General features: G+C 43.3%; 1 protein-coding gene across 1 annotated transcript; it reads right to left on the reverse strand.

Annotated features, from left to right (window-relative positions):
* Positions 1 to 10760: 10760 nt before the first annotated feature.
* Positions 10761 to 75348, reverse strand: LOC147718266 (nicotinamide N-methyltransferase-like). The gene is made up of 3 exons (XM_086966669.1): positions 75178 to 75348; positions 37595 to 37802; positions 10761 to 11427 (listed from the first exon to the last, which is right to left on the reverse strand). Exons 1-3 carry the CDS (start codon positions 75311 to 75313, stop codon positions 10992 to 10994), a joined length of 780 nt encoding a protein of 259 aa, XP_086822795.1. The 5' UTR covers positions 75314 to 75348; the 3' UTR covers positions 10761 to 10991.
* Between the last annotated feature and the right edge of the window lie 68831 nt (positions 75349 to 144179).

Below are 144179 nucleotides of genomic sequence, written 5' to 3' on the forward strand. Positions count from 1 at the left end.
CAGGGAAACTCCCTCAGTAGATAAACCACGTCCCAGGAGAAAGAAAGAGAGCCTCCCAAACAAATCGGGCAAAAAGAACTTGACTAATCAAACCTGGTGACCCCAATTCCCAATACGCCCCATCCGAACTCAGGAATCCCGTGCTGGGTCACTAACATGGTAGCTGACTTGCAAGCATGCCTGGAGCGGACTATTGTCACCCACATTAAACCCTTGGTGTCAAAGCTTGACAGACCATCCTCTATTTTAAATAATAAGGGGGCTTGGATAACAAAGCCAGTAAATCCCCTGGGAAACTCTGCATCCTTATCTGATTCTGACTGTGGTGGCAGATTTAAGAGTACGTCTAGTGATAGGGCTGCTCTACTAAAAAACACCTCAAAACAGACTAAAAACCCAGTAATACCAATAGCCAACACTGAGTCTACACATGTTACACCTCCCCTCCCACCTAATAGTAATACACACCGCCAAACCCAATTGACAGTGGGAAATTCCACTGCCAATTTGGATAAAACTGATTGGAAGCCAAAGGGGGGTAAAAATGAAAGTAAAACTAGTATTTTAACGACCAGGAATGTTCCACCCAAAGCTTCTTCCTGCCAGTTACCAACTATCAATCTACCCCCAGAAGCACAACCATATGTGGTAGCCCTTACAGGAGTCCCAGTCTTAAGTGATGGGAAAAGAGAAAAGGAAATTGATCTTAAAAATAAGTGCATTCAATGGCTAAGCACAAACAGACCCCTACCCCCAAATGTTTCAGGGGAAATACTGGCAGTTAGAAGAATAGACTGGATAGGGAAGGGACCAAAAACAGTGTCAGGAGATGTTGTAATAATAAATTTTAGGGACACCTCCGCTGTGGATTACATCTGTAATACCCCCTTTCGCAGATCAAATTCCCAAATATGCCCATTACACTTATCATTCTTCTACCCTACCCCCAATGTGAGATTAACCTACCCCAACGGGACCCACTATAATAGGGGATTCCACCCACCATCAAGTAGAATGCAACACAGGCCAACATTTGGGGAGGATTTGTTTCCACATAATCCTACACGCCTCCTTCAACCCCATTGGAATAGGTTCAGTGTGCTCGAGGAGGTAGATTGACTCAAAATGAAGGGGAACTCCCCACTACAAATTACCAATGAAGAGGCCAATGGGAGATGGGCAGTGGAGGAAAAGGTTACATTCACCACCATAGGGGATGACTCAACACTTTATTCTTTGAGGAAGGAGGGGACCAGAGAAAAGGGGAACCTGGATACCACCCTGCAAATGAAGGGAGGGAAGCACAAGGCTCAGACAAAGCAGTGGAAGGTTGTTTAAAAATAATCTCCTGGAACATAGCCGGGCTAAAAAATAAACTGCTCACACCAGAGTGGCATTCTTTTATGGCTGCTCACGATATCTGCCTGATGCAGGAGACCTGGGCAATGGAGGAGAGCAAAATCCCGGCCTTTGCAACCTATGACATTCTAGCAGTATCTACAGGAAGAGTCCACCCTTCCAGCGGACTATCAATATGGATGATTTCACGCCAGAGGGAGCAGAAAGGCCATCAATCCGTAACACAATTGGCTATTAACTACCAATCAAACTCTAAAAGTACAATTAAGAAGTACCATATGCCGTCGAAATAGGCAGTATCTTAATATAGGCTGCGGCATTAGAAATCATTGTTTAATCTTCAATTGATTTAATCTATTCACAAAGAAAGGTGGCTCCCCTGAATGAATATAGAAACCATCATTATCATCTGAGTATGACCAGAATCCCTAACGGGTGAGTAGCAGATTCTAGCACACATCCAACGAAGGGCTCATCATCAAATCTACCCTTTCAGTCAGAAAATCTCCTAAAGTAATTGCTTTTTGAGAAACTGTCCTGAAGACGGTGTAAGAATTTTTTAACATACCGAAACACTGCGTTGACAAACTACCTTGCATGAATGCTGTAAACTGACAAATCTTTTTTAAGAACATTCTAACCTGTATAATGTAATTTTTTTTTTTATGTTATGAAATACATTAGTTGATTTTAACCTATTTTTGAGTGTGTATCAATCTATTTTTAATGTGCATTGTATTTAATAAAATGTAAAAATATACCTTGGCATAATAAGCAAACAAGTTGTGTCTTTGATCTGTTTAGACTACACAGTGGGCTATTAAATAATATGGCAGTAAAATCTTGTTCTGAATGGGTGGTTGGCCAAGCTTGACCGCAATATATAAACAAAGAACATCTTGTCACGTACATATCTCTAAAAATATATGTGAGAGCGGAACTTAAGACAGGTGGCACTATCACAAAGCTACGGCTAGGGTTTCACTTGAGCAAGCTATCTTTCAAAATAGTACTGTTGTAATGGTCTAAGATGTACCAACTTGTACCAGCTGGCCCTGTATACGTGCGTGTATGGGTGTCTTGCAATTGTTCTGTGGAAAGCTACTGTATTTTCGTATTTGCTTAAGCTACCTTGTCGTGCCCAGCGCAAACAGAAATGCATGTTTAAAAAATCATTAGGGCCTAGTGGACTTTATTATCATGAGGCGGTGGCATTTCGTCTTTGGCTTAGGCCTAGATGCAGGGGTTCAAGGAATGGGTGGGCTGGTACTTACCGACTGTATATGGTGAAATAAAATGGTCAATTTCGCTTGTTTTCAGATTTTCTCTATGAGGGCCCATGTATGACCTTCATTCTATTTGAGGTCGAACAAGATGGCATATTTTTGGAAATCAGATAGTAAAACTTGATCCTCCATCACTGACCTTATGGAGGTCTGTCCCTGGCTGCACTGGGCTGGGGGGTTTATCTGGCATGCTTTGTGGGCCAAGGAGCAAATGGCCATTTGCTGCTGCTTGTACGCTTACATCATCTCTTCCTCTTTAGTGCCCCAAATGAACTGACTTTTCCCAGTCAGCCTGCTGCAGCTGCCCCCCTGGTGGAGTAGTCCTGCAGTACTAGTCTGCCTATCTGGTTGGGTTGAATGTTTTCCTCCTTTTGCCAGACCACCCAGATCTCTTGCATGCTCCTCGTTCTACCACTGGACCTGTTTTCCCAGCTTGTTAGTGGTGGTCCCCACTCTGCCTCCACTTATTTCTGAAGTCTTCTTCCACCTTGATGCTCTGAAAAGCTACAATCTCTAGCTGGTCTTCTACACCCTCAAGGGCTCTGGGTTATGGTGGGGGTTTTCTGCTACAACAAGATGTTTTCCTTGCAGCTCCTACCTACTGCTGTCCCTGGTACAACTTCACTAAAGCTGTGGCCCACCAGAAAGCCCATACACCGGCTCTATCCTGACACTCAGGCAACCCAATAGATAGTATACTGCAGGAGATCACAGTGGTGTGCTAGAAGCTAAAACTAATTGATACCAAGATAAAGGATCTCAACACTGATAAGAAATCCTTCTGGAAGGAAATCAGAGTGCTCCAAGGCTAACTGGATGACGTGCAGACCCCTTCACTGTGCTGGAGTCACATGTAGAAAACTCCTCAGATTAGATGCTGAACTCTGATGCATTTACAATATGATTACTGACCTGGAAGATGGAATCCAGTGGGATAGCATTTGCTTCCTTGGTTTCATGAATAATTAATCTCTATTTCCTAATTCCATGTCTCAAGTGGCTACCCATCACCCCTCCCATGAAGACCTGCCACTGATGGGACCAACACTACCCTAATATTCCTAGACTGACCAGTCAGGTGGGCAGACTGCATAAGTAGCTTCTGACACCCCACTTAACTCCTGCAGTGGGAATACCAGATATATCAGGGTTGTGATTGAACTCCCACAGGAGATATGCAGGGACACATTTCATTCACCACTGAAGACACCTCAAATGCATGACCCAGATGACAAGGACCACTGGGTGCCACGCTGGCCTCCTGTGTACCGACTGCATGAGTACTCGCAGCTGTTATCTGGTTTTCTCTGCCTCTGCATATGTGTGTTAATATGCCTGTGGCTCCTGACTGTATGACCAAATGTTTTTCTCTGTTCTTGCTATTGCCAATTGTTAGAACCGGCTGTCTCTACTTGGCAGAGGTATGCACTTCTGACAAATAGGGACACACCTTTTCTAGTCAGGGCAAGGGGATCACACCCTTTGATAACCCCTGCTCACCCCCTTGGTAGCTTGGCAGAGCAGACAGGCTTATCTCAGAGGCTGTGTGTTAAGCATTTATGACCACATACATTAATAAAGTGAATACACTGCAAATGGACACGACACAGTAGTATTATAAAAATAAGGATTTTTATATAAGGCTTAGCACAAGACCAAATTACGACAAAAATATATCACAATCTTAATAAATACTCTTGGAAGGGAAAATAATGGTTCAAGTGTAGTTTCTTCTTAGCACAAAAGTCTTTAGAATCAAAAGCAACTCTTCTTCTTTAAAACACAGTTCTTGGCAACAATGTAACCCACACGGGAGTCACACGACGTCGAGGCAAAGTTAATCCAAAGGGTTCGGCGTCGACCGCGAGGAGCGCTACGTCGAGCCCGGAGTCGAGCAGAACCCCATAACACAGTACCTTGGAAAAGCGAAGCACACGATGATCAGCGGCGTCGAGATGTCAGGCGTCGTGTCTCCGGCGTCGATCCGGCCTCGGAGTCTGGGCGACCTGCAGCGGCGTCGACCGATGTCGGGTAGGAGCAGCGCTCACGAGGTAAAGCAGGATACAGCGTCGTCGTCGATGTCGATGATGGTGTTGCAAGAGTGAGCAGCGCTCATGGCGTCGAGAGGGCTCGAAGTCGATGCGATCAGCAGCGGTGCAGACACGAGGTCACTTGGAGCTGGAGCCGAACTCACTACTCACTGGCGTTGCTGCTGGCGTCGATCGGGCCCGGCAGCCGGTGTCGAGGAAGCGGGACACTGGAGCCGTTAGTCACGAAGTCGAGCTGGATTCGTCGACATCGTTCCTTGGCAAAAATAAAGAAGGAATGCAGGATTCCCCCCAGCAAACAGCACACTGGCAGAAGGGGTAGGCAAGTCCTTGGATCAGCAGGCTTCTTGTCCTTGGTTTCAGGGTTCCTTGTCAGAAGTGATCTAAATTTTTGGTTCCTTTTTGGCTTTGATCCCTTTGTCCATGCAGGGGAATTTCCCAACATCCTGGGTCTGTTGTGGGTGTAGCAAGGCAGAGGCACCTGGCCTATTCACTGAGCAGGGCAGAGTCCTCAGCCGCCCAGTAGGAGGTGGAGCCAGTATTGTCACTGGCAGGAGCAGAGCTATCAGCCTCCCGGCAGGAGGTGGGGCCAGGATCGTCCCTGGCAGGCACAGAGACATCAGTCGCCTGGCAGGAGGTGGAGCCAGCATTGTATCAGGCAGGGCAGGCTATCAGAAGCTACTCTCCCCCTACTCTCAATGCAAATGTCCCACTCATCCCACACTGACTCAGCATATCTCTGGAGCCACCCAGCTCCTGTCACACACACACCAAACTAGCAGAAACCAGAAATAGTTAGACAAGAAAAAAGCAACTTTCTAAAAGTGCTATTTTCAAGCCCAGAGTCCAAAAACCATCCACACAACCGGATGCGTAATTAAACCCCGAGTTCAGGGATACCGAACTCGACATTGCACCATGCTCCCCGAGCCAGCTAGGATTAAAGCATTAATAACCCAGGCAGCCCATTCTAACTAATGGAGAGCAGGTTACCTTACAATAGTGAAAACGAATATGGCTGTAATTCACTATAGGACATGCCACACACATCAGGGCTTGTCCTACCTTATGCTTACAATGCGCCCTGCCCTCAGGCCTACCATAGGGGTGACTAACATGAAGTTAGGGGAAGGTTTGGGGACTGGCAAGTAGGTGTACTTGCGCAGTCAGCGTGACAGTACTAGACTGCACGTAGGTCTAGCAATGGCAGACCTGTAGACATACTTTTACCAGGCCACTCTTGTGGGTGGTACAACATGTGCTGCTGGCCCACGAGCAGCATTTGTATTTACAAGCCCTGGCACTCCTGGTACACTAGACTAGGGACTGACAGTAAACCAAATAAGCCAAACATGGAATTCAATCGATACAGCAATTTAACATAGGGAGCACTTGCACCGTGGCACTGATCAGCAGTGGCACAGTGCCCAAAGCATTATCCAGCAAAAACATCGTAAACAGAGGAGGCAAACAGAACAAAATGGAGGGGAGACTCAAGCCAATGATGTCAGGTCTAACACCAATGTTGTTCTATTATCCTGGGTTTTTCAAATGTCAAGTTACACTGTTCCTGACTGTTCCTCTTGTTTCTATTATATTGCTTTGTTGACATCAAGCTATGGGGACCCACTTCCCTTACACCGTCCACCAATTGGCTGTCGGTGTCCCAGTGAGCCCATGCGTCCTGGCTCTCTGATCTGGAGCCCAAGCACAGCAGTGTGCAGGGAACCTGATCAGCCATCAATCCCTGCACTAGCCCCATTGCAGTTTTGATTGCACCAGTAGTCTCTCCCCTACTACATATGTCCAGCCCGGCAAAATCAGTTTGGGCGAGTTAAAGGGTGTAACATCATACCCAAGAAAAGCCTGCTCCTTTGTATCATGGTACATGCAGTGTACAATTTGCACTATCCTCAGCATTGAATGTAGAGTCAACACTATTGTGAAAACTAAGGGGATCACCCTTTGTGTTGAAAGTAGTGTTAACACTACCGTCAACACTGAGTGGAGTGTGGGAACTGTACTATGATGCAAAGGAGCAACCTATTCTGGCAAAAGATAGAGTGTCCCTTTCCTCACCCAAACTGATTTTCATGATCTCCTCTACCATTTATCACACATTTCTAATGTTTCCTTTCATACAAATTGCATTCTGGCTCAATAATTATACTTCATCTGACCCTAGCCGGAAAGTACTGCCTGAGCCGGAGTGTATGGCCCGGGTGCAGAGGCTATGGCCCGGATGCGGAGAGTACTGCCGAACTGAAGACATAAAAATATGTCTCGTAGATGATCTTTGTGAATGCCAAAAGTTGTAAAGTTATACTTTTGTCTCAGATTACCTTTGTGAATCAGCCCCAATAGATTTAAACTGTTCAAGAGGTAAGACAGAAGATCTCATGAGTTATACACTGTCATACTGTAGGAATGCTTGTGTCTGTAAAGATGGGTTACAGATGAAATCTACATCAACAGCTGTTAAGAACGTTGCTGACTGTATGCATCTCCGATGGAGTGCTTTAGTGCTTGCAAGGCTAGCCTTTGTGACGGCCTCTAAGGCTGACACAAGAGTGATGACAATAATGGGTTTCCCTTGTGCAAGTGGCCGCTCTTCAAGGGTGGCGTGCTGCACAGCCGTCAGTATTTGTTCTGTGGAAGCAAAACTCATTTCAGCACCGGAATATAAATGCAACTTATATACAATCAGCACTGTTTTATGTTCATTAAAAATATCATAGGTAAATCCAATTACACCTGGTAAAACCCAGATGACCAGGTTTTTAGTATTTACATGTGTATGTAAGTGACTTGTGGCAAGTAAATCAGATTGGAATGATCTGAGTCTATCTGTGTGTTCTGATGTCCACTGTCTATTGGAAAAATGAGGATGAATTAATTTAAAAAGAGGTTTAATGCATTGTGCTCAATTTTGTATGTATGTGCTGCCAAAATTAAGAAATCCTAGTAGTGAATGCAATTTTTTTAATGTAATGAAGGAAAAAAATGAGGTGCCGGACTACTTTTCCCATGTGCAAGTTCATATCTTAGGAAAAGGACACTTAGAAAAACTGCATTCAAATTCTTGAAATAGAACTTGTAGCCAAGTTCAGCAAATCCCAATATTATGCAATCGACTCTGGATAAATGTTGACTTAGCTCGTCATCCGCAAGGTAAATATCATCAACTTAGGTTATCCGAAAATGTGTCTGGGTCAATATTGTGTAGCATTAACATAATGCACACAGCAAATAGCCCTGGGCTGTTCTTATAGCCATTGGGAGCCTTGTGTATTTCATTAAAAAAACAAGTGCAGAGAAGGCTGTCTATTTATTGCGTATTATGTCAATTCTACATGATATTGACCCAGACATGTTACCTACGTCGATGACATTTACCTTACGGATGATGTACTAAATTCACATTTATAGATTACAATGTATGCTTTCAAGTGCTAGATTTTGACTGAAAAATGTGTTGGATATATTCAAGGCCGTTTTGTATTTTCAATTATAGTGCCATGCTATGTGTGTTCCATATTAGAAATTTCTTGAAAGATGGGCCTTATAGGTATAACACGATAAAGAGAGTCTTTATCCCAGCCGACAATATTTTGATATGGGCAGGGGCTAGTGCAAGAGCCCATTTTGCTGCATAAGCTGGTTTAACTTGATCCGAGACACTGGCAGAAAGGAAGGGAGAATTACATCCTCACCCTGTCTGGATTTCTACAGGAACTGTGGATGCCAGTCGACCTACATAGGAAGAATGTCAAAATACTAAGTTACGTATTCCCAGAATATCACTTAAAGGGTGCGCAGTTGCAGTGTATGTCATCCTCAGTCGCGATCATATCGTGAGATAAAGCACTGCACAGCTCTTTGTTTAATTACTTGCAGGCTCGAAAGCTTTGAATCTGTTAACTGTCATTTGACCTGAATTTGGTGTTTTAAAGGTTTTCAAAAATTGCCAGCTAGTTTAAATACATCTGCCATTTCTGCCATTTCAAAAGGACTGGGCTGTTAACTTGGGTGCTGAACGTGTATGGTAAAACAGCCATAGAGTTCCTGTGGGCTGAAATATCATAGAGACACTAAGCAGAATAGCGCTCTACTAGTTTCTTGGTCCTATAAATGGGAGCTGGAAGCGAGCACCGTACTATCACGCTAGAGGCATACCAACGGCAATCCCATCTGCAGCCTCCATGCCCAAATAGGCCGAATGGCGATGACCCCTGGCCTAAACCCTCAACCCTCAAAAACTCTGCCGACATGAGTCTTGACCTTAGGCCAATTTCCATGGTTTTGCATGCCCAGTGCGAGGTTTTGAAATGGGGTATAAAAGAGCTCCCAGTGTAATTTTCCTTTGACATGCATAAAGGAGGTGAGGGCCACTAACACAAAGGTTACACACATGGTTATGAACTGTAAGTCCCTCCTCTGCCATGAACACAGCCTCATCAACCCAATAGAAGACCAGTTTGATGTATTGCTCTTTATGGAGACCTGGTCCAAGAATTGTCCACACCTGATAATAATCAGGCACTCCCCCTGACAGTATTACTTCTCTCAATATAAGATACGGTTCAATTTAATCTCTCTGGAGTGGCTACTTTTCTATCTGGGGTCTCAGTGGTAATAAAAGTTCAGTTGCTTTCACCATCAGAAACTCCTGGACTTTCTGGTGCACTATGGTAACTTCTGCAGTGCTGTGAAGGAAAGTCGCTGCCAAACTCCTGTGAAGGAGGAGGGTTCTCAGTGTCTGTGGCATATTTAGTTGTTATAGCCACAACTATCTTTTTCTGAAAAGGGGCTTTATATATAGAGGAGGTTTTTCTTCCCTTTTTATCCTCATGTCAGATGAGCATTGGGTCTATATTTTTGGTTTCAAATACTCTTCTTGTCGGCGTTCAGACCAGATATTACAGGCGTGCTATGACTGATAGTATAAACATCAGAAAGAACTGTCCTCCAAGTATTACAGTCTCCAATAGCAGGAACCATTCTGTGGGGTAAGCACATCGTCATTGTCATTCTGCAGAACACAACGAAAGAAGAAAACACCTCTCACGCTTGTGTCAGTGCAGGAAAGCGCCTATTCTTGCAAAAAAACAATCCTGCCACCAAACAGCACCTTGTACCACGGTAAATATGCATTCAAAAGTTTACGTCTGATTTAGAGTTAAGTTAAAGGATTACTCTGTCACAATAGAGCTGGACATTATATGTAAATTATATCATATGACACGTGTAACCATGTGGATGGGAAATCTGGAATGGAGTAATCTCTCTGCCAAACTTACAAGCATGTCACAAATGTTTTTCTAGAGGTAATAGATCACCTGAATTCCTATCTCTACAGACCTTGTGAGGAATTAGAAAGTAGGTCTTAGTAAAAAGCATGTACAAAAAGCAATCTTTAGTTTACAAACTACAGGCATATTTGTGAGGATTTAGTGCAGTGCAGTGCAGCAAGTCACTTTCTGTCGGGGTTATTAAAAAAACTTAAAATGTGAGATAGTGTAGGAGTATTATGGTCCTTAGACCCTAGTGCCACAAAGTTTGGATGGAGACCCACACCTGATAGATACATTGTTTATCACACACATAAGGAGCAGCTACTCTGCCCTTTCTTCACTGACAAGATAGGGAATACCATTTTCTGAACCCCAGGGAGGCCAACAATAGCCCTGAAGAAAGTCCTGGACCTTTATGGCCGCATGTGGACTGAAACATGTTGGCACTAGTGTCCTAGGACCATAATACTCCTACATTGACCGGCATTTAAAGTTTTTTTTTATTATCCCTGACTGACCCAAAAATAAAGCGAAACTGGGGATCTGTCAGAGATTTTTTTTCTTCATAGTCCCCCTGGTCTCCCAACACTGTGATTGAGCCCTCCCCGACTTATTGGCGTTGGGGTGACCCAATGATGAAGCATGACACCACTCGAGTGTGTGAGGGTAACTAAACAAGAAGGAATGGCTTCCTTGCTCACCTGTTGGTGACCTTAAAATCAAAACATGTGAAGTCAGTAGTTCTCAAAAAGAAAGGCATGTAGACTAGTTCGGATGGTGTCATTGTTTATTGATTGGATTTATGCATCAACTACTCATGAACAGTTCTAATCACACTTGTCACTCAACATCTTATATTCAGCTTGATGTAACATGCTCAGCTTTTCTGAATGATTTAAATGAAGTAATAAAGATATCATGGTGAAAATGCTAAATAAATGTCATACTCCCCTAATCTTGCTTTTCCATCAGTGTGCCTTATGGCCAGTTCCTCTACTGGAAGATTACATTTCTCTTTCTTTGCGTGCTTTTAAAAAGACAAGATATTTATAATCTGTTAAAGAATACAACTTTTCTGAATGCCGACGATAAATGTGAAATCCCTCAATGACATAACCAGCCCCCTTGACAGCATCCTTCAGAAAATCCTCCTCCAACCACAAAACAGGAAACTTTACATCACCACACATGTAAAATGTTGTTTGGAGAAGTGCAGACATTATTAGAAGTCCACCGGTCTTTAACAGTGAAGATACATTTTTCAGAGCTTCGCAGTAGGACTTCTTGTCTGTGACAAAGTGCTCCAAACAGTGTGCCAAGACCAGACAGTCAGCCTGGGAGTGAATGGTGGGAGACAGCGGGTTACAGCTCATGACATCATGTTTGGGAACTTGTTTTAGTTTTGTTTTTAACATATCTTGCTTCTCAATCCATTTTTCACTGAAAGGAAAGAGATACAACTTGATTGACATGCTTTTAGTTGCTGAATCACAAATGTTTCTAAAATATGCTGCGTAGATGGCTGTTATTTAACAATTCATAGAAATGTTTCAAGTTTGCTGCCTCCACGACCAGTGCTTCAGACTTTGTACTACTCTGAACAATTCACAATCTATGAACTCATCATATATATGTCTTTGCATTACACCCTTCACTGTCTTCCTCATAAACATACTGCTGTCAATGTTGCTTTTTTTGAATGAGTTGTCTGCTTGATAGAAAAGAGCATTGTGTATGTCCATGAGTAGACTCCTTAGCAATTCCAAAACTTAGGCATTTTGATCAAGTCATTGATTGCTTTGTTACAACCAGTGCATCTTCCATATGACAGGTTATATGTGGATTTGTAATGGGGCATTCATTTCCCCTCGCTGGTAATCAAGCTTTTATGCAACTAAACTCTCTCACCCACACAAAAAACATCATAGGAACCAATTTAAACTATTTCCAAACTGTTTTCTGAGCACATTGATAGACTTTTACTTGGATATCAAGATGCAAAACAAAATAGTCCCCACAGTAGCTCTTTCCAGATACTGGTAACACCTAACACCAGGAGACTGATGTCCTCCAAGTCTTGCCCCAAATGGTACTTACCCATTAACCTCATTCAGACAGCCAGAGCATCCACTGAATTCTTTCCTCTTCAAATTTATACCGCAAATATTACACTCAATTTCAAACATAATTTTTCCATTGTAAACTTGATCCTCAAAAATATCCCCGACCCCCTCGCCTCTCAGTCCTCTTTTTGATAACCCGGACTTCCCTCCTGGTGCTGATGCTCAAGCTTTCCCTCGGTGGCATGACTCGCCATGCAGATCAGGGGGTCACCTTTTTTATCTTCACAGCTTCATCCCTTTGCTCTGCCTGATTGGCACAATAATAAAGATCCCAAACGATTTCAATACTTTCTGCTCCACCACTGGCTATTCCATCCTTATATGTGCCCCGGAGTTACAACCTTCGAGAAATGGCTCCTTTCCAAGCACTCAGATTGTAAAATGATCTCTGAATTGTACCCCATGCTGCTCCCTCCAGTGCGGCAGGAGAAGTCAGTGGGCCAATGCCAGTGGGAAGAGGAACTAGGCCGCAGTCTCTCTCCAACAGAGTAGCAACATATCTATCACAGGGCTCACCTCACAACTTGGAATGTTGGGAGCAGGGAAGCCGCGGTCAAGGTGGCCACCTACAGGCATCTAAAGCTGGCCCGTCTACACCAAATTAACCCAGCTCACAGCTCTGAGTGTTGGAGTGGGTGCGGGGAAACCAGAGCTTTGACTCATTTAATTTGGGAGTCCAGGGAGGTGAGGGGATTTTGGGATGGAGTCCTCACAGATGTAGACAATTATTTTGAAACAGTGATTCCTCGATTCCCTGCCTACACTCTCCTAGGCTTACCTAATGCAAACACCTTCACACTTAAATCTATATAGGGGAAACAAATGGGGATCCCCCTGGGGTCAGCTGTACATCACATCTTATCTCTCTGGGGCTCCAAGAATAGACCCTCGCATACAGGGCGGTTGCATAAGTTGTGGTATGTGGTTGGCATGGAGCGACAAGCCACCCTCACAGACTCGACAGCCTCCTTCCAGGAGGTATGGCGCCTGCTCCTTGCCTTGCTGTCACAAGAATTTAATGAAGTGACTTGCCCTACATACCTGCGACTGCTCAGACTCACAGAGGCTCCGACTCCTGCCAGGGCATCGCAAGATGGATAATCCATGGAATTTGTCTTTTTCTTTCTTTTTTCGCATGCAGCACACCGGTTCCGGGGTTTTGGGGTGGGTCAAGGGGATGTTGGGTTAGGGTGGGCAGGGAGGTGGGGTGGTTAGATAGGAGCGGATGGGGTAGACTCGTTTCTTGATTGCCGCAGTACCACAGGCATACATAGACCGGGGGCAGGTACTCCACTTCTGTCCTGGGTACTTGTCGGTGGAATATCGAATATGTAAGCTAGGGCTTTAGGTTTTTTTGACTCTTGAATATGCTTGTTGGTTTATGGTGGGGAAAGTTGGCAACATGCCCAGATGTGATGTAATGTTGTCTGCCTGCCTTGATAAACTCAAAAACAAAGTTATTAAAAAAAATTAAAAATATCCTTGACCTGCTTTACCTAGGAGAAACCTGTTTACAATGTCTCCTCCCTTGCGATATTGGACAATCCCAACCACACTAAGTGGCACTCATTCACAGAAACCCATTCCAGAGTATGGAATATAAACAGTTCTACCTTCTCTGTCAGTACAAGTGAAATCTGCAAATGAGGTACATCAAATTTACACCAGCTACCACCCTCCCAATGAGAACTCTCTCTTTTCAGGACAACGGATAGAATTCATAATAAAAAAAACAAACCTGTCCTCATCACTAAAAGGTAGAGTTGACAAAGCTGCTTTGAAATTCTAGCTCTCTCTACTCAATGAAGATTTTCCTTACCTGCTTCTCACGCTCACTCATGTTAACATCTCACACTTAGATCGATAATCACCAAGGAAACAGCCTGAAAACAGATCTGGATCTAAGTAGATGATCAAAGCTCCATTTAATTATTTCCCTCTCCTCAATATGGTGTCTACTGAACACCAAAAACAACCAAATCCATCCTTGCTTCTCATGCCACTTCCAACCACAATAGGAGCACAACTACTACAACTAAACAATATCAGATGTCATGAAGAATTGACACCCAAATCTAAAGAGACAAAACATCCAAATGGTTCTCAACCAATCTAAACAATAAAGAGGGTGACTGGGACTGTCAGACAAAGCTAGGCATTATGGACAAAGACTAAACAAAATGATAACACATTTGAAACCAAGGCAACAACCAATTTGAGGGAAAATGATTCTTCAATAAAACAGTCCAAATAAATTATAAGAGTATGTCAAACTAAACACAAACATTCCATGTAAGACAGCAGAAATGAAAGTTGTCAAAAATGCTCACATGTATGTAAGGAGAAACTGATAAAACTTTCAACTTTCTCTCAACCAGTCAAAGAACAGCTCAAGTCGGCACAGCTTTGAAATCAGTTGGCACTTGGTCATCTTTCAAACAAACCACCCACTCTGCACTCATGCATACCACACCACTACTGGGATTGTATAACAGGTGTTACTAACTCTATTGCAGTTCTTTGAACAACCTGCCGACTGCCTCCCTGACCTAGTGCAAGCTTGGGACACCCTAATAAATTGGTTAGATCTCACCTCTATAAAAAACAAATCAGGAACCAACCTAGAAGATGTGAAGTATATCATCTCTATCTCTCCGGCCTCTTCAAGACAAAGCACTGAGATGTCATATAGAAACACAACTAAAGCAATTAATTGCAGAGCATAACGTTCTCTATGACTGACAGTGAATGTTTGGGTCTGGATGGTGACTGGAATGATTCCCTCAAATACTAAGTGACAATAGTAATTCTACTAGACTCATATGCAGCTTTTAATATAATCAACCACTTCTCTCTCTTAAACGCCCTAGAAGAATAATGGACAATTAAAGGAACAATCATTCAATGATTAATGTCTCACTTACACAATTGCTTACAACAAATAAAAAGTTGTGATTCTCTCTCACACCAATCCTCCCTGCTCTGGGTAGAAGAGGCAGGACTCAATTGTATCCCCTCCTATCGTTTTCAGTGTACATCTTTCGCTTAGGGCCTCTCTTGAAATCCTACAGCATCCCATCTTCTAATGATAACACAGAGCTTCTCCTGGAGATATTGCACCTATTGCAAACACTATCCTTTGTTGATACCATGCAGAATGTGCTTTTCCTGTCAAGGCCAGGCTTCATAATCTCAATCTACATGACAGGACACTTCAAGTCATCACATGCAGCAAATCATGGTTCATTCTGCACTAAAACTTACATTTCACACCAAGAGAAATTCCCAAGTCAAAGCTGCACAATATCAGATCTTACTCCTCTGGAAGGGTAAAAACATCAATAAAAAATATTTTAGGCAGTCGTACAGTCTGTAGTTCTCTCTTGAATTGACTATGGGAATATACTACTAACTTGGGGAGAGGATGTAGCCTTACAGTTAGAGCAGTCGCCTTTGATCCTAGGGAACCGGGTTTGTGTCTTGACAATGCTGCTCAACATCCTGTGATACAGGGCAAACCACGTAATCTCCATGTGCCTAGCAAAAAAATGAATGTGTCCATCAGGTGCTCATGTAAAGCGCTCTGATACCCAATTTCCTGTGTCTGGTTTGCGCTATATAAAACCCTTTTAAAAGAAATTACTACTGACAGGCATCACCATACTCCACCGAGGTGCTAAAAGGCTCCTCTACATGCAGCTGCAAGTTTTACGTCATGTATGGAATGTTTGAAAATGTCATTCTACCTCTGTTATCCCTGAAATAGTTATCATTGAGTCAGGAGGATTGTTTTAGTTTCTGTACATACAATCCAACATCCCAACACTTAACACATAAAATGACGAGGTGGGAGGAAGTTGCTGAATTTGACTCCATAGAATTATAAGGACTTACATAAAAACTTGTTGTGTCAATGGGATGAAATAGGCATGTTGCACTGCTCGAGCTGTTAAGTCCTGGTAGGTCGCTCCCCCTCCATGCAGCTCCTACTGTATGCCCCTGCTGCCGCTTAGTCCGCCGCTGGTAAGTGTCCTCTGTCCTTTTTGCTTTATGTGCCACTGTCTCCCCCTATTGTGCCTCGTTTTCTGCCCTCTGTTCCATCTGTTTTTCCTTTGTTTTTGTGCCTTTCTGTCCTCTGTTCCATCCATTTTTCCTTCATTTTGTGCGCCTTTCTGCCCTCTATTCCACCCGTTTTTCCCTCATTTTTTGTGCCTTTCTGCCCTCTGTTCCACTCGTTTTTTCTTAATTTTTTGTGCCCTTCTGCCCACTGTTCCACTCGTTTTTTTGCCTGTTTCAAACGTTTTTTGTGCCCTTCTGCCCTCTGGGCCACTCGTTTTTACCTCATTTTTTGTGCCCTTCTGCCCTCTGTTCCACTCGTTTTTTCTTGCCCCTTTTGTCCTCTGTTGCACGCATATCCCCCTCCGCTGTGCCCCATGTAGCGCTGCGCCCCTGACTGCCCACTGCCCAATTGCTGCTCCCGCCTCCCAGCTGCTCCTCCCTCCCACCTCTCCATATATGCCGGACGCTGCGCGGTGAGGTGAGCGACCCCTGACCCTCCTGGTAGGTCACTCCGCCTCCACACAGCTCTGATTGTGTGCCCCTGCTGCCTCTGCCACTGCCGCTGGTAAGTGTCCTCTGTCCTTATGCTTTCTATGCCACTGTTTCCACCTCTTCGTGCCTTGTTTTCTGCTCTGCTCTTCTCGTTATCCCCCCTTGTGCCCATTTTGCTTTCTGTACCACTTTTTCCCTGCTGCTGGGCCCTACCCTCTGCCCACTCGCTGCTCCCGCTTCCCAGCTGCTCCTCCCTCCCACCTCCCAATATATGCCGGATGCTGCAAAGCTGCGCAGTGGACGCGCGCAGCGGGCGCGCTGCTGGCATGCCGAATGCGCGCCTAAGACAAGCCCGTCTGCGCCCGTCCATGCCTGGACCGCACCCAGCATCAGAACACCTGGACCTCGCGAATGCCACAACACCAGACTCCACTACGGCGCCAGCACCCTCCAAGAACTCAACGCCGGCTGAAACTTTACCTTCTTCCAGGCTGCCCCGAAACGGACCCACGGACCCTTCTCCTGCGCACCTGCAGCTTCACCTGCGACAGAGCCACCAGACCTCCATGGACTGGACCCAACCACCTCCGCTGCATACTCCTCAACACCCGCTCCGCACGCAAACACACCATTGAGCTCTGGGATCTGCTCAACACCTCCGCTCCAGACTTGGCCTTCCTGACTGAGACCTGGTGGAACGACTCCTCAGTGCCCGACATCGCCATAGCCATCCCGGATGGCTACAAGATCACCCGCAGGGATCGCGCCAATGGAATCAGAGGAGGAATAGCCAATGTCCACTAGTCCACCCTCAAGGTCGCCACCCACACAGACGACACCTTGAACACCGCCGAACGCCTCCACTTCTGGATCCACACCAACCCCAACACCACTCTCAGAGGAACACTCATCTAAAGATCCCCCCGACCCTGGGCACAGTTCAGCGACTCCATCGCCAACCTCGCCAGCACCCATGCACTCGCCTCTAAGGAGTACATCCTCCTTGGGGACCTGAACTTCCACGGCGAGAACAACAACAATGCCAACTCCCCCACCCTGATCTACAACGTTGCCAACCTTGGCCTCAGACAACTCGTCACCACACCCACCCACGTAGCCGGCCACACGCTGGACCCCGTCTTCTCCACAGGCACCCACAATGCCTTCGACCACACCACCAAACTCCACTGGACCGACCACCGCTGCATCCATTTCACTTTCAATAAACCAACCATGCACCACCGCACCCAACTGCTGCCTCGCCGCTGCTGGAGCAAAGTCACTGAAGACCAGCTGATCACCACCCTCGCTGAGAACCCACCAACCCAGACGCCGCAGCCTGCAACCTCGACAGTGGATGGATGACTGCGCCAACACCCTCGCCCCGCTCAAGAAACCCTCCAACAGCCATGCCAGCAAGAGAGCCACCTGGCTCACCGACAAGCTCCAGACCTCCAAACACACATGCCGGAAACTGGAGAAGATATGGCTCCACAAACACACATCGGAAAACCACACAGCCCACAAGGACTCCACCTGCAGACATCACCACCTCATCAGATTAGCCAAAAGAACCTCCTTCAAAGACCGCTTGGATAACAATGCACACGACAGCAAGGAGTTCTTCATCATCGTAAAGGAACTCTCCAACCCCAGCGCCAAAGCCAATGACATCCTGCCCTCACAAAAACTGTGCGACTCACTAGCCATCTTCTTCCACCACAATATCGCTGACATCCACGACAACTTCAACACTATAACCACCCTGACTACATCGGACTCCTTCTCCCCTGTGAAAACTACCAACGTCAACCGCCTGACTTCCTGGTCCAACGTCAATGACGACAAGACACGCAAGGTCATGAACTCCATCCACTCAGGATCTCTGTCTGACCCGTGCCCACACCACATATTCAAGAAAGCAGACGCAGCCATCGCACACCAACTACAGGAGGTCATCAACATCTCCTTCGAAACAGCGACATTACCGGATAGCTGGAAACACGCCGAAATCAATGCCCTCCTCAAGAAGCCCAAGGTCGACCCAAAGGACCTCAAGAACTTCCGGCCCATTTCCCGGCTCCCTTTCCCGGCAAAGGTCATCGAGAAGATTGTCAACATGCAATTGGCCCGGCACCTGGAAGACATCAACATCTTGGACCCATCCCAGTCCGGATTCAGATGAAACCACAGCACCGAGACAGCCCTAATCGCCGCCACAGACGACATCAGGTGCCAACTAGACAACGGCGAAACATCAGCCCTCATCCTCCTGGACCTGTCAGCCCCCTTCGACACATCTGCCATCGCACTCTAAAAACACGCCTCCTAGAACCCGGAATCCAAGAGAAGGCTCATGACTAGACAAGTTGTTCCTCTCCGGCGGAACCCAGAGCATCCGCTTCCCACCCTTCGGATCCGAAGCCACTGACATCATCTGCGGCGTCCCCCAGGGCTCATCTCCCAGCGCTACGCTGTTCAAAGTCTACATGGCCCCCCTCGCACAAGTGGCCCGCCATCACAACCTCAACATCATCTCCTACACTGACGACACCCAGCTCATCCTCTTCCTCACCAAGGATCCTCACACCGCCAAAACCAACCTCCACGAGGGAATGAAGCTCGTCGCCGACTGAATGAGTAGCAGCTGTCTGAAGCTTAACTCGGACAAGACGGAGGTCCTCATCCTCGGACCCCCCCCCCCCTCAGCCTGCGATGACTCCTGGTCGCCGACCACACTGGGAACAGCACCAACACCCACTGACCATGCATGCAACCTAGGATTCATCCTTGACTCCTCTTTCTCCATGTCTAAGCAGGGCAACGCTGTCTCCTCCTCCAGCTATAACACCCTCCGCATGCTCCGCAGGATCTAAAAGTGGATCCCGACCAAAAAAAGAAGAACGATGACACAGGCCCTCATCAGCACAAGACTGGACTACGGCAACGCTCTCTACGCAGGAATCCCAGCCAAACACCTACGACAACTACAACGCATCCAAAACGCCTCGGCCTGACTGATCGTCAATGTCCCCCGCCGCAGCCACATCACCCCCACCTGAGAGACCTACACTGGCTCCCCGTCGACAAGAGGATCACCTTAAAGCTCCTCACCCACGCACACAAAGCACTCCACAACACCGGACCAGCCTACCTGAACTGCAGACTCAGCTTCTGCATAGAAAATTTTATCTGAAACCCATCTTTTTAAAATATAATACGCGTGGTATACAAACAGCGATGCAAATGATGTTCAATCTAGAGACCCCAGATGTATGCTTTCACGTGGCCACTTATATTTTAAAATGTATTTCTGAAAGAAAGTCAATTATTATATGAATTTATTCAATGATGCTTTATCTTTTCTAAGTATTTGAAATTTGTGCTGCTAAATGTATTGTGTATTTTTGGTAGGATGACACTGACACTTTGCACTTTATCATGCTAATTTGCACATATATGAATATTGTATAATTGCTGCTATCGTATTTTGTGCACTGAAAGAATGCCATAGCACTTGCACTTTACTATGACGTAGCTTAGACCTTTTAAGTATTGTTTTTTTTTTTTTGCTGCTAAATGCATATTGCACTTTAGGAAGGACGTAATTAATACTTGCACTTTATTAGGCTAATTTGCACATATATCAATATCAGATGAATGCCACTATATTGTAGTGTACACAGAAATAATTCTATAATACTTTGTGCTTTATTTTTGATAAATTTTGTACATATTTTAGCGGAAACATGCTTCTAAAAACCTGATATTTATGTATGTTGTTTTGTCACTATGTCTGTTGCTATATGGTTGTATTTTTACATACCGAATTAAGCTTTTTTGACTTTGACTTTGACTCAGCTTCTACACCCCCACCCGCCAGCTCCATTCCGCCAGCATCGCCCTCGCACTGTCCCCCGCATCCAACAAATGACCTCCGATGGCAGATCCTTCTCCTACCTCGCCACCAAGACCTGGCACACCCTCCCTACCCACATACGACAGACCCAAGACCTACTCATCTTCAGAAGACTCCTCAAGACCTGGCTCTTCGAGCAGTAGCAGCACCCTCCCTCCCCATAGCGTCTTTAGACCCTCGCGGGTAAGTAGCACGCTTTACAAGTACTCTGATTGATTGATTGATGTAGAGCTGGGAGCCCGTTCCACACTGAAAAATCTATGTGAATGGCAACACATGGTGCACCAGAGGGCGCAGATACTCGTTTTGATTTTGCTGTCACACATGTAATCTCCTGACCACCAATCGAAGTGATAATCCGCAACAACCTGGGTTAGAAAAATCGCAGTGAATGTCCTCCTAGGGATTGGAAATCATGCTAGGGGAGGCCAAATGTCACTCACACTTGCCACCTTACAAACCTGGAGCCACGCATGAGTAAATATTCTGTTGGATAGCCATTGGCAGAATTTGGCTAGAACTTATCCAAGTGGAATGCTGCAACTGCATATATCACAATAAAGACCTGCACATCTTTAATAACAGTTCAAGAGTCAGTGGCAACCGAATCATCATGATTTCTTGTTTGATATTTAAACTTTCCTTCTTTTTATAGTTTTATTGTATACTGTGAGAGGCTGGTGTGGTATATGATGCACTCTATGGTAATTGGGCATCCTGCACCAGTCTAGACAACCTCAGAAGCTCTTTAAGTGGTAGCTGAGGATAGCAGCCTTCAGGCTTAGTCCAGAAGGGAGTGTAAAGCAGCATGTATAGAATAAATAAAAATGATCCACACAGTGTAGTTATAAAAATAGGAATTTATTATAAAACACTGCCCAACACATCCAGATATCTCCTAGCTGGAGATAATCACAATAATTTGCAAAAGAAACCGGTAAATAGCACAGAAAACACAGTGGTTGCCCATGGGTGACCAAACCATACACCAAAATAGAGGTGTGCGAACCACGACTCGAGTCAAGACCATGCCCAGAAGACGTAGTGCCGGGGACCCAAGGAACCACCCAAGGGAAGTGACCCAGAACCCCACGGAGACTGTGTACAGTGTGAGAACATGACTGCAGGATCAATGCAAGTCAATGGGTAAGTCACATTTGCAATTTTAAAGAGGAAGGACCCTTCCAAGAGGACCCCAAAGAAGCCCTTTGGAAGTCAGATGGTAGGAGAGCCACCCTATCCGTTGATACATTAGGAACCTGTATACCTGCGCCAGGGGAGCTGAGTGCATAGGTGTGAAGTGGCCTCAGAAACCACAGTTGAACCCAATGGAGGACTTCAGGAAGATGCAGCTGCTGGAGAAGACAAAAGTGTCTGGTTGAACTCAAATATGGATTCAAGATGTTAGGAACCTGGAAGCAGAGGGGACAAAGTCTATGTCACTAAGGAGTGAACATAATGCCCTGAAGAGGAATGACCACAGATGTTAGGTGTTGCAGGGGAACTGATGGTGACATTGAAACTGCAGCTGAGTGGAGCAGGCACAATTATCAAAGAAGGTGCAATGTTGGGACCAACAAGGACCAGGAGACCACCACAAGCAGGGGAGTCAGGGCAGGTCTGCACCAATCAGGGGAGTCCAAAATAACTCGAAGGTGACTCTCGTTAGGACCCACAGGCCAGAGGTACCGGAGTTGCAGAGGACTTTGAGCAGCTCACTAAAGAATCAGGCCCACTGTGCAAGTGATGCAGTTAGGACAAAGATCTTGGTCACTGGAGATGCTTGAAATCGAAGATACTCTGGGCCCAAAGATTTTGGTGGAAGTAAGCCAACAGGCATTTGCAATGGCAAGTCGACTTGGTGCACAGGGGTACCATTTCCCAGATCAGACTAGGGATACTGGCATCAAACTTGGTGAGAGTACAGACCAAGTCTTGAGAGATGTGAAGAACCACGACCTGTGTTGCAGAACCTTTATGAGTCTGGAAGAGCTGAGCTCAGAAGACCTATCAGCTTAGTTGAGGTGCCTGCAGATGCAGGGAAGTGACTCCTTCAATTCAAGGGAGATTCATTCAGGTGTCTTTGATGCCCACATGCCTTGGAAGGTTTTCTGCATGGAGCACAGGCATGGCCGTTGCAGGAGACGAGCAGGACAAAGAGATCAGGAGCAGCAGGAGTTTTCACAGTGGCAGCCTTGATGCCCAGAGCAAAGTCCAGCGTAGTCCAGAGGGCCCAGATGATCAAAGTTGAAGTGGTGTCTGAATTGGATTATGTCCCACAACGGATCTAGGGACCCACCCACAGGCAAACCCTTAAGTACTCAAATGAAAAAGATGGGATGATCCAGGTGTCCCTCCCTAAGGAGGGCTGGACAATGGGAGGATACTCTCCATATCCTTTGTCCAGTTCTATGAACCTGAACTATGCATGGAAGACACCAAATCTGCCCTGCATAATGATTATGTGGCACTGGCAAACGCACACACACTAGCCGAATGTAGTAAACCCTGTCTGGGAGGTGGTCATACCTCCCTTTGATAGGATGGCTATTGTTCTGTCTTCCCTTGCTTGAGCTAGGCTCAACAGCAGGAGGGCTGAATAGTGCCTCTGGTCAGCAGCAGCCATGTAGTGGTGTCTTGATCTAGAAGACTGGTACAGGGAGCACTGAGGGCCCAACTTTGGGCCTAACGGAGGATCTTTACAGTGCTTGGATTCATACACCCACACTGTTCACTATTTACATTGTGGCATTGCCGCCATGGAAAGGCATGTCTGCATGCCCATCATAATATGGCTGGTCGTGTCTAATAGACACTGCCACCATATTAAACATTTTCAGCCACGGCCACAAGGTGACCGGGCGGAAAAGCGGCGAACGGTGTTTACATCTGCCGCGTTCCCCCGCCATAGTAATATAGCGGGGGAAAATGGGTGGCGGACGGGCATGAATGACGGATGGATAGCCACCAATGCTGTGGCGATCCACCCGGCATCGTTATTTGTCCCTTAATATTTGAAATATATGATCTAAAGGTAAGCTTATATCCACACTGAATTATCTGTATTGAATGATGTCATTCTACATGTTTTATTTGTAAAGATTTTTTAGGTTGTTATGGGTTAAATGGAATCCAGTCCTTATCTTAAGGACACCTTGTGCCCTATGTTTTACTAATGAATGTCAGTCTATTTCATTTTATTATATTTTGATAATTTAAAATCAATTATTTTCTATTGATAAACTCTATTATGCTACTAATTGTTTTGAATGTGTCTATCTACTTTATAAATGCCCATCCTTACAGCAGAGCATGGAATACGTGGCTTGCATGGATCCCCCAGCATTTTCTTACCAAGAATCCCATGCAAAACTCAAATTTAGCAAAAAAAATATATTTTCCTTCTATTTCTGTCAGTGATCACCGCGCTAACTCAAATTTCCTAACACCCTTCCCCACGTTCTCCGGAGTAAAATTAGACAAACACTTGTATGGGTGGGCCATGGGCCTGCGACTGGGAAGGGCAAAAAGACATAGGGATTGAGGGGATAGCACAGTAAGCTCCAATCGCTATATTTCTTTTATGTGTCTTTTCAGGTTGTCTCTGCATTGGACACCCACATAAGTGAGGTATCATTTGTATCAAGAGACTAAGGGGAAAACTGGGTGGTAGGACATTTCTGCTGGCGTAGTAATCCCAGGCAGAAATCAAAGGAAAATATAATTTGTTTAGCTAAATGTGAGGTTTGCAGGGGTTTATAGATAGGTAATATTTGAGGGATCCATGCAAGCCACACCTTCCTGTACTCCCCTTTGTAACTAGTATTCAAAACTGTCTGGGTTTGGTAGATTTCCATAGATGCCCGCCGAGCCCAGGACCTAGCAAAACCAAGTTTGTTTGTGATCAATAATTTTGAGCAGTATTGAATACAGTGCAGAGATACGCAAAAGACACAGATGCAGGACTAGGTTGACTTTGTAGATTGTGCTACTAAGGATCTGAAGGGCTGGCTACTGGGCGGTAAAGTTTGTGATTATACAGGATTGTCTAATTTGAACATGAGGAAGCAGATCCTTAATACCTGTCAGAATCAGCGTTTGCATCAGCACTTGATAGACTCTGATCTGACCTCTCCCCAAGAATTGGAATGGAAGGCAGACAAATGGGTCAGAACCAGGGTGTTGACCAGAAGAAACAAGATCCTAATAAGGGTGGGGAGATGGGTAAAGACCAGAAGTCTTCACACAGCCCCCAAAAAGCTTCTAATGGTGGGGATTCCCAATCTTCCAAGAAGAAAGGCCAAAAGAAACCATGGTGTAAAATCTGTAAACAGAATAGCTATTGGACTAGTGATTGCACTAAGAAAGATGCAACTCCAGCCACCATTGCCCCTGAGACAACTGTTCCCCCTAGTTCACCTTTAAGTGGTGGTACTCAGCAGAAGGGTGTAGTAGGGTTAATCCTGGGTACTGAGATGGGCTCTGGCCTAGTCAGAGCGCCAACTTAGACTGTTCTGATCTGTGATGGAGGCATGGATATGTCCTCCTCTATGAGTCCCAGTAACCTGGGCAAGTACAGACAGCAGCCTTTGATCAATGGAAAGGAGGTTTTGGCATACAGAGACTCAGGGGCAAGTGTCACAATGGTGACACAAGATCCTGTGGACCCTGGGCAAATCATACTTGGTGAACTCTACCAGCTAGCAATGTCAGGACAAACCATGCCCTGGCAGTTGGTTATTTCTCCTGGGGAGGGGTAACTGGCCTTAAGAAAGTTTTGGTAAGTGCAGACCTCCCTGTAGAATGCTTGCTTGGCAATGATTTAGAGACGTCAGCCTGGTCTGAAGTGGAGTTTAGGACCCATGCAGAAATGTTAGGGATCTCTGCATATGTGTTTGCTGTGATTAGGTCACAGGTCAAAATGTCTAACACTGAACAGGCCCTGGATTCTGGAATAATAGACCAGGTGCCTTCCAAGAAAAGGAGCAGTTGTGTTAAGACAGTGCCTTCCCCCCTGACCCAGAGTGATGATCAGTCTCTTGAGGGAGATGATTGTGCTCATGAAGAAGGAACTGTCCCAGAGGAGCTAGAGCCTGATCAGGTTGAGTTCTTGGGGACAGGGGGCCCTCCCAGGGCAGATCTGAGGCAGGGGCAGCTGAGCTGCGCTTCTCTTGAACTCCTCAGACAGCAAGCTGCTGATGCTGAGGCTACTGGGAATACTAGTGGCACCCATTAGATCTATTGGGATGAAGTGCTCCTGTATTCAGAGAGTAGAGATTACAAGCCTGGTGCAGCCAGGAGGTTGGTTATACCTTTGAAGTTCAGGGGCTACCTATTGACACTAGCCCATTATATTCCTTTAGCAGGACACAGGGGCCAGAACAAGACTTGAATCAGAATTGTCCCTCACTTTCACTGGTCCCACATGTCTGAAGACACAAAGGATTTTTGTGACTCTTGTGTCACCTGTCACACCAGTAGGAAGGCAGGTGGAACCACAAAGGGCCCTCTGATACCACTACCTGTAGTGGGGGTTCCCTTTGAGAGAGTGGGGATTGACATTGATTTCCTCAGGCAGCATCAGGGCATAGGTTTATCTTAGTGTTGGTGGACCATGCCACTAGGTACCCAGAAAATATAACCCTTAGGACCACTGCAGCACCTGATGTGGCAAGAGCCCTCTTGGGAGTGTTCTCAAGAGTGTGTTTCCCTAAGGAGGTAGTATCAGACAGAGGTTCACACTTTATGTCTAGCTAATTGACTGCAATGTGGAAGGAGTGTGGAAGGAGTGTGGAAGGAGTGTGGAAGGAATGTGGAATGGACTAAAAATTCCCCACACCCTATTACCTACAATGCAATAGTTTAGTTGAAAGATTCAACAAAATTGTGAAGTGTTTGATCAAGGGTCTCCCAGAAAAGTTTAGGCAGAGATGGGACATCCTACTACCCTGCCTTTTATTTTCATACAGGGAGGATCCTTAGCCCTTTTAAACTTCTTTTTGGGCATCCCTCAAGAGGCCCATTGTGTCTAGTGACGGAGGGATGGGAGTTACCTCTCAAACCCCCTAAACAGGACATAGTGGACTATTACTTGGTCTCAGCTACAGGATAGCTGAGTACATGAAAAATGCAACGTAAAACCTTGAGGCTAGCCAGGAAATTCAGAAAGCCTGGCATGACCAAAAGGCTGTACTGGCTGTTTACCAGTCAGGACAGAAAGTGTGGGTGTTGGAGCCTGTGGCCCCAGCAGCTCTCCAAGACAGGTGGAATGGACCCACACTGTTGTTGAACAGAGGGGAGAGGTTACCTATTTGGTATATCTTGGAACTCCCAGGAGGCCCCATGGGGTGCTTCATGTCAACAGACTGCATCCATATGTTGACAGGTCAGACATGGGCTTGCTCATGGCTACTGATGAGGGACAGGAGGAATAGAGTGACTCTCTCCCAGGCTTGCTCTCATAGAACCCTGATGATTGGTCAGTAGATGGTGTAGATTTGGAAGGCAGCTTCACTGATCAGCAACAAACTGATAGCAGACAAGTGCTCCGTCAGTTCAGACATATGTTTTCTATGACTCAAAGTCAGGCTACCTGGTGCACTCATGAACTGAACACTGGAGACAGTCTGCCTATTAAAAATAAGATTTACAGATAACCTGATCATGTCAGGGACTGTATCAGGACATAAGTCCGGAAAATGTTGGATTTGGGAGTTATTGAACCCTCAGAGAGCCCTTGGGCTAGTCTAGTGGTCTTAGTACCAAAGCCTCACAACCAGGGTGGTAAAAGAGAGAGATGAGGTTTTGTGTTGACTACAGAGATATAAATGCAGTCACTAGGCCTGATGCCCATCCAATACCAAGAGCAGATGAGCTTATAGATATTTTGGCCACAGCCAAGTTTGTGAGCACATTTGATCTTACAGCTGGCTAATGGCAGATCAGATTAGCTGATGATGCAAAGCCAAATACAGCATTTCCAACCCCTAGTGGGCACTATCAATTTGTGGTAATGCCCTTTGGTCTGAAGAATGCGCCTGCCACTTTTCAAAGGTTGGTGAATAAAGTCCTAACAGGCCTGGAAGACTACTGTGCAACATATCTAGATGATATTGCTGTCTTAAGCTCCACCTGGGAGGATCACCTGGTCCACCTGAGAAATGTTTTGGATGCCCTGGTGAAAGCAGGCATACCTATCAAGGCTACTAAGTGCCAGAAAGGGCAGAGTCAGGTTGTGTTCAACCATTGCAGAGTAAAATCATGACCATAATGGACTGGGTTGCTCCCACTACCCAGACTCAGCTCAGAGCTTTCTCGGGCCATACTGGGTACTACCGGAGATTTGTCAAGGTGTATGGTTCCATTGTGACAATATTGAATTGCTTAACTACTAACAGAATGCTTAAGAAAGTTCAGTGGACAGTTAGCAGTCAAAAGGCATTTGATGAACTGAAGCAGGCCATGTGCACTGCATCAATTCGGCAAAGTCCTAACTACTCCAAATAATCCATAGTCCAAACAGATGCATCTGAGTTGGGGTTAGTGGCTGTGCTATCACAATTGAATGATGAAGGTCAGGACCAGCCAGTAGCTTTTATTAGCTGAAGGTTGACCCCTAGAGAGAAACGTTGGTCAGCTATTGAGAGGGAGGCCTTTGCTGTGGTTTGGGCTCTGAAGAAGCTGAGGCCATACTTGTTTGGCACTCACTTCTCTGTTCAGATTGACCATAAGCCTCTCTTATGGCTAATACAGATGAAGGGTGAAAACCACAAACTCTGAGGTGGTCCATTTCCCTACAGAGGATAGACTATACAGTGGAAAACAGACCTGGGAGTAACCATGCCAATGCAGATGGACTCCCCAGATATTTCCACTTAGAACATGAAGACTCAACAGGTCAAGTTTAGTTTAATGTCCCTGTGTTTGGGGGGAGGGTTGTGTAGGAGAATAGGATCTGCTTACTTTTTGCTGGTGTTTCACTGTTTCTCGACTTTAGTCTGGCTGGTGCCCTGCCATTCAGGACCCCAGTCTAGCTGCTTCCTCTCTAAATTCATTGCATGTACATTAGGTATACTCCAGATTGGTTACTGGGTTATCCTTGTGATTCGCTAGTATATGGTACCTTTAGTACCAAGGCCATTGGTACCCCAGTGGCCTTCCAGGGGCTGAAACATGTAATATGACACCCCTGGGAAGGTAAACAACCTTTACAACGCAACCTTTACCACGCAGTGCATTCACGACGCAACTTTTACAACGCAAACCATTACAACGCATTGAGCTGGGGGGCGCTCTAGGATAGGGAATAGGTTTAATTTACTATCCAACAACTTCCCTACTATCCAAAGGGACTGGAGTTGGAATAGTAAATTAAACTATTCACTATCCAGCGCCCCAAAGCACTATGTGCTGTAAAGGCATGCATTGTAAAAGCATCTGTTGTAACATCATACATCCCCCTGGGAAGCCTTCAAAAAGGGCACCACAGGTCTACTACTGCAGCCTGGGTAAGGTGGTGCATGCACCCCTTACTAAGATATAGGCTACCTATATCTACCTTTAATCACTGACACATATAAACCTAAAAGTCACTCCTATGTCAGACTTTATCAATCCTGAAGGCAGAGTGCTTGATTTTATGTGAAAGGGTGCCCATGCACGAGCAGGACCCCTCTGCAGCTTTCAGAATCTATTCTCTGAGGCTGTTCCGTGATGCAGCCAGTGTGATATACCCTCGCTGTAAATGCTAACTTTGGAATGGCTGCATGGAAACATGTTGTGTTTGGTGTCGAATCATTTTTAATCCTACCCCCCCAACACTTCTGGCAGTGGGGATAGAATTCCACCTTTCTAGAGGTAGAAGACATGTACACACTTACCTAACCAGTAATAGTTTAAAAGAGCCCCAGCATCACAAAATGTATGCTGCAGCCACAGACACAAGTCCAACCTCCTGCTGCTTGACAAAACTCCGGTAGGGGAGGCCTGGACAATAGGTTTTCTGTCACAGTGAGGTATAACCACCACCCAGACAGGCTACAGTGTATTGGGTAAGGGTAAGGGTGGGTGCATTCAGAGAATGCGATTCAGACAGTGCTGGGGGCACTTCGTGTCCCTGTGCATACCCCAGTTCAAACCTGCTCTGGCATGAAACGGGACAAAGGGAAATGGGTGTATATTCTGTTTCCTTAACAACCCCTCTGTGATTAACCAGCTTCAGCTGGATCAGGCTAACCGCGATCTTACTAAATTACTATACTCAAAGTAAAGCCTTGTTTCAAAAATACCGCCAAAAAACGTATGAGGAGAGTGATTTTACAGGTAGTTTCTTGGCCTGGCAGGCAAGGGAGCTGGCCTCCTCTAATAAGATCAATGTGTTAAAATGCCCTTTAACCAACTCTCGTACAGATGACCCAGTTAAAATCCGTGAAATAATGCTACAGCATTATAGTTCTATTCATGGTCAACAACAGTTGGTGGATAAAGCCTCCCTGAAAACGGTCTACCGACACTGTCGGAAATAAAAAAAATATCTATGGCTAGTCCCTTTACTGAGGAAGAGGTGTCGAAGGTCATTAAGAACCTGCCGAATGGAAGGCATGTGGCCCGAATGGGTTTCCATCGGACATTTTCCAAGTTTTTTTAGCTCAGTTGCAGATTTTTTTTATCAATTAGTTAACTCTATGTTGGATAGGGGGCAGTACCAGAATCCTTTAGACAAGGCAACTTAGTTAGTTTTCTGAAAAAAGGTTAGAACAGTGAGAATTCAAACTCTTACTGTTCGATAACGCTATTAAATTCAGACTACAAAATTCTCACTAAGCTGTTATTGATTCGGTTTAATCAACATGCAGCACAATTGATTCATCCGGACCAGAATTGTTTTATTGCTGGTAGACATCTAGCCACGATTATACATTATTTAACTGAGGCGTTACATTATTTTGACACTCAGAGGATACCAGCTTTAGTCCTTTTATTAGATGCCAAGAAGGCTTTTGACCTAGTTGTGTGGGAGACATTGTTTACGATTCCAGGTCACTTTGGTATTTCCTCCAAGATCACGGCCCTAATTCATAATTTATATTACAGCGCTGAAGCCAATGTGATTATCAATACTTCGGTGGCCGGGCAGGTTAAAGTAAAGTGTGGCACAAGGCAAAGGTGCCCTTTATCACCGGTTTTATTTGCTTTTTTCATTGAACTGTTGGTGATAGCAATTCGTCCTCCAGTTCAATCCAAGGCAAAATGTAAACTATACGCTGATGATATCATGCTTATAATTAAACCTGAGATAGAGATTCAGGCAAATGTTTTTCAGGTCTTTGAGGATTTTGTGGTTTTAGGTGGGTTCCATATTAATAAAAGGAAAACCTAGATTTTACAATGTGGTGGAGCAGGCTTGGATCTCCACCCCAACATTCTTTCTTGTATCAACTCTAAACCTAAAAGATATCTGGGTGTATATTTTTCTGAAAAGGTCAGGGACTTATATTACCTCAATTTTGTTCCGCTCCTTCGAAAAACTCAGGAATTGTTTTCACGTTGGAATTCTCTCCCTTGATCCATCTTAGGACAGCTGGCCTTGATTAAAATGTCTGTTCTTCCTTTGTTTAATTTTCTGTTTTCGACCATCGCCTATAGTTTATCAGGCTCCTTTTTCCCCCAAGTAGATTATATGTTTACAACTTTTCTTTGGGGGAAAAAAAATCTTCACGTATTGCACTTAGCACTTTATATGAAGAACTAGAACTGGGAGGCTTAGCTCTTCGGAATCTCAGGGACTACTATTATGCTTATTTTGCACTATTCTTAACCAGATGCAAGCCTCAATTACAATCAAATCCTTTTATTAATAGTTTTATAAACTTAATGTGTAAGGAAAGTCAGATCAACTCCCCTTTGAAAATCTTCAAATCCCCTAAACTGGTTCGCTATAAGTGCCTTCAATGCCTTTTTAAAGAACGGCAGGCCTTTTATAAAAGATATTCCATCCCGGTAATTAACTCAGCCACTTTATTATTGGGTATTTTACCACTGGCAGGTTTTGCACAATCCTCAGAACTTACAGCACTGTGTCTCAGATTTTCTGAGGAATGGAAGATGGTTGACTATGACCAAAATGTCGCAATTAATTGTTCAAGACTTTATTCTTTTGGGGTCATATAACGTCCTCCATAAATTTCTTGCTGAATTAGATGTATCTCAAATCGCTGAGCACCACCAGCTGGTCTATGATCTTTTAGAGGATGTGCCAGGCAGAAAAGCGGGGGTTTGGAATAAGTATTTAGCCCTAGTTAGGGGGCCGGATCTTGGACAGAAGGCAATTAAAAAATGGTCACATCATGAAGATTTAGAAATCTCCGCCAACATGTGGTCAGTTAATATTAAACTCAATTTTAGTACATTATGAGGTGCGAATTGGCGTAGGATGTTGTTTTTTAGTAAATGGCAACTTTATAGAACCCCTCTTTCTCTCTCGAAAATGTATGACAGTCAATCAACGCATTGTTTTTGTTGTATTAACCATCCTACAGCGAATTGGTCCCTTATTATGCTGCAATGTCCTAAGACTCAAAGGTTGTGGGAGGATATTTTTTGTTATCTGGAAATTGAATGTTGTATTCTATTAGCAGTGAATGATTTGTTAATCATTTTGGGTTCTTCTCCTTCATGATCTTGTTAAATTAATGTCCATTGCAATGGCTGTAGCAAGATCACTGCTGTTGCAAAGGTGGTGTACTGATTTGATTTTCTCTGCCCTAGAGTGGGTTCATAAGATGAGAATGGTTAAGAGAAGTGAATGCACCTATGCACTACGCATGGGTGGGCTTAGGAAGTTTGAAAAAATGTGGGTGACATACTTTGATTGAAACTATGAGGGGTCACTGACTTATGCATGTTTAAAAGCTATTAGCATTCTGTCTGTCTGACTTTTGTATTCGTCCCTTATTTTCTATTGCTTTGTATATTACTTATTTATTCTTGCAATTCTAAAATGTTATGCTTAAATATATTCTTTTTTGGATGTATTTTGCTAACTGAATTGTAATTTTTAGACTTCAATTAAAATGTATTTAAAAAAAAGAAATTGACGACGAAACCCGAAACAAAAAGACACCTATGCACCTGGCTTCCCTGGGAGAGGTAACTCGAGTACTCCAGTGCTCCCATGGGTATTGACTCTAGAATTGCCTGGTTGTGAAGGAGTTTGCTCCAAGTCCTTATTTGGAATTTTTAAACCGCGACTTTCCCCGTAGAAGGTAATGGTGATTTGCGGCTGTGTTGAGACACTGCACGCGTCCCCTGTGGGTCATCTGTGGCACTACCTTGGGTGGTTCCTGATGGCCCCAGAGGTTCTAAAGGCTCTAGGCCTTGTATCTATGTCAGTTGTGGTTCTTATACCACTTTCTTAGTATATGGTTTGGTACGCCCCTAGGGCTCAACGTACATTGTGCTAATTTTCTGTGTCCTAGATAAGTTTATTGAATGTACTTTTACCTCTAGCCTCATAAAGAGACTAGAGGGAAGTGTTTAGAATAAATACGTATATTTTATATATATACCTGGTGTGGTTTGCCTTTCATTTGTTCATTCATGAGATTATAGACAGGTAAAACAAGCTGCTTTACATTCCTTCAAGACTTAGCCCAAATGCTGCTCTCCACAGCTACCACTAGGATAGCTTTCTATATAGGCTGTCTTTAAACCTACCATCAATAAGGGTCATTTGGACTGGTACAGGGTGCCCACTAGAATAGTGGACAGCATATGCCAGTCCATCTTTTCACAAGGTGATACCTTAAGTGACAGAGTTAATACTATATTAAAGTATTAGTAATTGTTTGTTTATAGGTATCATATCTGCTGTTGCCATTCATTAGACTGACATGAATGCCTGCTGCAGTGCTGCTGTTGAATCAAAGCTAAGCAGTGGCCAAAAATCTGTTCCGCTCGCGAAATTTGCAGGTTTTTTTCGCAATCCGCGAATCTTGCGAAATTGCCGAAAATTCGCAAATTTGCTCGTGGGCAGATGTTTTTTTGGGGGGATGGCCAGCTCTCTCAAGGGACCCCTGCACCCTTCAGGACGATGGCAGCAACACGCACAGGGTCACTGGAGACAACTCTTCTGGCTCTTTATGCAGCGGTAGTGTAGGAAAAGCACTATATTCACCCAACGAGGTCGCACTTATTGATTAGCCAGTAGAAAGTACACCAGTTGAGTAGAGGTATCACACAAAACGATGGCGTCTTCCTGGATAAATATGAGGGCAGGGTTCATTGAGGCACGATGCTCCTGTCACAAAAATTAAACCTCAACAGGAAGCGCTTACAGATATAAATAAAGCAGGTGCCAGAGTTGCTTACTTGTAACTATTCTCTGCCCGAGGCAGGGTCAGAGAATAGTTACAAATAGCGTTGGCAAGCTACCAGAGTTTAAGTCGCTTACTTGCAACTATTCTCTGATCCTGTCCTGACCCTTAACAGCCGGGTGCCTGAGGCAGGGTCAGAGAATAGTTATATCTAAGCAGCTGCCAGAGTTGAAGTTCAAATTCAGTAACACATTCATCAGCCCAAAAGCAATCGTGAGCTTTGTCGAGGCTGGGCAGGTGTGCTTTCCCCCCATATCTACCGTCGAAAATTAGCTGTGATGCTGGATAGAGGCCTTTGCATCCTTCTATTTCACTAGCGCAATCCCCATGCAGTTCCTGTGACCAGGGGCTTCTTTCTGCTCATCTGCTGCTCTGATCTGTCTCTGACCTTTTAAACACACAAGAGGCATTGTGAACTTGCATAGAAGCCCCGCTCTTTGGCCCCGCCCACACACTAGTGGTGTGCACCGTTTTCCCCCCTGACGCACTATGATGGACAGCTCACTCAAGGGACCCCGGCGCTAGGCAGGTGTGCTTTCTTCCTATATCTACCGTTGAAAATTAGCTGTGATGCTGGATGGAGGCCTTTGCAACCTTCACTTTCACGAGTGCAATCCCTGTGCAGTTCCTGTGACAAGGGGCTTCTTTCTCCTCATCTGCTGCTCTGATCTGTCTCTGACCTTTTAAACACACAAGAGGCATTGTTAACTTGCATAGAAGCCCCGCTCTTTGGCCCCGCCCACACACTAGTGGTGTGCAACTTTTTCCCCCCTGACCCACTATGATGGACAGCTCACTCAATGGACCCCAGCGCTGGACAGGTTTGCTTTCTCTCCATATCAACCGTCGAAAATTAGCTGTGATGCTGGATGGAGGCCTTTGCAACCTTCGCTTTCACAAGTGCAATCCCCATCCAGTTCCTGTGACCAGGGGCTTCTTTCTCCTCATCTGCTGCTCTGATCGGTCCCTGATCTTTTATACATACAAGAGGCATGTTAACTTGAATAGAAGCCCTGCTCTTTGGCCCCACCACAAACACTAGTGGTGTGCACCATCTTCCCACCATTTACCCACTATGAACTCTCTGGCACTTTACGCAGCTGTAGTGAAGGAAAAGCACTATACATTTACACAACAAGGTAGCACTTACTGATTAGCCACTGTAGACATTGGGAAACAGTCTATTTGGTCAAATCCGTGAGTTCGTGAAATTTTTCACCAACTCGCAGATTTTTTTGCAAATTCGCGTGAATTTGTGGCCCGTAGATCCGCAAAATTCGCCCATACTTAATCCAAGCAGGTCTGATTCTCCCACTTTTGACTAACACTGACAAGAGTCTGATGATTTTACCCACTACCGGGCTATCACTGACCTACCAGCCAATATCAAGACCATTGAAACAGAAGTCCCAAAATAAACCTTTCCAGTACATCTTTAGACTGCACTGTAGCATAGCGACACCTACTTTACAAATCATAGACAATGCCCTCTTGACCATAGATAAAGTTATGCCTGTCGCCAATATTGCTGGACCTTTCAGTCAAATCCTGTAACATTGATCATCATCTCCTTATCCACACCCTGAAATCTGAAATGGGATTTATTGATTACACCCTTCACTGCTTCTCCTCCTACATCTTCACCAATATATTCCAGGTTGCAGAAGATCTCCTTTCCCTGCAGAGTGCCCCATGCATCCACCTTACTCTCCATAACACATAGAAGATTGTTACTTCTTTTACATAAGTGACATCAAAACATTCATTTTCTTCAGCTTTCCCCCCTGCCATGAGCAAATCAGAGTTAGACCTTCTCTAACAAAGCAGCCCAGTCCAAAATGTAAAGACATACCTTCACTTTAACGTTTACTCTCAAAAATAGGGGAAAGTTCCAAAGTATGTGCCTGTTTGTTGGTAGGCTAGTATAACTGCTGGTTGATGTGTCTGCGATTACCTGCTCTTGTTTTTCTCTGGAGATCTTCCAGCAGGGCAGCTACTGAAGGTGGCCCATTGTTCCGAAACAAGACCTGATGAGGTTTTTTACATCTGATCTAGGTCATCTCTGGACTGGTGAAATCTAATCAGTGTCACTGCTGGAGGGGAGAATACGCAAGGCCTAGTTGATGGAACTACCATGTTTTAGGCAGGAGTGATTGACTTATCTTGAAATTAATTTTGGCATCCATAGCAAATACTTTAGTTAGTACAGTTTTTCGCATGCCAAGTTAGGGATAGGAAAGCCAGTTACCAATAACTAATACAATAGTTGACAGTAAGCACCATTAGGAATGGGACATTATAGATGAAATATGAATTAGAACACCCAATGATTTTGTTAATCCCAGTGTTTTGGTCATCAGGTACCTACAGAGGTCACCAACTTGTGGCAGGTGAAATGTTCTAGATGGAAATCTAGAGTGCCTATTTCCACACCTCTTATGATTTCGATTTCATCTTTTTTTGGCCAAATGGTGAAGACCTTTATGTTGCATTTTGCATCTCTGCACATGGTGTGCAACTTTTCATCCTATCTATGAAGTTGTTGATGTACACTTACGCTACTGGACATTCCCGGAGATATATCTTTTATGGCATGTGCTTTATGTGAATAAAATTATTAAGTTAATACAATGTTACACTTTATTAGTACTTTATTTTTAAATGGCACATTTCAGAAGCAGAAAGAGGTAACCCTTGTCATGTCCTTTCGTCTGTCCATCTGTCAATTGGGCATGTCATTCTGGGGGTAAAATTAGGCATTCTCATATTGTCAGGTGTTGCATTTGACACAACAAAATTTAACACAGTAAACATTTCTATTTGAGTTGGTCCAAAACCGTTTTGATGTGGTAGCGCGGACACAAAATAACATGAAATCTAAGGTGGCCACGCTACAGACCCTGCACGTTTTCTATTTCCTTTTTTTTAAATAAAAGACTCAAACAAAAATGTCAATGACAGCCAAGATACAATCCATGCAAAGATCATATTGACTCCACCTTGAATGATGTACCAAAAGGGTCATACGGCAGGAGCACATTAGGTGCGTCCAATGGATCGATGCTGGATCCTGTTATAAAGAATGCCACATTATGTGAGCGAGTATTCAACATTTGAAATGATAATCCAAAAAAGATGTAGTCACCAAGTGGAGGATTGAACTTTGTATATTTTCACAATTAAAGTGGGGCAGGTGACAACAAGCCAAACCATCATCTCCTTATCACTCCTACTTGTATTCATCATTCATCACACAGGCTGAGGACATGAAGGTACCACTATATACTCGGAGGCATGGAAATGGTGGATTGATCAGATCTTGATCAGAACTTTTATCAGGATCTAGTACTGATGTGGAATGGTATTGGAGCAATTATGTGAGGAAAACTGTGTTAAAATGGAATCATTGGTAGCTTAGCAAGCCTTTGGTTTATCAGTGTTTGTTACTGAGTCAGTGATCAAAGACGCCCATAGAACAGTTGTCCTTCACAGCAATTACATAAAAATGTTATGTTTTTAAATGTCCCCTTGCCATGTCCACTCCACTATATGAGCATTAACTTTCTTTAAAGGAGATCTAAAAGAAGAGTCAGAAGAGGTCACCACAGCTGGACAGTCTTAATTAAGAGCAGGACTCTTACCCACAGCCTTGAAGCTCACACATCAGCCTTATTATATGACTAAAGTCCATGGCATCAGGTTCATTCTTCAGCCATTTCTGTATCTCCTGGATGGAGTTGTCATCTGCGCAGGCAAAGGTGATCTCGTTGAAATTGTCACAGATTGGGAGAATGTAATAAGGAAAGGGACCAAAGGAGAGTGTAATCATGGTTTCTCCTTTAGGATCACCTGTGCAGATTAGAAAAAGTTTCATGCTCAAGCAAACTGAAAACCAAAAATGTCACAAGTTGTTATAGCAAACAATAATAAACGGATTTGAGAAATTGGGTTGTGGGTTGAGGATGGTTTCAGCCCTTCACAAGCAACAGCCACAATCTTTGTCAAGATGAACATCAAAAGTCAACAAATTACCTGTGCTTAAACATCTGGCAGCTTGCCTCAAAAGCAGACATCCTTATATTTAGCTGCAATGTATAAAGTATTTATGCAACGCTTAGTCAGTAATTAGCGTAAAACACAACACAAGAAAAATCCCTCACCAATTTAGAACAATAGAGCACATTTTAATAAAGTGTTTGACACTGAAACTATAAAAATACAATCAGTTGAACTGGTGCTAGGAATTCTTAAAGTTTTAAGTGAAAAATATCACTTAAAAGATCAAAGCTCCAACAACAATGAGTGCAGTTGGGATCCACAAAGTGGATTCTCAGAAGAAATTTCAAAATAAAAAAATCTGAGATAATACATTTCAGCGAGATAAGGAAGCCAGTGGTGTCCGAGGAGGAGGTCTTGTCATCTGGGAGATACTGGAGGAGGTCATACTGAAGATTTCTACATTCTGACGTAGTCACTGCGTTGGGAGTCAAAAATCTCCGGTGTGGCGAAGTTGGAGGATTTGTTGGCAGTGTACAATAGAGTATGGGATGGGTTGAAATCAGAGTTTTAAAGTTGTATTTGCTGTGAAAGATTGCAGGAGTTGAACACAACAAAAAATCAGTTTCAAGCCTATGATTTCCATCTGATCCTCAGAAGATGTGAGTAATCTGCGGGATCAAATGCTGAATATCCGTCTGGAACTAAGGGAAGACAAAATTCTCAATTGCTCATGATGAATAGAGCCTCATCCACTACTTGTAGCAACACTGTCTCCCTCCTGCAGCCAGATTCAAATCCTGACTGACTCTAAAGGAGGAGTATGTTTTCATTTATCAAAGATAATTTGTTTTTGGACAAATTTCAACAAGCTATATAGACAAAATACATAGCCCCAGGCTAAACATAAAAATGTAATACTTGAAAATGATCCCTGAAAACAAGGATGTTCAAATGTTTAAGTTATAAAGTTAGCTTGATCGCTATGAAATTAGAAAATAAAAGCATTATTTGAGAGAGCTGGACTCATAATATTTTAGGCAGCATCTTGTCTTGCTGCACCGTGTTGCACAAAATATTAGTAACTCTCCCACTCTGTGTCATTTCGAGATTAGCTTAATTGGACCAAATTGTGTGGGAAGAAAATGTAAATGATGTTATGTGATGCCGCATAATTTGGCATAGCAGTGCTTCATTATTTTGAAATGCATTGTTTACACACAGTAACACTGAGGAAATATTTCACCCCATCAGGACCTGTTTATAACCAAAATACAGCAATTAACAACATAACGATTTCTAGTCAACCTTTATGAAGGGCCTTCCACTCTGCAGGAATACATGCTGCCACATTATAAGCTCACCTGGCCCTTTCCAGGAGAAGCAGGGATCCCTTTAAACCCTGGCGGTTTTGTGCAGAGTTAAGCAGTTTACCCATGCAGTTTTCCTCTTGCCGCCTCCCTTCCATCCCTCTCTCCTCTCCCAACCCCGGATCCCTCTCTCACTTTGCAGGCCATTTTTTACGCCCCATTTTACAACTCTCCCCATTCAACCTCTAACTTCACCTTTAATCACCTCTTGCCATTCTGTCTTTTCACTGCCCACATCTCCAACAGTCTCTCGCATTTATCTCATGGCCTCTATGGCCCCATCACCACCCATTCCCCTCAGCACTTCTCATTCACCTCATCTCTCCAGTCAACTTTTTGTCGACTTAAATCTTACACCTCCCCAGTCCCCCATTCATCGTTCACATCCTATTGTTCTAACAGAAGCCCTCGCCTTTATCTCACACTCACTTCTTGCGTGTCCATACTTCCCTTCTGCAATTAACATTTTTCCTTATTCCTGACCTCTTCAATCAAATTCTCTTACGTCCTTGCTGTCATCTCTCATCCTCTCATCTCTCCTCACCAATGATACGGGTTGGACCCGTATGCTCCTCTTGGCCTGTGCCACTCTGCTTCTTGTTCCCTAATTCAAGAAGGCATGAGTTGTCTGTCTCGCTGTTTTGGTGCAGGCCACGCAGTTACGGGACTTGCACCCTCCTTTGCTTCACTCCACCAATAATCGATTATCCTTTAGGAAGATATAAAAAACCTTTCTCTATGCTCTATAGATTATCCCATTTGGCTGGATCTCCTTCTCCTTCTGTGTGTTTCTCATTTGCCTTCAGGCAGCAGATGGTTATTAGCCCCAGGACATCTTTTGGTAACAGTAGTGCACTACAAATGTAAATAATAATAATCTGCAGAAGCAGAGGAGCCACAAGACCAGAACCTCTGGGATGGGAGGGGGCTAACACTTCCAGCCAGGGCTGGCCCTAACACTGGTTGCACCGGGTGCAACAGTCTATTTTGGTTTCCCCACCCCCGTTTCCTCCTTCTCCATGAATTCCCTCATTAACACTTACCAACAATGCACCTCATCTCTCTATAGCACCTTTCTGACAAACATTTCATTTTTTAATAGCGCTACTCATAGTTTTACTCATTTCTATGATCAGCATGGTACATAATATTTGTAGCAGGCACATTAACCCTCTGCACTGTGTGCCACAAACAATAATGTCCACATTAATATTACAATAAGTTGCAAACGATGATTTTAATTTTATGGATTTTCAATCTTTATTCAGCAAAATTGGAGTACCACACAGCTAACGCGTTTCGTCCCACGCAGGGGATTTCTTCATGGCTGAAGAAGTCCCCTGCATGGGACGAAACGCGTCAATACGTTTTTTAGTCAAAAGACAAATACAGGGAACACAACTATACATACAATTTTTATACATATATATGCAAAACACCATTAAATATACATCTGTTAACAACCTACATTTAACAATCACTATTCATACAACCACTATTACATCCATTCAATATACAATCAAACAATCACCATCCACACCACTAAGTTCTATTGGGCCAATATAATTTGTTTAGTTGGAATAAAGGCCCTTACACCTGCCAAACAAAGCCTTAATAAATCCCTATTTCACTGCATGCATAATGTTATGACATTTAATAATCATCAGACTGTTCCTGAAATTAGCATACCTCACAAGATGTTAAATACAATTGTGTGGTGGTGTAAAAATGAAAAGGTCTACGTGTTTCAAACCCCAACCATTATTGGCGTTCTCATCAGGACCAAGACACACAAAAACTTGCCCCAGCCTCAAAGCAATGCAGGAAAAATCTATCCATACAGGACCAAGTCAAGTCAAGTCAAGTCAAACATTTGTATAGCGCGCTACTCACCCAGAAGGTCTCAAGGCGCTTAAGGGAGATGAGTTTGCTACTGATTGAACAGCCAGGTTTTGAGTTGCTTTCTGAAGGAGAGGTGGTTCTGTGTGAGACGAAGGTGGGTGGGGAGGGAGTTCCAGGTCTTGGCCACCAGGAAAGAGAAGGATCCTCCTCCTATGGTGGCTCTTCGGATGCGAGGAATCGTGGCGAGGGCTTGGTTGGACGATCGGAGATGGCGGGTGGGGGTGTAGAAGGTCAGGCGAGTGTTGAGGAATCTGGGACCTAGGTCGTGGAGTGCCTTGTGTGCGTTGGTGAGGAGACGGAACTTGATTCTTTTTTTGACGGGGAGCCAGTGCAGGTCTATCAGGTGACCGGATATATGGTTGTGATGGGGTGTGTCTAGGATGAGTCTAGCGGAGGCGTTCTGAATACATTGAAGTCTTTTCTGCAATTTGGTTGTGGTTCCGGCATAAAGGGTGTTATTGTAGTCCAGACGGCTGGTGACAAGTGCTTGGTTCACTGTCTTCCTTGTTTCGGTGGGGATACATCGGAAGATCTTTTGGAGCATGCGTAGGATGTTAACGCATGATGAAGAGACGGCATTGACTTGTCTGGTCATCGAGAGGGAGGAGTCTAGGATGAATTCCAAGTTACGAGCATGGTCCGTTGGTTTGAGTGCGCTGCCTAGGGCCGGGGGCCACCATGAGTCGTCACAGGCAGAGGGGGATGATCCTAGGATGAAGACTTCCATCTTGTCTGAGTTCAGTTTTAAGCGGCTGTTCTTCATCCATTCGGCTACGTCTTTCATCCCTTCGTGTAGGTTGGTTTTGGCGGTGGTTGGGTCTTTGGTGAGGGAGAGTATCAGCTGGGTGTTGTCTGCGTAGTAGATGATGTTGAGGTTGTGTTGGCATGCAATGGATGCAAGGGGGCTCATGTAGACGTTGAAGAGGGTGGGGCTGAGTGATGATCCTTGTGGAACGCCGCATATGACTTCGGTGGCCTCTGATATGAAAGGGGGGAAGCGGACTCCCTGGGTGCTTCCAGTGAGGAACGAGATGATCCAAGCCAATGCCTTATCCTGTATCCTGACGTCCCTGAGGCGTTCTACAAGGGTCCGGTGGCAGACCATTTTGAACGCTGCGGAGAGGTCCAGGAGGATGAGGGCCGTTGTTTCTCCGTTGTCGAGCAGAGTCCGGATGTCGTCTGTGGCTGTGATGAGGGCGGTCTCGGTGCTGTGGTTGGCTCGGAAGCCGGACTGTGAAGGGTCGAGGGAATTGTTTGATTCAAGGAAGGCAGAGATGCTGGAGGGAGCTGGGGTGGGGCCGCGGGGGAGCAGCAGCGGGGATCGCGACGTAAACAAAACTAAAGTAGGCACAATAATAATAGGGGCAAAATCAGGCATAACAATAGCATAAGGGGCACGGAGGACGATGATACTAAATGAATGCAGCCTCAATACCAAATGAATGTAGCCTCAGTACATATCTCAGGAGGGCAGCGGCAGCGATGTGGAGGTAGGAGCAACCGGCACTGACCAGGTCACGTGCGGGCCCTGTGTGAAAGATACTTCACGATGCAGAAACTTCTAAGAAGGCTATTTCCCTGTATCCCGCAAGCTTGTAGAACTGTCACTCAGGATTGATAATGGCAATGCATCATTTATGGGCATGGCAGACTACCTCTTCACTCGATTGCAGGTAGTGCAGAATGCCGCATCCAAACTGGTATGCAACAAAGACAGACTCAGTTCATCGTCTGAGTGCCTCAAATTACTCCATTGGCTGCCAATGCGCCAAAGAGCGAAATTTAAGATGCTCAGTTACACACACAAGGCCCTGCACCAACAGGGGCCTAATATTCTACAGAGGGAAGTTGAATTCTATGTACCCTCGAGGGGCCTCTGATCACCGTCCCTAGCTCTATTGAGGGCAAAATGCATTAGAAAAATAAGAACAGGGAGTCGCAGCTTCTCATACCTGGCTGCTAAACACTGGAATGACCTACCACAAGAACCTTACAGAGAACTATCTCTTTTTCAGAAAAAAACTTAAAACTTATCTATTCTCTGGAAAATAATACCGGTCACCATCAAGAACCTCCCATAAACCACTCAGCCATTCGCTAGAAGTCCTAGCATAGCACAGTGATATCCTCTGGATGAATGTTGCGCTTTATAAATACAAATACAAATATAAATACAAATACTGCACTCTGGGCGGCACTTTGGAGGAATCTCATTAGACAAGAATACTCTCCTGCTTGATGCCAGAGAACACTAAATAAGTATGTGGGAGGGGCAGAGCATCTCCGATTTTCTGCTTGAAAATGAGAAGTCTTGCCAAGATGAAAATGTTATTAGCACCATTAGTGCCTGCATTGTGACTGACTACGACTGCTGCATTATCTGGAACTAAAGCCCTATGGATGTACCCTGCTTCAGAGTTTGTCAGATAGCTCCCTGACAAGCAAGTCGGCGTACCCACACCAAACACAATTGTCCAATTGAAATGCAAATAGACATCCTAGAGTGACTCTATAGGTTTCCAAGTGCTTTATAGAGGTACATCTTTAAAAATTCTTATGTCCGGTTCCCTAAATTGTATCTTTGTCATTTTGATGTCATTTTAAAGATACAAAATGTTTACTATGTTTATAAATTAGTGTGTGATTATTTATTGTGTGTTGCTTCTTAATTAGTCACTAAATAGTTAAAACAATCCTTTGCATACATGTCTCCTAAGTTAAGCCTGCCTGCTCACAGCCAAGCTACCCAGGGTTGAAATGAGAAAAATTTATTGAGAGCTGTACTGAGCCCTAGACTGGGTTAGTAGTTTTATCGCCAGTGGTAGATACACATTTACCACAATTAGGAACCCAATTTTCAACAGCTCTGTTGCACGTTTTCTTTTTATGAAATTACGGTGGTTTCAGTACCAAGGCACTGGTGTTTTTCAGTGGATCTGCGTTCAACAGATAAATCTAACTTATTTGCAACGTATCTTAGGGCATTGCAATTTAGTGCTTTATGGCTCCTGCAAGCAATTTTGAGCTGTATCCTTCCCTCATATAGGAGCCAGTTTAGAGCTTTTAGGTATGGTGTAATGTATTTATTTCTTTTAATTATTGTATCTCGCAGCTGCATTGAAGGAGGCCCTTAGATGTGCCAACTTGTATCTTGCAAGGCCTCAAAGGGTTGCACCTTTATAGTCCAAACTAGGAATGAGTAGGGATTGGACCGCACACTTGAATTCATCAAGGGAGAGGAAGGGTTTTAATTTCCTTAAAATGTTCATTTAGTAGTTCCCTATTTTAATGTTGGTACAGATGTGCTCGTGCTTGTTCAGGTTCTTGTCAAGTGTTATTCCTAGACCTCTTGTGGAGTCAATAATGTATAGTGAGCACTGAAGCGTGGTTAGGCAATTCATCCATAGAGCGATACTGGGTGAGTGATTTGGAGGGATTTTATTTTTGTTTGTTTAAGAATTTTTGGGAGGAATTTTCAAATAACAAACAAAGGCCATATTGAGACATAGTTATCATAAATAGAATAAACAATAAGGCCTAAAACATCAAAAAAATATATAATTAGAAATGGATAAAAGAGAACAGATAGCTAAAAAGAGAAGAAAAGGAAAGAAGAAAAGGAAAGAGGAAGTAAGGGAGAAAAACAAGGAAGAGTGGGAGTAATAGAGAATAGTATTATAAAGATAAAAGTGTTAATAAATAGGGGGTGTAGAAGAGAGATAATTAGTAAAGGGAAGCAAAAGGAGATCAGATTTGATTTTTCTGAGAAACAGAGGAAGAGGAAACAGTAGCAATACGATGTTTATCTCAAATAAAGTTCCACCAATTAAGTAGTGATAATTTGGAATTATCTTTCCAGGATGATAACATTACCTTAAAAGCTAAAGCAATAAAAAGATCAAATAATTTTGAAACAGACGATACAATGTTTACGTCAGATGCTAAAGATCCTAAAAAAACATGCAATATTGATAAAGGAGAATTACCTTGAATATTAACATGCAAACATTCCAAACAGATGTCCAGAAAGATAAAACAGAAGGACATTCATATAATTGATATTTTAAAGTGCCCGTCTCATTAGAACAGGACCAACAAAGTGGGGAGGAGGTTGGAGAAAACTTACAAATGCTAACAGGAGTAAAAAGAGCTCTATGATGGATAAAATACAAAGATTGAGTTATACGCGCAACAGCAGAGACTTTGAACAACTTAGACCACAGTATTTCCCAGGTTTCAACAGGAAGAGAGACGGACAAATCATTTTCCCATGCAGTTTCAATAGTAGACTTAGGACGATCAGTAACATTAGATAACAATAATTTACATGCTAAAGCAGCTTTAGGTCTGTGGGTAGAAAATAAAGGATATAGGGGAGAGGAAGGGGTTAAAGATGGTGAATCGGTAGGAGAGAAAAAGTAGCTAAATAGGATTGTATGGCATTTACAATAATATTGTATTCATTAAAAAATGAGTCAGGCAACTGATAACATATTTGTAATTCATGAAAGGGGATAACAAAATAATTATGGAGAAATTGATAAACAAAAATTATTAATGCATTAAATGTGTATTTAATAGTATCATTTAGGGTTGACGAGAACCAAATGCCAAGGTATTTGAGGGATTTTGTTTTTCTGGCATTTAGTTTGAGGTGGTTTGGGGTTTCTGAAGGGTTGTATTGAGAGTCATATTATGTTTCAGGGAACAGATTTTCAAGTACAGTTGGGTGCCCCGAGCAAACATATGACACTGGGTGTTGGAAGAATTCAAGATTTCTGCTAGAGGCTTCATGAAAAAGTTGAAGAGAGAATGTGATAAAAAGGACCCTTGCGGGACCCCACATAATGCAGCAGTAGACATGGACTGGTTAACCTTTGTTTTGTGAGTTCTGCTGTGGAATAATTAGTTAAACCAATTTAGTTAGGACAGTGAATGGACCATCCTTTCTTCAAGAAAGTCTAGTGTTGTAAATCAGCAGAGGTTAGATTAAGCATTAGCAGAAGACATGATTTGGTTTTTACCATTATCATAACAAATGTGCCAACACCATTTTGAATTAGTATTGCCCATTTTGTATGCTATACATTGCCATGTGCTCGTCATATGCTTGGTCCTACCTTCTTGTTCATTGCGCCTGGAGTCTGCCCAGCAACAGGCTATCTTTAGTAGTCTCCGCTTCCAGCATGCCCAGACATGTGCAGTAGGATCAGTGACCGTTACTTAATTGGTTCCAGACAGGAATGCGATCGTAGACTGTTAACTCCGCCCACTCATCAAGTGTGCCTTCCAAGATGTCCTTGTATGGTCATGAATCTGCTCTCTTCTTTTGTTCTGCCTTTTCTTGAGTCCGCTCATTGTGTATAAAAGGGGCCATGTGCTTTAGTTTGGTGTGCTAGTCGATACAATACTGAAGGGTGTTGTGTGGGCTATAGTACCACCTTTAAAGGTTTAATAAACTTTGCTTTTGTATTTCCAGTTTCATTGCCAACTTCTTCCTAAGGTCTGAGGACTCTGTGCAGAGAAGGGCGAACCCTTGCACTAAGTAGGCCTGGCTGAGGTTTGCTTAAAACAAATTGGCGCCCAACACGTGGGCCTCATCGGCGACTGCCCGAAGGAGTGGTCGTGACGAAGGATTGGAATCTTGCTGCGGAAGCATACGCATGCCAGAGGAGACCCGAGTCTTGGTATCCAAGGCGTTTTTTCCTTTCTTTCCGATCTGCCCATCCAGGTAGTGCCGGTCCTCGGCTGAGGTCTCTTCTGTTGGCTTGCCGTTCAGTGGACGTTTGGTCGAAATTAGAACTTGGCATTTAAGACTGGACACCCTGTGAGTGGTAATAATCGTTATACGGTACTTGCTGTGGGTTTTGGAAGCCTGTGAGTGGCAAGACAGTCTTAGGATAGGCTTGCTGTGGCAATTTTGGAAGGACTAGTCCCTGATGTGTACGTGTATGTGTATGCATATGTGAAATATATGTGTTGCAATACATATAGGCAGGTAATGAGGAGATTTTTCTCCATGATACGATTTTGATTTGAACGGCACAACGTATTACAGATACTTTAAGTGCTACTTTGATTATAATATTGCATAATCTGCACTTTTTTTGGCATGCCTGTTTTTAGCGCACTTCATAGAATGTGCTGCTTTTGTGGGAATAATCGGTTAAAACTTGAGGAATCGCCGCCGGCTCCCCCAGAGGGGACGCCTCATCGAGAAATGTACATGAAATATGGTCTTTCTTCTATAATGTACAGCACGTTGTGGAGGATCTTGAGTTGTGGATCATCCTGAGATGTGTTGTGGAGGATCCTGAGTTGTATTGGCCGAAGTATTGGTAATTTGATATGCGAAAAATTGAGTCTGTTTAAGCAAAAATCTAAGTATGTGAGCATGAGAAACATGAGCAAGCGCTGATTGAGAAAGAGCAACGGAAGAATGTCTATTAAAAAAAGCGCAAGAATTGAGGAAAAAGGAGGCAAAAGAGTTGGAAGAGAGACAGGACAAAGAGCGTAGATTAAAGATATCTGGCCAATATGCTGTTCGACAACCTCTTTATCCTGTCCTTAATAAATCGAACGGGCGGCTGAACTTAGGAACCTGGCTCGGAAGTCACTCAAGGATACGGTTATGTTTTAGAGATTTTAGAAGCTCTTAAGGGATGGCATGATAAAGGGCAGTTGTATTTTACTGAATATTTTGCAGGTGAAGTTGTTGCAATGTTTCTAAAAGTGTCTGATATTCTTGAACCTGATGATGTGGCAACTGATTGTAAGCAATTACGTAAAGGTTCTTTCCCTCCTTCCCAGGTGACTGATATCATCGCGTGACTGGTTAAACTTCGAAACGATGCGCTTCGGCTATGGGAAGAGCAACAAAAAGCCAAAACAGATCACCGAAGGAGATTGATCGACGGGAAACAATCATCTATTTTTGAAACAGATAGGACCGTGATAGTGCATGCAAAGCCGCACCTTTATGTGTTCCTCCAGGTACCAGTGATGATAAATATTCCGTAGATGCAAAAGGGTATTTTATTTATAATTGGGTTATACTCCCTGGTATATAGAGCAGATGTTATGGCACTTAAAGATGCATTGCCTGACCCGCGTAAAAAAGCTGCTGCCTTTTATGAGGGAGCCATAAATTCGTGTACCATGACGCTGGCCGATATTGGTTTATTTTTCGGGATCATATTGCCACCCGATATGTGGCGCTCTGTGCGTAAAGTCGATGATCGCGCAGCATATGGGGCGGTATGGAAAGAGATAGAGGGGGAAGATGCGGATAGGGAACCAGCGCAAAAGCCATGTCAATTGATTTTAAATCTCCCCGGTGGAATATTAGCTAAATTAAAAACAATTATTCCCCCTAAAAAGATTGATTGGACTGTTTTAGCATCTTGCAAACATGTTGATAAGTTTACTGCCCCATGCCGGTTTTTGCTTTTCCCGAACACGCCAGATAATATTGTGGGTCTTGGTATGCTCAAGTATTTCAGAACCGCTATACGATGTTCCCCTGAAGGAGTGCATGTGATTTTGAATGACAATCCCCCAATAACAGACAGAGTTTGCATTGTTCAAGAAGATATTGCATTAGCTTTCCTACCTAACACTCTGTGGGCCACTTCAGATACAGATGTGGGTCAGATGATTATTCCACCAGTACGTTTTAGTGTCAAGGAGGGAGCTGTGTTGCCACGCCTCCCTCAATATCGAATTTTGCAGGAGGGTGGGGAAGCACTCACACGAATTGTATAAGATTTTATTGAAGTTGGGGTTGTTGAGGAAGTTCCATTTAATATTTGTAACAGTCCGATCCTCCCGATTTTGAAGAAAGACACTGATTCAAGGATCTACAGATTTATTATCGATTTGAGGGAGGTCAATAAGATAGTGGTGCCACAATATCCAGTGGTTTCTGACATCACAACGCTCCTTACCCTAGTTCCGCCTACGACAACAACGTTCTCTGTTATAGACTTAAAGAACGCATTCTTTTCGATCCCTATTCATCCTGATAGCCGATATTTGTTCAGTTTCACTTTGAATAATCGGTTGTATAGATTTTGAAGAGTTCCTCAAGGTTATACTGAGAGTCCTGGTATTTACAGTCAAGCATTGAAAAGACACCTTGATTCTTTTGTTTTGCCCGAGGGTGTGGTGCTCATTCAGTACGTTGATGATATTCTGTTAGCAGCTGATAACCCCGAACAATGTGAGAAATGCACGCTGTCTTTGCTCTCTTTCCTTGCTTCGCACCACCACAAAGTCTCCAGAAAGAAATTGCAGTATTGTAGACCAAAGGTAACCTACTTAGGTCACCTTTTGTCTAAGGAGGGGGGTGCGCTCACATCAGATCTCATTCAAGCAATTTTAGATACACCAGTACCTTCTACACACAAGGAGTTCGAGCATTTTTGGGTCTTACCTCTTTTTGTAGGCAATGGATATTAGGATTTTCACACATCGCTAAACCTTTGTTAGCACTATTGACAAAAGATACTCCAGTACCACTCCCCTGGACAGATGAATCTGAGAATGGTTTCCGACAGTTACGACAAGGCCTTTGTTCAGCACCAGTGTTAGGTACTCCAGATTACACGAAGATTTTTACATTGTATGTACATGAGAGGGATGGATGTGCATTGTCAGTTTTAGTACAGACACACAGTGATAGGCAAGGTCCTTGTGCATATTTTTCAGTAGTACTTGATCCTGTTGCTCGAGTGTTGCCTGGATGTTTTCGCTCGGTTGCAGCAACAGCTGTGTCAATAGGCCAGAGTGAAGGGATAGTCTTATCACATAAACCTTTGGTGTTGGTACCTCATGCTGTTGATGCTCTTTTGAATCAAACAAAGACGCAGCATTTAACCAGTGCTCGTCTGACAGGATATGAGCTGACGCTGCTGGCTCCTCATATTACAATGAAGAGATGTGCAACGTTAAACCCAGCCATGTTGTTGCCATTTCCGGCGACTCACCCTGAGGCGCAGGACACACACAATTGTATTTTTCTGACTAAGGAACAGACAAAGGGTTGTATTGATTTGCAAGATGCGCCCCTTCCAGATGTGGATGGAGAATTCTGGGTTGATGGATGGTGTCTGAAGTTACCAAATGGTACAACTTCAGCCGCATATGCGAATACTGCGCTTCACATGATAGTAGAGACAGCTCGTATACCACAGAAGTCAGCTCAAGCAGCAGAACTGATAGCTTTGACACAATCGTGTGAGCTTAGAAAAGGATTGTGTGTGAACATTTATACAGATAGCCGCTATGCTTTTGGAGTGGCCCATGATCTTGGCCTGCTCTGGAAGGAAAGAGGCTTTTGACATCACATGGGATACAGATAATGCACGGAGAACTAGTGCATATTCTTTTGACAGCCCTGAAAACCTATCACACCAACTCAGAATATTCCACAAGAACACAATGTCACAAGTTAATCCACAAAGTCAAATCAGATTGATATAACTACAAAGTTCATTTAATCCACAAGGCTTTCTCCAAGTCCAGCCCATAAATTACATGTGGTTAATTTGTGATTATCAATTATAATGTCATGCAAGTAGGATTATTCTTTACATGTTCTTAATCCACAAAATGTTGAGATGAGATACATATTTTTCTAATATTACCGAGTGAATATTAATGAGTAATTGGAGAGGGAAAGAAGGGAGATAGGACACCCAAGGAGAGGATGAAAATTACCTCCACAGGAGGCAAATAAGCGCCCCACAAATCGTGAAATCAAAAACATACACAGTAGCACCAGATTTCCCGGCATCACACCGGCACTAAGCCTCACCAATTGTATGTCAGCCATAAACCCAAGTGAGAGTCATCACATAGATATTTGTGCAGTAAATCCCTCATCGCGGTGAATGATTATTAATAGTATTAGTGCTCAAGAGGTTATCAAGACTGAGCTTCGCTACTCAGGCTTATAGACAGATAATGAAGGTGGGAAAGAGGAGGGGAGGGGAGGGTGAGAGTTAAAGCATGGGGAGAAGAGGGGAAGGGTGACAGGGACACAAACCGGTAGACGAGTCGAGGCAACGTCCCAAGTCCAGTAATCTGTGATCCCAGGGGAAGTGGTATCCCTTTCCTATCTCTATTGCGAGAGGCTCCCTTTATGCAGTGGACTCTCTCAGAGGGGTCTCTGAGACTCCAAGGTCTACATACTGGATCCTCCCCCCTTCTGTGCAGAGAAGGGCGAACCCTTGCACTTTGTAGGCCTGGCTGAGGTTTGCTTACAATACTAGGAGAATGTCATGTTTAACTGTATCAAATGCAGACAATGAGTTCAAAAGAATTAAAAGGCAGGATTCTTTAGTAAGTTTTAGTCAGTCATCCACTATGTGCATGAGAGCTGATTCATTACAGTGACCTTGACAAAAGCCAAATTAGAATTGGCGAATAAGTTTAACATTTTCTATGTGGTTGCAAAGTTGGACCTAGATGCATTTTTCAATCAGCTTTGCTAAAGTCGAAATGTTTGAGATAGGGCGTAAAGTAGAGCACATTTCAGTCCTTTCTATTGTGCTGGGGGGTACCTTTGGTCACCTATCAAAGGTTCCTATATTGTATGCAAGATGGTTTTTGTGTAGGAAAGGGCACCTTTCTGCACAAAAATCTATCTTGGGAGTCATATTTCTCTTTCTATGTATGCTTCAAAGTACAGAATGCATAGAAGGAGGAAGAAATAAAGAGAAATAGAGGGACTTCACCACGTTACAAAATCCCCTGAGAAGGTGTGAGATTTTGACACTTATCCAGGTTTACAAGTTAATGTAAATCTGGGAATACATCACATTCCATGAGAGTTGTGTGGGAACACCAATGCAATGCGGCAGAGTGATGCACCAATGCAACGCCCATTGAATGTCTGGGCGGAGTAACGCACCAATGCAACCCCCATTGAATGTCTGGGCTGACTAACGCACCAATGCAATTTGCAGGGTTAATTCTGCACCCTTTTCCCATTTCCCACTTTCCGTTTCTCTAAAACATTGGAACTGACTATCAATTAATGTATTTCATTTTTCACAATATCCATCATAAAACATTTGTAAAAAATTTGATGTATTTTTCGGAAATAATTTACTATGAAACTACATATTGTAAATAAATGATAATTGAATGAACTAATATTTATTTTGTTTTTTCCCACTAATAAATGTGCGATTAATTTCCATGTGAGGTACTCTGTGCTTGATCTATAACAAGTGATAGTGTAAACATGCCTGCAACGTTTAGGAAGCTGGCTTTCTATTTGGTATTTGAATAATCTAATATACTCCGTAAACAATCTAGAGGTTTTCTTGCCAGTGGACAGGGGATTGCTATGATTGAAAGAAACATATTTGTTAAGCGTAGTTGTCAATACAAGGAACGTCCTGGTGCTAAGCTAGAAAACTGCTACAGATCCAGAAAGGAATGCAGGTTTCCCTAAATTAGCGAATGGCAGAAAATATCTAAGGCTGAAAATAATCAAGTTTTTAATTCATTTTTAAAGTTTGGTTCAGATTTAGTTAAGCACTTGCTGTGAGGGAGACGATCAGATGCTTTAGACCCTAGAACTGCAAAGGACTTACCACCATGAGATTTTAGTCAGAAAGAAGAAGGTTTTAAAAAGTTGTCTCTGGATGATCTTAGGCTCCACTGGGGTAGATAGTGGCAGAATCACTCACTAAGGTTTTGAGTCTGTTGTTTTTATATACCATGTATACAACCAGAAGTAGTTTAAACAGGACCCTTTTATGGCTAGGAAGCCAGTGCAAAGAATGGAGGGCACCAGAAGCCCTCCATACTTTACACTGGGGAGGTGTAAAACAAGGCTAGTTGCTGCATTCTGTACCTTCTGCAATTTATGGTTGAGTCATTGGTACTGTCAGCATAGAGGCTGTTACAATAATCCAATCTGGAGTAGATAAGGACCAAAGAGACCCCATGTCCGGACACTAAAGGTAAGACATAAAGACATTTTCAAAAATCATTTGTGAGGGTAAAAAACATCCCAGCAACAGCAGAGGATTCTGGGAAGAAAGAAATATTGGTGACAAATTTGATCTCTAGAATTTTTGCAATGCTTACAGTGATACAATGAGCGGGACCCATACTCCGCCACCACTGTGAGGGGCAAAAACAAGCAGTCAGTCAGTACTGCACCAAGATTTTTGAAAGGCTATGTTTGGAAGGTGTGGCGGGGGCTAGTTTTGAAGCAGAATTTTGGATCCGTTTATTAAATAACTCGGGATCATCCGTAAGATTCCCATTAAGAATTTGGGCAGTGTAGTTGTATTAAATAATTTAAAGAAGATTAAGACTGCGATCTGTCCAGATTTAGGGATGAGTCTTTAAACTCAGAGCTCAAGATGGTTTGAAAAAATGTTGTCAAAGGTGTGACTCAACCTAAAGGTGGGAGATAGAACCCTTTGGGTGAGACATAATGTTAGAAATGAGGGTATTTGGTTGACAAAGGTAGGTACAAGACCAAACAACATAAATCCAAAATACAGTAATAAAAATATGACTTTAACATGGTAGAAATAGTTCAGTTCAAAGCAAATTGCAGATGCAACACTTTTCACACAAAGTACATTGGATGTGTTAGGCACACATAAAAAGGGCAGCAGGAAAAGTGATGTGTCAGTTCCTTACACTCATGGAAGGTGATGCATTGATTCATTGCCCCTGGGGAGGTGATGTGTTGGTTCCTTACTGCTGTGCAGGGGAGGTGATGAGTCAGTCCCTTACCGTAGAGGAGTTGATGCATCGGTTTCTTACTGCATGGGGAGGTGATGCATTGTTTTCTTCTGTGATCCACAATGATACGATAGACCTGGTGTCTTGATACGATGTGATGATCTGGGACGATGCATGGGTTCTTGCAGCTGCACAGCAGGGCTTGCGTCGGAATTGGTTCAGTGATATTTGATTTCTGAGATCAGTGCACTCAATGCAACATGCGTTGATTTCTTGAGCCACGGGCAGGTGCTGCAATGATTTATTTGGCAATGCATCATAAACAGGAGCAGATGCGTCACACTTCTTGTGGTTGCATTGCTTTTCCCACTCCAAACAGTCAGAATAACCCCCAGAAGGGGCTACAGACACTTAGTCTCAGATGGAAGTTCAGAGGAGCTGGGGGTGAAGTCTTTGTGTCCCTGAGACTTCAGAACAGGAGGCAAGCTCTTCTTCAGGCCCCTGGAGATCTTCCTCAAGCAGGGTACACAGCAAACAGCAGTCTTTTTCCCCTTTCCTTGGCAGAAAGTAGCAACTGTAGGCCAACCCAAGACTGCACAAAGCACAGGGGCATTATCCCTGCTCCATTTCTCTAGCTCTTCTGCTTGGCAAAGGTTCCTCTTGATTTCCCAAAAGCGATCTAAAGATCTGGAACCTTGGACCTTCTTTTTGTATTATAAATCTCTTGTTTCTCTCCTGGTCCTGGGTTCTGACCACAGTCCAAACCAGTTCTGGGGTCACTTTGCAAGTGCACAACAACCTCCATTGTCAATGTGAGCCCTGGCTTCAGACACACCACAGGGGGCAGATCTATCATTGTGGAAAGCAGACACAGCCCTTTTCAGGTGCAGGTGGTACTCCTCCCACCACTCCAAGTGCAGACCAGGCCTATTCTGCCTAGCACTGACTCATCCATACTCTCTAGAACCACTGCACATCCCCAGTCCCTGTCACTCCAAAACCAGACAGTCAATACACATCCTAAGAGAGGGACACTAGATGGCTAAGCACAAAAATAACTACTTTCCAAAAGTGGTCTTTTCAAACACAGATTGTAAAATCACCCTCACTAAAAGATGCATTATAACATTCTGAGTACAGGTATACAAACTTTATTTACCTATCTGGTTCCCAGGGGCAGTTATGCTTAAAAGATGTTAAAAGCACCTCCTCATTCTATCCTATAGGAACAGATAGCCTTAACAATAGTGGCAGTATTTCACTATAAAGACATGCCACACACATACACTGTACCCTGCCCAAAGGAGTACTGTGGACCTACCTTAGGGGTGACTAATATGTAAGAAAAGGGAAAGTTAAGGCCTGGCAAGTGGGTGCACTTGCCAAGTCGACATGGCAGTATTAGACTTCACTCAGGCTCGGAGATGGCAGGCTTGATTTATATTTGCAGGCTACTTATGTGGGTTGCAAAATCAGTGTTGCACGCCCACTAGCAGCAGCTGATTTAAAGGCCGAGGGCACACACAGTGCACTGTACTAGAGAAAGGCTAGTAAATCAAATCAGCAAATTATGGAAACACCAATCAATGTGCAATTTACAAGGAGACCATATGCACTTTAGTACTGATCAGAAGTGGTAAAGTGCCCAGAGTCATAAAATCAACAGAAACAGGTCAGAAACAGCAGGCCACAAAGCAACAAATCTGGGAATAAACCTGCTGCAAAAGCCAAGTCTAACACTTAATGTTTTGTGGGTATCAATCAGGAAATTAGGTTCAGAGTTTGTAAAATCATCAACATGAAAATTAAAATCACCCAATACCGTGAAGGTGGGAAAACAGACTGGGGAGAGGAGGGTGCATCACCTACCGAGGTGAGGAAAGCTGATCCTTGATCAGGGGTTAGTAAAGCAGTCATCCTGCAATTGAAGGATTCACTTTAATGCAAAAACCTAAGCTCTCTGCTCCTTTGAGTGGAGCACTGTAAAACAATTACAATGCCAAGGAGCACTGAAAGAGAAGGGCTATGCAGCCCCCACAACATTCCTCTAGATTCTGTTTTTTTTTTTTTTTTTTTTTTGAAAATCTGTTTATTAGCATAGTAGGTAAAGTAGTCACAAAAATTTCCAGTCCCGGAGGGAAACAGAGTAATACATACATAAGGTTGCTTAGAACATATAATTGCATAGTCGTCTTGATTTTTCATTTTGTTGGTGACAAGAACCGTCACACTATAGACAAACCCCGGTCAATGCTATCCCTCCCCCCACCCTCAACAAACCCACCAGACACTCTTACAAAAACATGATTGAGCAATCATTAGACTGGGGCACTTACGGTATTACAACATATGGCTCCATCCGTCTGTACACATAGACGGAACGAGTCAAGTACAGTCATTGTGATTGGGGGGCCCCTCGCACCTCTCCATAGCGCACCACGGTCGATGACAGTGCATGTCAGTCCGGCTAAGGACACATTTATCTTACATTCGGAGAGGCACCTGCATCCTCGTCCTCTCCGTCGTCCCCAGTTTCAAACATCCATAATGTGGTAAACCAGTCCAGTGAGATTGGCGTTTTCCTCAGGCCTCTGTATTCCTCCCGCTGCAGTGCATCTCCCTCTTCCTTACCCCACCGCACCACTTCTGCCTTCCATAGTTCAGGGTTGGGAGGTCTGGATGACTTCTACCTCATCGTGATGGCACGCTTCGCCAGCAACAGGGCCAGGTCCGAGAAACGTGCCGCCACGGTTCTGGTGCGTTGTGAGGGCCCCAAACCCAGTAACGTGCATTCCAGTGTAGGAGATCGGGACAGAGCGCCTGCTTTCTGGAGCGATTCATGGACCGTGGTCCAGTAGTATCCTAGCTTGGGGCAGTGCCAAAGCATGTGTATTAGTGTTGCGTCCTCGGTGTCACATCGGGGGCAATTACTTTTCGCATCAGGAAACATCATATGTATGCGGCGTGGGGTCAGGTAGGCTCTGTGTAGGAGCATCAATTGAATGAACTTAAACTTGGGGTTCATAGCTACTTTTTTGGGAAACTGAAGGATACGTTCCCACTCTCTATCCCTCAGGGGCCTACCAATGTCCCCCTCCCATGCTGCCCGGAGTGGTTGTTACATCCTGCTTTCATTTCTTCTTTGTCCTTCCTTTGTGTTTCTCATTTCTATCTCTGCATGTCTCTATGATGTCATCTGTGTTCCAATTGTATTTGCTTGAAAGCTGGAACAGTTACATCTGGAGGCTGAGCTGAAGACATCTGCTCCTGGTGGGGTCTTTTCTATCATTATACTATCTTATTCTATTTATCTACCTGACCTGATTTTATTCTACAATAAACCTAAATTCTTACATATACTGGATTTATGGACATCAATTTATTACAATTTTGGCGACGAGGTACAGAACCTGTGCGTGGAAAAAGACTGGTTTAATGGAGATCTGCAACTGAGGAACTTAAAGAATAAGGAACTAAGGAACTTAAAGACTATTGGAACTACTGCAACTGAAGAATTCTTTCAAGCCAAGAGGAGGAAAAGGTAATGAGAGCACCCTGATTAACCCCACCAGTGTCCTGTGTGATCTGGACAGCCTGTTTCCCTTGGGTGTTAGAATTTTTGCTGTGTGATTTGGCTTAAATCTGAAGGAATTACAACTGCATGATCTGAAGAGAACTTAAAGATAGATTTGCTGCACGTTTTATGATTTGGCCTGAATCTCAAGAGAACTTAAAAGATTTAAATTTTGAATTTAAGGAGACCTCTTGCAAGAACTGTGTTCATACAAAGCTTCTAACGGTCTGACCAGTAACACACATGGTTTGGATTTATACAAGAAAACACGCATCTACCAACTGTAGGGAAGTGCATGCGCTGTGTTTGCTTGTTCTTCGATATCTCAGAGGATGAGAAGCGTTTTGGCCCTGCGAGAGAGACAGGGATGCTGGCGGTTGTGAGCAAACGCACAAGGTACAGTCTACTGTTGCATCGGAAGGAAAATGTACAATTTTGTTGTGGGGTGCAACATTAGCGGAATTTCTGTGTTTCTAGCACATTTAAAGCAGTGATTTTTTACATGTCAACGTTTTGCTTTTGAGGCAATTTTTGAAATAAAAACGACCGACTCACTTGGGCAATCGCTCGAGCACCGGCATTTTCTGAGCGTTTACTGTGACGTCTGCATCTTCATTCTTGCTGCTCATAGACGTTTTCTAGCTTTGGCGTGAGGTGAGCCACCCGGTGCAGCGTCTGTGTACGTGCCGCCATTTTGCAATGCGCATTTGCAAGCAGTTTCCTGTAAAGTGTTGATCCAAGTTTATTTTGGGAGAAAGACATCACTGCATCTGACTACTCATCTCATGGCGGAATGGAGTCCTGGGGTGAGTTTAATTATCATTGTACATCAGCGGATATGTACAGCAGCGGATATGTATTGGTATTAAAACTCAACGGACAATTCACTGTTTCACACAAATGAATTTTCGTCAGCTTTGGAGTCATTTTTTTTTGGCAGTTTTATTTGAGGTCATGGACTATTGTCATCTGTGAAGAAAATTGCATGGGTGATGCTTATGAAGTCTTCAGCTGTGAACTTCCTGTCCCAGTGATTTACAATCAGAACCTCTAAACTGTGTTCAAAGAAGAAATTTCAGCGTCTTGCTTTGAACTGCAAATCTTTCTACTGGTTTAAAGGAAGCCATTTGTGAGAGGTCCTCGGGTGAGGGATCGCTCACCGGTGTTATAGATTCATCGTTTTGTGGAAAATTAAGACCTTTATTGTAACTTATTTTTAGAGGGAGGTGGTGGATGTTTCATATATGTATTTTTGGGGAGAACTGCGCATTATTTTATTGCCATGTATTGCTTTTCATATGATTTGTTTGCATGTGTGTACTTTGCATGTGTGTACTTTGCATGTGTGTATTTTGTATGTGTGTTCTGGAACTGATAGAGCACACATGTTTCATGATGGTTGAGGTGTTTAGTTATACTACAGTCAGATAGTATCGTTCTTAATGTGAGAGCCATGTTTATGCTCAACGTATGTTGAGGAGCTCTGTAATTTCTATTCAGATTTCTGGTGTGTTAGTTATTCGATGGAGTGAGCCATTTTTATGCTCAACGTTGTTTGAGGTGCTCAGTCATTTTATTTAAATCCGTTGTGGATTGCATGTTTGACATGTGCATGGGATGTGTACATGTGTATTTTGAAGGGGGCCACATTTTGTGCTCATTTATTGAGGTGCTCCATTTTTCATTGTATTTTATGTGTTTACGGCTTGCATCTTAGGATGAGCCATGTTCATGAGATTGCATATTTTTGAAGAGTTGCCATTTTTCATTGTATTTTTATGTGTTTACGGCTTGCATCTTAGGATGAGCCATGTTCATGAGATTTCATTATTTTGATGAGTTCTAGTTTTTTTTTTGCTGAACCACAATGTGCTCTAACTTTGTTAGAGGTGTTCAGGTATTCAGGATTTGTGAGAGTGAAAGTTGCTCTGTACTAGGATGTGTACCGCTTTAGCGCTCTATTTTATTAGAGGAGTTTTATTTATTTTCAATGTGAAGAGCCGCAGGTTGCTCATTTGTAGAATAGCAAGTGTTTGCTATCTTTGATGTTTAAATATTGTTGTGTGTTTTAAGAGCTGTGTTTTTGCTCTGTGATATGGATTCTGTACCATGAGGGTTACAGTATTTTCTATTGTACTTTCGCTTTTTGTTGTTCTATCTCTTTCCTTTACTTTACCATAATTCTTCCTGTGTATATGCTATATGTTCTATTATCAATGTTTTATTCTCTTTTGTTTTCTTATCTTATTTTATTTTGTCAAGGGGGAGATGTGTTACATCCTGCTTTCATTTCTTCTTTGTCCTTCCTTTGTGTTTCTCATTTCTATCTCTGCATGTCTCTATGATGTCATCTGTGTTCCAATTGTATTTGCTTGAAAGCTGGAACAGTTACATCTGGAGGCTGAGCTGAAGACATCTGCTCCTGGTGGGGTCTTTTCTATCATTATACTATCTTATTCTATTTATCTACCTGACCTGATTTTATTCTACAATAAACCTAAATTCTTACATATACTGGATTTATGGACATCAATTTATTACAATGGTGTCAGATCGAAAGCCCTCCCCTTCCTAACACTAGCAGTTAGCCACCTTGTCAGGTGGGCGCCCGTGCCCATCAGATAGTGCATTGTGATGAGAGGATTTGTAGCTGGCTCTCGGCCCCTAGGGGACCACTTGTGTGTGATATAGTGGCGAAGGCCAGCGTGTAGGAGGAAGGTGTCTCTAGGGACTCCATGGGTAGTTCTAAAGTCTGCAAAGGACAGTAGGCGCTTTTCCGCGAACAGGTCACCTACGTGTGACACTCCCGCGTCATGCCATTGTTCCAGCGAGTCTGCCGATAGAGTCCCCATGGCCAGCCAGATACCCTAGAGCGGGATCGTGGGTGCATAAGACGTCCCAGGGGACGTATACTTTAATGCCTTTCACCAGTAAGTTATCGCCAGTTTGAGGAGAGGCGGGGCATCCCTCGGTATAACCGAGTTGGGCAAAAGTAACGTGTGTATTCTCCCCAATGCATGCTCTCTATCCGTCATATTGATCTCCTGAAGATTGCGGCCCGCTACCCAGAAGGCCAGCCATTGCAGTTGACACGCATAGTTGTATGCTCTAAAATCAGGCAAACCCATGCCACCGGCGTCAGAGGGGAGCTGCAGCTTGGACAGACCTATACGCCTGCGGCCGTGCCCCCACACAAGTTTGGTGAGTAGAGTGTCTAGGGTCTTAAAGGTTGCTGCCGGGATCAGGTGTGGCAAGTTAGTGAAGTGGTAGAGTGGAAGGCGGGGGAGCATCACCATCTTGGATATCGCCACTCTGCCGGGTATAGAAAGTGGTAGTGTGAGCCAAAATTGTATCTGCGATTTCAGCGCTCTGATGGCCCTCCCAAGGTTACCGTCAATCATCTTGTCGGCTTCCCTGTAGATCTGCATCCCCAGGTATCTGAAGGTGGTTTCAGCTATCTGGAACTCGTGGGGGGCGAAGGGTAGTGGAGTAGCCAGACCTGCGGCTGCAAATGTAAATCCATATGATTTGGGTTCGCTTATGGTCAGGCCTGAGATCAACCTACAGTCCTCAAAGACCTGGGCAACAGGGTTCAAGTCACCCCTCAAGTCCCGGAGATATAGGATAATATCATCCACGTAAGCGGACACTACATGTGCCGTCCCATGTCGTAGAATGCCATATCGGGGGGCCATCTGGCAAAGCCTACAGAGCATCGGCTCAAGGGCGAGGACGAAGAGGAGGGGGGAAAGTGGACAGCCTTGTCTGGTGCCCCGTGCTATAGCTATAGGGGCTGATGTATGGCCTGAGGTGCGCACTCTAGCCGTGGGGGCGGTGTACAGCAATCTGACCCAAGCGAGGAATTCGGGTGGAATCCCAAATTTTGACAGCGTGTCGAACATATAGTCCCATCTAAGGGAATCAAATGCTTGTTTCAAATCTAGGGATATGCAGCCTTCGAGCTCGTGTCCTCACGGTCACCGAGCATGAGCTGGGCTAATCGCCTGAGGTTCATGGCTGTATTGCGGCCAGGGACAAAGCCACATTGGTCCGTGTGGACCAGCTGAGATACGTATTGCACGAGCCTCGATGCCAGCACCTTGCTCAATATCTTGGAGTCAGTATTGAGAAGGGACAAGGGTCTATAGTCAGCCATCTGAAGCCCTTCTTTAGTAGGTTTCAAAAGGGACGTGGTTAACGCCTGCATAGCCGATTGCGGTAGGGTAGTTGTCCGCAGAGCTTCTAAATAGATAGCGTGTAACCGTGGGGCTAGTAGGTCTATGTATGTTGCATAAAAGTCAGCTGGTACGCCATCTGTTCCAGGGGTCTTGCCCTTTGGAAGGGCGCGTATTGCCTGTCTGATTTCAGTTATAGTAATGGTGCGCTTAAGGTCTTTGATTTGCCCGTCAGTAAGTCGAGGCAGGGCTAAGTCCCTCGTGAAGGCCTCGAATGCAGCCTCGGGAAGGGGCTGTGGGGGGCTGTACAGCGTTTTGTAGTATTCCTTGAACGCAGTATTGATCCCGACCTGGGTGGTAGTGGGGCTGCCTGCTTGGTCCAAGATTCTCAAAATGGGGTGGTTCACTGGGGAGTCCCACAAGAGGCGGGCTAGAAGGGGGCCAGCTCTATCTGCCTGTGCATGCTGCCTGTTCGTGTATTCTCTATAATCTAGGAGCCTCAGGTCTTCCAGTAGCTCTGCGTGTCGAATGTGAACCTCCTGTAGTGGTGTGAAGGGTGCATGGGTGCCGGCAGCCTCATTCTCTAGGGATGCTAGGGAGCCCTCCACCTCCTTCAGTTGATTAATTATCTCCTGTTTCCTGCCCATTCCAGCTGTCATGGCTGCCCCCCTCAGACAGACCTTAAATGCATCCCATTCCACTTGACGGATGCTGGCCGTGTTCATGTTTGTGGAGAAATATGTTACTATAGCATCGGACAGAGAGGCCCGGAATACCGAGTCTTCAAGGAGATCCGGAGACAGTCTCCAAGTGGGGAAGGGGGCTAGTCGCCTGCCCCACTGCCAGGTGAGTTCTACGGAGCTGTGATCGGACAGAGTTTTCCCCATGTGTTGGGCCTGGACAATTGCATCTGCTATGGAGCGGGAACAGAATATGTGGTCAATTCTGGTATGAAGCTGGTGTGGTGGGGAGAAAAAAGTATATTCCCTCTCTCGTGAATGTGTACTGCGCCATGCATCAGTCAGGTCCCAGCCCTCAGCCCACCTAGTAAGAGCATCCGCTTGTTTCCTACTCTCAGTCGCCTGTAAAGGGGGATGTGACCTATCTAACGTAACATCAAGCACAGCATTGAAATCACCCCCAATAAACCAACGATGATCAGCCCATTCCGCCAGCACCCTGTTCACTGTTAACAAGAACTCCGATTGATTAGAGTTCGGCGAGTAAACACATCCAAATACAACAGCATCCCCGTCTAACAGCCCCCGCACAAATACATATCGGCCCTCTTTATCGATTCTTTGCTCTAACATCTGAAAGGGGACAGAGCCGCGGAACCAAATTGCTGCTCCCCTCGAAAACGCAGAATAGGAGGTAGCAAATAGTTGTCCCCTCCATTTCTTGCGCAGCTTCACAGCTTCAGCAGCATTCAAATGTGTCTCTTGCAGGCATGCAATCTGGGTCCCCCTGCGATTAAGCTGGGCCAATATTCTATGGTGTTTCTGCACTGCTCCCATGCCACGCACGTTCCAGGTGCACAGTTGGTAATTATTAAGTGGCCCCATAACCATCTGTGTGGTGCGACCCAGTGAAACGCCCGGGTCCCCATGTCAGTTCTGCGTTGCGATAAGGTGAGAGTGTCGTGAAAACAAATAACCCCTGAACAAAAAGGTCCCCAAGCCAACGTGCCCGGGATCCAAACTGTGGTGCCCAACGTGGGCACAAGTCAATGGAGTCCGTGTGCATACCGGGGGGTGACAGGCCTCTGTCGACTGTCACTGAACGGTCTGCATGGGCTAGTTAGTCCTCAACAAAGTGGGTTCCCCATGCAACCCACCACATATGAAAGGAGGGGGGGGGGAGTTCAAGTATACATTACCACCTGGAGGGGATCATATTCTCAGCAGATCAGAACTCCTCTGCCATTTGGGCTGTAATTTTCGGGAACAGCGGCAAGCTGTCCACTGAGCCAGACACCTCTGTATGAGTGTCGGTGGTGACGGTGTGACGGGTCTCCAAGTGCTTCCGCGTCGTGAGCTGCCAGTGCCTCCTCCGTGAGCTGCTGCCGGTGAGTTGACGACGGGCGGCTTGCCACCCGAGTACCAGGAGGGTGCGTCTTCGCAGTGGGTCCTTGGGAAGAGCGGCGTCCCGGGCTGGGAGTGTTGTGCCGTCGGTCCGGTGGGTCTCCGTGGTCGCTGCGGCCGCCTCCTTGGTGATCCCCGAATGGGTCCTGTGAGGTCGGTGGCGTCAGAGTGACCTCCATCCATTCCTCAGCCTCTTCTGGTGAGTCGAAGAAGTGGCATTTGTTGTCGTGCAGAATTTTGAGCCGAGCAGGGAACAGCAGTGCATATTTCATATTCCTGTCTCTTAATTTGCGTTTTACACCCATGAATGTGGATCTGGCGCGCTGTACAGTGGGCGTGAAATCAGGATAGACTGAGATGTTTTTATCTTCAAATCGTATCGGTGCTTTCTCCCTGGCCGCACGCAACACAGTGTCCCGGTCTCTGTAGTGAAGGAGGTGCGCGATCAGGGGACGAGGGGGCGCCCCCGGTTTGGGGGGCCGAGGAGGCATCCGATGTGCCCTCTCCACTCTGTACAGGGCAGTGAGATCTTCTTGACCCACCAGCGTTCGTAACCAGTCCTCCACAAATTGGGTGGGGTTCCTCCCCTCGCTTCTCTCCGGAATGCCTAAGATGCGGACGTTGTTGCGGCGTGCTCGTCCTTCGGCCTCGTCCACCTGTCCCAGAGATGTTTGAGCTGTTTCTCCACTCCCTCCAACCTCGTGGAATGCTCCGTCTGTTGTGGCACTAGGTCATTCAGCGCTATCTTCTGCTCCGCCACTCGTTCAGCCAATTTGTTATGGTCCGCCTTTAATAGCGATAGGCCAGTCGCCATATTGTCTATACGCGATTCCAGGGCTTCGCGAGTTGCTCGTATCTCATTGAGGATAAGGTCCAACTTTGCGTCCTGGGACCTTTTTCCAGTCGGTGGAATGATGTCCATGTTGGAGGAGGCCAGCGGGTCCTCGGAGCCCGTGGACTGCAGATCCGCCGCAGCGCCCTGTTCATGAGTCTTGCCCCTATGTTTGCCCATGGATCTCGTTAGCAGGGTGGCGCTGGAAAGGGCACAGCAGATCGCCGCCGCCCACCCTCGTGTCTACTCTGGACGCCGGACCGCGTCCACCGCAGGATCAGGGTGTGGTGGTCAAGGGTGAAAGTAGCGTAGACCCAGGGTTGGCAGGGAGTGCGTGGAATCTCTGTCCATGGCGTTGGTATTGGGATAGGCGGCTTCCACAGGGGGGCCCCGTGGGCAGTAGTGACCTTAGCTCCCAAGAGGACAGGTGAAGGGAGAAAGACGGCCTGCTGCAAATGTCAAGTGAGTCGGCCCCACGCAGGAGCACTCGAGAAGTCTGGGCCAGCGCATGGTGGCAGGTCCGCAGCGCACGTGTCTCACCCCCTTACCACTGGCTGGGGCCGGCTGGCTGGATATCCAGGGTCTGCTGTCTACTGTCTGCTGCCCGCTGCCGGGCACACTGACCCCAACAGTGCATCACTCCTCGTGAAATCCCAGTCGCAGTTCCGCCGATCGGCAAGTGTGTGGGCCGTAGAGATGTCACAGCGCAGGGTAGGGGACACTTTCCGTCTGGGACTCAAAGACAAGATGGCGCCGATGATACTGCGTTTGAGGCCTGCAGCGCCCGGGGGGGTCCGGAGCAAGTAGTGCTGGTGTCAGGTGCCCGGCGCCGCCCGCCCCACGGTCCCGGTCAGCGCAGCAGATAACAGGCGGCTCGCTCACCGTGTAGGCTGGCGGCGAGCCGGTCAGCCGGTCAGAGAAAGCCTCCGCTCGTTCCGCAGGTCCCCCAGCAGGGTGGCCGGGCAGGGCTCCGCAGCGGAGAGGGGGGCCGCAGGGTCGCTGCAGGTACAGGGCGCCTCTTCAATGGCGATGTCTGCCGCTGGTGTCCGCCTCTGTGTTCCGGCGCGGAGACCCGATCGGACCGCGCCACAGGCTATTGGGAGGCCGGGGAGATTGCCCACTTGAGCCCGGGGCTTTACCACGAGCAGCAGGCCGTGGCCGAAGCAGCCATGTCAGCGCGTCAGCAGAGCGGGCAGAGTGGAGAAGCACAGCTCCGCTTCCAGCAGGGTACCTCCGGGGGCCTCCGGTGCAGCAATCAGGTGGGTTGCAGGTGGGGGAATCAGGATAATTTGCTGGTGTAGAGGACTACGGACGCAGCTCTAGAGCTACACGTCCACCACCTTCGGCTCCAGCTCCTCTAGATTCTGCTAAACAGCTGTGAACCCTGGAAAAAGAGTAGTCGCAATGTTAGGATTAACCCTTGGCTTCAGCCAGGATTCCTAAACAAACAGGACATCTAGCTGATTATCAGCTATTAAGTCATGTCATTTGTAGGTATGCTTGCTTTGGAATTGTTTGTTAAAAAAACCTTTGGAATTGAGCATTATTAATCCTCCCTTTAAAAAAGCGTGAGGAAGAAGTGATAATGGGTGGTCTAATCAAAGAAGGCTCCATATCAGTCCCAAACTTTGATGCCGCAGGGATTCCTGTGGTTCCAGACAATTTTTCTGCCTGTAACAGTGTTCTATAGGGGTCAGAAGACCCACTGCCTGTTAAGTGGTATTTTTATAGCATTTGTTGCCTTTAATTTTAGATATTATGAGGATTCTGCTCTCCTCATAGCCGGTCGCCATTTTGTATCTTTAATAATGCTGCATTTCTCTTCAACTGCCTCATACCTGTAATTACTCTTTATATATATTTTTTTAATTTATTATATTTTTATCCTCATATGCTTGATCAGTACAGGAATGAAGAAAGAAGAGTTAGTGGTATTGATTTCTCACTGTGCAACCAAGGTGATACCCGCACTCGCCACTTGGGAAGGGATGGTAGCCATCACCGGATCTTTCTCTTCAGAGTAGCCTCTACTCTTTTCTCCTTTTTATACATGTTCTTATTTAGTTCTCATGTTAGTATCAACAATCCATTGTGGTTAAACTCCTAGCTTAATGAGAGTATCCTGTATTTACAGATTCTTAATCATCGGAATGATGATACACACAAAGAAAAAGAATGACAAAAAAGTAAATAAGAACATGCAACAAAATATTATTCATACCATGTCTAACGGGATATCTGAATTATGATAGGAAGGTTAAGAGACATAACATTAGTGACTAGAATTACATTTAATGAAAAGTGACTTCCCATGAGTGATGAGGTTAAGAGTGCTGCTGTGGATAAGGAGAAAACATTTAAGCAATATAGTTGGAAAAGAGTTTTCGGCCCAGTTACCCGAAATACTCCAGTGTTTCGTTTTCTTGGTAGTGTGTATTGCTCTGTCCATTTTAGCAATTCTATGAATTGAGTTTAACCATACGGATCCTACAGGTAGATTAGGTAAAATCCCTTTAATACAAAGTTCTTCGAGCTAATAAGACTCAAATGAATATTAGTACCTTTAGAGATTTGGGAATATTAACAACAGATTCTTCCTCCGTAATCACCCCAAATGTTACCAATGGAAGAATCACCTTTACCTCATGGCACACCAGCTCTATAAAGATTGTACCCACTTTCTGCCAAAATGGTTGGATGAAGGGGCACCACCGGAACATATGTGCCTAATCCACATTGGGTTCACCGCACTTTTGGCAATACCTCACTGTTTCTTGGCCCATCTTTGCCAATCTTCATGTCGTCCAATAAGCCTTGTGAATAGTAAGAAGATGATTTTTCTTTAAAGGCGCCGATTTCACACAATACCATAATAGCGATGTAGATTCTTGCCATAGTTTTTAAGGTCAGTCTCCGGTAGTTCCCGCCTCTATGTTTCCGTGTGCCATGTAGCCGACTCTTCTAGGGAATGTACCAGTACCATACGAAACCTCTTTCTAAAGACCGAACATGAAGCTATTTTAGCCTCATATAGTTTGTTTTGACTTCCCGCCTGACTCAAAGATTTAACACAGCCTAATAGCTGGCAATATTTAAAACGGGAAGCTGCTCCTTCTGTGATCTCTTGGAAGTCCTGCCAAGATAATAACAGAGTGCCTTCCAATGACTGGCCCCATCTGCAAATCCCCTTTTCCCTTATTGGTGTTGCAAGGACATCTTGCAGACACTCAGTGGTGCCAGGAAAACTTCTTATTGTGGCATAATGGCTATGATATGGAATCTGTAGGATCTTCCTGATGTGATACTACATTTTACATGCACATTTGAAAGTCTTTAGTCTGATTTATTTGAAAAATGTAGGGTCTCCAAACTTATAGAGCAAGTGATTAGATATGTTTGGTGGACCACACGCCAGGGCACGAAACAAGGGGGTGATCTTGTTGGAGTCCTTTAGTAACTGTCTAAACATTTTCAAGTGAAAAGCTCTCCGATAGTATAGAACGTCTGGGCTTGCTATGCCCCCATTTTCCTTTTTCTCCCTACATTTCCTCCATGCAATTCTAGGCATTTTGTTACCCCAAATGAAACTATTAAAGAGACCTTGAACTTTCTTAATCCATTTAGGTTTAATTTCTAATGGAATTGTACTAAAAATGAAGGTATGCTTGGGAAGAATACATTTGATTTCCCCTGAAAAGATAATGGTAAAGAATACTACTGCTGCAGTTGTTTATTAATTTTAGATGTTACTGAGTCAAAATTCACTTTTGCTAATATATACATATTGTGAACCAGCTCAATCCCAAAGTATCTTATCTTTTTCTTAATACGGTCACTCTTCAAACTGGTATTCCACTGCATGATCTCTGTTTTGGAGGGATAAACCACATATCCAGTTAATTTGCCGAATTCATCTAACGTTTCTCAAATGGCAGATATTACAGGGTTGAGGTGGGTTTTAAAAATCATTAGGTTATCCGCATAGAGATCTATCTTTTCTTTCCAAATGTTGCAAGTGAATGGACATATATTTTTACATGCTCTCAACAAAATGGCGAGTGGCTCAATATATAAATTGAAGAGGATAGGGGAAAGTGGGCAGCCCTGTCTGGATTCGCTGCTTATTCATACTATCTCAGAGAGAGATACATTTACCAGAACCCGGGCCATAGGATTTTTGTAACAGGTCTTAATTGCTGACCAGAATACTTCCCCCATATTAAAATGCTGATTACCTCATATAAAAAGGGCCAGCTTACCCTGTCGAAGGCTTTCACCGCATCACAAATTATTATAGACAAGGGTTTTTCATACTCTATAGCTAGATCTACGGCTCCAAATAAATCATGCGTCAGATCCTCAAAATGCCTCCCCTTCATAAAACCGTTCTGGTCCCTGTGAATAATTTGGCTAACTATTCGCTCCAACCTGTTAAAGGATCTGTGTGTATATTTTGTAGCCACTGTTAAACAACGATATTGGTCTGTACGATTCACATACTCTGGGGTTTTTATTGGGTTTGAGAAAAATGATAATGGTAGCAAAACCCTAGGAGGGTGGAGTGGCTTGTTTTAAGATATACGTGGAGTTAAAGAGGTCCAACAGAATTGGAGCTAAGACTTCCCTCAGCAAAATATAAATCTTGTTGGGAATGGCGTCAGGGCCAACAGCCTTACCCTTTTTTCAAACCTCTAATTACGGTGTAAACTTCTTCCTGAGAGATGGGAGCCACTAAGTCCTCTTTGTTTTTGGCACATAGCTGGGGGATTTCTATATTGCTAAAAAAACGTGTCTGTCTTTTCTTTGTTTGGGAGTATGTCCTCTGGATAGAGGTCCTGTAAAAACTGGACGAATTCCCGCTCTATGACACTATCTTCAGTGATAATGTCACCCGTATCTCGATTTTTCTGATCTGTGATGTTGTTCCTAGTTCTGTCTGTTTTGGCCTTCTAGGCCAATAGTTTACCACTACCCTACCCATATTCGTAATTTGCTAGTCTACTCGATTCCCATCTCTTTTTGAATCTAAGTTCTAAAAAATCAGCTGGTTTTGCCTTAGCCTTAACAAGACCTGTTTCTAATATGGGCTTCATTTTGACCTCTGAAGTTTGGGTGAGCTTCTCTTATGCTTCTTTTATCTGCTCTTTTAAAAAGTAGAGTTAATTTTTCCTTTTCTTGTTTTTCAACGCATTGTGGCTAATCAGTATGCCTCTAAGGAATGCCTTTATATTTTTATTTCAACCGCTTTCCTTTATATTTATGGAGTGGCTTATTTTGCATTTCCTCTTAATTCCTGACCAGCTAAATACTTTACGGTGATGGATTAAACCCAGATATTTTGACTGGGTGTGAGTATTTGATTGATTCAGATGCTCTGTCCAATACCACCCACTTTTGTACCGCTTTTGGCCGCCATAAGTGTGGCAGGGTATGCTCAGACGTGAGTCCCTTGCTCATTTTGCCACTGGATTCAAGCAAGCCGGGCCGAAGACGGCTGGAATGCCAGAAACGGGTCCTCGGAAGCTTGTATCCGGTCGAGGGAAGACATGGCGGGCTGGACTGTTCCCATGAGGCACAGGGTCAGACTGATTTGCATATAGCCATGTCTGAACTGGGGTGGCAGAGTGGGCTAAAGAACGGTGATGGATTAAACCCAGATCTTTTGACTGGGTGTGAGTGTTTGATTGATTCAGATGCTCGGTCCATCACCACCCCCTTTTGTACAGCTAAATACTTTGACAGTTTAATTAGACAGCATACACGCAAGTCATATTTTCCAGCGTTTACTCTGCCTCTTCATTCTTCTAGCACACTATATCATCAGACCTTCTTTGTGCTAAATATTGCATGCTTACTTCCTACAGCTTTCTGGCTTTTTTTCTGGATGTTACCTTTGAGATGGAGTTAAACACAGCTTTTTATTATTAAAAGGCCTAATATTAGTGCTTCAGTCTCCAGCGCTTCTCACACTACTTCTTCAATACAGTGTCCCGGCATGATGGCGCAATTGAGTTCCTTGAGATCAGGCGCCTCGCCCACATCTTCAATACAATCGCAAAATCCATCTGCAACCAAACGTCTCAAGCAAGATCCTCCTTCACCACCGAAGTCAGTCTCTCCTTTTTCCTTGGACACTGAACTGGTTGAAATACTTGGTCTAAGTCCATTTGATGAGGAAACATATTCTTGTTTCCAAGTCCTAGATACTAAATGGACATAATTGGATTCCCGTATTTCTCCGTGAAACAACATGCTGGAAAGATTCATGACGTGTCTGTCAAGGTTGCTACCCTAGAAAAGGAGGTCCTCCTGTTGAAGAAATCTGCTGAAGATTTGGAAAATTGAAATAGACACAATATCCTTAATTTATATGGCTTTCCGCTGGGTTTGGAAGGTGATGACCCTGTTGATTTATTCTCCACCTTTATCCCAAAATTTCTGGACCTCTCTCCATCTACAAATCTAAGCATTCAGCGTGCTCATAGTTTGAGCCCTCAGTTGATATCTACGTCAGCTCCTACGGAACCAAGAGATTTACTGGCACATGCATCAACGTAGGCTTTTGCGATTTCTAAATAGCGATTTTTAAGGAATCGCTATTTAGGAATCACAAAAGCCTATGCATGTAGGAATCGCAATAAAAATAGCGATTCCTAAATATTCCTTAATTGCTACTAGCAAATTGCTAGTCGCAATTAACGAATGCTGTCCCATTCATTCCTGTGGGCCTACAGGCGTATAGAAATGAATTGGAGATTGCATGAGCAATTTGCGAGTACCAGTAGGTACTCACAAATTGCTCATGCAATTTCAAGGGTGCAAGGGTGTCAAAATGACACCCTATTGCACCCCTGAAATTGATCTCTGCACATATGTTGCACACACACATGCCCTAATGACATGTGTGTGCGCAACATGAAAATTTGAAAAAGGCACAAAAGTGCATTTTTCAACGTTTTTGCAAATTCCCATGAAGTTCAACTTCATGGTAATTTGCTACTCCTATTAGCGAAATCGCACATTTTTTTACTTTCATGCATTGAATTTAAGGAATCTCAATTTGGGATTCCTTAAATGCTATAGCAATTTAAGGAATCGCAATTTAGAGATTCCTTAAATTGCGATTTTTGCTTTTGGAATGATGCATCCCAAATCCAAAAATACCGGTGGCAAAGGGGCGGATTCTGAGAATCAGCCCGTTTGCGACCGGTATTTGGTTTTGATGCATGGGGTCATTAATCTTTCTCTTTTTGAAATTGACTGACCTTCTACAAGTCTTGAACACTCTAAAGCCAAAAAACAACTTGCTTGGTCTGGTTCCAAATTAATAATCTCTCAGGATGTTTTTTTGACAAATGCCAAGCATCGTAAAGATTTTCTCAAACTTAGTCCTGCTCTGCGCACAATAGGTGCAAGATGAAGTTTATTTCTCCCTTCTTTATTTAAGGTGACTTTTTAAGACGAAATGTCCTCCTTTGGTGATCCAACGGACTTGAGAAGATTCATTCATACCCACTCTACATCGTCACTAAAGATTGCGGGTCTGTCTTCCTCTGCAACTCCGATAACTTGACTGATTTCTCTTATTGCAATATGGTGGCTCTAAGTGTTTTACTCTGATAGTTTTCTCCCTACAGGTTGCTTATTGTTTGCTGACAATTGTTTCTTGTTATCTGTTCTATAGTATGATATTTTTTTCTGTTTTCTCTGTTTTTATCTTACCACAGAATTTGTCTTTGACAGTTCCTTATATATTTGTTTCCTGCTTGTTTTATGCTCCTCCCTATTGTGGTTTGTTCTTCATGTGTGAGTATGCCATCATTCCTTGTGTCTCACCACTCCATGTACTTTTTCTTTGAATCCCCTCCCTAAAAGGTACGTATTCCATCGTGAAATCTCCTTTGTTCTACTCTTATAGTTACTGCATATGTCTTTTTTAGTGGGTTTTTTTAATGGTTGACTTGCACTGATTTTTTCTTGCTATCCCTTCTTTTTTCCCCTTTTCTTTCCTATTTTTCTCCTTCACCTTCTTCATTCAATACCTTTCTCCCTTTTTTCCTTGCATCAATATTGACCATGTGACTCATTCTGTTTACAGTCAAAGTTATCTCATGGAATGCATACGGTTTTATTAATCCCATAAAGAGGCAAAGAATATTATTGCATTTGGCTACATACAACCCTGATCTAGTTCTACTGCAAGAGACCTATTTGACAGAGCCAGAAGCTTTGAAACTCAAAAGGCAATGAGTGGGTTCAGTCTTAGTTTCTCCTACATCTACGAAGAAAAATGGGGTAATCATTTTAGTAAATAAACATTTGAAATGTTCTGTTATTTCTAAAGAGACAGATTCAGATGGTAGATGGTTATTAGTCAAGTTGCTCATCAATAATATTTCTTTTACAGTCTTTAATAGTTATGGTCCAAATCAACCAGACTCTTCCTTTTGGCCGAATATAACCCCAAAAAATATTCAGGATAAAGAAGAGTGTTTTATTTTGGGTGGCAACTGCAATCAGGTCATAAATCCTTTCTTTGATCGACAACCCCAAATTCGTTTCATAATTCACAAAACTCACAAACATTTTCAAAATACCATATCCCAGACCCATCTTATAGACGCATGTAGACTCTGTAACCCCAACATCTCTGAATTATCCTTATTCTCATCCCCTCATGGCACTCTGTCATGATTAGACTATATATTTCTTTCTTGTGTCCTAACACAGAACCTTATTTCTTCATCAATTCAACCCATTGTTATTGTTTTATCATGCTCCGGTTGTTGTTGATTCTGATTTGCTCTGATCACATCCCAAATCTTCTAGATGGGGGTTTAATAATTCTCTTCTGCAGGATTCAGTTTTCTCCTCCTCCTTCACCTTATTTTCAGAGGATTTTTTTAATTTAAATTCTTCTCCTGACACCTCTCCTTCACTACTTTTGGATACATTCAAGGCTACGCTTCGTGGCTTTATTATAGATTATGTCTCTAAGAAAAAGAATCATTTAGTTGGTCAGCAAAAAGTCCTACTGGCTAATAATAAATGTTTACAGCATCACTTCTGTACATCCTCTTCTGATTCTTCCGTGCAGGAACTTGTTCATGACAAGCTTGATTTTAATAAAAGATCTACCGATAACAAGGTGGGCAATCTTCTGGTAATTACCTTAAATCTCAGAAAGAATGTGTATTAATTGATACTATTCAGTCTTTGGATGGGGAATTCATTTTCAATGATCAAGACATATGAAATGTATTAATGGAATTTTACAAAACTTTATACACCACAGAGTCTTCTCCACTTCCCTCTTCCATTGACTCATACCTTAATCAAGTGTTACCCCCTGCTCATGCAGATCTTGATTCTGGCTCTCTAGAATCTGATCTCTCTAGTCAAGCGATCTCTCATTTTCTAAATCTCCTTAAGAAAAACAAAACACCTGGTCCCGTTGGATTCACGGTGGAATTCTTACTACATTTTTCACATGGATATTTCTGCATCAACAGATTTTCAAGGATCTGTAAATCTGCGAGTGTCAAACATGTCCACCTTCCCAGGGCAGGTGTTAAAAGGTCAAATATCTTTATTTCATTCCCTTGGTTACTGCATTACACATAGAAAGAGGAACCACCACCATGGATTGCTTTTCCTGAAAACAAACTATCCTGCCTACAATGCAACATGTAGACACACTTGCACCATGGTGCAACGGTGCGTGCATTGGTGCTATGTGCCAAAGTGCGTGACAGTGCTCCCTGAATGGACAGAAATGAACTGTATCTCATAGATATGGTTCATTCTTCCCTTTCAGTTTTGCATAGAGTGCTGCTCAGCGAAAATACTTGCCCCACTGCTATACGTTAAATTATTGTAATCGAGAAACTTAGGGGCCTGGGTTGCCTTGCGTCACCCTGCATGATGCAAGGGCAGCACAAGCCCTTTTTAGAACTGGTCCTCAAAATATACTCAGAGTGTAACTCTCATACATGGTTTGGACAGGATGTAGGTAAAGGATTGCTTCAACAGTACAATGTGCAAACTATTGGCCGCATAACTACGAGTATAACTTTATGATAAATGATTAATAATAAATGTATAATTGTAGGCATTCAATTATTTCTATGTGAAGCATATTGCTATTGCGTCAATCACACTTGAGCAGTTGTAAAAGTTGAAAATGTTAATAAAAGGTTTATAAAAAACAATGGTATTGATGACATGAGAAGCAGAATTGATGCCTGGATGATCCAGGGCTAATTCTCTAAGTATATCCATCAATCCTACCTTAGTTCTTCTATTCCCTTTTTGCCAGAGCTGATTTTTTTTACCTTAGACGTCCTTTCATTGTCTTTCTGGCATTTTATACTTACATGCTACAAAGAGATTGGGAGCTGCAAATATGAATCTCTGCTCTATAAAAACGTTGTTTTTTTTTTAACACAGTGTTTATGTTAGAAGACAGTTTTACGACTATGTCCTGGTACAATACCCAGAGTTCTTCTGCTTCCAAAAGAATAAATAAAGAAATCTACTATCGGTGAATGAGCAGAGACATGAATAGTACATACCTGATGACAGGAATTTGATTACAAGGGAAAGTATTTCAGCAACCCCATTCTGAAAAAAGCTGGATCCCTGTGTTAAAAAGGTCTTCCAAAATACCTTTGCAGTAAAACACTTTTCATGGAGTTCCTTCAGGTCCATGGTGGAGTCTCAGGCTTACCTTTCTTCCACTTTCTGCCTTTGTTACTGACACGCATAGCATATAGTCCGAAATCTGACTTTTAAATGATCTTCAAACAGACAGAACTCTGTGTACACATGCGACATGTGACTGTCTGTGGGTTTTTACCCTTTCCAAGTAAGCATGTTTTATCTAAAGAATCTCAGCATTTCATTGGTGATTTGGTGCCTGTATAATGCTCTATGCAAAAAGAACAGTTGAATGCAGAGATCTGGGCCTAAATAATCACTGTTTGCTCCCCATGACATTCCATTTTAAACCCAGCCATATGCAGATAAGTATTGACCCTGCGCCCAATGGGAGCAGTCCAGCCCAAACTCTCAAGCCAAGTCCTCCCCCAGCCAGGCTAGCTTGACTCCAGTGGCATGGAAAGCACGGGACCCACGTCTGAACATACCCGTCCCACTCAGGGTGATAAATACAAAAATAACCTTTGGTGGATAGAATACAGAACTATGTCTTCCATTCATCTCAGTACAGGGATCTGGGCCTAAATCCATAGTTTTTTTAGCCCCCATGGCATTCCACTTTGGACCCAGCCATAGGCAAATCAGTCTTGAACTTGCACCCAATGGGAAGAGTAAATGCCCAAACTGCCAGGCCATATCCTCCCTGGACTGGAGACAAGCATCCTAGGACTGCTTTTGGGGTTAAACCCCTCATCAGTGGGATAGCTTGACTCCAGTGTCATGGAGAGCACAGGACCCACGTCTGGGCATACCCGTACCACTTGGGGTGATAAATACAAAAATAACAGTTGGTGGATAGAATGCAGAACAATGTCTTACATTCATCTCAGTCCAGGGATCTGGGCTTAAATCCATTGTTTCTGTGCCCCCATGCCATTCCAGTTTGGACCCAGCCATATGCAAATCAGTCTTGACCTTGCGTCCAATGGGAACAGTCTAGCCAAAACTTCCAGGCCATGTCTTCCCTGGACTGAAAAAAGCATCCTAGGACCGCAGGATAGCTTAAGTCCAGTATCATGGAGAGCACAAGACCCACTTCTGGGCATACCCATCCCACTTGGAGTGACAAATGCAAATAGAACAATTGGCCAGGTCTAAGCCAGGGTGGCATGACCCTGACCCATCATCTTGTCCATTCCCTCATCCTTTACCCTTTTCGCTCACTTCCCCCATTGACGATCCTCAAATGTTTCTTCCCTTTTTTCTTTTGCCTTTTCTCCATACCCTTGTGTCCCTCCCACCCTCCCTCTCTTGGTACTGTGATTGCAATCCCCCTCTAACGCCACTTAATGGAACTCTGCTCTCCTCGTTTTTTGGGGGTCTTGACCTGAGAAAATCTACTATATGTATATATATATATGTCTATAGAGATAACTCTAATCACTAGTATATGTAGTAGACCTTTGTACTCTCTACCATACCTTTGTGACTCTTAGAGTATATACATTTGTATCTCTTCCTTGAGTGACTTTACTACTGGATCACTGAAATAATATCGAGGGACAAAATATCGACTTGCCAAAATATCGTGGACAAAATATTGACAGTCAAAATATCGAGTTTGTATCTACAAACAGGTAAGTACAAAAATATCGAGTACAAAATATCGTTAACAATAATATAGATGTAAAAAATATCGACTTTATTAAAAACAGTGTTAAATTAAATTAATATTAAATTTTAATTACTAAAATATACTTAAAACTACTTAAATTAAATTATAATAATTAAATAATAAATGAAAATAATAAAAATATTTTTTTACAATCTTATTTGTTGACCCTGAACCCTAAAAATACCCCTTTACCCAAAAACCCAAAACTGACCCTGAACCCTAAAAATACCCCTTTACCCAAAAACCCAAAACTGACCCTGAACCCTAAAAATACCCCTTTACCCAAAAACTGAAAAATGACCCTGAACCCTAAAAATGCCCCTTTACCCAAAAACTGAAAACTGACCCTGAACCCTAAAAATACCCCTTTACCCAAGAACTGAAAACTGACCCTGAACCCTAAAAATAGCCCTTTACCCATGAACTGAAAACTGACCCTGAACCCTAAAAATACCCCTTTACCCATGAACTGAAAACTGACCCTGAACCCTAAAAATACCCCTTTACCCTAAAACTGAAAACTGACCCTGAACCCTAAAAATGCCCCTTTACCCAAAAACTGAAAACTGACCCTGAACCCCAAAAATACCCCTTTACCCTAAAACTGAAAACTGACCCTGAACCCTAAAAATGCTCCTTTACCCAAAATTTATCAATATTATTTAATTACCAATTAATTATTAATTAACAATAACAATAAAGTAAATATATTAGAACATTAGCTGTAATTATTTTAATAATTAATATTATTTTTCCCAAATTAATTACTTAAAAATAACACAAAATTATATATATTAAAAATTTACTCTAATTAATGTAATTAACTAATTACAATTAATTAATTAACAATTAATTACTAATACAAAATATGTTCATAATTATATTAATTAATTAACTAATTAATATTAATTAATTATCAATTAATTATTAATTAAAAATATTAGCAAACATATATTAATTAATTAATTATTATTAAATTACTTCCCACCCTATTCCCCTATAAACCCACAACCCGCTACAGAATTACATTACGCAATTATTATAAAAACAAAATTCATTTAATAAAATATTTTATAACATTAATACACACTATTCACACATATTATTACATAAAAATACACTATAAAATATTATATATTATTAAAAATTCGATATTTTTGCTATCTATATTTTATACAGTAGATATTACTTCACTTACCTGAAAAACGATATTTTTGTAGTCGATATTATGTCCAGTCGATATTTTGTCCAGTCTATATTTAAAACTCGATATTATGTCCAGTCGATATTTTGGAGTCGATATTTTGTCTGTACACCTTTACTACTTTTACATACGCAATTTTTTCGGTTTGTATCTTTTATGTAACTCATGTAATCCTAAGTCCTTATGTTTTGTAACTGGTTCTTATGTAAAGCGCACTGACACCTTTGGGTAAGCTTCGCACTATATAAAATCGCATTAAATAAATAAATAAATAAAGATAGAATGTGTTATCAAGTGGTTTAAACAGTATGTTGCATGATGGCATCAGTGAGGTCATCAATGATGGCAGTGATGTCATTGCTCATTTCCTGAGTGATGTAATATGAGGCGTCATAAGCATGCATGGTGGACAGCAGTTATAGTTAGCTCGCTGAACTATAACTTACAAATGTCAGTACTTTTTCTGGTTTGAAGGGCACATTATTACTGATATTTTCACCTGACTATAGAGTCACTTTCTCTTTGTTTTTGTATTTTTTGTGAAATTCAGTTTTTTTCAAAGTAAAGTAAAATCTTATTACAAAACTTAACTATAATGTAATATTAAAATCTTATTTTTTTCTATGGGTTTCTAGGCTTTTTTTAGTAAAGTAAAATCAACTTAACTAAGCATAATGACAATGTTCTCTTTAGATTTTGCAGTTAATGTTTAATTTTACAACTTGAAAAAGGGTATTCATTTTATTATTTTTTTCACTTTCCATGCTCAAGCTGTCCTGACCTCCTAAGAGGGTGTGACTGTTTGCAAGGAGTGTGCTTTCCATGTGAGCTGTCCATTAAGCGTTATACAGAGGGTGAAGGCTGTGAATAGTTGTGCCTTCATCTACTAAGAAAGCTTGGGTGTATAGAGTGAGTGGGTTGAAGACTTTTGCTCAGTGCAAAGGCTGCACTTAATAGACCCTCAACACAGGCTTTGTTGTATGAAGGATGGGGGATTCAAGTAAACAGTTTCACACATAATGAAGGCGGTGCATAGAAGGGGCTTGACCATCTATGGGGGCTTAAGTGTCCTGACGGAGTAAGGTCTCCTTAAAGAAAAGTACACAGAGTGAGTGCTGATATTAGTGCATATTCACAACTAACTTGTTATGTCTCTTGTGATAAAGTTTGTTGTTAGTGCGCTGCATAAGTATTGCATAAGCACACTTGATGTTAGTAAATATTCCACTCCCTGCTGAACTACAAGAGCTCAATGTTTATGAGAGACTTCGGATCCTAACCGTACACACTTTTCAAACAAGAGTGAGAATGCCTACAAAAGAGCCTACAATTGAATTTGTGAAAGTCTTTAATGGAAATGCTGTATACCTTCTACCAAACTTTAAACAGAATATTGAAACTCTTGGGTTTAAAAATTTAAGATTAAATAGATTTGGCTGGAATTGGATATCATAAAGAAAATATGTAAAGCCTAACAAATGAAAAGGTCTTCTATAAAGATGTAGCTGTGGATCAGCAAGTATCGTCAGGAGGAATATCCAATTCAAAGTCTACTGATAGTAAACCATTTGAAAGGGTAAATTCTGAAAAAGTTGAAGAAATATTTGAACCATATAGTATTCACCCTCTGTTATCAAATGAAGGAAGCCAAAGGGGACCTCTGTATGTGGGAAAAGAGTTTAGAAGCTCACTGCTTTGCACATCTGTCTATAATGATCATCCAGTGCAGATTTCGACTTCAGCAGATCAGACAAAACAATTTGTTTCTATCTTCTCTTTGAAAGCGAAGTCTCTGTTTTGTCATATTCTGTTGCACATATTGTGAAAACATGTGCACAATTTCAAAATATGATTGTAGGAGACTTTGTTGAGAAAGTTTAAGGGAATGATTTGAATCTTAAATACTATCTAATGAATCTCATGGCGGGCTAATGTTGAAGAAATGAGTACTGGTTCTTTGTGTTTTCAAATGTATTTTCGATGTACGTTACACACATACATAATATATATGCACATATAGAGAAAATATATATATTTGAACTCTTGGGACGAAATTTCTTCATATAGGGAGTGGGCTTCCTCAAGCTGCGAGGGCCCTCCATAGGGCCCAGGGAGCGCCAGATGGGCCACAATGTATTTATATGGGAAGGGGGCCACAGGACACCCACTCATTGGCTGACACATTACAAAATGGGAAGGGGACCACCTAGCCCTTGTCACTGAGCCATCAAGGGTCCCAGGAAGCACATCCCCGGTCAACATTTGACAAAAAGAGGATGGCCAAGAGCTTCAAAAGGCCCCAGGAGACGACACTAGAATTTATTAATTTAAGGGAGGGGGGCACTCCATGAAGCCTTAATGGCCCCAGGTATCATACCAGGACATAGAGTTTTATCTGCCTTACTTGTCTGGAGCATTTTTGAATTTCCCACCAACCAACTGCAAACACATAGACATCTCTCAACAGGTAGGGGTTTTGAATATGTTCTCACTTGCTGGGAGTGGAGTTTTGACTGTTTCCCTACCTGCACTGAAGCGGGCAGGGAAAGAGATCAAAATAGTGGTCCAGCCGACAGGGAACAGCACTAGGAATTGCTTCCTTCTGGCAGGAGCAATGCTGGATCACAATGAATGCAGGGAGATGGCTCCCCTGAGGCCCCCAATTTAAGTATGGTGGTGCACCAGCACACCATATTTAAATGTTGAGGGCTCCGAGGTATCGGGTCCCCAAGGGGAAAATATACCTGGCAAGGGAACACGTGCCCTGCTCCTCATAAGAATCACACTAGGCTCAAGGGGATGGGGTCCCCGGGACTGAAATCAGCACAGGGATGGGGGTTGCATGTCTCCCTTCCTCTAAAAATCAATCTGGGGACTAACAAAGTGCACCACCCTCACCTTTATTTAAATAGGTGTGGCCATGGGGTGAGGTAATATGGACTAATATTAGCTTGACAAAAGGGGGCCACAGCTTACCTTCCCTTTAAAAAATATACAGCTGTGGGACATGGGGTAACCAAAGCTGAACAATGTTTGCAAGCCACACAGCCTCTCTCCCCTTTTTTGGATTTATTTGGGGTCCTGGGACATAGGGTCCCATGGGCTAAAGGGGCTCCCTGGGGCTTTTGGTAGCCCAGAGAGGGGGCTGGACATACTCCTGACTCCTAATGGAACTATGTAGCCCCGGGCCCCTGTTCTGCATTTATTGGCCTTAGGGCTCTTTCCCACTTCTAACCAGTGCTAATGTTTGTGATTACTCTGTTAAAACAAGGAAGACTGGCTTAGAGTCAATTTATATATTCAATTTACTCGAAAGCCCCTTGAAGAGTGCTTTAACATACCCAGACCCTGCAAAAGAAACAAATGATGGACCAAATGCTGAAAAATGAAAACATTCACCCCAGTCACAAAGATCTGGATTTAAAATCCACAGTTTTGCTCACCACGCCATATGGATCCAACCTTATGCAAAGAAGTTTGACCCTGCATCTCATGTGAACCTGTAGTGTAGTTCCTATTTTCCCAATAGGCCCTGCGCATTGGAATAACATAAACAGTAGTATGGATGTAGAAGTGCGAATCTTCCAGGTCTCCACTGACTATGCTAAACTTAATTGGGTTTGTTACCAACTAGCTCAGAGGTCACTGGAAACTTTCTTGACTGAATAGGAAGTGATCAGCTTCCCTGGTACAGACAAAAAGGGATTCAGTTTTCCAACAACCGCATAAACATGACAACTTTGCTCCTTAGAATAAGAGTCAATCTCTAGAGTCGTGTGAAACAATAGACAGTTATTTTACTCAGTCAGTTTTGTGCAGATTGCTTTCCACCAATATGCAGAGAATAGAGAGACAGCCGTTTTCAATAAAAAGGTATTATTTATTGAACAGTCTTTCTTCTCGTACAAGAGAAATGAATTGCCACAATTGCAAGACTTGTTATTATAAAAAGTGCGTACAGTAAAATGAGGATTGCGAAATAATACTGTAAAAGCATTGATATGGTTTCTCAGCCATACAATGGTTTAAAATGAATAAAACATATATACATTCATATATACATTAGGCTAACATACTCAACTGGTGCTTCTAACTACGCCTACCCCAGTGTACCTGACCTAAGCCTAATACTTGGGAGGGAGTAAGTAAGTAGCTTTAGTTAAGTTGGTTTTGCCAAGGTTTGCTTAAAGAATTCTCTCTAAGGGTTTAGTCAACACCATACCTCTGGAATAGAATGATGGAGGTCTGGTATCTCCTTCCAGGACTCGATATCCCAGTCACTCGCAAGAGTAGGCTTGAAACTCCGGAGCTGGATTTTCTCGGCAAGAGAAAAGACAGCGTCTCTCTCAGCGCGTCGAGGAAGAGGAGGAGGGGCAGCGTCCGTGGGCAGCTTGTATCTGCTGGGCTCTGGGTTCACCACACCATCGTTCGCCGATGTCGTTGAGGCAGCGATAGCATCAGTATCAGCATGGCAGCGTTTGCTTAAGGCAACGTTGGTAATATTTATACCTGAAGGTGCCTTGTTTGACGTAAGTTTTTGGACATAAGACGTCAATAAAGATGTCACCAGGAAGGGATAATCTCTCAGTGCTCATTAGAGTTCTATTACTAATCAAAACATAGCAAGCGGGGCTTTCCCAGGTTGCTGAGTTTTTATCTTGTTGAAGAACTCGGAGTGTAATCTAGGAATCTTAGATAGTGGCTTCTGCTGTGTCATTTGCTCTAATGAGCTGCAGAGGAAGAGATTCTGAAATGTGGCTCTGATCGTGTGAGGCCAGAGACGAGTTTCTGAATATTGCATTTGATCGGTTATGCCAATATAGTGGTACAAAGGGATTATAGCTGTATAGGGCCATAAGGTCACAGTATTGATCAGGGTCCTAGATTAGACCGCGACACCCACTCCACGAATTTATGTCCATCAATTTACTAAAACTATAGCAAAAGATGCATGTGTAACATTACCCACCCCAAAATACATATTTGCATTTGAAATGGCGTATTCGTAATACGTGGTAATTTTGGTACTGTACGTCTTTAAGCATAGAAATCATTCAAAATTATAGCATATGTAATCAATGAAAGATTTTGCGAAACAATTACACATGAAATATCTCTTAATACAGAAAAGAAAGGCGAGATAATTTCATCACATATAAATGCATTTGTTAAGAAATGTGCTAGAGGTTGATGTAAAGTTATTATGTCTCTAGATTTACCTTAAAATAGAAGCTTCTGTTCTTTATGAATAGGTCTACTTTAAGCAAAGAATTTCGTGCCAGAAAAAGGTAAATATTTTTTTAAAAAGTGTTCAATTCAAAAAAATTCTTGTTGAACGGGGGAATAGAGTTCCAATTAAGCATGGGCGAATTTTGCGAATCTGGCGTTTGCGAATTTTGCGAATTTGCGAACTCGCAATCCGCAAAATCCGCGAATTCTCGCAAATTTACGGTTTTATTTTTTTTTTGTGTTCGCAAGTGTTTCCGCCAGTTCGCGAGGATTTGGTACTAGTTCGCAATTGCGAACTTACTTGTCGGCTCGCAACGGTCGCGACTATGTTACTTCTACGTCTGGTTCATCATCACAGCCTCCCAGCAGCCTCTGTTTCACCACTGCCACCCTCTATTTGACCCATACCACCCTCTGTTACATCAATGCCACCCTCTGGTTCATCATCACTGTAGAAGATGGGAGGGAAAAGCAAGCCCACCTGCCCTGCTTGAACTGACATGAATTAATTTGGGGTTAGTTTATTAACAACACCTGCCCTGCCCCAACTGACAATAATGAATTAGGGGCTAATTAATGTGTCACTGAATTTGAAGTTCCAGCCTGGCAACTGCTTGTCTGCTCCCTTAGCTGTAAATCAGGACCTTTGTGGCATACAGTTAAGGTCAGAGCAGGGTCACACAATAGTTGCAAGCAGGCAACCGAATTCTGGAGGGCCCCCTCAGGAAGCACTACAGGGAATCGTTACAAATCATGAGGTTGACCTTTTGCACCTGCTCATTGCTTTTGCTTTTGCGAAAATCGTTTTTCGTTTTTTTCGCGCTATTCGGGGGGCGCGGCGTCGTGCGAAACCGACCGCGGAAGCCGCCAATTCATGCGAATGAGCTTTATATTTTTTGCGGCTTGTTGTTTCGCGAGTTTTTTTGCAGTATTCGCGAGCCGCTTGCAGCGCAACACGCGGATTTACCCCAAGGTCGAGTACGGGCGCGGCCATTTTGTTTGCGTGACGTATTTCCCTTTCCTCCCGCTATGTATAATCTCCCGCAGTAAGCGCATTGCGAGTACCAGTTCGCACGAGATCGCGAGGAAAATCTCGCGCGAACTTACTTTCGCGCTCGTGAACGGGTGCCGGCCATCTTGTTTTTCATTCATTTCCTGTGTCTGGGCATGGTGTTTAATCCTCTTTCTATCTTTGCCATCCTTTGCTTGTTTTCAGTTTTTTTTAAACAATTTTGCTTCTTATCTATCCCTCTCTTTTCCTAGCTGTATATTTTTGTCTTTTCTGCTATTTTTCTTTACTTTTAAACTACTTTTTTAAACTCTTTTCTTTTCTTCTTCCCTATCCTATTCCTTCTTAATTTTCTACTTCCTACCTTACCTGCCCAGACCATGGTGAAGCCAGGCGCCGTGAAGCTGCCCAGGCACTTGAGGGCGGCGGCGGCGGCGGGGAGGAGGAGTCCTGGACCCCGTGCCAGGACACCATGCAGTCGATTGAGGGGGGAGCAGGTGATGCGACGGGAGATCTTCAGCCCGGAGGAAGTGGGGGCGCTGGTCTACTTCGTCCAGCGCCGCCTGCCCCGGACCATCGCGGGAGGTGGCAGGATCGCGGCCGGCGGCTACAACATCCGGGAGCGCCGGAAGCGGTGGGAGAAGGTGTGCTGGGCCATATCCCACCTCTTCGGGGTCCAGCGCACCTACAGCCAGGTCACTATTCGCTGGACGGACCCCTGGACCGGGAGCGCGACCTGCTGGACCAGCTGGGCTTGGAGATCCCCGGGCTTGGTGAGTAGTAGTAGCCATTTCATCACTCACTACTATGATGTTTTCTCCTGCTCTGTGTTGTTGTATTGCAAATATTTGTTTTTTATATGGAGCAAGCCAATAATGCCGCTGATGACGATTACATTGTAGTTAAATTATATTTCAAAATCGTCTGTGCATTTCAGGTGCACTGCTCTCCTTCTCAGTGGCGTAGCTACTATGCTTATTTGTTTTCTATTTTGTGGTCTCATTGGCCTGAGTAACTATTATGTATGAGTGTACTTTACAGAACTGCGTAATGCTAGACACTAGGGGGCAGATTACATTTACAAGCCCCTTGCGCCACGTTTACGTTGCCTTGCGTGACGCAACAGCGGCGTAAACGTGGCGCATCCCTGCGAGTCATTTACAGCATGACGCATCAAGGGAGATGCGTCACGTTATAAAGCCATGGCCCTGCACCACAATGGGTGCGTTCCTAGTGCGCAGGGTGGGCGGTCCGGCGGCTGTGCGCCTCGCAAAATTGCCTGCGTGAAATCTACAAGATTTAACACAGGCACTTCTGCGACGCTGCTACGTCAATTCAATTCCTTATGCCTGCTTGAAGCAGGCGTAAGGACTGACACAGCATGTTAAGTATTGGATGGCCCTGAGCATTACTGGAGTTGCATTGCGTTGGCGACGTGACTCCAGCGATGCGCCGCTCTTACGTGAGGAGATGCGTCACGCAAGTGCCTACCCTTGCGCCAGGGCACGCCGCATTGTAAATGAGGCGCATCTGCCTTGTCGCAAGGGTAGTTTTACGTGATGCATTTGATCTGGCGCATCTCTTGAGATGCGCCAGAACGCGTAAGTAAGTATGCCCCTAAGGGGCAGAATTGCAATTACCGTCGCATCCCTGCAAAGTAGCAGGGATGCGCCATTAATTGTGCGTCCCGCTACCACCACCAAACATGGTGCGCTGTATTTGCAATGCGGCGCACCATGGGCCCAAAACGTCACCAAAGCTTTACTGCTGGAGTTGCGTCGCAACGATGGCGCAGCTCCAGCAATGCTCTGGGGTACCCTATCTCCCCAATGCTGGGTCAAGCCGTACGTCTGCTTCAAGCAGGTGCAGGGTTTGTGTGACGCATCATTGTCCTAAAGGTGACTGATTGAAATTTTGTAGATTTCCCTCAGCCACTTTTAGGATGTGTTCCAGCGCAGGAATGCCCTCCCTTGCGCCGGAACGCCCCCTGATGGCGCAGGGCTTTATAACGGGATGCATCTCCCAAATGCGTCACGTTGTTATAATATTATACGCCGCACCATGGCGCCCTTTTTTGTTTAGCTGCTGCGTCACAAAAGTCACGCAAGAACGGAGCAAAAGAGCCGCAAGGGGCTTAAATCTGCCCCTTCCTTTGTACCCCTGACAATAAGAAAAATAGTGGCGGTGGATTGATAGTTTGACTATTTAAATGACTGGTAATGTAGCAGGCAACTGTTAGTGTTGTCACTGTTCTGACTGAAATCACAATGGAGTTTGTCTGTCACTTTGCGTCTTGCCTGCGGACTGCTGCCTGCCAGTCCTAGGTGAACCTTTCAGTACTTTGTTTAGTGAGTTACGTGACTTTCGAAGTCACAGGTCCGCAAATAAATGAAAACTAACCCTAATCAATATAATTTCGCGGAAATATTTTGTTATTGTTCTTTTGAAATGTTTGATTTGGTTGACATTGACAAGCAACAATCATCCATGTTTTCTGTTCTTTCTTTCATGTTGTACGTCAGCTCCCCCCAGGGGGGAGGGGAGGACACAGGAGCAGCAGGCAGCGGATGCTGTTGAACAGGGCCAGGATCGGGCAGGCGAGGGCTCCTTTGCTGGCCCCAGTAAGTTTTCATTTTAGACTAGTACCTATTTTTCCTAGCGTTCCTCATTTGATTTTTTCAAAATCGTCTTTGATCTTCTTGTAGACTGTATCTAAATTCTTATCCTGCCTCTACTATGACTCCCTGTGGTATTACTAGATTATTCTTATTAGTCTGTCTGTGTAGCTAACTAAGATTACACGGTTGGCGAAACTCCCATTCTAGTCAGCAATAGCTCTATCAACTTAGTGCAGTCCTCTGGGATTGTCCATAATGTCTTTTGAAGTGTTCTATCTGCTTTGAAAATTCCCAACTATAAAATGTGAATGACCACCAAGAAAGAATAAGATACTACCTTTTGGTTTGGATAGAACAATCCATACCACTACAGTGGCGCGGACAATTCTTCTGCAGAAACAGAACAATGGACAATAAATAGTGCATTGCTTATCAATTATAATAGGCGCTGGTAGAGTTTCCACATACCTCTGTGATAACATACTTTGAACCCCCAATGTCCTTACTGACTGACTACATAGTGTGGCACAGTCATTTACCTCCCGAATTCATCGATCATTGATCCCCAATGATGATTATTATCCAACGTAGCTGAAGAGTACGGAGTCAGAGTCAAGAAGTGTCAGAGGCACGGACTCATGCTTGCAAAAATTGCAAAACCTTTCGCTCAGGGCCCCTTGGTGACATGCTTTATCATTGGGGCCATCCCAGTCCTCTACGGGCTGGGGCGTGCTGCGACTTGCGAATTACGTAGGAGCACTTACAAATGACTATGTGTGGTGCAGATGTGATAGTGGAGTGGACTAAGTGATGTGTTAAGGGATCAATTTAGAAGCAGAGAGAGATCCAAAAAATGCAGTCACAGTCAGAGAAAAAGGCAAGGGATACTGTATCTATGTTGTTGTAGTTGTCCTGTTGGAAGTGGTAAGTAAGTTGCCTGCAGAAAAAAAATCCTCTTATTAGCGGCACTCCTCCATTGCAGCCGACGCTTCGTCCATCGATGTTGGTCACCAGAAGACACCCTGTAAAAAAAGCACAGCATAGACAAACAATTGAACATAAACAATTCTTTGGGTACAAACCTATCCATCTATCTTTGAAAGTGCATGCACTACTGCATGCATGTCCGTGAAAAGTAAGTAGTACTTTCGACAACTGTGGAAGAAAGAATGCGACAGTACAGGGCGTGTGTGGAATTATTGATAACTATGTTCAACATAAGGTCTCTGTAGCCAGATACCTGAGAGCCTTGCTGGTCACTATAAATCCATTCACAACAACACTCAATGGGGTTGGTCTGGAAGGTATAGTAGATAGAAAAGGAGAAATTGCTCTTTTTCTAGGTGTCCCCTCACTCACCAGGGTTGCCCCTTGGTGACATGCTTCATCATTGGGGCCATCCCAGTCTTCTACGGGCTGGGGCGTGCTGCGACTTGCGAATTACGTAGGAGCACTTACAAATGACTATGTGTGGTGCAGATGTGATAGTGGAGTGGACTAAGTGATGTGTTAAGGGATCAATTTAGAAGCAGAGAGAGATCCAAGAAATGCAGTCACAGTCAGAGAAAAAGGCAAGGGATACTGTATCTGTATGTTGTTGTAGTTGTCCTGTTGAAAGTGGTAAGTAAGCTGCCTGCAGAAAAAAAATCCTCTTATTAGCGGCACTCCTCCATTGCAGCCGACGCTTCGTCCATCGATGTTGGTCACCAGAAGACACCCTGTAAAAAAAGCACAGCATGGACAAACAATTGAACAAAAACAAATCTTTGGGTACGAACCTATCCATCAATCTTTGAAAGTGCATGCACTACTGCATGCATGTCAGTGAAAAGTAAGTAGTACTTTCGACAACTGTGGAAGAAAGAATGCGACAGTACAGGGCGTGGGTGGAAATATTGATAACTATATTCAACATAAGGTCTCTGTAGCCAGATACCTGAGAGCCTTGCTGGTCACTATAAATCCATTCACAACACTCAATGGGGTTGGTCTGGAAGGTATAGTAGATAGAAAAGGAGAAATTGCTTTTTTTCTAGGTGTCCCCTCTCTCACCAGGGTTGCCCCTTGGTGATGGAGTTCTGGACTTTTTGGTTCCGTCCAGAGGTGTCAGGGAACAACACCCAAAGACCCCGGAGTTCCACCTGCCTTGGTGCGCAAATGAACAGAAACACGGGCTTCTCGATGGTGGCGTCAAAGACCAAAGGTTTATTACTGCAGGGACACAGAAGTCACAGAAACCACACATGGGCAGATTCTAGGAGCCTGTTCAATTTGTACAAAGAGGGTTGCTCCTTATATACTAAATTTTTAGCTGGGGGGCGAATTCTTTACATGTAATACATTCTCGAAACCTTTGTGTCTAAAACAATAAATATTTGGCGTTACACAGGAACCATCGATAATATCTGATGCCAAACATTACGAAGAGGGGTTCCCACTAGTTCATCACAATCCCTTGTCAATATTGCATTCAAGAGCCGGACCGCCTCATCGTAAATTTCGTTACCTCCCCCTAATAAAGATTCAGAAAGAAAGGAACGGAGCCAGGTGTGGAAGATAGAAAAGTGGGATAAGGGATGTTTGTGGGTTGTAAATGGGCAAGGCTACCGGCTTCGGCCGCCTAATCATGATCGGGACAATGGACACGAGAACCAGTTCAGTTGGGCTGGCCTCGGGCAGAGGAGGCAGCCTTTGTCGTGTCATGTAGCTACAGCGTGATCTGGTTAAGGTGCACGTGTCATGAAAGAGGTGAATCTCCGGCTAAGGCTACGTGTCCTTAATCGAAATGAAGTGATCAGAGGTTATTGCGTATGTGAGGGCAAGAAACACAAAATGGCTGCCATGATCTAAGATGGATGCCGTGGGTAGATCAGAAATGTGTTCATAACAGGAGTACTCTTGCTCGTAGCATAGCGAAAACACCAGGATATGCTAAATGGATCATTTGCGGTTCGCTGATACCAATATTATGTATTTCCGACAACATTGAAAACACGGGTTCAAATCGTCACGGAACCTCAGACCCTCCTTTTGCCCTTACATAGGCAATTTACTCAGTCTATGTCAGAATCTAGTTCTATGCTCATCAGGTCAGTGACATGCTGTTGTATCATCATCCTTTCTCGTGCCTTTTCTCCAAACGCAGGTGGTTTCCTAAAACAGGTTGCAGCACAAAGGCTACACAGGGCTGGACCACACTGGATAATCAGGTAGCATGAGAAGAGGAATACTAACATGACACCAATGACCATTAGAACCTTCCATCCCCACGCTGAGATCAGAGTCCAAAACCATTCCATGAAGGACCAGTTTCCCTTGTCTACATGAATAGAGTCTGAAATCTTGTGTAGCTTAGAGATCGCCTCGTAGACTGTTGGAGCATTATTAGGAATAAAGACACAGCAGCTCGATTGGATCATTCTGCATACCCCACCTCGATCTGCAAGTATAACATCTAGAACCATACGGTTCTGCAACGTCATGAGTCTATCCGCCTGAAGCTCAGCTGTCAAATTGCTAAGGGCACCAGCAGTTTCGGTAATAGTAGATTCAACTACCCGTGTTAGCTGACGTATGTTTCTACTATTGGCCATAGGCCCCCAGAACGGAAGGAAGCCTTTGAAGAAGTCTCCAGCTTCCTGACCAGCGGTATCTTCCTTGCTGAAGACACCTCTCGCTACTCTGGTCCTGTGGTAGTCAGATGAAGCAGTGTATGTTGGGGGCAACAATCGAGCAATATAACATGAACCTGAAAAGTCAGCAGGTAACCATGTATATGCTCGGTCTCGACAGATGAAGTAGGTACCCCTAGCAGTAAGGAAGGCAGGGGAAGAGTTAGCCGGAAACACATAAGTCTCTACGCACTCACTCCTCCCTAGCTGAGCTCTCGGATTTCTCCCATTACCTTGCAAACAGACCTGACCTCGGTGAGGTACGACCCAGATTGGAGTTGAGCTTTTACGCTTGCTTTTTCCCAAACTAAGGCGATACTCTGAAGAATTCCAACTTAAATATACTCGCAATTCGTCTCTAGGGTATGATGGAGTATTATTGACGTCCTTGATCATGTCAATAATTCCCTGGACTAAGGCTTTGTTGGCAGAGTTATATTTAGTGGAACGTGGTGGACGCGGAGGATAGGTTTCAAGGGCATAAGCAAAGATGGTTTGAAGGGCCTGAAATGATCCATTGTAGCTGAAAGGCAAAACCAGATAGGGAATGCCTTTATCCATAGTGTGGGGTATCAAGCCACACACCCAGCAGTCTGTAGTGTTAACTACCCGTTGGTGTTGGTGCAAGAGCTGTATAAAAGTGTTGTTAATGAATTCTGAGCGTCGAGCTTGCTCATGTTCAGGAAACGAGTGAAAAGAGTGTATAGAAGAAACAGTAGAAGTAGCAGGATTAAGGGGAGGTACTGTAGTTACTGGCACAAAAATCAAACTTATACCGAAAACGATTCCACCCACCAACGTTATCAAAACAATTAAAAATGTAATGGCACATTGCATCAAAAAGCATTTGCTGTGAAGAATTCTGTAAAGTCTGTTTCTGCGAACATAAATCACATTTTCTCGTTGCAGCGCAGGAAGCTCCATCTTCTACAATCCGCTCGCGACCACTGATGATGTGTACGTAGATGAAAATGCCTCTATCAGCCCTGGGAGTTCCCAGAACCAACAGAAAGATCGACCTTGTGTCAGACCCCCGCAGATTCAACTAGGCACACAGCCACGACCCAACGGCTACCCAGACGGCAATGCAATTTTAAAAACAATAAAACAATAGCAAACTTCCTGGCTGAAGGCAAAAGTTCAATATTTCAAAATATCACAATAGGCAGTTGCCTGCTTTATTTGTCCATTTTACGAGGTCGTAAATTGTATCTTTGCTTAGCAGGTACTGTTTGATCGGCAAATAGCGTATCACTGGTAGTTGTTGCAGTTTTCAGGTTCGCAGGTGATACATGTTTTTCTGATGCAGGGGACAAATGTTCAGAGTTCAAAGGAGTCTTTTCAGGAGGAGAGTGAGATTTCGGAGTGTCAATAATCAATTCGGCATCGCTGAAAGGGATGAACTTTGGTGTGCGTTCAAATTCGGAGGCACCAATTCCCTTCTTCACCCAGTCGTCGTAAGGAAGTGGCAAAGGTACACGCTTCACATGAGATGCGTGCACCCAATGCTTGCGACCAGCTACACGAACTGCTGTTCTCGTTGCAAGCAAGACCTGGAAAGGGCCGATGTATCTGGGCTGAAGATTCTTCGTCCTCGCGAAGTTCCGGATTACAATTTGGTCGCCGGGTTTCAGCTGATGCCCTGGACTCTCCGGAGGCTTTGGCAATGTATCGAAAACCTGTTGGTGAATAAGACTCAATTTAGCAGTCAAGTCGTAAAGATAGTCGATCAACATAGGATATTCTAGAGAACAAAACTCTTTAGGTCTCGGCACACCCCAAATATTTGCCGGGCGGCCAAAAACGATCTCATACGGGCTAAGCCCCACTCTAGAATGTACAGTTGCTCTCGTTGATAATAAAGCCAAAGGAAGTGCGTCTGGCCAGGACAAACCTGTGGAGGCTTGAATTTTGGCTAGTTTTAGTTTGAGGGTGCCATTGTAACCCTCAACTAAACCAGCAGACTGGGGATGGTTTGCACTGTGAAACTTCTGTTTTATGTTCAGACCGGCACACACACTCTGCATAACTCTCCCTATGAACTCACTTCCGTTATCTGACCATACAATCCGTGGCATACCATATCTAGGGAAATATTTTTTGAGAAGAATTTTGGCAGTTGATAGGGCAGTATTGTCCTTTAGTGGGTATGCTTCGATCCATCTGGAAAAAGCACAAACTACCACCAGGACGTATTTCAGATTATTACAGCGATCCATGTGAATGAAATCTAACTGAATCACTTCAAAAGGACAGGAAGGAGGAGCGAAGTGACCAGCAGGAGTTGGAGTTCCCTTGCCGGGATTATGCATCAGGCATACCATACAATTTTTCACCACTCTCTCTGCACACTTATTGATCCCATCATTCTTCCAGACTGGAGCCAACATCTTACAGATTCCTTTAGAACTTATATGCGCTACTCCATGCGCCATCGTCACCACTGCAAGCACATACGCATCAGGCAACATCCAACACTGCTGTTCTGTCAAATCAATCCAACACCCATTCGATTCCAACTTGCCCGTACTCTCTCTCCATACACGTTTTTCCTCTTCAGTTGCCTCTTTCTGAATCTCTTTCACACTTTCCATTGTATCCTCACACATTCCAGATTCAGCAATCCACCTTGCGGACGTAGCAACATACATTCTACTCATCATGTCTCTAGCTGTCTGTTTAGCGGTCTCATCAGCAAAAGCATTCCCACGACCAACATCATCCGTGATTGCTTTATGAGCACTGCACTTCACAATCGCAACTTCAGTCGGCAAGGTTAGAGATTCCAACAGATCGTTAACTAGCTGACCATGTTGAATCTTAGTCCCATGGGACGTAATGAAACCTCTTTCTTTCCACAAACGGCCAAAACTATGGGCCACGCCAAATGCGTACTGACTATCTGTAAAAACATTCACTCTCTTTCCCTTAGCTAAAACACACGCTCTGGTTAAAGCTATTAATTCTGCAGCTTGGGCAGAATTCTGACTCATTCTTGCAGTCTCCACAATCGTCTTCAAAGTCGTTACTGCGTAAGCAGCAGTCACATCACCATTCTCCAATTTAAAACATGACCCATCCACATACAACGTGCCATCTGGATCTGATAATGGAGTGTCCTTTAAGTCAATACGTCCTTTTGTCTCTTCCTCCGTTCTAAAACAACAATCATGTGGCTCGGAATCACTCGACTCTTGATTAGCCGGCAACAGCGTTGCTGGATTCAATACATTACATCTTTTGATCTGAATATGACTCGCTAGTAATGTCAGCTCGTAACCAGATAGTCTCGCACTGGTAAGGTGTTGTGTCTTGGTTCGGTTCATGAGTGTATCCACCGCATGAGGAACCATGACCACTAGCATGTTGTTCATCACCAAACCAGCAGATTGTCGAATGGAAGCTGCAGCTGCCGCTGTAGCTCTCAAACAACTAGGTAACGCTCTAGCTACCGGATCCAATGTTGATGAGAAATACGCACAGGGGCGTTGTTTATCACCAAACTTCTGTGTCAGAACACTCAACGCGCAACCTTCTCTCTCGTGAATGTAGAGCGTGAATGGCTTACTGTAATCGGGTGTACCCAATACAGGAGCTGAACACAATGCTTTTTGTAACTCAGAAAAACTCTCTTGACATTCATCAGACCATGGTACCGGACTCGGAACATTTTTCCCAGTCAAAGCTACCAACGGTTTCGCTAAAAGAGAAACATTTGGGATCCATTGCCTACAGTAAGAGGTAATACCTAAAAAGGCACGTACTTCTCTCTGTGTGCGGGGAACACTCATCTGCGTAATTGCTTTTATTCTCTCTGGAGTCAACTTCCTTCCCTCCTTTGACAAGAGATGACCTAGGTAGGTCACTTCTTGGCAGCAGTATTGCATTTTTGAAGGTGATTCCTTGTGATTCAAATTAGACAGATGATGCAATAACGAAACCGTAGCTGCTTTGCAAGTTTCCTTGTCATCGGCAGCCACTAGAAGATCATCTACATACTGCACTAGAGCAGAGCCTGGAGGAAGGACAAAGGAATCTAACTGACTTTTTAATGCTTGACTGTAAATAGATGGGCTCTCACAGTAGCCCTGTGGAGCGCGTTTAAATCTGAAACTGCGACCTCCTAGACAGAAGCCAAAAATATCTCTGCTTTCTTCGGCTATCGGAATGCTGAAAAAGGCATTCTTCAAGTCGATGACTGAAAACCAAGTAGCTGTAGCAGGAATCAATGTTAACAAGGCAGTAATGTCTGGAACCACAGGAAACTGCGGGACCACAATCTTATTGACTTCTCTGAGGTCGATGACAAACCTATACACTGGAGGCTTTGTAGGATCAGTTAGTTTCAAAATCGGTAATACAGGACTATTACAAACATTTCCTCTAGTTTCTTCAACCACACCTTTCTTAATTAAATCTTGCACAATCAATAAAAGTGCACGCTCACCTTCACTAGATATTTTGTATTGAGGAATTCTTGGAAACTTCACATTTGCTTTCAAAGTTACTACATATGGTGGTATTTCTAAAAGGCCTACATCATTAGGACCAGTCGCCCAAAGAGAATCAGGGAGTGAACGCAGCTCTGGCGGGAGTGCATCCATTGACAAGTACATCGGAGAGGTGATTCTTTTACCCAATGTAAGCTGTACCCCTTCCGGAGAACAGTACAATGTCGCATATAGTCGTTTTAACAAGTCTAAACCAAGTAGATTTTCATTACAACCCGTCGTCAAAATCAGGGGTGCTTTCAATTGACACGGTCCAACAGAAATAGACAAAGGGCCAGATATGGGGTTGTAAACAGGGGCGCCTGAAAAACCTACGGAAACATTTGTTGAGCCAGACAAAGGTGCGCCAGGGAGTTTCGCATGAATGATAGAACTTTTTGCGGCACCAGTATCCAACAGAAACGGTTCGACTACACCTGATGTTGCTACTGCGACATAAGGCCCACTCTGATCCACTGGAACTGATACTACTCCCTCTCTCTGTCCATGGCTATCCTAGTACCCATTTTGCTGAAATCCCTCATCCGCTTCACAATAGTCTTCAACAAGATATTGTTGAGATCTATTTTGTTGGGCTGACTGTCCATTTCGCTGATCAAAGTGATTGGAAGGACGATCATTCGTCTGTGGAGGCATAGCACCTCGCCCTCGACCTCTAGAATTCTGCACAAAACTACCACGACCTCTCTGAGCTGCTGCTGCATTATTTTGCGCTAAGATCGGACACTCATTCTTGTAGTGACCCTCTTTCTTACAGTACGCACACTGGTTCCACTGATATTGAGGCCTCGGTGAACTATAATCTGTTCTTTGATACGAATTCTGTTGCATATTAGTTTGATTCGTGCGAGGCGGATACGCCTGTTGCAAAAGAACTTTAGTCTTTAAATCTTTCGTTTTCTTGTCTGATTTCTCTTTTTCCTCTTTATCCCTATTTTCATAATACTGTGCAGTTGCAAGTATTTGCGCAGTTGTAGAAACAGCCCACGCACTCTCTGAATCCTTTAATTTATTGCATAACTCAGGTAACAAATTATGCACAAATTTATCGACAAACAGTCTCTGTCCTCCTTCTGTGCTCATATCTTGACCACTATGATCTACAAAAGTCTCTTCGAACCTCGTGAAGAAGTCGGAGACACTTTCGTCTTTCTTCTGCCTGCATGCGGATAACTTGTCCCAATTAACACGCAATGCGGGCATCAGAGTCTTCATTAAGTCTATTATCCTACCTGGAAGATTAGCAATTAGGGGTTCGGGTTTTGCACCACCTGTTTGCTGACCATCCGCTACAATGATAGCTGCCCAATCACCACCTAGGGCAACTGGATGATTCTCTCTACGAATTTTAGCCCAAATTGGTTGCGGAACTACATTACCAAATAACATATCAATGTCCGCTAAGTTCATTATGCAAGCCTCAACTGTCTGTGTTAATTCCTTATAGTATCCAGCAGGATTCTTACGCGGGTCTGGCAAGGCCTGTTTCACTGCTAGCACTTCGGCTCGCTTCCACGGAATGTGTATCCATACTCTCTGGAATTGCGCCGGAGCGGCTACAACACCATTAAGAGCATCAGCTTGCACAGCTTCGCGCCAAATCGGAGGAACCTCCCTCATTGGATATTGGCGACTCAGCTTCGTCTTACCTTTCTCTAAATCTCTCGGTGAACGAAGAGATGGATCATTTCTAAAACTTAAGATCAGTTCCATCGCTTCTTCTATATTTTCACCTACTATCATACCTGCAGCAAACTCTTTCTGAACCTTAATTAAGTCTTCTAAATTCGATTCAACATCATCTTCTTCTATCTCCTCACGTAACAGCGAGCACATCTCATCAAAGACATACCGTTGCGTTGGTTCCTTCCACTGCATAAATGTATCTAGCACGTCTCTCGTACTATATCTCCTACTCTTCGAAATCCATCTGAGAGCCGTGGAATCTAAAATTCCCCGTTCCTCAGTGCTTGGATGCTGGCTGCGTCTCTGAACAGAGTCAGAAGTAGGAGTCTTAATTAGAGTTTTATAGAAAGGAGACAGAATATTAGAAACAGAATCAGTGATTCTTCGACGAACAGAAAGTGGAGTCAACACACTCGCAGACGTAGAGAACACAGTAGAGGTAGGAACAGATAGCGGAACAGTAGAAGTATCGAGAAAAATAGTTTGTGGAGCAGTAGGTGTAAGCGAGACAGATACAGGTATAGAAGTCGGCAACCCAGGAGGAGGAGGAGCCGTAGGAACATTCACATTAACCACTGGAGGTACAGGAACTTGATTCTGAGGGGCAGGAGCAGGAATACCAGGTTGTCCAGCAACCGGCAATTGAACATTCGGTAAAGGTGGAGCCGTAGCACCTTGTGCATAAGGTGGAGGTGACCGTAACAGATAAGACAACAGAGGATCGTTTTCGGGGTCCTCTAGTATCTTAGCTGTTTTCGATGGCAAGGCAGGATAGCACTTGTCGATCGCCAAATTATGCTCTCTAATGGCCACCTCTATGGCCTTCTCACACTTGTTATCTTGCAGTTCGCTTCTAAATTATCAAGAATTTCGGGTTCAAAACTACCATGCAGTGGCCAACTAAGGACACCATCTTTCTCAGTGTAGCGGACCCACACCTCATTATAAGATATAGGACCCACACCATGTTTACAGTACAAGTCATATAAGGGAGTCCCAATCGGAGGAACCAGACATGAGTCCTCCAATCGTGAGTCACTGTTGCAACCAAAGCACGACAACATACAATTTCTCCGACTTACCATTTTTCAGTCCGGAACACAAAACAAACAAAACACGAAACAGATATGTGCACCTGAACCAAGAACTTTTAGGCCTACCAAAACGAACTGATGTATCGATACCCAAACTAAACCGAATAGATTATCGTAACCAGAACAACCAATGATAATCTTACGAAACCAAACCAAACCAAGAACCAAAAAGGATTTTAACAACCCTCACGAAGTCAACCACTAAATACTTAACTGAGGCACTGAAGACGTCACCAAGGAGAATCCCGTCACGTTTCGCTGTACTAAGGGCTGCACCTCGGGTCCAAGACAGGGCGACGGTCAAGGCAACGGCCCACTGCAGCCGTCCTGAACGGGAACCCTCGTGGAAGAGAACTTCGGGCCACTTTTGCGATATGCCGGGATCGATGAAGTGGGGCGCCTCCCTCAGGAATCTTCACACGAAGCTTCTCGAACTCTTCAGGCTTTTGGACCGGTACCGAATGACGTCGCCCCACGTTGGGCGCCAATTGGAGTTCTGGACTTTTTGGTTCCGTCCAGAGGTGTCAGGGAACAACACCCAAAGACCCCGGAGTTCCACCTGCCTTGGTGCGCAAATGAACAGAAACACGGGCTTCTCGATGGTGGCGTCAAAGACCAAAGGTTTATTACTGCAGGGATACAGAAGTCACAGAAACCACACATGGGCAGATTCTAGGAGCCTGTTCAATTTGTACAAAGAGGGTTGCTCCTTATATACTAAATTTTTAGCTGGGGGGCGAATTCTTTACATGTAATACATTCTCGAAACCTTTGTGTCTAAAACAATAAATATTTGGCGTTACACAGGAACCATCGATAATATCTGATGCCAAACATTACGAAGAGGGGTTCCCACTAGTTCATCACAATCCCTTGTCAATATTGCATTCAAGAGCCGGACCGCCTCATCGTAAATTTCGTTACCTCCCCCTAATAAAGATTCAGAAAGAAAGGAACGGAGCCAGGTGTGGAAGATACAAAAGTGGGATAAGGGATGTTTGTGGGTTGTAAATGGGCAAGGCTACCGGCTTCGGCCGCCTAATCATGATCGGGACAATGGACACGAGAACCAGTTCAGTTGGGCTGGCCTCGGGCAGAGGAGGCAGCCTTTGTCGTGTCATGTAGCTACAGCGTGATCTGGTTAAGGTGCACGTGTCATGAAAGAGGTGAATCTCCGGCTAAGGCTACGTGTCCTTAATCGAAATGAAGTGATCAGAGGTTATTGCGTATGTGAGGGCAAGAAACACAAAATGGCTGCCATGATCTAAGATGGATGCCGTGGGTAGATCAGAAATGTGTTCATAACAGGAGTACTCTTGCTCGTAGCATAGCGAAAACACCAGGATATGCTAAATGGATCATTTGCGGTTCGCTGATACCAATAGTATGTATTTCCGACAACATTGAAAACACGGGTTCAAATCGTCACGGAACCTCAGTGACATGCTTCATCATTGGGGCCATCCCAGTCCTCTACGGGCTGGGGCGTGCTGCGACTTGCGAATTACGTAGGAGCACTTACAAATGACTATGTGTGGTGCAGATGTGATAGTGGAGTGGACAAAGTGATGTGTTAAGGGATCAATTTAGAAGCAGAGAGAGATCCAAAAAATGCAGTCACAGTCAGAGAAAAAGGCAAGGGATACTGAATCTATGTTGTTGTAGTTGTCCTGTTGGAAGTGGTAAGTAAGTTGCCTACAGAAAAAAAATCCTCTTATTAGCGGCACTCCTCCATTGCAGCCGACGCTTCGTCCATCGATGTTGGTCACCAGAAGACACCCTGTAAAAAAAGCACAGCATAGACAAACAATTGAACATAAACAATTCTTTGGGTACAAACCTATCCATCAATCTTTGAAAGTGCATGCACTACTGCATGCATGTCAGTGAAAAGTAAGTAGTACTTTCGACAACTGTGGAAGAAAGAATGCGACAGTACAGGGCGTGTGTGGAATTATTGATAACTATGTTCAACATAAGGTCTCTGTAGCCAGATACCTGAGAGCCTTGCTGGTCACTATAAATCCATTCACAACAACACTCAATGGGGTTGGTCTGGAAGGTATAGTAGATAGAAAAGGAGAAATTGCTCTTTTTCTAGGTGTCCCCTCACTCACCAGGGTTGCCCCTTGGTGACATGCTTCATCATTGGGGCCATCCCAGTCTTCTACGGGCTGGGGCGTGCTGCGACTTGCGAATTACGTAGGAGCACTTACAAATGACTATGTGTGGTGCAGATGTGATAGTGGAGTGGACTAAGTGATGTGTTAAGGGATCAATTTAGAAGCAGAGAGAGATCCAAGAAATGCAGTCACAGTCAGAGAAAAAGGCAAGGGATACTGTATCTGTATGTTGTTGTAGTTGTCCTGTTGAAAGTGGTAAGTAAGCTGCCTGCAGAAAAAAAATCCTCTTATTAGCGGCACTCCTCCATTGCAGCCGACGCTTCGTCCATCGATGTTGGTCACCAGAAGACACCCTGTAAAAAAAGCACAGCATGGACAAACAATTGAACATAAACAAATCTTTGGGTACAAACCTATCCATCAATCTTTGAAAGTGCATGCACTGCTGCATGCATGTCAGTGAAAAGTAAGTAGTACTTTCGACAACTGTGGAAGAAAGAATGCGACAGTACAGGGCGTGTGTGGAAATATTGATAACTATATTCAACATAAGGTCTCTGTAGCCAGATACCTGAGAGCCCTGCTGGTCACTATAAATCCATTCACAACACTCAATGGGGTTGGTCTGGAAGGTATAGTAGATAGAAAAGGAGAAATTGCTCTTTTTCTAGGTGTCCCCTCACTCACCAGGGTTGCCCCTTGGTGACATGCTTTATCATTGGGGCCATCCCAGTCCTCTACGGGCTGGGGCGTGCTGCGACTTGCGAATTACGTAGGAGCACTTACAAATGACTATGTGTGGTGCAGATGTGATAGTGGAGTGGACTAAGTGATGTGTTAAGGAAGGGATCAATTTAGAAGCAGAGAGAGATCCAAGAAATGCAGTCACAGTCAGAGAAAAACACTAAGGATACTGTATCTGTATGTTGTTGTAGTTGTCCTGTTGAATTTGGTAAGTAAGTTACATTCAGAAAAAAATTCCTCTCATTAGCGGCACTCCTCCATTGCAGCTGACGCTTCGTCCATCAATGTTGGTGACCAGAAGACACCCTGTCCACTGCCTGCCTGATGCTGAATTGTGGCTCGCTAATGTGAAGCCTGACTCCATCCTTTTTTCCCCATTGCAGAGACTGAAACCCGGCCTGTAATTATTCAACGAAAAACAGGAAGTGATATAATATTACAACACCACTGATAAATAAATATAAGGTATGTAGGCTGTGGAGTGCAAAAAGTCACACTTTGATTTTCCTAGTAGACAGTACAATATTTTTGAAAGTGCGTACTCTGTCTGAGTCACCTTTTGAAGGATAAATAAGTAGGGGCAAATTAATGTAGCGGATCTTTCCCCTCAAGTTAGGTGTACTGTAAACTGTGTTTTAGGACAAAATTAGATCTTCCCAGCAGTGCTCCCACGGTCCCAGACCCTTACTAAAGCCAGTCGCAAAAATGTAGAAGACCCCCAATCAAATCTCAAAAAACGAGGCCTAGCAGAAAACTGGTGACAAAACGTACTTTGAAAGTAAAAGTAGGCCCAAGTACCCCCTTACCCACCGTGGATTGCATTCAAACCACTTGCAAGCAAGCAAGCAAAAGTATCCATAGCCAGCATCGCTCCAAGACTCGAAAACCCCCTCACCCAAACACATGCAATAGAAATACTGCTAACCCTAACGAACCCTAAGTTAGGAATAGTGGCAAAGGCTTTCTTTAACTATGCCAAATCCCCCCTTTCCCACCGTGGATTTTCTTCAAATGACTTGCAACCAAAATTACACATTCTCACGAGTGCTCTAAGACCCCAGAACTCAGTTGCAAAAATCTAGAACACCCCGAAACACATGCAATCCTGCTGCTAGGGCTAACCCTAACAAACCCTAAGTTATAAAAAGTGCCAAAAGGCTTTTCCGCGAGGATTTTGTCCCAACCACTTCTACCCGGTATTAGACCTTCCCAGGAATGCCCCAAGACCCGCCAACCCACCCGCCAAAAAGCATAACACCCCCAAACAGGCCAAAAGCAAAATCTCATACTTGCAATATTTCTCAGCCTTCGGTCCAAACGCGCTGCGTAGCTAGGCCATAAGTCGGGGTTGCCACCACGGATTTCCTGAAAAGCAAATGCAATCAAGATTAGAGTGTCCCAGCAGTGCTCCCAGACCCCGAAACCCACCCACAAACACCGGGAAGCCCCCCAAACAGGCCCCCGAAAACGCTACATTGAGCAAAATGTCAGAAATAGCCAAAAAAAAATCGGCCTGGATTTTGTCCCAACCACTTCTACCCAGTATTAGACCTTCCCAGGAATGCCCCAAGACCTGCCAACCCACCCGCCAAGAAGCATAACACCCCCAAACAGGCCAAAAGCAAAATCTCATACTTGCAATATTTCTCGGCCTTCGGTCCAAACGCGCTGCGTAGCTAGGCCATAAGTCAGGGTTGCCACCACGGATTTCCTGAAAAGCAAATGCAATCAAGATTAGAGTGTCCCAGCAGTGCTCGCAGACCCCGAAACCCACCCACAAACACCAGGAAGCCCCCCAAACAGGCCCCCGAAAACGCTACATTGAGCAAAATGTCAGAAATAGCCAAAAAAAAATCGGCCTGGATTTTGTCCCAACCACTTCTACCCGGTATTAGACCTTCCCAGGAATGCCCCAAGACCCGCCAACCCACCCGCCAAGAAGCATAACACCCCCAAACAGGCCAAAAGCAAAATCTCATACTTGCAATATTTCTCGGCCTTCGGTCCAAACGCGCTGCGTAGCTAGGCCATAAGTCGGGGTTGCCACCACGGATTTCCTGAAAAGCAAATGCAATCAAGATTAGAGTGTCCCAGCAGTGCTCCCAGACCACGAAACTCACCCACAAACAGACGGAACCCCCCCTAAAAGCACCTCAAAGGCAAGCAAGTCATCAAAACCACAGAAAAATGTCCGCCTGGGATTTGGTCCAAACCACTTTTATCCGGTATTAGAGCTTCCCAGCAATGGCCCCAGAGCCGTCAACCCAGGAGAAAACGAGTAGAAGACTCCCAAACAGCCAAAGAGCAAAAGTACAAAAATGGGGACTTTGTCAGTTTTTCCCAAATTTCCCAAATCACTCCGCGCGCGCTCTGCAGCTAGGCCCTAACTCCCCTCTGCCACCATGGATTTGCTTCAAACCTCTTGCAAAGTAAAGTATATATAGCCAGCAGTGCGCCCAGACCCCGAAACCCACCCACAAACACCAGGAAGCCCCTCAAACAGGCCCCCGAAAACGCTACATTGAGCAAAATGTCAAAAATGGCCAAAAATAAATCGGCCTGGATTTTGTCCCAACCACTTCTACCCGGTATTAGACCTTCCCAGGAATGCCCCAAGACCCGCCAACCCACCCGCCAAGAAGCATAACAGCCCCAAACAGGCCAAAAGCAAAATCTCATACTTGCAATATTTCTCGGCCTTCGGTCCAAACGCGCTGCGTAGCTAGGCCATAAGTCAGGGTTGCCACCACGCATTTCCTGAAAAGCAAATGCAATCAAGATTAGATTGTCCCAGCAGTGCTCCCAGACCACGAAACTCACCCACAAACAGACGGAACCCCCCCTAAAAGCACCTCAAAGGCAAGCAAGTCAGCAAAAACACTAAAAAATTTGCGCCTTGGATTTGGTCCAAACCACTTTTATCCGGTATTAGAGCTTCCCAACAGTGGTCCCAGAGCCGTCAACTCACCTGCAAAGAGGTAGAACAACACCCCCACAAGTGCTGAGTCTTTCTTCATTGGGCGTAAACCAGCCCTCTGGTTTGATGGAAATAGGAGTCTGGAGGAGGAGGATAGAGGAGCATGTTCTTCTGAACTTGTGAACCTGAGGAATGCAGACTGCGGCAACTTCAAATCAATTAGCAAACCAGTGAAGACAGATCTGCTGATGGGCTTGTTTTTGTGATTATCTGATTAAAGTTTGAAATATATTAACTGTGCACAACAAAGAAAGACAGACACACAGGAATTAAAGTGAATAAGGACGAAAAAGACAGTTATTGATTCGTTGTCTCATTTTCAGGGCTCGGTATCACGGTCCAGGAATGAGAATAAGGCTTCATCATCATACTCTGCGAATTCAGGCAGGGTGAGCTCAGTGTTACCTGACAGAGTAGAAATTCCCTCATCTATGTTGCTGGCCACCTCGTCTTCATCCGGCGCGCTTTCTCGTACTCTGAAATCTGGTGGTATGAGGTGCTGATTCATCTTGATCATTGTTAACCTCTCCACATTTTTGGGCGAGAGGCGGCTCCGTTTGGGAGTTACAATGCCACCAGCAGCACTGAAAACCCGTTCAGAAGACACGCTTGTGAGTGGGCAAGACAAGTAGTTTAAAGCCAGGTTGGTGAGCTGTGGCCACAATTCTTTTTTCCCATGCCAATACGCCAATGGGTCAGAATTAACATGGACCTCTGTTGAGTCATTCAGATAGTCCTTCACCATCGACTCAAGGTCCTCATCCAAGGTTCCTCCACTTTGCTTAGCTCTTGCTGTGCCTCTGACCTTTTGAGAACCAAACCCACGCAGAGCTAGCCAATCCTCTTCAGCCTACAATGTTTCTGTTGTGTCTGGTGCAGATGATCCGGTTGCCGGTGTCTTTAATGGCTGAGAGGTCACTTGTGCCACAGCCACAGGTGCAGAAGTGGATTGTTTTGACTGGGGATAACCTGCTGATGTACTGCCATTTCCTTCAATTTCCAGCCGTTCTCTTTCAAACCTCTTGGCTGACAAGGCTAGCCAATGTTTGTACTTTGGAACATGTTCATCATCAAAAGTAAAGAATGCTTGGCCTGCCAGCGCCTTTTTGTAGAGTGGATCCAGAATAGTAGCACAAATGTAATGCTCTTCTGAGTGGATCTTTTTAAGACGTTCATCACCTTGTAGGAGCTCTAATAATTTCTCAGCCAGAAGAAAAGAGTCTTGTTTTTTTACATCTTTTTCAAACACAGAATACACCTCCTTCAGTTGGTCCTCCAGCATGTACAACAATGGGATAGCTTTTCCCAAATTACAGTCCTCCTTGCTGACTGCACGCGTGAAGAACTCAAAAGGACGAAGCATGCGTGTCAGGCTTTGAACTATGTTCCATTGCGCCGCACCCATCCTCAGGTCCTCTGTACCCTCTGTAAGGAAATATTGATCGAGTACCGTATACTGCTCATACAGACGCTCAAGCATGTAGAAGGTTGAGTTCCAACGTGTTACCACCTCCTGGATGAGTACTTTCACTGGCATTTTACGTTGATATAGCAGGCTCCTCAGCTGCTTCTGGGCCTTAAAAGAATGGCTGAAATGGTTGCACATTTTTCGGCAGGTGTCCAATACTCTGTACGCTGTACTGCCTTCATTACCCAAGAATTTTTGGACAACCAGGTTTATACAGTGCGCCAAACACGGCACTCTGAAATAGTTACCGTCCCTCATGGCCTTAACTATATTGGCGCCATTGTCCGTGGAAACATAACCAACCTGGCGTTTTAGTGGGGACAGCCAGTTAAGGACCTTTGTGTTAAAGACATCTAAAATGTTTTCTGCTGTGTGACGTTTCTCCAAACCAAACATGGCTAGTGTTGCATGTTTCCGAGCAGCTTTAAAAACAATGTCCGTGTCAACACCAGTGTTTAGCTTTGCTTTAGCCCCTGAAAAAGAGACCCAGTGTGCAGTGATGCACATGTAATCAGCGCCTGCGCCACTGCTCCACATGTCTGTTGTCATATGTATAGTGTGAACAGCACTCTTCTGCAAAGCTGCCCCAATCACCTTCAGAACATCTTCATGTAGTGCTGGAACCGCAACTCAGGCAAAATAGAACCGGCTAGTAACCTTCCATTTAGGGCAGAGCGCTGCCACTAATTCTAGAAAACCAACCCCTTCTACAAAAGAAAAAGGGAGAAGGTCCAGAGCTAGCATTTTAGCCAGCTTAGTGTTATACAGACGCGTCAGTGGGTGGTTGCGTTCATATTGCGCTTCTGTAAACAACATCTTTTTAATGTTGCCCTGGACCAAAGATTTACGGGATGATGATGATATCTTCAACCCAGTTACGCTCGCTGATGAACTTTTTCACAATGGTGTATCACTCTCTCCCACACTCTTAGTGTGGCTCACATGGGGTGTGCTGCTGACAGGGGTACTGGGTGTAAGTGAAGGGTTTGAAACGTCTTCTTCCTCCTCGTCATCATCAGATGAAACAGCATTACGTGCAATTCGGGCTTCCTTGATCGCCTGTAGGTGCGCAAACCATTTGACAGCGTGCTTTCTTTCAAGATGACCTCTCTGGCCTCCGGTACCATAGTTGGAACCCAACTTACCACGACTAACTCGAAGCTTACACATGCTACAAATGGCTACGGTTTCATTTTTTGGGCAAACACTAAAGAAGTCCCAAACTGCAGACTTGAAATGTATTTGGGGGCCGGAGGAGGCGGCGATACTGGTGGTGGTGGTCCTGCTGCTAATGCCAGATGAAGTGGAGGATGTGGATTGCCGAACTTCAGTACGTTTTGCACTTTCACCACCACGAATTGAGGTCGAGGTGAATGTAGGTCCCTTCTTGCGAGGAAGAAATATGGAAGCGGTAGGTGTTGGTGTACTAGTTAACTTCAAATCTAATGATTGTTGTGTTTCCATTTCCATTGCCTCCTCGTCGACATCATCATCACGCTCAGCAGCTTCTCGGGATAGGGTCAAAATGTCTCTTTGCTGCATGCCCGCTGGGGCTGCAGTGACCTTTGTGATGACTGGCTCGTCGTCATCGTGAGAGGCTTCATCACCAGCAGTATCTGTCACTTCTTGTTGAGCCTCATCACACTCCATAGCTATGAGTTTTTTGACGACCTTCCTTTTACGCTTAGGTACCTTTGTCAGATCATGGTGTGCCTCACTCTCAGACCGCAGTGGTGGTTCCCAAGCTTGATCCGTATCATCAGAAGGAGGTGGGCTTGAAGAAGATGTAGACACCCCCCTTGATCTTTTCCTTGCTAGGGATGTGGAAGACAATGAATGATCATCAGGAGGAGTGGCTTCCAATGATACCTCGGCTTCATTGTCGATTTCCTGATGTGCCCCTACTTCGGGAGGAACAACTATTGTGGGCACTTGTGACCCTCCATGCACCTCTGCTTGCGCATCTCCTTTTGCTGCCTCTCCTTCCACATGTACTTGGGCGTGTACTTGCGCATGGTGTTGTTGTTGTGGCTGTGGTTGTTCAACACTTGTCAGATGAGTTACAACAACCTGTGTTGATTCAGGGACATTGCTGCTACTTTCTTGATATGAGCCAACATCACTGGTCGATGGTGATTGGAGAAGTACACTGACTGCCTCTGAAGCACTCAAGGGCTTTGACTTAAGTTGGCGTGGTGGTGGAGGCACTGAACCCAATGGAGCAGGGGTGCTGCTCCCAGCTTGGTCCCCAGCAGATCCTGCTGCTGCTGCAGGCGTACTATTTTTTTTGCTCCCAAAAAACGTGGCGGTTGGCACACCAGCCTCCTTGGTAACGTGCTTCTTCTGCTCCTTACTAGCAACTTTCTTGCTAGAGGAGCTACAGAGAACTTTTTTTGGGGCCATCTTCTTCTGAGCAGGTCAGACAGCAGGCCGCACTTGCACGAATTGTAGAGTTGTCTGAGGCCAGACGTGACGTCGTGTGACGTTATGCTGCACACACACACTGCTGCAGGACTTCTTCCTGGCACTGGTGGTTCTCTTGAGTCTTGTGCACCTAAAAACAATGGAAGACAGAGGAACATCAGTTCAGTTATACACCACAAAAAAATCGGGAAAAAAACAGAAAAATCAGCACAATCCCATTCCATCCATGCCCTCCATGATGTTTAAGTTCAAGACACCCCACAGAAAGACTAGGCCCATGCTAGACTCAAATACCCCTGGTGAAAAGGCCACAAGTACAGCCCCAAAAAACGAAAATCACTGAAAAATCAGCACAATCCCAATCCATCCATGCCCTCCATGATGTTTAAATTCAAGACAACCCACAGAAAGACTAGGCCCATGCTAGACTCAAATACCCCTGTTGAAAAGGCCACAAGTACAGCCCCAAAAAACGAAAATCACTGAAAAATCAGCACAATCCTAATCCATCCATGCCCTCCATGATGTTTAAATTCAAGACAACCCACAGAAAGACTAGGCCCATGCAAGACTCACTACCCCTGGGCATAAAGGTTGAAAAGTAGGCAAAATGGTTGCAGGCCTAACAACAAAGCCTGCATTCAAAATGGCCACTTGCCTCCCAGCACATGGCCAGTGCCTGTAGCAGCACTCAAAATGGCCACCAGCCACATGGCCTGTCCCTCCCCATGAACACCCCCAAAAATCGAAAAACACTGCAAAATCAGCACAATCCCATACCATCCATGCCCTCCATGATGTTTAAGTTCAAGACAGCCCACAGAAAGACTAGGCCCATGCTAGACTCAAATACCCCTGGTGAAAAGGCCACAAGTACAGCCCCAAAAAAGGAAAATCACTGAAAAATCTGCATAATCCCATTCCATCCATGCCCTCCATGATGTTTAAGTTCAAGACAGCCCACAGAAAGATTAGGCCCATGCTAGACTCAAATACCCCTGGTGAAAAGCACACAAGTACAGCCCCAAAAAACGAAAATCACAGAAAAATCAGCACAATCCCAATCCATCCATGCCCTCCATGATGTTTAAATTCAAGACAACCCACAGAAAGACTAGGCCCATGCAAGACTCACTACCCCTGGGCATAAAGGTTGAAAAGTAGGCAAACTGGTTGCAGGCCTAACAACAAAGCCTGCATTCAAAATGGCCACTTGCCTCCCAGCACATGGCCAGTGCCTGTAGCAGCACTCAAAATGGCCACCAGCCACATGGCCTTTCCCTTCCCATGAACACCCCCAAAAATGGAAAAACACTGCAAAATGAGCACAATCCCATTCCATCCATGCCCTCCATGATGTTTAAGTTCAAGACAGCCCACAGAAAGACTAGGCCCATGCTAGACTCAAATACCCCTGGTGAAAAGGCCACAAGTACAGCCCCAAAAAACGAAAATCACTGAAAAATCAGCACAATCCCAATCCATCCATGCCCTCCATGATGTTTAAATTCAAGACAACCCACAGAAAGACTAGGCCCATGCAAGACTCACTACCCCTGGGAATAAAGGTTGAAAAGTAGGCAAAATGGTTGCAGGCCTAACAACAAAGCCTGCATTCAAAATGGCCACTTGCCTCCCAGCACATGGCCAGTGCCTGTAGCAGCACTCAAAATGGCCACCAGCCACATGGCCTGTCCCTCCCCATGAACACCCCCAAAAATCGAAAAACACTGCAAAATCAGCACAATCCCATTCCATCCATGCCCTCCATGATGTTTAAGTTCAAGACAGCCCACAGAAAGACTAGGCCCATGCTAGACTCAAATAACCCTGGTGAAAAGGCCACAAGTACAGCCCCAAAAAACGAAAATCACTGAAAAATCAGCACAATCCCATTCCATCCATGCCCTCCATGATGTTTAAGTTCAAGACAGCCCACAGAAAGACTAGGCCCATGCTAGACTCAAATACCCCTGGTGAAAAGGCCACAAGTACAGCCCCAAAAAACGAAAATCACTGAAAAATCAGCACAATCCCATTCCATCCATGCCCTCCATGATGTTTAAGTTCAAAACAGCCCACAGAAAGACTAGGCCCATGCTAGACTCAAATACCCCTGGTGAAAAGGCCACAAGTACAGCCCCAAAAAACGAAAATCACTGAAAAATCAGCACAATCCCAATCCATCCATGCCCTCCATGATGTTTAAGTTCAAGACAACCCACAGAAAGACTCAGTCCACCCACCACTGAGTACCCCTGGTCAAAAGGCCCCAAAACAGCCCAAAAATCAAAAATTCCAAAATTTTAGTTGCAGCAACTGTAATGCCCCAAACAAACTTACTTGTAAAATTTCTAATCCCACAGTGATCCAAAGAAAGTCAAAAAGGCCTCAAATCCAAAAATCTAGCAGCATCCACAAAAAGTAATCCTTCCAGCTCCAGATCCAAATGAAAAGTGACCAGGAGATGGACAAAGCACTGGGAGGAGCCTGCTGGACAGGAACAGGAAGTTGAAGACTGTGGGGCACTTCCTTCCTCCCACCCCCCTCCCACCCCTCCCCAAAATGGACTCCTCGCTAAAAAAGTGCAGGCAAATGTCAACCTAAGGAGTTATTCAGATAAAAATCATCATTTCAAGAAGGTTTATGCTCCTTGCTGGTGGATTTCTTGTGCAGAATTGCAAATTTTATATTTTCGCTTGTGCGACATTGTTGCTGCTCGCCGCATCTCAAATCTCGCAATTGCGAAGTACCGCGAGACGTGATCTTGCCGTACTCGCGTTGACAAACTCTCGCTGTGCAAGTTGGCAAGCCGCGATGACTTAATCGCGCTCGCCAAATTCCCGCGGGATCACACAGCAAGATCCAAAATGGCGCAGCACTCACAAAATATTGAGAAAAACAACTCGGCAAACGATGAGAAACGCCGCGCGCCGCAAAAATTGTATCACCAACGACGCGAGCCGCAAAAAAAATCCGCTGCGTGCGAATTTGCGGATTTTGCGGGAAATTCGCAAATCTCGCGGATTGCGAATTTCCCAAAAATCCGCAAAATCCGCGAGTGTTACGGATTTTCCGCCCATGCTTAGTTCCAATGCTTTTCAGCAGTTTTTATTGTTCAAAACTGAAGACCGAATTCAGAGTTCATGGGAACGCTGTGTGTCGGAATGCTTTTCTAAAGTTGTTGTTTCTGTTCAGGGGAGAACATCATATCAGACAGGCTCTCAAAGAATTGGTCTACAAAATCAGGTGACAGTTTGACCAAGTTCGATAGTGCTGTAACTTGGCAGGTGTGAGAATGATTGCTGTCATCAAAGTCTGGATCAGCAATGCTCACAGATGGTCGTACCTGGGTGATGTTGCTTTTATTTTTCGCTCCACTGTCACCACCTAGTCGTAGCACAGGAGTCTCAACGAATGCCATCATCAGGATTGGTAGCCGCTGGGGACAACACAATGTGTGAGCCGTTATCGGACTTAGCAAAGTATCGATATCCATTGGTACTGCTGAAGGAAGTGCAAGACAGATGTCCAACACGCACTCATCTCCGCATAGCATACATCGAAGCACAGGTAAGATGCAGGTCTGCCATATCGGTCTGAATGAAAGAAACCAGGTCATGTTCAGATCTCTCAGCCTGGCCAATCCATGGACTCCAGTTATTCTGTCCCGGTAGCGGATTGCTAGGATCGTTTCTTCCATCCTTGTAGGAGTCATGTCTGTGCTTTGGCTTGCCATATCGGTGCAGGAGGGTCAAAAATAAAATGCCTGCTACAAGTCCCAAAAACAGGGGTATGCCGCCAAAGACTGAATGGACAAAATTAGTAATGATTCCCATAATTGATTTGCATGGAGTTAGCAGTCCCGTAAAAATCGTCTTAAATATGCCTGGGATACCTGTGGCACTAGACATGTCAAGGAGTTGGCTAAGCATTTCTGTGAAATGCACAGGGCAATTTGTTGATAAAAGGTTATGAATCTCTGATGTTGTCCTTGCAACTTGGAGTTCATACGTCTCTTTTGATGATGTGATGGGCACTGTTCTCTGCAAAAGCACAGACTTCATTCTGCTTAAAGTATCAATTCGTATAGAAGAGAAATTCAAACGAGGCCATATGGGAGTCTCAGTGTCTCCAGGGCCATTTGGCAACAATGCTTGCATACAGCATTTGTCCATGGATGTTACGCTTACGAGATAGGCTTTTCCTGGCAAAAAGCCACAACAGCTGTGATCCGTTCTTAGAATGTAACTCCCATTTGTGAGTTGCTTAAAGAAAGGCTCTATCTGCGTTGCAAGTGTGACATGTTGGTGGCATGAAAGGTTGTTAGAATTTCCTTCACAGGCTCCGTGTAAATTAATACCCTGGCACAAAAGTATACTGCTTAGTAATGTTTACAGTTCTCACCACTAAGAAATACATTTTTGTTGCTGTCACTATAGCATGTGTGTGTGTATGGTAATTTCCATGCTGACTTAATGTATCCTTAACCCCAATCGATCATACTGGCCAGTAGGTATGTATTCAAGGCAATTTTTAAATTGGAAAGTTGTTATCGGAATTGTGATAATCCCGTGTATTATCCATTCAATGACAGGACTTTCTGACATTGTCAAAGGTAATCTCTCAAGTTTTTCGATGCTCAGGATTCTATTGTCTGCTCCTTTCTGTGCCAAGCTGATTTGTTTATCAGTAAGGTTAAAGATGGAAAACAATGACGTTGTGTGGATTAAACGCCAAAGCACATAGCCTGAACGAAGATTTTGCAGCGTCCAGCCTAACTGTACAATAGAACGCAATTGTGACTGGCCATGCTGTAACATTAGCAAGTCTTTGTCTATTATATCTATGGAAGATGATACAATACTGTCCGGTGAATATATCCTGGAGGACAGAGTCATTAACCCATTGTCCACAAAAGAAAGTGATTTTTCCAAATGAATACGATCAATTTCTCGTATTTTTTCAGCTGTTTCAATTTGTGTGACTTTCCAAGCCTCGTTGTATGCAGCATAGATGCTGGCCGCTATGAAGCGTTTCTGACACTGTTTGCGTGGTCCCATAATAAAATCGCGCAAATCAGCACCATCTTTACGTAAAGATAAGTGTTGCTTAATTTCAGCCAGTGTGGATGATTTCAGCCATTCAAGGCACAGCTTCCCTACACTGTATGTTGTTACTATCCCTGGATGTTGTCTCTGGGAGTATCTAGGGTCTTGTCTGGTCATTGTTAACCCCTGTGTTTTATTCAGGAATCTATCTTGACAGTTGTTTGTGTCAGTAGGCCAGATTAACCACTTTTTCCAATCAGGATGTGTTCTGTTTAAATGTAAAATTTTAGATACGTCGATCTCAATATCTGTTGTTGCATTTTCAGGTATTGGCTTTGGAATAGACGGTTTGTTAAGGTCTTTGATCTTAGCTAGGCCAAGACAAGTTGTTTGTTGAATTGTTTCATTTAAAAACATTATTTGCTCTGGGATCATGCAGGCTCGAAATAGTGCTTCTAGGCCTTGTACCTGCCAATCTTTTGTACCCCAGATTGTTTTTGTTTCAATGTTATTTTTCCAATAATCAAAACCAAAATGTCATCATTTTTTCATAATATGTTTCTGAATATATCAATTTAGTATTTGTCAGCATTGTTTTCAATCCTGTTTTATCTAACAGTTTGTAATAAAACGTTTCTGCATCACTGGTGTTAAACCCTGAGAAGTACTGAAATTTCTCATAGAATGTTTTAGAACTGCTTTTAGGTGGAGTAGCACAATGTTCCCATTGGTTATACTTAAAAACATTTCCAGGCTGTGCAAATTAATGCAAGTAATGATCACCAAAGTGTGTGTAGCAGAACATCTGTTCATAACTAGACGAACCTTGTGAATAATCATGATCTGTGAATCTAGCTGACATTACTAAATCAGACATCATATTATTAATACTTTCAAAGTCCCAATCATCAGAGAATGTACTAGGTTTTACAAAGTAACTTAAGGAAACCTTGAATTGATGAGGATACTTCAGGATTTCGACCAGAGCATATATTTCATAGTCAGTTTTTTCCCATACTACCCCGCCGGGTATTGGAATGGCTGTGACATTTACTGTTGACAGTTCTCTTTTCTTCACGTGGGATGATCTGTGTGGTTTGAGGACTAAGTTGATGTTCTGACTTGCTGTGTCCATTGTATTGTAATAAACTTTCCTAAAATTAAAACTAAAATTAGGCATAATAGGAGTATAAATACCCCCAAAATAATCCAATGCTCAATTAATGGTGCATCCAGATATACTTCTTTGATTTGTTGAAAGAGTTCTGTTGCTTTTTCTTTAAAAGTCTTTTTTGTTTCTGGCATCACTTCAGGGTTGCTTTGATCCTCAGAAAAGTTATCGAAGTTGGTGAAATAGCCAGAGGCAGTTCTGTCAATTGTTGGAATTGTTCTTTCAATTTGTCTTTCGGTAGCACATTCTGATGCCACATCATTGTAGACTGGTGTTTCTTGACGAACTGTTTCAATCTGTGTCTCAAGAGGCACGAGTTCCATGGCATTATTGCGTAGTCCCTCTCTGTGCACTGCAGGCTGATCGAATGTGATTAGTCTTTCAGTTTGAACCTCTTGGATTGTTGGGTATTCTGTTTGTTTCTCGGGAGTCCACTGGGCCTACTGTTGATTATAGGCCACATGCTTGTGGTTTTACCAGGTCGATTGATAGAACTCTGTTCTCCTTTTTACCAGCAAGGGGCGGTAGTACTACTGATCTTGTTCCGTTGATTGCCAAGACAGGTACTGCTTTTCTGTAAGAAGGCCCAAATTCCTTCTTCGCCGCTATTTTTTCTCTGACTAGATCAATCAATCAATCAATCAATCAATCAATCAATCAATCAAAGCATTTGTATAGCGCACTACTCACCCGGGAGGTCTCAAGGCGCTAGGGGAGGGGGGGTCCACTACTGCTCGAACAGCCAGGTCTTGAGCTGCTTCCTGAAGGCGAGGTGGTCCTGGGTCAGGTGGAGGTGGGTCGGGAGGGAGTTCCAAGTCTTGGCGGCGAGGTAGGAGAAGGATCTTCCCCCTGTGGTGGCTCTTCGGATGCGGGGGACGGCGGCGAGGGCGTGGCCGGTCAATTGAAGCTGGCGTTTGGGAGCGTAGAAGTTGAGGCGGCTGTTGAGGTATCCTGGGCCTTGGTTGTGCAGGGCTTTGTGTGTGTGGGTGAGGAGACGGAAGGTGATTCTCTTGTTGACCGGGAGCCAGTGCAGGTCTCTCAGGTGTCCGGAGATGTGGTGGTGGCGGGGAATGTCCGGGATGAGTCGGCGGGGGATGTCCAGGATGAGTCGTGCTGAGGCGTTCTGGATCCGCTGGAGTCTCCTCTGGAGTTTGGCGGTGGTTCCGGCGTAGAGGGAGTTGCCGTAGTCCAGTCGGCTGGTGACGAGGGCCTGGGTGACCGTCTTCCTGGTCTCGGTGGGGATCCATCGGAAGATCTTGAGTAGCATGCGTAGGATGCAAAGATCCCCAATCTTTGGAATCCAGACAGGCCTTGCTGGGGCTGGTGGGGCCTCATCAGTGGTAGTTGGCTGTTGCTTTAACTTTATGTTGCTTAAGGATTTTCTTGTTTCGTTCAAGTCCTGTAAAACAGTCAAACGATCTTTTATGTCAAAGTCTTTTTTCTTATCTTCTACCACTGATACCTGACTATCTAAGTCCTGAATTCGCATTCTAGTTCCGAACAATAGTTCGTATGGGCTGAAACCTTTTAGAGAATTTCTTGGCAAGTTGTTTAGGCTTAACTGGACACTTATTAAATGTTTGACCCACCCAGCACCTGAACCTAATACCTTCGCTGTTATAGATTGCTTTATGTACCGTTTTTTTCATTCTACCACACTGTTCCCTTCGGGGTGTGACGGACAAGAATACCACAAGCCAACGCCCATGCTGGCCATGGCCTCCTTATAAGCTCGAGAGCTAAAAGCAGGACCCTGGTCAGAATGGAACATGGAAATTGCGTATGTGCCGATAAAGACTTGCAGTTCTTTTATAACCGTTCTGGCGTCAGCCGAGCGCTGGGGCCACATTTTTTAAGTGGATTTAGCCTTAATAATTAATAGGACGCTGGATGGCATGTAGACAGCATTATGCCTACCATGGCATTAATGCGCTTGACTCATTGCTGCGATCCCTTTCGCAGACCGGGCAGTTCTTTACATATTTGTAGTGGTGTAGGCTCATTCCTGGCCACCAGTACACTGATTGTAATTCTTTCAGAGATTCCTTCATCTGTATGTGCCTTGGACCTTCACCCATGTGTGTGTCTGCTAATAATAACTTTCTCCGGTTCATGTTTGGAATTACCCTATCCCCCACTCCAGGGATTTGAGCAAAAGGAACGGAGTTTGCATCAATTACGTATGCATAATTGAGTGGATAGTTCACGGGTAGTGCCACACAGTCGCCTTTTACGGACGTTTTGACTGCCAGCATAGTTTTCCCGTCTATGAGTTTTTCTGAATGCTTTTTTGTGGCTATGGAAGCAGGTTTAGTTGCTTCTGCTGTAGCTGTATTAGCCAATGAATTCCCTGCAATGTGAACGCCATCACGTTGATGACTCAGAGTGTGTATCACGTGAGTCTTTTGTAGTTCTTTCTGTAAAAGAGCTACCTGTTTCCAAAGCATTTTATGCTTGATTGTGGCACCTGTGTCATCTTTGTAATCATTTTCAATTCAGCTCTGCAACTTATTATTGTAAGAGTTGGCGCAAAAATGCGAATCGCACACGATTAGTGTCGGGAATTCACGTTCTGCATTTTCAAGCGCCATTTTTAAAGATCTGATTTCAGCTCGCTGAGCCAAACAGTACCTCGCTGATTCAGTTTTTGTTATTTTCAGTCTGAATTTACCGCACAGCCAGCGAACTTTAACAATCGCATATGCTGCATCGTAGGATTTGCTCTCTACGTTGAAATGCTGTACAAATCTATCTGTATAGATTATACAGGCGTACTGTGGGAGAGCAGAAGTTCGATTGGCAGAGGATATTCTTCTTCATAAGTCAAATAATTCAGTTTTTCCAATTGCGGGGCAAAATAGTATTTCACATCTTCCGCTCCAAGAGAATCTACACACTGTATCCATTTCGGATCCAGTGACACTGTAGGCAGGTTTACTGGGCTGAATAGCGCCTCGAAGGCGGATTCCGCTGTGAGGATATTGATCCTTCTACCATGTGCTAGTTCTCGTTCATTCGCTAATGCAGTTTCTACTGCTTTCACAGTTTTTTCTGTGGGACTGAATGTTTTTTTCTGCTTGTGTGTACAAGTGAGATTTAATTGAAATTGGTACCCTTTCTCCCTCATTAGAGGTCAGGAACGTAAATCCGCATCTTCCTGGGATGGCTCGGATTACAAGATTGCGTGTGTTCTCACGTGTATCTAATTTTGTTTTTGCTAACATGTCTGTTTGTAGTGATCTCAAAATTTCTGTGTGTTTTTGAGTCCAGGTGATTGGTTTAATATCAGGTTTAATTAGTTTGTAGAGAGGTTTAACTCTCTCCGCATAATTTAGAATGTAAGTTCTTCCGAAATTCAGAAAGCCTAGAATCGATTGTAAGTTCTTCAGCGTTTTCGGTGCTTGGAGTACAGCGCACTTCTCTAGGAAGTTGTCCGCTAGGCTTTTTCCTTCACTTGATAATTCGTATCCTAAAAATAATACTGTCAGATGGGCAATTCGGGACTTTTTAAAGTTGAATTTGTAACCCTCTGTCGCGAACCCAAGTATAATGGTGTTCACTCTTTTCAAGTGAGTCTCCAAGTCGTCGTCTGTGAGATAGATATCATCTACGTAAGATAATGCCTCATCATCATATATTTGTAGTAACTATGTTACTCTGGCTGAGAATAGTCCTGGGCTGTTCTTGAATCCCTGTGGGAGCCTACAGAAATTTTTCTGAGACCCCCTTACTGAGAAAGCGGTCAAGTATCTGCTTTCTGGTGCAATGTTTTGACAAAAGAAACCATTAGATATGTCTAATGTCGTTTTATATTTTTTCCTAACTATGTTGTTCATTAGTGCAGTACTATGCGAATTTTGTACTGCTAATGTTTTGCAACATGCATTAAGGTGTCTGTAGTCCAAAACTAGACAATATGAATTGTCTGGCTTGGAGACAGGAAACAAAGGATTGTTCATTTGAGAGGTGCATGTTTCAATCACCCCCTGGTATTCAAGTTGATCTAAAATCTCCCTGACTTGTTTTTTAGCTTAATGGGACACTGCCTTTGTGCAGTCGGTTGACTTTTTAACTGGATTTTGTGAGGAGGAGAGTCCTCATCCCATCCTACATGATTTTTATATAATGCCGGTGCCTGGGCCACTGCCCATTTCCTTGCATAAGTATATTTTTTGTGAATCGGAATGTGATTCGAGAAGGCAGGCATAATCATTTCTTCGCCACGAGGGCACTTCCTGACAAACTCTGGGGGCCAATCTTTTTCAGCTAACAGAATGTCATAGCCTTTTGAGAGTTTATCCCAAAATAGACCCCTTATTTTCCTAGTCTTATCACCCTCTATACGCAATGTTATTTCGTATATTTTATGGGGCTCGCTAACGCTGGTGTCAGCAGTTTCAACCTGAATGTATTCATTCGTGTCCACTGTCTCCAGATGACTCATCAGGATCTTGCGGGCAATACTGATTTATGCTGCACTGTCTAGCATTGTCGGTGCCCACTCCCCGTTTTTCAACTGTGTCCTCAGTATTTTCGGCATGTTCGATTACTCTAATACTGGCTACCTTCTTTATTGGAAATTGAGATTTTTTACTTTGAGCAGGTTCCTTGTCTTTGGACTTGGTGTGCTCTCCTGGGTCTGACTGTCCTCTTCTTTCCGATTTCTGCGAAAAAGATCGGGAGGGACGTGTATCAATACTTTGATATCTATCAGGCTTCTTCAAATTATCCCTATTTCTAAGGTTATATCTTTTCTCAGAGGGCTCCCTCTGGGGAGACTGGTGTTCTCTTTCCCTCCGTCGAGGAGACCTTCCTCTGGACTGGAAAACTTTTTCCTTGGGAGTGGATTGTTTATTTCCATCCCAGCTCTTTTTAGGAATGTTTGAATTATTTTTAATAAATAATTTTTCAGGATTTTCCAGCAGTTGGGGCTTTACTGGTTTTCCACCCAAGCTGTCTCTACCTAATTCTTCATAGCATCTTTCTATGATTCTGGCAAGCTCAATTGGTTGATCTGTTATATCTGTTTCCTTCAACTTCTGGCGGATCGCCACAGATGCTGTTTCTCCTTTTATATTGGCTAGTAATATAGCCGAGACCTGTTTGAATTCTTTCAGTAATTTCATACCAAGAGTTAAAGCAGGTTCTGGACCGTATTCATTCTGAATCTGTTTTAGCACTTCTGGTATTACTGCCATGGACGGAACACCATGTGTTTTTGTGTAAATGGAAGCGAAGACTGTACCCCAAGTGTCACAGTCCTCCACGTGTGGTGCGACCCCCATAGGAAGGCAGATGGCCAGGATCCTATGTTTCTCAATAGGGGTAGTATTCGGAAATACTGCCTCTATTTGAGTGATTTTCTGCGCTAACCAGAAAGGAATTTGTTTCCGTTTTATGGGTGTTTTACCAAGACATGACTGTATGTTCTGTGATGTAATTTTATTTGTGTTCCCCTAATGAGGGGTCAGCTGTGGTATGTTAAGAGCTGTTTGGACTGTAGCAGTCCGCATTACATATTGGACTAATTGCCTATGTATTTTAATTAATGTTTTTAGTTGTGCTAAAAGTTCTTCTCTAGACATTTTTGCAATGTCTGGATGTGGTGTTTAGCTGGCTAGAACCGGCCACGTTCCTCCTGGTCTACCTAGTGTACCGAGCCTGGTAATATGATCATTGTGTTTTAGGGCGCCTTTAAACCAGAGCAGGTGCTCTTGGTATTTTAATGGGATGTCAATCTCCTCGAAAGGAGCGTACTCTTCCGGTGGATCCCCTACTATATAGTAGTGGAACTCGTGTGTGGCCGGGTTTGCCGCTGGAAATTTTATCAAAGAATAGAATACCTCTGTCGGCCGATATTTGTGTGCCTCTATCACGAAGACGACTGTGCCACCTTGTGTGGTCAGTCCATTTTCTATAAGTTGTGTTGTTATAGATTTTCTTAAATGTGCCGGGATGATTATTGCACCCGGTTCAGTAGTCCCGTCAGGACCCTGCTGAGTCGCATTTACTGCGGTATCATCGTCTGACATTTTATTGTCAGGATGGTTTTTGCAGAGCAGGTCTCCAAGGAGACAAAGGTTAGGTGCACAATATTTTGGAACACTGTATCCTTCAACGTTGTATAAACCAGAGCTTTACATAGGAATCTCTTCCTACTAAGGTCGGGCGGATTTTAACCTTTCACCCACTCCAGACGTCTATTGGAGTATTTACGGGAGAAAGGGTTCTGTGTGAAAAATGGACGACTGAGTTACTCTAACGTCTTGCGTTAGTTTTGTCGCCTTACCAAACGCTTGGGCGCCATGTAGTGTAGTTCCTATTTTCCCAATAGGTCCTGCGCATTGAAATAACATAAACAGTAGTATGGACGTAGAAGTGCGGATCTTCCAGGTCTCCACTGACTATGCTAAACTTAATTGGGATTGTTACCAACTAGCTCAGAGGTCACTGGAAACTTTCTTGACTGAATAGAAAGTGATCAGCTTCCCTGGTACAGACAAGAAGGGATTCAGTATTCCAACAACCGCATAAACATGACAACTTTGCTCCTTAGAATAAGAGTCAATCTCTAGAGTCGTGTGAAACAATAGACAGTTATTTTACTCAGTCAGTTTTGTGCAGATTACTTTCACCAATATGCAAAGAATCATATTTTCGGTATAAGCTCGTCATTGTACATGTATAATATTTATTCTTACATTGTCAATAAGAACCAATGTTTTTTCTAAATATTTTGTATGCCCGATCCTTGTGAGTAGGGTTGCCCTTTTCTTTCTGATGTGACATGTTGGCATTTTCCTGCCCTTAGGCTTCTTGTGCCTGCAGCCTGTCTTGGGTCACATGGCTGAGTGTATCTGACAGACTTTAGGAATTCCTCTCAGCACAGTCCTACTTGCACCAGAATAGGGAGAGCTCCGCTCTCACACAAAGGCCCTAAAATCTCCATAATGTCACTGCCACCAGCTTGGAGCCTGGGCAGGAAATTCCATGCACTTCAAAGCCACTGTCTGGTAGATTTTCCCACCTTCCAGAAGAGGGAACCAGAATATAACAAGCACTAGCGATGCAATCAGTCTTGCCTCTGGTGCCTTATATGTATTTTGCTCTGCAGCACATTAGCCTGGGTGCTGAAACATCTTCTGTTCCTCAAAATGGACGGAATGTATGCACCGAACTGTGTGACACACCAAGATTGGGAACACATGGAGATAAATATTGCCTTTCAGCGGGAAATGGCATAGTCAAAAGCTCTGTTATTAATATAAAATCAGGTTCTTCGGTTGTCATATCACTGAAAATACAAGATTTGAAAAAAATATTATTGTATAGAAGTGCTCGTGGAAGACAATTTCTATGGACTGGAATCTAGAGAATGCTAAAGTGCTTCTGGTATTTTACTGACCTAATGGTCGTTTTCTATCAAGAAAGTTAAATAGAAGCAGTTGCCAGACATTTTTTAAAAAGAAAGTTTGTCAGCCGAAAGAAATTCTGGTATTTTACTAAACTCTACTGGCTGGTTTCTATCAAGACAGTTATCTAGAGGCAGTTGAAGAGAAAAAAAGTCCCTAAGTGGAAGCAGACAAGTCCTAGGGCTGATTTACAGAGCCCAAAAAGTACATACACATATAAGTATATAAAAAGTATATACAAGCATTGAAAATGCAATCGGTCTCGCATTAAAGTTAGAGCTATCGGCATTGTAAATGGCTTTTACCTATGTATTATAGAGTGTTTGTATGTGGTGTGCAGTTGAAATGTGTCGGTTGGACTGGATTAGTTAGTTGTGTAAGTGTTTGACTTGGAATTGTGTGATGTGGATTTGTGCTGTGGAATTATGTGCCATGGTGTGTTTTGTGGAACTACGTGGATAGTAATTATGTGTATTGGGTGTACTCGAATTATGTGGAGTGGGATTGTGTGTTACGGGGTGTAATTATGTGGAATGGTATTTTGTGTTGTGGAGTGGTGTGTTGGGGAGTTTAAAATGTGGTGGGCTGTTGAATTTTGTGGCACAATGTCAAATTGTTTGGTGTGGATTGGATATATGTAGTGAGTTGTGTAATGGTGTTGTTGAGTTGTATTATGTGGTTTAGTGTTGAAAGCTATTGGCATTATCAATGTTAATGTGATTCAGCCATGTGTTATGGATTGGATGGATGTGGTGTGGATTGGAATTATGCTGGTTGGATTGGAATTGTTTATTGGGTAACTGTAGTTTGGAGTTGTCAGGTGTTAAGTGGAGTTGTATGTAGTGGAATTATATGGCATTGAGTGTGTTTGAATTAAGTGGAGTGGGATTGTGTGCAATGGAGTGAAATTATGTGGCATGGTATTGTGTGTTGTGAAATGTCATGTATCTGAGTGGAATTATGTGATGTTGAATTTTATAGCACAATGTGGAATTATGTGTTGTGAATTAGATATATACGGTGTGTGGTAAAATTGTGTTTTGTAGTTGAATTATGTGGCTTGGTGCAGAATTATGTGGGGTGGAATGGATTTTATTGGAGTTGAATTGTGTGGCATGGAACTGTATGCAGTTTAGTGAAATTATGTTGTGTGTAATTATGTGGCATGGTTTAAAATATGTTGTTATGTGGCATAGAGTGGATGTATGTGGGTTCTATTTATGTGGTATTGATTAGAGTGTAACTAGGTGGAGTTGAAATGTGTTGTTGAGTGGTATTATGTGGAGTGTAAATATGTTTAGTGGTGTAATACGGTTGTCTGATTGAATCCTGGTTGTATTGTCACATCGCCGGCATCCAAGTCAATACCTATACAAAATGACTCAAGAATGCAGATTCCGGTACCAGTCACTACCCTGAGTTAAAAGACAGTCACAAGAATGTACAGCAAATTATGAAAGGAACAAACAGGAAAATTAAGGCAAGAAAATGTATATTCTGTGTGAAAGTAGTGGATGTGTCTTGTTATTGTGCTATGTCACAATCCCCCCCAAAGTTTGGGTCTAGTTGCGCTTCTGGGTCTCAGCAAGCACTATCTGATGTGAACCACCATCAAACACCAAGCACAATGTTCCAAATCCACCTGTCACTGGTCAATAGTAGACTATGAGCAATGAATTGGTGTCTCGATGACTAAAGAGCCACGAAGCGCGCTAGATACTAAAGCTGTACTACACCGATGGTCGTATCACAACAGAAGATTCAAGCAGAATTCATGTGTTCTTTTTTTAGCAAAATCACAAGATATTGAAAATCTGCTGGTGGTTTCAAAACTCCATTTATCATCTTACATTAATAATTGAATTTTGTGTTTTTTTGTCATAAATGTTATTTTGTTTTAGGTATGCGAGAGTAGTAGGTGGTGCCACAGTTGTAGATATAAACTGTTGAACTTTTGCACAATACTGTGCATTTGGATGATGGCAGAGTGTGGAATTTAAAAAGCTTTGCTTTGTTTTCAGGTAAAAATTGGAGTGTTATATGAGAAGGTTTGGTGTGTGCTGATGGAGTGAAGGAAACTGAGTGGATGGAAGATTCCTCAGGGATTTTAGTCGATGCCCCCCCTTCACTGATGAGGATTTTCCAGACAATTATTAATTCACTTCCAGGTAACCGTGTGTTGGTTACAACCATTTGCTCAGCTGAAGATCCCTCTGGCAGTCTGATAAGAACAGGAAACGATTCTTTGAAATGAAGGAAAGTTTCAATCCCCCCCATTAAAGGAAATGAAATTGCTCAGGGCCAATGATGGGTGCCTTTCTGTTTCTCTCTGTTTGCGATGCGTGAACATTTACTCTCGGTGTGAGGATCGTTCTGAAAGCATGATAACCCTGGGGCCTTGGAATTTGCTGCTTGTTATTGGCCCTCTCCTGTGTTATCGGCCCCCACAGTTATAGTCCTCGCCATAGGTCATAATGCTTTAGGTTTTCTGTCACTCGCAAAGCACACTGCCAAATTCTGAGTTCTTTCTAATTGTCTCCAGAACCCTATGATCATTGCATTATATAAACATAATGTCGCTTGCAAGTTATTATTTTCGAATTACATCAAGTCACGTATTGTTTTTTTTTTAGGCTTATCATTTTTTTCTATGTTTAGAAAGTTGTATTCAAATGAATTACGTCATCCTCCTGCATTACATTATTTAAATTATTGTTTACATTGGCAAAACCGCAACAATCACACAACAGATTTCATTCTAAATACTTTGGTGTATACTTGAGTATAGAGTAATATTACAAAATGAAGTGCAGGCAGGTAAAAGTGTACTTCTATGGGGGCTATTGGAGATATGAATTATTTTCTAAGTACTTCACATAATTAAAATATTTCATGATACAGCTCTTTGAGAGAACTAATTAGGGCTGTTCATTGTGATTAACTTTTAAAAATCGTATTTCTTAATCACCTTTTACTTGTGTGCTGTCATTTCATCCCATGACCTGAACTATATGTTCCCAATTGCCTGGCATTGCAGATGCTTTGCTGTTTCTGTAGTTCATTTATGTCTCACACAGAGACCTTTAGCAGCAGTATCCTCCAAGTTGTAATGAAGGAGGTTGTGTAACACAATCCCACACACCTTATCCATCCACAGCAATATTAACAAAGGACCTTTTGATCTCCCTGCACAGGATCAAGATTGATTTGCTTAAGGCCATGTCTGAACTGCGGTGGCTTGGTGAGCAAAATAACGATGGATTAAACCCAGATCTGTGACTGGGGGTGAATGTTTTGCCAATTCCGTCCATCACCTTGTGTGAATGCTGTGTGAGAGTGTTTAGCTTTTAGTTATAGAGTTAAACTTCTCTAAATATCTTGAGCATTAGGGGGAATGCTGCCATGACTACATTGTCTTGATAAACAATAGTTGCAGTTAGTTACTTCCTTACTAAGTTAACTAGTTCACTTCACACCATACTAGTTGCTTTACTTTTACATAGATGAAGCAATAACAGGGATGGCATTACAACTTCACAAGCGATGTCTTACCCATTCTGAGCTCCAACTCTAGGATTAATCTAAATGGTTCATTATCCATCGTAGGCAACTAAATGGAAATAAAAAGACTGAGTTCATTTGTGATATTATATCAAACCTTTAGAAAGAATTGACACCTGAGACCTACATGATGACACAATAATTCCTGAAAGTGCTAAAATAGAAACATTATCAATACAAGCCATTTCTGGAAAATAGGGAGCTAGCAGTTATAAAAAATGAACTCTAAATCTGGAGTGTACACACTTAGATTAGGTGTTTCTGATTATGAAACACACGGCCGGAATGATAATGCTGACAGCTGATGTTACTCATTCTATATCTAAAATGTGGATCACTTTTCATGTGCCAGTTAGTAAATGGAGCCAGTGTGGGCTATTGCTTAAAGAATACTGCAGTAAGTTGTTGTTTCTTTCACCACATCTGCCCACCGCTGTGTAATCAATGTTTGGTGTAAATTAAGCACACATCAATAAATCACAAAGCCCAGGGGAAGAAGATTAGAGGTTTGATGAATGAATGGGCATGGGGATATCGTCAAAGGTTTGACAAAGACAAACACTACACAAGGACACCATTCATCTGGGCAATGAGCAGCACATTATTCATCTTCAATCTATTGTGGCAGAAAACAAAGTAAGGAGTGTGACAGAGTACAGATAAATGCATTGCAAACAGTTTTTCTGCCCCTGAGACCCAAGTTATCAGATATCTAAATGTTCTGTCTTGTAGGTTGGGCAGTGAATACACCCACTCAGTTCGCCAAATATGATTGTGAAAAGAAAAAGTGTACAATATTGCAAAATTAGCTGGTGCATCTGCATTGTCCTCAGGAATGTCCACTCTTGGTTAGCCAGTCTTGACTGTTTCAGTAGGTAAGGAGTGTTGAGCTCAACTGTGGCCTTTCTTTCATGCAGAAGACTAGAAGGCCTGCGGAGTGTGCAAGATAAACTGTATTTTAGAGTCAGTGAGAAAGACAAAAGGAAGGTAAGCTACATATTTTATTGCCTGCCTGCTGAGCTGGTCATTGGCGTATTTTCCACCAGCACTACATGAATGGATTATGATCCACAGAGACTTCTTTTGTGTTATCCAGATACTCTTGGAATATCCTGTTCACGGCCATTGGTGCTGCCACTTGTGCAACCTGTTTTGCCATCACCTCTGCACTGGACTTGAGCCCTGCCGACTGAAACCAATACAATGCAGGTCCAGTCCACTGTTGCTGTTGTTGCCGTTGTGCCGGTTGATGGTGTTTTCGGCTGCTGTGAGACAAGACTGCCCTCTCTGAAAGTCCAAGGTGACACCCCAGAACATCAGTGTGGGGCTCAATTTTCAAACCATTTTTTCTGCAGCTTGTCCTACCATCCACCTCTTGTATTTTAAAAATCCCCTTCAAAAACAGGAATGAAAGTGGGCAGAATATCTTTGCACAGTAGATTAAGTACTGTGCCACAGATGTACTCTTTGAATGTGATGATGATTACATGATGTGACCTTCTATTCCAGCCAAGAGAAGGATTAGGCTCTTAACTAAGGAATGCGGTTCTGTGTTTTCGTTCACACCTGCAGGGGTGAACATTTCAGACACCTTCTTCACCTGATCCTGTAGGAGATGCAACAATACAATAGATTGGCTTATTGTACTGTCATCCTTGCTAAACTCCTCTGCTAAAACCTCAAAAAGGAGTAGCATCTGTATCAGGCATCCATGGTCATAGCTTTCCAAACTGCATCCCCTTCTCTTTAAATGACATAGTCATTAACCTGTTTTTACTGCTCAAACAGTCGTTGCAACATGTATCAGGTTGAGTTACAATATGTTGGCACCTCCTGTATCAGACCTTTCACTGGTGCTCTATTATTGAGCTGTTTAATCTACAACTGCTTCTGGGCTTCAAAATAATGGCTGAAATGACTGTAGATTCTTCTGCAGGTGGTTAGTATGTTGAAGACTATGAGTTCTTTTTTTAGAACGTCTTTCACCACCAGATTGATGCAATGGGCCAAACACAGAACCTTGAAATACCTTCCGAGTGACATGGCCTTTACTATGTTATTGTCATTGATTGTGGCAACACATCCAATTCTGAGACCTTTGGGTCAAAGTCAATCATACACCTTGCTGTTAAATTCCTCCAAGATGATTACAGCTGTATGGGATTTCTTCATGGCAAACATGGCCACTGTTGCATGCTGTCAAACACCCTTAAACTTTCCTCAGGGCCTACACCAGGAGCTATTCTTTACTTTACTCCCACAAAAGAGGTCCATTGTGCAGTGAAGCACATGTAATAAGTCGCTTGACAACTGGTCTATATGTCTGTCATCAGGTGGATTCTGAAAGGCGTGTTCAATCACCTGTAGCACTGGAACAGCCACTCCAGTGAAATAGGTCTGACAATACCTTCTGTTTAGGGCAGATGGCTGCAACAAATTCTACTCCTTCCACAAAGGGAAAAGAGAGGGGGTCCATTTCTAACATATTTGCCAACTTCCTATTGAACGAATGTGCTATTTGATGGTTCCACTCATAGGACCCCTCCTGCCTAAACATGCTCAGAATAGTAACCTGGACATTCATCTTTTCTGGGGCCATTGACACAGGCGTCTTTTGAGAAGTAAAAGATGGTGGCAGACTAAGTGTGCATGGTGGTGAGGCAGTCACTGTATGAAGTGGTATCTCCATCTTACTCCGAGTCTTGTGTGATTGTAAAGTTGCTGAGGTGAATGATTCTGCCAAAGCTGGGGATAGAGCTACTTTGCATGAAGAAGTCACCCTCTTCTTCCTCATCATCACCTTCCACCTTGACCAGATGTGTAGCTGATGTTCCCCAGCACTCCTCACCATCACAACCATATTCAGGTGCTTCAGTAACTTGATTGTGGGGTGTTTGTTCAAAAAGGTCATTTGGACTCCAGTACCATCATTTTTACAAGGTTTTCCTCAATGAAAACTTGTGCTGCAAATTTTGGAAACTACTCCCCCTCTTTGCTATTCATAAAAACTAGAAGGAGCACTTTTTTTAATATGTCACTCCCAAATAAGAAATGGAGGTAGGTGGTCATGTTGTTGATTGCATCTCTGCTTCTCCTAAGGTATGGGTTAATGCATGTCTAAGCTGTATCTTTGCAAATATGCTACCTGTGCCACATTCCTCAGGGCAGGTTGGATAGAAATGTCAGACTCCTCTGTGTCACCTTCCACAATGACTGCCTTCCATAAGTCAAAGTCTTTCAGGAACTTTCTAGTCCTCATACACGACACAGCCCCGAGATCTAAGCTGAAAGCAATCTTTTGGAAGGCGACTTTTTGGGATAGCTTAGTCTCTAAGCTCCTTTGAGCCTCCTACAAACTATGTATGGCAGGATTCTGCTTGCTTGCACCATCCTCCTTCTTAGTCAAAATGTATTTTAATCATAGGACAGTTGTAGTGCTTACTGTATATATTTCCACCCTTGATTGAATTCTACCCATATGTCCCATCGTAGGTCCCAGATTTTTATCCTTTTAACAAATCCTTTGTTCAATCTAGTCTGCACGTGTATCTAACATACAAAACCTGGTCCTGTAGTGATGGTGCATTTCACACTACCCACTTCGTGTAATCATTATCATTACGTAGAGAAGGTGGGCCTGAGACTTTGTCAATACGTTGTTTATCCTCCCCTTCATACGATCCCAAATATAACCAGTTCAAGGCTTACCTCTATGTTGGCCCCATACAATCTGGACACAAAGTCACACACCTCATGCCAGAAGAGTTGGATTACTGGATATTGGCATAGTAAGTGGATATCATCCACGTTTTCCTGCATGTCCTTCGGGCATTGTCTTCTCTTTCTTCCACCCATCTTAGACAGCTTCTTTGGTGACCAATACGCTCTGTAAAGAGTAAAAATATGGTTCCTCCTCAATGACGTTAGTCTGACTGTTTAATAAGTGTGTGGACACTGATAGTTGCCATAACCTTTTTATATCTGAATCTGGCATGTCCGTTCTCCATATGCCCTCTGGCGCCTTTAAGGAGTGATCCTCTGCTTATACCAACATCCAATACCATTGGATACCTCCTTCAAGTAACATTGATTTTTCATTAGTTCGCCCTTCCACTCCATTTCAAATCCAATTTGAGGCTGATTGTGCAACTACCTTGTTAGTTAAAAGTATTTAAATCTTGATAGTGAAAAGTTTGTTTTTGCTGCTAATGTGTCCCATGATGTCAATCAGTAATACAAAAGTAAAGGGATAGCATAGTTCTACCATTTTGCAGTAATCATAAATCCATACAAGTACATAAAATACATGATCAAAAGTGCTTACTCCTAATATGCCTCCCTAACTAGATATACCTAAACGTACCTAGCATCGGTGAAGGTGTTGTGCCAATAATCCCTCTAGGATCTAGTCAACCCCATTACCTGAGAATGAGAGAATGTGGAACCCTATGTGGGTCTCGAGTTGGACACGCTGTGAGAGATGTTAGACCACTGCGAGCTGGGGTGTCTGCATGCGGAACTTTAGTGTCTCTGGTAAGAGTGTCAGCTGGCAAGTCACGGTCTCCTCTGTCTCACTAAGCAAGTCATGATGTATATATACCCATAGGTCTCCCAGGAGTCCTACCTGGCGATGTTACCGTGGCAGCCTAAAGGATGACATGGGCCCTGAACTTTATACAGATATATTAAACAGGAGATGTCACTACTGATGTTAGTCCTGCTGTTCTTCCAAGAAACCTAAAGGATAATGTATGAGATTTGAACTAGGGAAAAACCTGCGTTCTGAATGCAGTGTCATATCTAGGTAAAAGCTCAGCACCTATGAACCAATATTTATGTAAATTTAGAGAAGAATATAGAAGAAAGGTTTTGATATTACCTGCACCTATATAAGGTACATATATGGAATATAACAGCTGGATCTAAATCCAGAAATCATGAATTTTGTGATTTAGTGTAAATCTTTTTAGTAATATTTTAGAATATATGAATCAAAAATATATGCCCATCTGGATGGTTGGGTTTGAGGGGATCTCACAAGAGACCCTCAAACCCACATTAGAAAGCCCTGATTCGCATACAGGGATTTTTTTCTCATGATGTGACTTGCTCTGGGGTAAGTCTCCTGTGGGAGCTAGCACTCTAATTGGCTGGCCGCAACATGATATAAAAATTGTAGCAACCATGATGGGGCTCTGGGACTAAGGGCCCGATTAAGAGTTTACATTGTGGGAGTGGGTCACCACGCCACCGCAACATCCCCACACCACCAAACAGGGCAATTTACCACCAGATGACAAGTGAAACCGTTCTCTGGTGGGCGGACAATGTGTCAGTCCTACAGCGATATTGTATAAAGTCTCAAATGTGTCCTTCACACACCAACATGCATGGGGAAGGGTGCCATACAGTCTTTTTTCCTGAATGACAGCAGTTTTATGGATTAAAAACCACCATAGGAACGCCTGGGGTCAGGAGACTTGTAATATGCATGGTTGCTGTGGAACCCCAGCTTATTGTGAGGCCCTGACCACTGACAAGCATACAATAAAAGAGAGGTGGCCTTGTGCCTCCCTCGCGAATATTCTATAGGATTGTGAGACCAAATCCATAAGGCCAAATGCTAAATACAGGCAGGCATGTGGCCCTGCTCCCCAATCAACTATTAAGCCCTTAGGATCCAATCTCCCTGGGGCAGTTTCTAAAAAAAGCAAAGTGGACGCATGCCACCCTTCTTGAGCTGATGCTGGGCCCCAGGATCATATCCTCCAGGGCCAAATTTCTTGAGACAGGAGAGGTGTGGCAGGTGCCCTCTCCTTCTGCACATATCCGCCCAGGAATCCCATACTACACAGTGGAGAAGTGTGGCTCAATGATTTGAGAGGCAGACCCTGATGCAGAGGTCTAGCCCGGGACCGGGGTTCAATTCCCCGCCTCGGCGGGTCTTGAGGTCAAAATTCCACGGACCTGATAATTCTCGCCTCTGTGCCTGACCTAATCATGGAGTCCCACTCTGCAACTCTGGGCAATAGCTGGCTTAATCTCCACAACGGCCCCCACAATGCTAAGGATGCCTGGCCTCCACATTGGGGGGGCCCAGGCCTCACAGGGAAAGCCAGGATAGGTTCCACAGCGGTATTCATACAAGCGCCTTCAGACACTTGCGGGTGAGTAGTGCGCTATACAAGTATCAATTTACAAGTTTTTTACAATTTACAGTGTTCTAGGGAGCCTATCCCTCAGGACACTGAGGTATTAGTACTTTATACAGTAGATTTGACTTAGACTAGCTAAGGTCTGAAGGTGATAAAGCTCATATTACCTATGGCCTTCATACTGAGATGAAGACAAGGCAAAACAAGCACACACACTTAGCTCAATACATGATGTACACAGTTTTCCATCTTACGTACAAATTGTCATGCTGACACAAATCTGTCTAATGTCTAAAGGGTGCCTAAAATACTTCATTTGTTGTATATACAATATTTACCTTGTTGCACATGTTTTTCTACAGGGCCTAAAAACGTAAGTGGAACATATTGACCCAAATTGTCAATAGTCACCTAAACATAGGGTTACTCTTCAAAGCAAATATTTATAACGTCAGCACACCTATGATGCATTATTAGCAGATGTTTTTTGTAAACAATTACACCCATAACCTTGTTGCACACAAATAAGTAGAAAGGTAATTTGGTAGTTGTTTGCCCCATGTAAACCATCAAATGAATTAATAAGGTTTAAAAAAATAGAATAAAAACAGATATCTGTTATCACATCTAACTATGACATTACGTTAACCAAGGTCTGAAGGTGATAAAGATCATGTTACTTGCGCCCTTCAAACCTAGGTAAAAACTTTAAAGATACCCTTCTGGCAAAGGCAATTCAAGTACAAGTACACGCACATAGTTTAATATCTGGTGCATACAGTTTTCCATCTTACATACACATTTTATAATATTTTGTATTTGTATAAATCTCCATGGGGCATATGTATCAAATTCTGTTATTGCGATTCTCAAATATCAATATTTAGAGATTCGCTATTTGAGAATTGCAAAACGGGATGTAAACAAGAATTTGCAATTTTTTGGTGATTTCTTTGCATTCCTTAATTGCAGTTAGTAAATTGCGAATCGCAATTAAGGAATACCTTCTCATTCATTCCTATGGGCCAGGAGGCCCATAGGAATGAATGAGAAGACATTCTCAATTTGCGATTCGCAACTGGAAAATCTCAAATTGAAAATGCAATTTCAAGGGTGCAGGGTGTCAAAAGGACACCCTGTTGCACCCCTGAAATGTGCATGTGGGCACATGTGGCACACATGCATGCCCTAAGGGCATGTATGTGCGCCACATAACACTTTGAAAAATGCAAAAAAGTGCATTTTCCAAGAAATCGCAAATTATCACCATATTGAAGTAGGAGAAATTGCACGACTTGGATGCTTTCTACATCGAATTATAAGGAATCACAATTTGCAATTCCTTGAATGCTTTTGGAAAACAATATTTACGATTCCCTATTTTGCAAGGGCCTTTTGGGATCAATCAATCAATCAGAGTAATTGTAGAGCGCGCTACTTACCCGTGAGAGTCCCAAGGTGCTGAGGGGAGGGGGGTGCTGTTACTGCTCTAAGAGCCAGGTCTTAAGGAGTCTTCTGAAGGTAAGTAGGTCTTGGGTCTGTCGTATGTGGGTAGGGACGGTGTTCCAGGTCTTGGCGGCGAGGTAGGAGAAGGATCTACCACCGGAGGTCATTCGTTGGATGCAGGGGACAACGGCGAGTGCGAGGCTGGTGGAGCAGAGCTGGTGGGTGGGGGTGTAGAAACTGATTCTGCTGTTCCGGTAGGCTGGTCCGGCGCTCTGGAGTGCTTTCTTTGCGTGGGTGAGGAACTTTAAGGTGATCTTCTTGTCGCCGAGAAGCCAGTGTAGGTCTCTCAGGTGTAGGGGTGATGTGGCTGCAGCGGGAGACGCTGACGATCAGTTGGGCGGAGGCGTTTTATTTATGTATTTATTTATTTAGTGTGTTTTGTATAGTGGACAGCTACCCCAACGGGGTGTCCCGGCGCTTCTTGCATATTTGCTGAGTTTTACAGAAATGGGTTTAGCAGAAGAGGAATGTTTTTAGTGCTTTGCAAAATGGTAGCCCCTCCTGAATCATTCGAATAGAGATTTTGGAGTTTGTTCCAATGAGAGGTCGCACGTACCTGGAAGGTTTTTCCCCCAGATCGAACTTTTTTGAATCTAGGGGTAGACAGCAGTCCTTTTGAGTTGGATCGAAGATGTCTGGTATTGCTGTAGGAGCGAAGGCTGGAAGAGAGATACGCAGAGCCCTTTCCTTTGGTTGCACGTTGAACGAAGGTAAGGGCTTTAAATTCTACTTGTTTTTTAAGCAAAGACATGATTATGATAGCACACGAACGAACCGTGATTCCAGAGTGGAAGGCTTCTACCTGCAGAGTTTGAACCTGTTGTTTTCTGCGCATGTGCCGAGGACAGACACCACTGACAGTACCGGAGCTTGAGCCTGAGACGCCGCGTCTGCCACGTCTGTGTTGCACTACGGGGCTTACCTGGGCTTACCGGGGCCCGCGGACCACGGTCCACTGTCTTGCAGTAACCGTTGTCGACAACCTCCATCAGAGGATTTATGGCGAGCTGGTGAGCTGGGAGAGCGTGTGGCGGGGGAGAGGCGGGAGAACAGCTGTCTGCCTGTGTTCGGCTACCGGCTCCTGATCCTGCATTCCCACGCCCCACATCCTGGTGATTGGTGCTCAGTAATCAGGTCTGCGGCCCCTGCTCTCACTCCCTGTCTCTGGGAGAGGAGAGGACGCAAGAGACACGCTGTGACGGCCCCAGAGCGGCGAAGTGGTGGAACAGGAGAGAAGTGGTGGTAGCGAAGTCACGCCTGAGCTACACCTGACGCCAGAAGGCAGACGGCACGACTGCGGTGAATTGCGGTGCCCAAGCTGTGGGTTGTGCCGGGATCAAGCCCACGACCTCGGCAAATAAACTGGCACTTCAGTGACACTTGGACCCATCGCGCACCATCACTCCCGGTGCACCCAGAGTGTCTTGAGAAGTGAGAGGCGAGAGCTTGCAGAGAGGGAGAGTGCTCACGGCGGCTCATAGCGGCAGTACCTAATGGTGAATGGCGGCAGCGGTGGCGAACGGTCTAGAGGTGAGCCAACTCAGCCCGCGCAGCATAGCGCCTGGCCCAAGGGGAGCTCCTGCTGCAACTTACCCAGTCACCCAGTCATCCAGTCACGTACCCTCCCCCCCAATCGGGTATGACTACGGCACCCGTGTAGTACTTCAGCTGGGAAAGGACACAGTCACACAGTCACACAGTCATTCAACCAAGAGTCTGTGACTCTGACTGTGTTTGGCCCGATTGACGTGTCCCCCGTGACCGCCGCAACTACTTCCAGCGCCCGCTGTGTTTACTGAAAGGACTGAGTGCATGGTGTACTGGGCCATTAACCCTCTCTCAGCCGACATCAGCCACTAACCACTATGAGATCGGGCAAAGAAAGACGGAGCGTTTCTACAGTAGTGAGCAACCAGATGAAGAAAAACAAGATACTCAAGGTGCCCTCTGACAACCAGGAGAAATTAACCAGGAGAAAGTAACAAGACTAACAAGACCTGGTACATCCTGAGGATGACATTCTAGTTACTCTGGCCAGGTATTCTGAAGCAGAGGGTTCAGTGCTGGAGCAAACCGTCCCACAAATCCTCAACCCAAAAAATAAAAAATAAACGTCTTGTCCAACCGAAAATTTACTCCAAATTTGCCTTTGTAAAAGACGCTGGGGCAGTGCTAAATCACATGAGTATCACTCAAAAGGGTCTTCCCTCCCCTCTGCTCCCGGAAATAAATGTCTTAACAAAACATGACGGTGCAGAGCCAACACGATCCTCATCACCGGTATCGGCATTGGCGAGTCACCTGGACAATGAAAGCCCACCAAAGCCTTACAGGGACTCAACGCCCAATCCAACTACAGCAGCAAACAGCCTCCAATGCACTGAAAAATACGGAAACAAACCAAGGCGGCAAACCAAAAACTCAGAGGCCAAAAAGGATGTGAGTAAAAAAGAGGTTCAGGGGCAGATGAGTACGACAACCAAGTCAAAGAGATATCCCTCAACGAGCCCTTAGAACATCTATCATCTAAAAACCACTCACCTCACTCTACCCCAGTCAAAAAACGGTGTTGGTGTCCCTGGATCTGGCTTTGGAGCAAAACACTTTACTTCAAACCAGCCATTTTGGCACACGCGCGATCCAGCACGCTTCACTAACAACTGCAAACAACGCTGCTTTGGAGCCAAACATCTTACCTCAAGCCAGACTCATTCATAATTCTGTACTTGGGTCCAGCAACCGCTAACAGCACAGCTTCAATCTCCCACCCCCCTATAGGAAGACAGGACGGTCGCAACACAATCAACGAACAAGAAAATGGAGTCGGTTGGACCCAGCACCCATCCACAGAACAAACCTCAATAACTAACACATTTGTGAACTGGGCACAAACCAAAATCACTTCTCCAAATAATAATTTCATCAACAAACCGCAGGTTCGGTCCCCGGGGGCAGTTGGAACCAACTACTTTTCCCTGACAACCCAAGAATGGGAGAAAATGGTGGACACATATTCCCAGGGAAAAGATGCTAGGTTGTTTCAAGACATTGAAAGCAAAATTGGAGAACCCCCAAAGGCTCAAAACACAGAAGAGAGTGGTCTTTGGGCGTCACTTCTAAACACCATGAACCTCATGACAAAAGCAATGGAATACCATTCGGATAAGATGGACATCCAACTAAACCTGCTAACCCGCTTAACTACTTATGTCATTAACATCGACACTAAGTTACTAGATTTGAATGAGCTGATCAAAAGAGTTCAATCAAAAACAACAATCAACCCACCAAGCTGCACATGTTATTCAATCATCGATAAATTAACCACCTTACCAGAAGTAATGAACGAGCTCCTAACAGACATAAAGTCTGTGGATAACTCCCAAAGAGCAGCATGGGCAGCAGTAAGTAATGAGAGAAAAAACCCAGACTATGAAGCAAAGGAAATAATCGAGGTTGCGATTACTTCCAAGGCTATCATGGATTTAAATAATTGAAACAACCATCCAAAGGAATCGAACAAACAGAGATTACAACAAACGGGTTGCCCACCCATGCTCCGGCAAGCAGAACAGCAGCAGGGCAAGACCAGAGAGGCGCCAGTTATCGTCGAAAACGGAGAACAATCGTGTAACAGACAACAGACAGCAAAGCAAAGAAGGAAAATGAAGAGAAAAGGGAGAAATAATATAGGCTCTATACAAACTTACTTCCTACAAGCAAATAAATTGGTATCAAAACCAGAGAAGGATCAAGGGAGCACTATGGAGGAACCAAGCCCAAGGATTAGGGAGAGACCCTGCTCTTAAGGGTCTAGAGGCAACATCTTCTAAGAATAAACATACAGAAGCTCAATTCATAAAGGGATCTGAAGAATAAGGTCGAAAACGAGATGACCCGGGGGCAACAAACAACAGTGCAAAAAAACCCTTATGTTCCCAGACAGTGGGGCCACAATCTGCGGACAACTTAGTTGATCAATCAACTGTAGGCACTAACCCTTGGGATCCTGCCATCTGTATGTTTTTACCAGCAAGAACAAAAGAACCAAACGTAATGTTTGATAAGGGATTTTGATCCGGAGAGAAAGAGTCCCTGGATCACCCCAAAGTACAGTCATCGAATCAAACCTTGGAAAAAATCAGGAGAACAAGTAAGAACCCTGCGACCCAACTGCCAACTCGGGTCCTCCGACACAGAGAGAGCAAGGTCCAAAAGCTTACAGCATATGCCAAAGCATGGAACGGGGAGCAAACCCTGAACAACGGCAGGAGGATGCCATCCATGATGAGCACAAAACAATACTCTTCATACCTGGCTACAGATCTAAAGGCCGCGAGGACATTTTAAACCAAAGCAACATCTTACGAGTCTTGAACTTGATTACATTCCTAGGTATGCTAGCTTCCCAAGATTTGGAGGCTGTCGAATTTACCACGATCAAACATCTTTCGGAGCAGGAAATAACAAAAACAATCTGGAATTCAGGATAATTGGCGAAAAAAATCTTAAGAGAAGAAAATCAACTAATAGCTTGGGGGATTCTAAACAAACTGTACCTCAACCCCGGCTATCCGGTACCATTACTCTGCAATCTCCGGGAAAACACTAATTTGATCCTGAACAAACGCCACCCTGACACACTTAAAAAATCCATACTGAGAGGAGCACGTGGAAGCTCAGCCGAGCGAAAGGCCGGAGCAAACCCCTGGCAAAAAAACAATGGTCTCCTGATCCCAAATCAAGTACAAAGTTCATAGGTCGCACGCTACTCTACCATTCCAGCGTGTGTACCCCAGGAGCATCACGGTAGATGTAGTTTTCTCAAAGCGGGTGCGCTTACCAAAGTTCTGAAGTGTGATGCACAGTTGCAGGCCAACTCTGGACACCGGTGTTTCTGGATTATTGTCCTTCATCAGGAGAGTGTAGGATGAGTTTCAGGGGTTGCTGTGCAGGCTGCCAAAGTGTTATCAGGTATGGTACCTCTCCGGGCGCGTAGGGCGTTACCTGAGCTCGTCAGCTCGAAGGCTCAAGGGAGCCGTAATTAAGTACAAAGTTCATAGGTCGCACGCTATTCCACCATTCCAGCGTGTGTACCCCAGGAGCATCACGGTAGATGTAGTTTTCGCAAAGCGGGTGCGCTTATCAAAAGTTCTGAAGTGTGATGCACAGTTGCAGGCCAACTCTGGACACCGGTGTTTCTGGATTATTGTCCTTCGGATCACTGAAATATTATCGACGGTCACATTATCGACTTACCAAAATATCGTTGACAAATTATCGACGACAAAAATATCGACTTTATATACTGATTACACAAATTACAAAAATATTGAGTAAAAAATATCGAGTACTTACTATATCGAATACATAAATATCGCTTCAATAAATATCGACTACAAAAATATCGTTGGACATGAAATTAGCCCTAACACTACAAAAATATCGACTACAAAAATATAGACTACCAAAATATCGTTAAAAAAAAAATATCGAGTTAATGTTTGAACACTTTCATTTCCAAAATACCATCTTAATCATCAATAAAAGTCATTGCTCTATACAAAACACATTTCACATAGAATACCTGTTACTTACATAAAATGACTATTATTCAACATTTGCTATACATTCTATTACATGCATTTTATCATTTTCAAAATATTCTTTGCATTTAGCAAACATTTACATTATTTATTTTCACATAAAAATCTATTTCATTTAAAAACGAACCTGCTTTAATGCGGGAATCACCACATACCACCATTCTCACATCAACAAACACTCCAATTAACTAAACAAAATTCAAACTAGCCTATACAATGCTTCCTTACATCCTACAACCAATCAAATCAAAGCACACATAATACATATACTATAAAAGGGATACATGCTTTCTACCATTTGTTGCTGCTACCTCTCTGGAAAGTAGATGCCAACACTCTGAAGATTTTGTTGCAGAATAAACATCTTTAAAGATCCAGCTCACTAGCTAATTAATCAAGTAAGTAACACTGCATTTTTTAGAAATCTAAATTAGAAGTGCACTATTTACCTTACATCTCCTAACTCTTACACTTATTTTATTTTCTTTTCTTCCTTCATTTCTGATAGAAACTACTCCAACACAATTCCAATTACATGGTCATATTTCTTCACGTGCAAAATCAGTTTGTAAGTATATAATAATGCTCTGTTATATACCAACTGCTGTTTTTAAACACTAATTTACAAGAGTATTTACTTTTTAAAAACATTATATTTACAGATATACTGAGATTGTCCTATTTCTACACCAAAAAGGATAAAAATACACTAATTACACATGTAAGTATAGATGTGTTTGTTATGAAACTGCCAATTTTCTTATTGCACATTTCTAAGTAACATATCTTGCTTTTTACATCTTCCCTATAGATCATTTGAAAGATCCAACATCAACTATAACAAAAGACAAGAGTACCCTTCTGAAAAATGTAGGTATAATTGTAATGTGTCTAAAACTGGTCACAAAAACGCTAACTATATTCTTAACACCATGTTATATATTTTGAATTGCCTCTACAGATATTCAGAAAACATCATACATCTATTCTACATATCCTATGAAAACATCCAACACAAACTATACCAATATACAAGAATACCCTTGTAAAAAATGTAAGTATACTTGTCATTTCTCTAAAACTGCCGAAAATAACACACACTATGTTCTTAACAACATGTTATCTATTGTATATTTCCTCTACAGATATTCTGAATACATCATACAGCTATTCTGCCTACAACAAAGAAAACGACTTATTAACAAGTTAGTATACTTTTAAATATTTCCCTTTTTCAAATGGTTCAATATAAAAATTATAATAATTTTCATTTATTTCTTCTATCTACTCTACAGATCAGACCTGTACTAACATGATGTACTCCACCAATTACTACAACTGTACTATTTAAAGAAGTAAGTATATGTAATTTTTATATCAAATGTACAAGTAAGCAAAAATGACAACTGCTTTTTAGTAGGAAATACGTTTGTTATGTTTAAACATTAACGTGGCTTTTCTATATTTTCATAACAACAGCAAATAAAGAAATACATACAAGATCATCCTTCAGAAGACATTTCTGCTTTTGTGACTACTACTTTGATTAACTGTAAGTATAAATACATCATTAATGATGTTAGCAGCACAAAAGTAAAAATATGTGTTTTGATTTTGTTTCTTTCTACTCTTTCCTAGAACAAGTAAATCAAAATGACTGAAGGTGCAGAATTTGTCATGTCTCAGAAAAATAAATTACTATTATGCTACATGGGCTATGTGTATAATCAGGAAAGACAAAGTGGTAGAAAAGTTTTTGGGAAATGTACCAAATATTACTCCAACAAATGTTATGGGAGGGCTACTACAGAGGAAGCTAATGTGCTATTTACTAGGGAACACAATCATCCCCCAAATGTCACAGAAATTGAAATTAGAGATGCTTTAGAAAGTATTAAAAGTGCTAGCACAAAAAGTGATAAAGCAACAACACAAATCCTTAAAGAAGAACTGGTAAAAGTCCCAGCCCATGCTTCACGTCAACTACCCTCTATTGACTCCCTGAAACGCACAATTGCACGCACTAAACGACTCACTAGCACAACCCAACCCAACCCAACAACTTTTGAGGAAATAATTATTTCACCAGAAATGGCCATCACACAAAATAAAGATAAATTTATCCTTTTTGATAATGAAAGCAGTACAAACAGAATAATTATGTTTGCAACTGCAAGTAATTTACGAAAAATCCAACAGTGTCCCCAATGGACGATGGATGGAACATTTAAACCATGCCCAAAACCTTTTTATCAACTGTATTCCATCCACGGTTTATACCATAATTCTAACATACCTTTAATTTACTGTTTGCTACCCAACAAACAGCAAAACACTTACACAGAAATATTAAATGTTCTCAAAACGGAAATCAATAATTATTTTCCTGAAAAAATAATTATTGATTTCGAATTAGCTATGATTAATAGCATTTTGAGAACATTTCCCCACACAGCAATCCAGGGTTGCTATTATCATTTTAATCAGAGCATATGGAGGCATCTCCAAAAATCTACTTTAAGTGTACTATATTCTACAGATAGCACCTTTGCCTATCAAGTTAAAAAGTTAATAGCCCTGGTCTACGTCCCAGTTACAGATGTAGCGGAACATTACAATTTATTAATTGACAGCACATATTACAAGAGGAATGAGGATAAACTAACCCCATTCCTGGACTATTTTGAAGACACTTGGGTGGGAAGGTTGCACAGATCTGGACATCGACGCCAGCCCAAATTCCAAATTCCTTGGTGGAATGTCTATCTTAGTACTTTAAACCAAGAGGCTAAAACAGACAACAGTGTAGAAGGGTGGCATAATGCTTTCCAAGCAACTACAAACAGAGGCAAACCCACATTCCATAACCTTCTAGAAGCTTTGAAAAAAGAACAAAGCTATCAGGAACTAAGAATGGAACAATCAGTGTCACAAATAGGTCCAAAACTCACTAAACAAACTAAACAAATGTTCCGACTACTTCAAAGTCAAGTCACATTATACCCTACAACTAGAGGATTAGAATACCTGTCAATAATAGCTAAAAGTCTACTATAAAAATGTCAACTAAATATACTAATGTCTTCTTACAATAATAGTAAAATTTAAATGTCATAAACATATATAATCAATTATAAATAATACATATTTGTTTGACAAACATATTAAAATTTAGCAAAATAAATTGTAACAAATATGCAATGTTTATAAATTCTTCACACATACACATAACATTAAAAGTCAACATTTCCCACCCAATGATAAATGTAAATTAAATACTTACAATTTTTGGAGATGAGAAAGATGCAATCAAGCAAAAAGCAATCCATATAATCCAATCCAATATCTTAGAATTCCAATATGGGTAACCCTCAAAAACCCGAAAATAAAGTATAAAACTTAAAAAAACGCTCCAGGAAATCCCGAAAACAGTAGTGTGGACACTTTAGTATTTAAAGTGATATACACACAACTTTTAAAAAACGGTCACGCATATCAATGTATCAATCCGATTCGAAACCCTCCAAAAAACCCGAAAAAGGTAGAAAAAGTGTTAAAACCGCTCCTGGCAAACACGAAAAATAGGAGATAAATGTCAAAATATAAGCATAATAAGTCAAACATGTGTTTCTCCGTAAAAAAACACGCTTCCTTCCATGTAGTTTTCATGCGAGGAACCGGAACCTGTAAAATAACATACATAACGAAACCCACCCACAAATACCCCCTTCACATTTGTAAATATACTAACAATTAACATTAACCATGTAAGAAGACATTTCGTAACACTTTAAATAACAGTTGAAGCAAAAAAATCACGACACATCTATAACGGAGACTTTTCACCAAAACGCTACTTAAACAATAAAAACATACACCAAAATACACTACAAAGTTCGATTATACCCTCAAACATGACCACTTACTTATAATTTGTAGGTAAAAATAACCTTACCTCTCTCCACGCGAAGCAACTCCCAACCGCGAGCTTCTCCAGTCCAGAATGGAGCGCAATAACCTTACGCGGCAAAAAAGTAGTCCCCTTAACCCATTTGTGTAAAAGTATAATAGACAATACAATTTAATAGTTTAAAAATATAATACATACACATGTATAATGTAACAAATTAATACACTATACTCATTACAATTTTCCTTATTTAAGAAAAATAAATATATTTAATATAAATTAATATATAATATTTATTATATATTAATAATATTAAATAAATATGTAAGACTTTGAATAAAAGATGTAAATATTTGTTTATTGTGTACATTTATATGAATACGTTTGTGTTTATTTTTCAGTAAACATTATAAATGTTTATGGTAATAATTAATAATAATAAATAATATAACATATTTATTGTTATTAATATAACAATGTGAACCATTTACTATATAAACAATGGCCAGAAAAAAAGTTTTTATTTTATCTGTGAATGTATGTTTTTTAGAAAATAATAAATGAATGTTTATGTTTATTAATTAATAATAATAAAACTTAAAAAAAGTTATTATTTTTATTAATTATTACAAAATGTTTTACAATAATCTCTAAGTATAACAAAAGTATATAATTGCTTAACTAATATTTTGGCAATACCAGATATTATAATTAAACATATTGTTTTGCTATACAATTATAAAGTTTACAACCAAATAGATTTCTATGTTTAATTGTAAAACAAAATTTTCTGAGAAATATACCAACAAATATTTTATTTTGTATTTCAATTTCTTCTAACAAATGTAATAATAGTCATGTTACTTGTTAAAATAAAAAATGTTTTATATATATTTAATGATATTAATATTTAATATTAACATTATTAAATATTAATGTACAAAATGTATTAAAAATCTTTGTTTTATGTATTTCAATATAAATACTTGTAACTGTAAGTGAATGATGGGAATATGTTAAATTTACTGAAATAATGTTGTAAACACTTTTATTTGTATTATTGACAACATGTATATAAATGTAAATGAGTTATTCTATGAATACTAAAATTCAAAATAATGTGATGTTATTTTTGTTTGTGATTGTATTGTAGTACACAATAAAAATTTTGAAAATTGTTTAATAAAGTTTTTTGAAAACATCCATGTAGCATTATTTTTTTATATTAAAAGACAGTAATAAACAAATGTATGCAAATGTGCTGCACACTGACCAATTTAATATGTCCTATTGCTACTCCAGTCAAGCTAATATCATAAAATGTGGTGGACACTGACCAATGTTTATTTAGTAATCCAACTCCAGTGTAGGTAATATCAGTGTTGGTGCTGGACACTAACCAATTAATAATTAGAATTCCAACTCCACTCTAGCTACTGTCTGGAAAGATGCTAATACATATATTTTTTAGATAAAAGTAAAACTTAATAATGTAAAGTTATATTTCTTTTATTTCCCTGTAATAGCTTTAATGTATAAGTGTTTTATTTTACACTATACACCAGCACTCCAAAATACCCTAAACTGTCCCTGAACACTAAAAATACCCCTTCACCCCAAAGCCCAAAACTGACCCAGAACCCTACAAATACCCCTTTATCCACAAACTTAAAACTAACCCTGAACCCTACAAATACCCCTTTACTCAGAAACTGAAAACTGACCCTCAACCCCAAAAATACCCCTTTACCCAAGAACTGAAAACTGACCCAGAACCCCAAAAATACCCCTTTACCCCCAAATTGAAAACTGACCCTGATCCCAAAAAATACACCTTTACCCAAGAACTGTAAACTGACCCTGAACCTTTAAAAAACTCCTTTACCCACAAACTGAAAACTGACCCTGAACCCTACAAATACCCCTTTACCCACAAACTGAAAACTGACCCTCAACCCAAAAAATACACCTTTACCCAAGAACTGAAAACTGACCCAGAACCTTTAAAAAACTCCTTTACCCACAAACTGAAAACTGACCCTGAACCCTACAAATACCCCTTTACCCACAAACTGAAAACTGACCCTCAACTAAAAAAAACCCCTTTACCCA

Source organism: Lissotriton vulgaris, chromosome 4_1 (assembly GCF_964263255.1).
Source record: "Lissotriton vulgaris chromosome 4_1, aLisVul1.2, whole genome shotgun sequence".
Lineage (NCBI taxonomy): Eukaryota > Metazoa > Chordata > Amphibia > Caudata > Salamandridae > Lissotriton > Lissotriton vulgaris.

What these genes read in the sequence shown, in the direction of transcription:
- LOC147718266 (XM_086966669.1), bottom strand. Translation starts at nt 75,313, where the DNA reads ATGGACCTGAAGGAACTCCATGAAAAGTGTTTTACTGCAAAGGTATTT. An exon ending in AATCAAATTCCTGTCATCAG is followed by an intron (nt 37,803 to 75,177) that starts GTATGTACTATT and finishes TAATCTGCACAG; the next exon opens with GTGATCCTAAAGGAGAAACC. An exon ending in TGTGAGCTTCAAGGCTGTGG is followed by an intron (nt 11,428 to 37,594) that starts GTAAGAGTCCTG and finishes CTTTCCTTTCAG; the next exon opens with TGAAAAATGGATTGAGAAGC.